The following is a 142,404-nucleotide window of genomic DNA, read 5'->3' on the forward strand; positions in this document are numbered from 1 at the left end:
AGACAGCCAAGGGTGGTTTGATGGGGCTTGCTGAAACATTTATACAGATCAACACTCTGGAGGCCAGGAAGGAGCTCTGGTTTCTAGATAAATGCCCTCTCTCCCATTTGCTTTACTACTGTTTGGTCCTGTTTTGGGACAGGGATGTGGCAGGGTTTGAACGGTGCTGGTGGTTGCACAGCGCTCGTGCAGTGCTGCAAGGGAACACAACCACGGCATCCTCCTCCCGCTCCACTGGCATCCAAAAAAACCACTCTTTCATCACTGCACTTCTTGTGCTTTGATTTTAAACACAGCTTTTCCATTCCAGATGTAAACACGTCCCAGGATTATCACCTCCAGTTTCTGCAAATGGACGTTTGTTTTGGGAAACAAGTGGAAGTGCAGTCTATTGCCGGGGTAAGTTCCCAGCTTCCAGCAATCTGTCGCATGGGGGCTTGCCTCCTGAGCACGGGATTGCCTCTCTGTGTTGAGAAGCCTGTGCTGATTACTTCTTCCAGCCTTGTCAGAATAGTGTAGTTGCCGAGCGTTAACAAAAGGTGTTATAGGACTGCTGAGAGGAGCAGTGGCTCAGGAAGGTTTTGGGAGGCGCAGGTGGGAATTGAAAGTGAGGGATAAGGAGGGAACTGGAAGGGATACTGTTCCTGGTGTGTGAAGAATATTTGGCAGCTGTGGACAGGATGGAGAAGACTTCTAGGTTTCATCTGTAATGCAAAAAAAAAAAAAAAAAAAATCTCAGAGAAATCAGGACATAAAAGTGGGGATAAAGGCAGGAAAAATATGGGAGCTCTCCTTCCAGCTTCTGCTTCTCTGTCCTGCTCCTTCTGTTCTCTACACTCGGTGTTGGCGTGTTGCTGCTCTACACTCTCGCCTGCAGTATTGCTGTGAATCCCACCCATCCTCTTCCTTGTATGGCTCAGGGAGTGGGTGCTGCTGGGGGTGTTTTCTGACACGCACAAGTAAAGGCTTTGCCTGGGGGGGTGCCCACCTCAGCCAGGTGGACCAGGAGCCCCTCGCCTTTCCAGGAGAAGTATCATACCTACCAGCCCAGCATCAGGCACCCAAACCAACATGCACGCAGGATTTGTGAGGCTTGTGTGCAGCAGAAGCAAGGCTTTCCCATGCCAGGATGAAAGTCAGGTGATGAAGAGAGATTTGGGGGCTCATCCACTGCCCAGGCAACACACCTTCCTCTCTAAGCCTGTGGGCTCTACAGCAGCTTCTCTGTTGCAGCTCAGGGATGCGCAGCCTGGTCAGCCTGCCCCTGCCTCTGCCGCTGCCCATGGTGGCACAGCTCCATCCTGGAGCTGCAAATGAGGCAGTTTCCATCTCGCAGAGGGACAGTGAGGGGAACAAGTGAACGGCACAGAGCACAAGCCCTGGCAGACCTGAAGAGAGGGCTGCACAGGTATCCAGCAGTTCTGGACTCCAGACCCTGCAAACTTTACAGTCAAAGCCATTATTACATCAAGTAAATACATAAAAATAAATTAATTCAGGTGGCCTGCTTTATACAGTAATGTCCTGCATGTACCGTCACTGAAGTCTTTAATGAGTTCCTTCTACAGTAAATTCTGATCTTTTTTATTATTATTTTTAATTCAGCACAGTTCCAGAAATGTCATCCTATTTCCTACTGTCATACAATGTGCCCGAAACCCTGACTGAAAAATCTTATGAAAAGACTCATATTCTGTTTCTAATCTGAAGCATTTCTGTCTTTAGAGCATCTGCTAGTTTCTTTTTGCCTACGTGTCTTTTCTATTTTGATCTAACCTCTTCCTTTCTTCCCCCTGTTGCAGTACCTCTGTCTGCAGTGCCGGTTTCTCCTTCACAAGTAGTTAATGCAAAAAAACTACATTGCCCCATATCTGGGCAGGTCAGCTTCAAGCACTCCTGAATCACAGCTTCAGCTGATGTTTATGGTGGCTAACAATGAAAAGATTTTTTACACTGAGGATAATGGTGTATGTTGCACTGTAAGATAAACCTTAGATGTAAAAATCATTATTTATTTAATAGGAACATCAAAGAATACCACTGGAGAAGGGAACTTCAAAGTTTCCCAGAATAATCAGATTTCTGCTATTATGTGGGATATTTTTTTCTCCTGACTCTATAATAATGAGTAATAAAAGTGTAGTTATCAGAAATCATTGAAAGCGTTACTAGATTGAACTGAAAAAAAAAAAGGAATTAAGTGTTTCCTTAGAAGCTAGAAATCTCGTTAGCAGGACTAATGAGAGAAAGAGAAGTCTGACTCGGAGCAGACTGCAGCGCTTCCGAAACCCACTCCCGACCTCAACAAAGATTTTATTTTGGGGAGGAGAAGTACCATTGGGAAAGCTCGTTGCTCAATTTCCTACAGGACTTGTCTTAATTAAATGCGTATTTAAATGAGCAGGAGCTCAGTAGTGCAAGTATCCTATAGCATCATTGTGCATTGTGTTCCAGCGGTACAGAAGCACCACTGAGCGCAGCCCCATCCCCAAGCATTGCATATTCTAGGTAAAGAGTGCCACAGAAAAGACATCCTTTGTGGCTCTCCCGTTACAGATTTGTCTGAACGACTTTCTAAAGCCTCTGATGACTGACTGCAAAACAAGGCCCCAGTTGATTAAGGAACCGAGTGGCTTGGCAGAAGAATGGGGTCCTTCAGTTTAAATTCAGGCTAGTTTCCGTTTTCTTAGTCCTTTCCATGGCTTGCAGAGAAATCCCTCACGATTTTTAACCCTTTGCTCTGCCTGGCTGAGCCCTGGGAAGATGCGGGCTGTGTGGGTCACTGTGAGCTTTCTTTATTGGCAGCACCTCACTGCTGGACCAACCCTGCGGCCCCCCCAGAGCCCCAGTGCGGCAGGAGAAGGCTTGCCAGGCAGGGCTTGTGGGAGACGTGGGTCCACTCTCCTGATGGGCAGAAAGGAGGAACTGAGGGGAAACAGGAGGCATCCAGCAGGCGAAGCACGTATCTTCCAGTGGGGAGCATTAAGGTCCAGGTGATGCAATCTGTGGCTGGGAGGGAAGCATGGTGGTCTCTGTCAGCCCCAAGCCCATGTGCAGCTTGCTGGCCCTGTCTGTGATCTGCTCGTGTCTGATGAAAGCTGGAGTGGAGAGTCCCCTGCTGTGTGTGTGACATTCGGTGAGCAAGCATTTGTGTTTGACGTTAATATACTCAGCTATTGCTCCAGCCCAGGCATGGCTGTGGCCACAGAATTGCCAGGTTTTGACAACAGCTGTGAAAGGTTCCTTCATCCTGAAAGAACAGGGTTAATTTCCCATTCCCACAATAGCTGCATTGTTTGCATGCATGTGCGCTGGGAAGGAAGAACAGTTTCTAAGTGGGTAGGGCAATGATCGAGGTCTCATTGGACGTGGCTTCTTGTCCCACAGCTGTCAAGGGTCTGCTCCATGGCCTCCAGCAAATCACTTCACCTCCTCATGGCTCAGTTTAGCTATTGTGAAATAGAAATAAAGGTGCTGACCCTTGGTAAAGTTCATACAGTGACTTCCATTAGCAGAGGGTATGGGAGGTTATACCAGTGTTATTATTACAGCATGCATAAGGAGAACAATAGACAGAATTGGAACAAAACCAGATGAAGTGGAGGGGGAAAAGGATGGAGCTTAGACTGGAAAAGAATATTTTATAGCAGTGACAGCAGGCAGGAAAAATAGTCAGGTGAGAGCATGTCCTGTTGACTAAGAGTAAGTAACCAGTGCTGTCTCTGTACATTAGGAGATATGGGTGACCTCTTGGTGTCCGTGTCTGATGTCCTCACCCAGGCAGACTTCTTGACAATAATGTGTGTATTGCAAAGCTCTTCCCAGCCTTTGATTTCATTGCTCAGTGTTCTTGGGCAGTGCTCCACGGTCCTCTGTAGGCAGCTGTGGCATGCATGGCCCACGGTCCCAGCTCACTCACTTGTGCGGCCCCAGCTCCCCAGCCTGAGCTAATGAGCCCTGCGAGGGCTTGTGGTGGTGCTCACACAGGCACGTGGCTTCTGGCTGGCTCACAGCATGGCCGTAACTCACTCAGGCATGCCTACATAGGGCTGTCAGGGCCTAGATAGGATCCGGCTTGCCAGATGACAACTGCTTTAAAACCTGGCTGGTGAAGAGCAGTGACAACTCCAAAGGCAGCTTAAGCTGCGTGCAGTTAGGTGTCCTGGAGCTCCAGCCAGGACATCACCCTGCCAGGGATGGCCAGTGCTGTCACCAAGCTGACCGGGGGCTGTATGCAGCACAGGAATGTTTCAGGGTGGGCTGGGCTGGGGAGGGATCACCAAGTTTAGACATTCAGAGCTATTGCACTGATTTGGGCTGTTCAGGAGAGCCGTGCCTCATCTGACGTGGCAGGAGACAATTTATCCTTCTGTAGCTCACCCAGAATTGTTCCCTCTGACACCACTAACCAACGTTCCCCTTCTTGGGGGTAGGGGATGTGTGGTGATCTGCATTCTTGGCTCAAGCAAGACGTGCTTTTTTCCATTTTCCTCACAAGAGCAAAAATGGAAAGGAGTTAGTTGAAATGAAACCTTTCACTTAGCTGTTTACAAGGGGGAGGCAGGGAAAGCACTAGCTGCTAGCTAGTGCTGCTAGCTAGGAGCTAGCTGCTCCCTTCACCCATTAGTTTAAAGGCTGGACTATTTACTCAGGACATGGGGGATGCGGCCCTGACTCTCTCCTCCATCTCACACAGGTCTCCTGGCAGCACCATCACCACTGCAGCGCTGCTCAAGTCCTCCTCCACTGCTCCCCTAAACCTGAGCTAAAGCAGAGTGAGTACCCAGGGATACTGCCTGTGGGGAATGTCGAGCCAGAGGGACAGTGAGTCACGCCATCCCAAAGAGGAGTTCAGGATTTCACCCCGGTGGAGCCACGCTGCAGGGACGGACTGAGAAAGGCTTATCCAAAAGCGCCATGGGGCAAACGGAGCCTGAAAGAGTGTGAGGGATGGAGGCAATGATTTTAGCTGAGCGGCACTAGGAGCTAAGGAAATACTCCAAGGAGAGCCTGATGAGATTACTTCTCATAGGACAAAGAATTTTAAGACACACAAAATAGTTACAGCATTTATGGGTATGATACCTGGGAGAGAAGGCAAGGGAATACTCATGGATTTTGGTAACATATGGTGAATTAAGAAAGAAGGTTGTCTAAACTACAAAAACAAAAATGATGGTGAGCAGTATATGATTGATCTAAAAATAGTTCTGAAGTTCAGAAATAGTTCTGAATTTGCAGATTTTGACAAGTTGCATAAGCTATTTTCAGAAGGCAAAAGAATATAATGGTACAACTGAAATGGAAGAATATAGGTGTCCTGAGGTCTTGAATGTTCTCTACGTACTTGCAGATTGCATAAAAAGCGTAGTGGATAAAAAGAGACTATACCTCTTGTCCTAGTAATAAACGTAATAAACTTTTTTTCCAATATAAAGTATGATTCCAGAAATACTTGCAATACTACAAAGGTACTTTAAATTAATATCAAATACAAAGGTATATTTTCCTTCTTCCTAAATACCACATTTTTTAAAAAGTTTGTGGTTCAAGTGGTCCAAAGTATATGACTGAAAGCTTTTCAGATATGATCATCTGTAGGCATGTTCCACCCCTGGACAGTGATGGATCTGCCACAGAGCGTCCCTCCTGCATGGAAAGGGGCTCTTTTTTGTGGGATGTGCGAAACAGCAGGAACGCAAATCTTCAAAGAATATTGATCTATGCATAGGTGGCAAAGATACTGTCAGTTTAATTTCAAAATCAATACAGGCACTTGTAATGATTCCTAATTACATGAGGCAAGACTCTTACATCCTTTGGCATTAGGGCTGGTGAAGTCAGGACAGAGAACTTAAGTGGGACATTAGTACAGCTCTAACCATGCCACAGGACAGGAAAAGAAGGGCCAGAGTTTCACAGTATAGTTCTCCACCAGAAGGATTTTTACTGGGTCAGGAGGAGTAAAAAGGAGGCTTATCCTCAATACAGCACAGCATTTTGGGGAGAATAATACTAACAATGATAGCACATAGATCTGTCATTATATGAACAAATTTTTGTGGACCAACTCTAAGGAACTGGGGCTGGACCAAAAAAGCCCTGCAATAACATGGGCGATAAATATAATACCTTCTTGAACCTAGAAAGCAAAATAGAAAGTCTGGAAAGAGTAGTATTCTGTATGAGATTTGTGGTATTTTTGTGGAGAACTGACTAACAAGCACATGATGTGCAGCTTGGAAGAGTGGGGGGAAAGTACTGGGACAGAAACCTGAGCTTTCAGAGAAATTAATCTCACTGACATTAAAACAACCTCAGTTCACACGTTTGTAGGAGAAAGACTAAAACGCCAGATTTCTAATGAAAAGGTAGCCATGATCAAGCCATGAATAGCAAAGAGGCATGGCAAAGGTTTTAAAAAAATGGCAACATACTGAGGAAAATCTATATGGAATATGTTGGCTCCAACTGCAATATTGAGACAGCTGTTGAATTGCAGCCTGAAAAAGCATAAAATATTGAGAACTGGTAACACAAGCTCCAATTCTGAAATACTTGTGTGACAAGCAGAAGAGAAACTTGTTAGGCAGCTGAAAATGTCACAGAACTAATTGCTTCATTTTGCTAGCTACCTTCTGTTACACGCACATCAAAAACCACTCCGTAAGATGGGGAATATTCAACTTTTGAGGAGCAGTAGTAGACTCTGTGGCATCTGAGCACCTCCATGCTCCAAATTTCTGCTGTCTGGCACTGTAGTAAAGAAATGCCACTACTCCCATTTTACAGACAGGGAGGTAGAGCAAAACAAACGAAGTGCTTTTCTAAAGGTTGCACTGAGAGTCTGTGGGCAGGTCAGGGCCTGAAACCAAGTCCCCAAAGAACTAGCTAAATATTTAGCCACGGGAATTTTTTTTTTGCTGAATTGTGAAACGGGCCATTTTTAATAATCCAGAATTGTTATTCTTTTCTCCTTTGACAGATTTAAGGACTTTCATGTGCCACCTCCTTGTTCTCTTGTGTGTTTATATGGAGCATGCACTGCATATTTGGTTGAAAGCCAAGTGTGCCTCAGTTCCTCATCTGCTCTTTTTATGTTGCAACTTATCTCCCATCCCACCTCTGCATTGTCTTTTATAAGTGTATCTCTAATCTCAAGCAGTGTTTAGCAAACTGAGATACCAATGTCACAAGGGGTGACTGCAAGAGTAGTGCTCCTAATGGTCTCCACTAGTGCATCTATGGAAAACTCGAGCAGCCCTAGGAGCAGATCACTAGGTGTTTGAGATTATTTTCAAGAACCTTTGCTAAGTATTCACCAGGAATAGAGAGACAGCTGTTAACACTCCAGAAATACCAAGTGAAGGTTTGAATGCCAATCCAGAAAAGGAGTTGAAAATATAGTAGATGATTTATCAAGGGCATATTGGAGAAGTGTGAATAGAGATGGTGCTGTCATGATGTATCTTGCAGTGCCCAGTATTGGAATGACTGCTTAGAGATTTCCAGTTAGACATGGCAAAATTTATGATAATTGCCAGTGTTGAGGGAGTCTATGTTAAGTGGGTACCAAAAGGCAAAATGTGAAGAGCCTCAGGACAAGGGAATTTGTTGAGGACAATGGAATCTGGGTGGTTGGGTTTGTGGTTGGGTTTTTTGTTGTTGTTGTTTGTGGAGTTTGTTGTTGTTGTTGTTTTGGTTTTTTAATGTTCTGATGGAGATTATTATAAAGAGGTAAGAGGAAAATGGCATTTTATCACCATCCCACTTGCCATCAGTGACAGTTCTCCCCCTCCCTAGCTCCAGAAATCCAGGGATGGATAAAGGACAGAAGTCTGGGGAAGGAGTGCTGAGTGCTGCATTGCAGTGTGGGTGGTGGGGACTGAAGCGTCTGCTGCTTTTGTTTCCCCCACTTCATCACTGCTGGTTTCAGAGGCAGCTGGGAGGTAGCCAGTCATACAAAGGAAGTAATTTAATCCAAATAATAGGCATTGGTAATAAAATATAAAAGGATACTTGGCAAGAGGGTTGTACAAAAGAAGAGACGTTTTAACCTGAGGTGTGATCACACCTGAGGTGTGAGGTGTGAATTGCTGAATGCAGTGTGTTTAGGAAAGATGGATGCAAAATCAGAGGAGCTGCTGGCACCGCTTGCATGATATGCGAGCTCAGTTTTGTCTACATTACTTGGAATTGGCTTTTAGCTTCTGCTGCTCTATTATCTGCGCTGTTCTGACAGTAACTTAATAAAAGTAGGAGCCAACTGCTCTGAGGGATCTGTGTGTCCAACCTAGGTGTTCAGTTCAAGTCCAGCCTGGTGTCTAGCTGGCCATGTGTGTGCACAGATGCCACTTTTGTGCACACAGTTGCTATGCTAGTGCCAAGAGATGTGGCATGCACAATTTGTGCAGGCACATATGCAAACAGCTAACTCGAAAATCTAGTCTTGAAAGTATTATGGTTATTACCAGAGATATAATTCACCTTGAATCTGTTTAATAATAGCATTTTATAATGAGTCAGTCCTAATGATGACAAAAACAGACCTGCAATAGTTTGTCCTCACATGTTCCGTTCATTCTGAATACAGTGTATGGATACTAAGCTCCGATTCTCTGCCTTTGATCCTCAAGTAACTATTTATTCCTACGCAAACTAGACTCTAAATGCTGCTGAACTGGAATTCAGTCATCCTGCGTTGCTCTGCTAGTGTGAACAAACCACTTCTGAAAGGTGAGGGAGCTCTGTGGTGTTTGGTGGCTGCCTGACACTGGTTCTACATGTGTGTAAAAGGCTGGGGTCAGACTCGCAGCATTTGACTGAAACACTGAGGCTTAGTAAAAATGTCTTTGTTTCACCTCTGAAATGAAATCATATCCAGTAGGCAGTTCTCTGCTCTTGATGACAGTGAACACTCAGTACAAATGATGTAATATTAGATTGCTCAACACTTGACATGAAAAAAAGCTTATAAAAATTGAGTATGTGAAGATTTATTGAGATAAACTGTGGCAAGCTACTAGGAATTCTTCTGTGAGAAATAACCACCCTAAGAAAGCAGAGCCCAGAGCACCTCTGAGGACTGGGCTGGCCAGAAGTGACAGTGAGAAATGGCTTCTCTGGAAGCAAAGGGAATTTGAAGTGCTCTTAGAAGAAATGGATGGATATGAGAGGCTGGTGCATTGAGCTGTCTCAAAGCTACTTTGAGCCTGATTCCTAGCCTTTCTCTTACAAGTTACTAAAACCAATGGTTTGATATATGCCATTTATTCAATACAAATGATTGTTCAGCCTGAACAAATACCAATCACAGAGGGCAGGCATAAAGGCACCAGGTGAGATTGCTACCTTTGGACTAGTGTATGAACCAAGTGGGAAGTCCCTAAGAAAAGCTGAAGTTGCTTTATGCAGCTCATTGCCATCTGAATTACCTTCCTGGACCTTCTTGATAACAGGCGAATTGCCAAAAATAGCTTCCTCTGATACCGTAGGGCATGAGAACCGATAACATAACGCCAGTGCTAATGCATACGCCTCCTGTTGCTTCACTCGCCTTTTGCCCCTTCACTCCTGGAGCATAACTAGAAGAATCCTCAATGGGGAGACTTAACTGCAGTAATTTTTAAGCTGGGTTGGTGCTCTACACGGTCCTCCATGACTTCTGAACCACACAATACAACGAATGAATTACATATATTGGCTCCTTCAAGGCATTATGACTAGAGGGAGGTACATCGACATTTTACTACAGAAATACAGCTCTTGGTGTCAACTGTGCAGGAACTTGTGAAGTTAGAAACCCTAATCCATGTATTTATGATCTTTGAGTAACTAACTCTGGAGCTAAGCTGAAGTGAGCCAGCATTTCTGCAGTGATCCTTTCTCCTCAAGCACTGATAGCTTTCCTGAGTGCTGTCATCTCAAGGGTAGGCACCAAGGCTACAGCATCAATCATTTCTGAAGTGTCGTCAAGCCCGATGGGGCACAGCAAGGCTGAGCTGGGGACACTGCTGCCAGCATGCTAGCTTTCTGACTTAAACGCTTATCCACTGGGCCCAAATGGCACGACTGGAAAACAAAGCAGCAAAACTCTAGCCGACAAAAGTGGATGGATGCAAGCCAGCACTGGAACAAAACAAAAGCTGCAAATAAAATATAGATCATCTCAGCCCAGTCAAAAAAAGGACTCTCCTGTGGCCAGGAGAAGTCTATGCAGTGTTGGGCATAGAGCAGGCTTGGACATTGATTTATGTCTCCTCTTGTGACACTGAAACATGGCGGGGAAGGCAGAGCTGTCTGCCCAGCACAAAAAAGAAAAAGTCATGTTTATTTTCCCTTTAGAAGGAGGTGAGGTGAGACAACCTTGGGTTCATTGTGTCCTGTCTTGGTTAAGGAGCAGCTTTGATCTCTGGCCTGCTGAGCTATGTGTGTTTGAGGTGAAAAGGTGTTGACCCAAGGAAGACCCTGAGAGAGAGACTTTAGTGCAGAGCTGAGGTTTTCTTAGGCTAGCCCATGAGCCCACCAGCTTACATGTGGTTTCAAAATGCAGACAGTGGGCACAGCTTGGAGATAGAAACATCCCCAAGCACTGTTATGATAGCTGTGGAAACAGCAGTCACCATCTGCAGAGCCACAGCAAGACGGATCACCGCGGCAACATCCTCTGTTCAGGAAGGGGCACTCATGGTACTTGGGCACCAGCCAGAGGTCCAGACTTGAGAGGGAAATGTGCTCCACCAGAGCCGTTCAGACCCACAAAATGACTTCAGTGTGCTTCATTGCTTCTAGAGGGAGCCATCGGCTGGTCTAACTGTCTAGCCTCCTAACTTCTGGCATGGCGAAAGGTTCCCAGCCTGGGACAGTCTGAACCTCTTCCTTAGGTTTCCTAGTGATGCTAGGATTCACGGACGGATCCATCTGCCAAAGCCTCAGAAAGAAGGAGCCTGTGCCAGCGCAGCGGGGAAGGGGACTGGCAGAGGCAGGACGCAGGCAGGAGGGCTGCTAGTTTGTGGTGCTGCTCGTGCACGGCAGGGGCCAGCCTCAGCCATCCGGCCAGGGCTTGACCTGGCACTGCCACCGAAAGGGCCAGGAATAAATGAAGCAGATGGGAAGTTGTGGTGGAGGCTAACCACAGGGCAAGAGCATGGGCTACATCTGTCCGCAACACCCACATCCCATGGGAATGGCCCCGCTGACGCCTGGGAAGTGGTTCGGCATCCTGTCTGTCCCCCTTCCCTGTATTTTTCCTTGTGGCATTATTCCCTGTGAGAACTGACCTGAGCAGATGTAGCATATTTAAGCTTCAGTCAGAGCATATTTAAGTTTGGCCACAGTAGTATCTATAACATTCTTCTCAGAAATGTTTTTGACCATTATTTTCACCTTCTCCTTAATCTACAAACTTATACTTTTACTTACCAGCAGCAGTGCTATGTGAAAGAGCCCCATAGACTGGAGGGCAGAGGCATTGCGTGGGGAAGTACACACCACACTCGCCACAGGCAAGGCTTCAGTGTCTTCCCTTGGTCTCACTGTTACTGATGTGCAGCCCAAGGTTTCAGCCAAAAAAAAAAACAAACCCCACTTAGGACACTGGCTGCAGTTGAGTAAGAGTGAATTGGGGGCAAACACGGGTTTGCTCCTTGGCAGCTGATGCCTTCTTGCCTGCTCCCTCCAGCGCAACATGCCAATGAGGTGTTTGATTCTGGGCTTATTTAACCCCAGGCCAGCTAATGCTTGTCCCCTTGTCACAGACCACTTGATTTTTTAGAGCTTTCTTGGGCAGCTCTTAGTGAATAAGGACAGAGTTGTTTCTGCCCAGAAGACTACCTAGCTGTGTGTACTAAAAGGCAACTCCATGCCTTTCGTGATTTTAAAGGTGTTTGTTCTGTTATCGGTAGTTGTAAAAATTGTTTCCTGAACCTTACTGTTTCTCCATTTTTCTTTTTTAATAAACAGAGCATGTGTCCCATAGTGCTACTGGGTTTTGCCTTTTAACTAAAAAAAGCCCAACTTTTTAATGTCATATATATTTTATATATATTCATCATGTACTGAAAATATACGAAACATTTCCTACTGACTTATAGTGGGTAATTGACCTTTTAGTCCTAATGCACAATAGCAACTAAATCTAAGAAAATTAGATTTGTTTGTCCTCATCTTTTTTTCTTGTTACATACTGTCAACCAGTCCTCCAAAGCAGACTGCTCTTGTACCTCAGAAAACTGAGACATTAATTCACAAATTAGCCTGGTGTTATTAAAACCAAACCCCACCCCTTTCTGAACAAATGGGTTTTAACTGTGAACCATTCAGTCTACTTCTGTCTTCAGAAACTGAAACTTCAAAAACTTCAGAAACTATGACTTAAGAAATTGTTAGTCTCCTCTCCAGCTCTCAGAAGGGGACAGGGGAAAGGGCCTTTCCCATCATCTCTCAAATTATTGTGATATGCTTTAATTCTTAAAGCTTTGAACCAGTTAATCCTGCCTTTAGTGTTGCTGCAGCACAAACTGACTCAAGGGGATGTCTGGATTAAACTACTAAACAAGAGAAGTTAAACCAAAACTCTCCTACCAAGCAGAGAGGACATCCCAGTCCTGGAAGAAGCTGGTGCTGGAATGAAGGGGGTGGGCAACCCCAAGACACTGAGGCATCAAACACAACAAACAGAGGAGATGGGTAGAGAAATAAATTGGGAAAATAGAAAAAGGGATCAAATGTATTTCCAAAGAATGTTTATCAATATGGTGATAGGTGCTTTATATATAAGAAAATAAATATATATATATATGAAATATATATAAAACTTCACTTTAATCAGAGCTGAGTGTTTAATTGCTAAGCCCTAGAGACCTAGAAATATTGCAACAAGCATGACAGAAGCAACAGAAGAAGAAGATCATTAGCATGATCAGAGTTTAAATGCGGGCAGGAAAATAAAGAGACCAGAAGGAAAGTATGAAATATCTTGCTAAGAAGTAACAGTTTTTTCAAAGCAAGACCTGAAGTATGTTAATCAGTTGAAAGGCAAGAAACCTTTAATTTAGCCAAAGACTGCCTGATCTGCCATCTTCTACGTCATTTTTGGCAAAATGAGCAAAGACAGATTTCCTGTGAGTATTACTCCAGCTTGCGAACTCAGTTAAAGTTAGCCCTTGTTTTGAGAAAAGGCAGGCTAACTTGAGATGCTGAGGTTTAGCTCTGGTGTCAGGTCTAGCTGACTTGTAATGAGGGAAGTATGTACCGGTAGAAAGCTGTAAGGCTCACTTTTTGGGGTAGCCGTTGTGCTTTACAAAGGAGAAGCCAGGTTAGGGCAGGGAAGCAGGAGCAAAGGTACATTTGCATTGTACCTTGGCTGCCTGCTGCTGGGTTTCCTTCCTGCCTGAATGGCAAGTGATTACAGGCTGCAGCTGCTAATTATTTCAGACAGTGGTTTGAACCTTTGAGGAATCAAAGCCATAGCATTTCTCTTCTGGACTCTTAACTTTGTACTTTATTTACTACTGGCTGAGCAGGCCAATAGCATGCTCTCTTGGACAGGCTTAGCAGCAGCCTGTTTCATCCGAGCAGGTTGAAATCAAACCCCTGAACCTTCCTCCTCTCTACAGGCCCCTGAAAGAGAACAGTCACCTAAACTGATTTAATATTCTTGGGCTGAATACAGAGTTTCTTTTTAGACCTTATGCTCAGAGGACAAAAAGTACTTGTTAGCCCTAAAAGTCACTTAAATGGGGGAAAGAAAACAACAGCAAAAAACCCCCAGACAAAAATCTAGACTCTTAATCTGTAAATCTCTGGGGAGAATATCAGCTGTTTATTGTTTCCCTATCAGTAAAATGCAGGAAATAGTCCAGACTGCCCCACCTCTACAGCTTCCCATTATTTATCACAAGAAATGACCTTTCTAGGCTCTTCAGTTTACTCCTGCAAATAGATTATGCAAATATATCCCAGAATTCAGCTTATGGAAAAGAACACATCAAAACTCTGTTCAACCAAATGCAAGGTGCCTTCATGTGCTGCTAATTCAGACTGTGAGCTGACCACTCTCAGAGAAGGCAATGCACTGTATTGCATTGCGACCTGAGAGTATGGAAACACCCAGGTAGTCTCAAAAAGATGGCTAACCGGAAAGCATTCACTGGAGCTGGCAGGAAAGCATATTTTGCAAGCACTTGTTTTATAAATATTTATTTTAAAAATTTGATTTCGTGAATTTTCAGATAAAAGAAGCCTTAAACCAGTGAATAGAAACATCAAGTTTGAAAATATTGTGTGTTAATTTTTTAATTTTTTTTTTTAAATATTCCCTATAACCTCTTTTCTTCTTTTTCAGTTTGAAAGAACTGAAGGAACTAAAATCTAAAAAAAAACTGGCTCAGGCAGAATGCAGAGCCAAGGCCAGGTTTCCAGAAGAATGTGTCAGTAAGAAAGAAACCTTCAGCTAGTAACCAAAATGCCTCGAGTTGTTATCATTAAGCTATCTAGAAGAAACTATGTATCGTGTATTTCCTGAAGAACATGACCAAAAACTCATTGAGACCATAGATCTCCCAGTAGGTTATGGCTAAAAGCCCAGCTAATGTTTTATGCCTCTTTTTGGTTCATATCCAAAAGGATTTGTTTGCTTGTTTTTACTCATTCCTTACTCATGAAAAAAGAAAAAAACCCCAGTGAACTCAATGGGATTTGCAATACAGAATTCATTTTTCATTTGTTAGAGAGCACTTCCTCCAGACTGTAGAGAAATTATTTCCCAGCACAGATAAATCTGACTGATGTGGGTCAGATTTAAAATTTAGTAATGTATTTCCTCTACTGGGGATGTTGTGAATTTCTTTAGGACAGTGGTTCTGGTGGTAGTACCAAACTCAACTTATTTATGTTAAATGGCAAAACAACAACAAAAATTTTCCCAAATTTGAAAATATCCCTGAAAAAGAATAAAAGCACAATTGTCTTCAGCCATTATGGCTGCCCTAATTTGAATCACATGGGAAAATGCTTTGTTAATGGCTTTCTTCTTTTGCTCCTCATTGGCAACAAACCAAACCAAACCAAACCCCTTTCTTTGTTCTTTTTCCTTTATGCATTGCTTTTCCATCTGGTTTTAGAAGAAGCTGGTCCCATGGGTTAGCATTTATGTTGAAATAGTAGAGATCTGGGGTCATTTCCACAGGCTTCCTGAATAGCCATGGACTGACCACTTTACCTCCACTACTATTCTGTAAAATGGGAATAATTCCACTTCTCCTCACAAGGCTGTTGCTAGAAAATCTGTTTATTGCTACAAGATGCCCAACTACCACTGGAATATTCAAGGCATATAGATTTTGTATTTTTCCTTACAAGTGTGTACTGTGTAGAGTTTAAGCTAATAAGTCCCGACGATGATTCATGATGATATGATGATTCATAAGAGGAACAAATTTGAATAGATTTAAATATGTACATGTAAAAGAAATATGTGCGGCCTCCCAGCACTCTGAAATATAAATGTGAGAATTCCTTTAGGTATAACGCTGGAAGCCTTCACGTCAGACCATATTGGCAGGTGCCAGGCAGAAGGAGCCAGCCAGAAGGACTGATTTATTTGGCTGTCTGCTGGCAGACCCCAAAGGCTGCAGCCCCACATTTCTCCACACCATGAGGCGGGTTATGGGATGCGCTCCACTAATGCCGCCTTCTGCTTTTAAGCCCAAGTAGAAAGCTTATTCCTGTGCGTTCTGGACCTGTGCTCTTTTTTTTTTTTTTTTTTTTTTCCGGTCTGTTTTTCTACACCCGCTTCTCCAAGTTTGATTTTCATTTTATTCCCCATTTTATTCCCCTCCTTAGAGTATTATTTACAACTGAATAGCAAGACGTTATAGGCTGAGCAGACAGGGCACTATATATAGCAAGAGCAGGGCAGCTCCCCACTCCAATCATCTCCTTGTGCTTTTATGTAGATAGTAAATGATGGGCCACAGAGGGAATTGCCATTCATCTCTAGGAAATGCATGTCAAAGGAGTTTAAGCGCTGCATCCTGCCCACACCAAGGGAAGGCAATTTAGGCTTGACCCGGCAGTACTGCGTTTTCCTAGCACTGAGGAGTTGCAGATGAGATCTTTCGTCCTTCAGCTGAGTGCCGAGAGCCCATGTTTTAGAATAGGGTATTTACAATAGCAAATGGTAGCATTCCCAGCCTGGAGTAACAGGCAAATTCCAGCCAAAAAAAAGTGGCATTCATTCACATCATTCCCCTCTGCTGACCCCGTTGCCGACATACGCCTCTCAGCCTTGGGAAGCGGGCCATGCCTTGGCCGGTGGCTCGGCGCTGCCCCGCCAGGGCCGGGGCCAGCCTCAAGGCTGCCATTTGCTTTGTTTGTGCCTTGGGCTCGTTCCTCTGACTTGCCTACCCCGAGCCAGCTGACTTGCCCGTGCTTTTTTCCCTCTGCCAAGTCTGCTTTGCTGCCTTCTTTCAGGTCTGGAGCTGTTCTGCTGCCTGCTCTTTTTACAGCTGGCCAAGTGAGCAGAAATAGTTGAACCAACAATACAAGTTTGCCAGCTCTGGTCACTTGGGTCCTACAACTTAAACACAGTGTGCAAAAGCTTAAGCAGCAGCTTCGCTGATGGGGCTTAGCCCCAAATCCACACAAATCCAGGGTAATCTGGAAGCAGCTCACTACCGTCTCTTAATATTAATGTCAGATGGCTTCAGCTGAGATGGGCGCTGAAGGAGCTGGCAGCTGTGTGCGTGCCGTGTCAGAGAAAATTTGTGATCTAAAGGTTTTATAGTCTACATATTGAAAACTGTCAGAAAGTTTAGTGCAGCGATTCTGCTTTTACCCATGCAGAGCTGTATTTTTACCCAGCAACGGTTAAGGCCCAGCTCCAAGAAGTGACCGAGGTACTGCAATGCAAAGGAGCAGAGGAGATGCTGAGGACAAGGCTATCAGTTAAAATTTCTGCCCAGCCTAAGGGTTGTTCATGTATTGTATCCACTGGCTGATTAATGTAAAATACAAAAGCATCCTGCCTTGCAAGCAGGGAGTGGAACTGCAGTCTCCACCCTCCCAAAGGATGACTTAATACGAAGATACAGTGCCATGCTCTTCCTTGCCTTCTGCCTGATCAAACGCATTTTTAATTCTTTAATGCAAAGTAGGAAAGCACCAACACAAGAGTTAAGCAGCTCTCTCTTGCTCCAGAAAAGCCTCAGACAGGGTGGCTAGAGACCTGTCCTGGGAACACCAGCAACACTCCTGCCTCTGGTGGGGTTAAAACCACACGCCCCATGTTCTAAGTGACCACCTAACCCCTGAGGTACAGGATGAACAGAGCACTGCCTCCTCCCTGGCCGTCTGCTGGAGCACAGCGCCAGGTACCACAGCATTTTGTACCCAGGCAGTCTCGGCAGCGGCCAGAGTCACCCAGCAAGCCAGCCTGAGTGTACAGGACTGGTGGGCAAGAGCAAAAGCACAGGTTCAGTTACCCAAGGGATATGAGCTCTTCATGGTCCGCTGCTGGATTTCAACATACTTTAGGAAGCCACCGTTCAGTAAGAATTGTCTTATGCCCTTCTGACTATACAAAATACAGATGAATATAGTGGTCTTCCAAAAATAAAAACTGGACACACTGTTTACTCCAGATGTTTATTCATTACAGGCAAAGCACTTCAGAGTTGCTCCTCCTGAGGTGCTAAGATACACCTGCTGTGGTGTTTCCATTGCAGGCTTGCTACGACCCAAGTCACCGATACTTTCTAGTTAAATCACTTCAGATGAACGCAATGAGAGCCAATAAATAAACAGGAGAATTGTTGATTGGAAATGTTTCCCTATTCCTCCCAACAATAAAAGCAGCTGGCAGTCTGCTATGTTTGCAGGGTGAAACAGAGTACAAGCTTTCTAATCCTCAATCCAGAGCTCACCTAAAAGATTTAGGGCCAAATATTCCTCTTATTTACACCAGTGTAAATTTAGGGGAATTTCTTCCGAGTTAACGTACCACCAGGTGGTGGATTTTGCCTCAGATCTCATTATTTGTTGGGCTTTTATTTATATTCAGCCACCATGTGTATACACATATACAAAGCAGTAATTTTTGCCAGCAATGAGAAGAGAGTGGAGTTTGCTATATAAATCAGTATTTCTCAGTCAATATGTTGCAACCCCGGAAGGGGTTATAAAAACCATCTGGGGGCTTGTAAAGCACTGAAAATTTTATAACAACCTAAAGCAAAGAAAATGTCATTTCTTCCACTCTCCATATAGCAGCACCATTCGCTTGGCAACCTGTCAAAACCGTACATGAAACAATAAATTCTATAGGCTTATCACTTTTACCATAATTTTTTACTTTAGCTTTACAAAACATGTATGGGAACTGTGAAGTTTCTTTTACTTTTATATAGGATTTCCAATGTGAATTGTTTGAGAAATGGTGCTCTAAAATTTTTGGCCTCAAAAGGTGGTAGTTTTCATTAAGGGCCTCCGCCTTAGTCTTCTCCTAAGCTGCTTGTTAAAACTACAGCCTATTTTGTCAAGCTTAGGCTTGTTTGTGTTGGAGCCAGTTTTCCTATTTCACCGCGACTTTCTGCCTGTCGGCTTCCTCTTTAAGCCTAAATCATACAGGGAAACATCAACATTTCCCTCTGTGGGAAGAGATGTTTTGCTTCAAGTGGAAAAAATGGATGAGATTTCCTGTATCCTCATTAGCAACTTGCTGTATGGTTTGAAATCCACCCTTCCTAAGGTGGGATACCATCTGAGGAACCTCTGTGCTTTTAAGTATAGCCTCACAGCACATGCAACTTGTCAGTGAATTTTGCTTTCATGTACGCATCTTTCATCTCTGTGTATAGGTACTTATCTGAGATTAATTCCAGTAGCAACCAAGTGTATCCAACATGCACCCACCTAAAGGAATCTATGCTCGATCTTGCAATGCCTCCTGTGGCTGAGTTTCTCCAGCAGTTTAAGCCAGTCTCACTCCTGGCTGTCGTGGGCCTGGCCACTTTGTTGTTCCAGTGGCTCCAGTATTCATCAAGCCCCTCAGAAGGCTCCTTCAGAAAATAAATTCAGAAAAAAAGCTCAGTGTTGGGTTTTTTCCCTGCCAGGATGAGATGGCTCACACAAGGGCCTGCAAGCAGCAGAGCTAGTGAGGCTCTGAGACCCTCAGAGGGGTAGGGCAAAAAGGAGGGGACAGTAGTGCTCCCCTTTTGGCAGCTGTTAGGTTGGGTGGGCCAATCTCATGCAGCTTCACCCCAAACTCCTCGTGACTTCAACTATTTTTGCCTGATGCTTGAATTTCCACAAATGAGTCCTTTGCTGCTGCTAAGTACTTAATAGATGTGATGCCTCACTCTTTCCAAAAAGCGTGACTAGTTAACTGTTTAATCGGCACAAATTGGATCACTTAAACCATTTGCTAACGAGGACAAACAGTGACTTCTTGCCTGGGTGAGAGGTGGTTGCCCACAGCTACTTCAGTTTCTAGCTGTGGGCTATGTGGCAAGGAGAGAGGGGAGGAACAGCATTGCCTTCTGGCTGCAACTCTTTAGCTCCAGTTGCACTGGATTGGAACTACGCTGTTCAAATTGGGTGTAATCAGAACTGAGCCTATTTCACAGTAATTTGTTCGGAACGTAACCTCCCTTCTCCCTGTGCTGTTTCTACTGAAGACAGACTACAAAGTTTGCACCTGCAAAGGCTGGGTTCAGATCCAAGCTGAGAGCATTTGGGGCTTGGCTGTTGGCGTAGGTCTTCAGCCTTTTGGACTGGAGCCAGGACCCTTGCCCCAAGATCTGGGTGCAGCTGGCTAGTCATGGTCTGCCTCTTCGGCCTCCTTTCCATAAGCCAGATGGTACCAAAAGGCTCCTAAAACCGCTCAATAACATATTTCCATGTGGTTTTCATGATGTTAAGCAGTTGGGCAGGAGATCTGACATGGTCTACATAGCTTTCTGTCTACATCCATGAGAGAAAATGGATACTCCAAAGGTTGTCCCTGCTAATATGAAAAATCACGCAAAAGGTGGGCGGTTTTTTTGCTGCTGTTGTTGTTGTTTTTAATCCATCTCTATTCTCAACTCAGAAATGGACCTGCATTTGTAGAAATGATGGTATGAAGCATTTTGGGAAGAGGAAAGAAGACAGTACGTAATTAAAATAGCAAAACTGAGCTACTTAGGAAATGCCTAGTTAGTAAATAGCCTAAGAAGCATCCACCTTAGCTGGCACTGCCCATGAAGAAACCATTCCTCGACAGCCCAGCCTGCTGGTGCCAGCACCTTGTCTCAGCCAAATTCCCCTTGTCCTGGTTGAGGCCAAGCTCCTCACCTCTATGCACCGCCATGCTGTGCCACCTCCCTCATCTCGCCTGCCAGCATTTCGGTTTCACCCTGGCACAGGGGCTCTCCCCGGAGAGAGCCCACCTCACAAGGCTCTCCACCTTAAAGACCAACAGCAGCCACCGCCGCTGCTGCTCTGGCTTGTGCCAGGAGACGGGTTGGGTTTTTTTTATCCAGAAGAGTCTAAACTCCTGAGGGAAGAAATGTGGTTTATTGCATACTTGTCCTGTTCCTTCAAAGCTGGACTGTGCCACGCATGACAAATTTTTTGGAAAACAGGCGCAGAAAGGATGACTTAACAAGGCAGCGCAGTCCTCTGCCAGACCAACATGCTGCCTGTTTCTCTGGGGTTGTCAGCAGCACCGTTTTGGTCTGAATAGTGAAAATTTCCTCTTGTGCTTTGTCAGCTGAGGAGCCTGGGGCTGTCAGTCAGTGTCAAGGTTCACACGTGTTTTCCCAGGATTACATTTCTGTCCTGTCACGCTGACATGCCTGTGCCGTTATGCTGGAGCAGCAGCTCGCCCTCCCTCAGAGCTCTCCTTACAGAGTTTGTGAAGAGCAAAACCCCAGCGCCATACAAGGGACCGAGGTCCCAGGCCGCTGGCGCACATTTCCTCATGCCCGCTGCCAGAGGATGTGGGCGCAGCGGTCCCAGCCGTGGGGAGCACGCCAGAAGGCCGGGGTGGTGAGAGGAGGTGCCCCTTCGGCCAAAATCCTCGAATCTCCCACAGCACCGCTGCCAGGAAGGGGCCTCGTGGTGTCGGGGGACGCTGCAGCCCTTGGCCTCGGTGGTCTCCGTCCCCTCGCTAACCCCCGCTTCGTCAGCGGTCCTGCCGGGCTGGGCCTTGCCCCCGTGGGCACCACAACAGCTGCCCCTGCCTCCCCTTCTCCTCGCCACGGCTGGTGCCTCTCCCCGCGCCCCAAGCAGAGGGGCGAGAGCTGCCGGTGGGGCTCAGGAGGGGCCCCGGGGCGGCTGGGGCAGGGGCACCGGCACGCTGGCGGCCAGGCGTGGGGCGAGGGGACGCAGCCGGCCGCGCCCTGCGCGACGGGCCCTGCGGTGCCACAGGCGCCGTGGGGTACCGCCGCGCCCTCGGCCCGTGGCCCGGCACAGCGGGGGCAGGCCGGGCTGCTCCCCTCAGGCGGGCTCGGGGCCGGGCCGCCGCTTCCCGCCGCCGCTCTCCCCCCTTCCCCGCTCCGCAGTGGCTGCCGCGGGCAGCTCTGCCCCGAGGCGGGCGGGCGGCCGCGGGGCTCGGCGGAGGGGCGGGCGGGCGGGCGGGCGGGCGGGGCGGGGCGGGCCGCGGGCCCTATAAACGCCGGGCGCCGCCGCGCTCCGGCCGAGTGGCGCGGTGCAGCGGCTGCCGCGGCGGGAGCGGGCTGGGAGCCGCCGAGGGGAGGTGAGCGGGGCCGGCTGGCCCCTGCGCCATGCCGCCGCGGGGAGGAGGAGGAGGACACGGGGCCGGGGCAGCCGCTTGGCGCCCGGAGGAGCGGGGGGGCCGGGGCGGCGTGCGGGCTCCGCGGGGGGCGGGGGCGTGCACCAAAGTTTCCCTGTTGACAACCCGGAGGCCGCTGGCCGCAGATGGTCGATCCGGACGCGTTATCCTGGGTGCCGGCGGGCTCTTCGGTGCGCTTTGCCTCTTGCCTGCTCCCACAAGTTTCCCAACGCCGGATGCGTGGGCGCTGTGGCGCGAGTGGGTGCTCCTGGCGTGGTGGGTCTTTTTCTTCTTGTTGGTGGTTTTGAAAGCAAGGAGGTTCCCCCCTCCCCCCCCCAACAAGACGTGGGATTCCAGGCTGGGAGCCCTGCGCCCTGCCAGCGCCCGCTCCCCGCTGGCATCGGCTCCATCCTCGGCGCCCGCCGGCCCGGGACAGGCCGCCTCGCCGCTGCGAGCCTGGCCGGCGTGGGAGCCCGCTCCGCCCCCGGCTGCGAGCGAGGGGGCACTTCCCGAGCACCGGCTGCACCCGGAGCGCTGCAAGTTGCTCACTTCGTTAGTGTCTGCTGTCCGCTATGAGGGAGCGCTTGCTTCTCTGGAACTAAAAAGGGGGGTGGGGGGAGACGGAAGTCATAATTTTGTTAGTGACAGATTTTTTCTTTACACCTCGAGTGATAGAGAAATGGGAGAGAAGTATTTACAGCCGTTGCAGTTTGGGGAGGAAAGGGTGTATTGCTGTTATTGAACCAGGATTTGGATAGAGCTGGTGGCATCAAATTGTGTGTTGAAGCAGAGAACTGGTTGGCTAAACTCGGATCTTGGCTCCCTTTTGAATAATGTGGGAGCGTGCTTCATGTACTGAGTTCTGGGAGGATTTGGAAATGCGAAGTACACCTCAGGAGACAGGCTTTTGTCTCCTGGTTAAAATGGTGTTCAGTATCTAGGCTCAGTGTTGTGCAATGCAGGAGGATCTTCAGAAAAGTAAAACCTTTGGGGATACCATTGTGCTAAGAAATAGGTGTTAAAATGTCAGATTTCCCTTAAAACTCGAGAATATCTGCTTATGGATTAGAGGCCTCGGTGTGAATTATGTCTCTCCTCCTTTCTCATGCCTGCATATGATTCTGAAACATGGTTTGGTTTTTGTGGTTTTAATGGCATTCTTGGGCAACTTCCTGAAAGAGAAACCTGGTAGACTGATTTTTTTTTTTTTTTTCACTGCACTGAAAAATTACTACTTCTCCTTTCACTTTCTCTTGTGCAAGCATTTAGTAATGTCTTACTCACTGCTCTCCACAGGAATTCATTAGAAACCTGATTTTGTAGGGACTGTTCACAAAATGTATGGAGGTGTAAGCAACTGTACTGTTGTGTAGCTTTGAAAAAGGGGAGAAGCTGCAGAAATCCATGAGCAAAGTGAAAAGCAGCTGCATGCCTGTTGAGTGATCAGATGAGCCTTCAAAGCTGTGAGGTGAAGACCAACGCAAATAAAGGCAGAATGATTAAGTAGGTTGATTCAAATATGTGTAAGATGTGCTAGCTTGGAATTTCAGCATTTTATGGGGTGTGATTAAACTTGTGAGAATAGCAGCTGTTTCGCACAGGAGTAAACTTTGAGTAATGAATGCTAGTCCACAGCTTCTTTACAATTATGGACAAGTTGTATGTCAGACAGTCTGGCAGCAAACTTCATCAGTGCTCTTAAGATGCTGAAAAGCTGCTTATGTGGACATTACCCTTGCATCTGCTATCAGGATGTCATAAAAACCTCATCTTTGCTTTGGATGGTGATGTGGCCATCACTATAGACAGTTGTCTATATATAGCTCTATGGACCTCACGTGAGAGGTGATATCAACCCATGTCAGTACGAAAAAGAAAATACTGGAAATCTGCAGTGGGTTTTGTCTCAAGGTATATACAGAAGTGTTGAAGCTTCTGTTTGGTGTTGTCATTGACAACCAGGAGAATAGCGTGTCTTAGTGGAATGTGGAGAGTTTTAGTGTGGGTCTCTAAATTGCACAGCCAGAAGCGTGTTCCAGGCCTTAAACTTCTTAACAGCATACTGTTAGGCAGAAAAATGTCAAGCAGTGAGGCCAGTAAGTTGCACTAGGCATTTTTAGACCAGATTGAAGTGCGTGTGTGTATTTATATAAATATATAAGAATAACCACCTTGCCTTATTGCTAGGAATTAAAATGGAGATGTGTATAAATTACATACCTCTACAATAAGGGAACAGCTCAGAAGATTGGCTAGAGATTGGTGTTGCTTTGGTGGTGGTGGGCTCAGTGTCTACTTGGCTCATGCAGCCAGTTGAGGCTTTTGATTCTTGCTAGGCAACTGCGGTGCTCATGCTTGAAAAAGCTGAGGTTCAGTGGAAGGGTTTTCTTGGAAGCTGGAGTTCGGTTTGTCTGGACTGCTTGGATTGCTTAATCACAAGCATGCATGAGAGCATGCTTTTGTAATATTAATTAGGGGGAAATCCAGTGTAATCATCAAAACACTTCCAGTTAGTTGGTCTGTTAACTGGATTCTACTATTCTTCAGGGCCAAAGGCTTTAGACATGGGAAGTCAGGGAAAAGATGGATTAATCATCACTAATCTGTAAAGTGTTGCTGAATGCAGTCATCTTTGCATGCCTCTGGGCATCCTCCCAATCACCTGTGACATAACTTACAAATTGTGTTTTACAGCAAAGTACTAGCCCGTAAGTACCGTGTAATTCAGTGCACCTATACTAACCATAAACAACTTTTGAATAAGCAGAGTGATACAGAGAATTGCCTCTTAGCATTTGAAAGCAGGTAGCATGGAGTAGCCAATCACGTACTTATGAATTTAAAGATTAACAGTGTAAATTAGAGAACTATGAAAATATGAAAAGTTTTTTTTATTGAAGGAAATTGCTTCTGTGTGTGAAAATGAGAAAGCTGAATATGTGCAACCATGTACATGTTAAGGTGTGTCTCCTCTGCAATGGTTAAAATGATGGGGTGGGAGGAGACCAGAGAGAGATGAAAATAAAGGTGATAGCATTCTACAGCTGTAGTCACACAAATGTTTAGGCTGGCATGCTATGGAAAAAAGCTGTCCTGCGTTGTGCTCTTTTAGTGCTAGAATCTAGTTCACTACTCAACTATGTGAATACTTCTGCAAGCATAGAGGAGGTAACTGCTGAAGTTGGAGGCAGTGATCATGGACAGGAAGAGATTGGGGCTATTTTAGTGGCAATGCTAGTATAAGCCATAGTTTGAGTTGTTTGTCATAGCCTTGAAATACACTTAAGTACTAACTGAAATGCTCTATTTATCCTTTAGCACCTCTTCTTGAGCAGTGTCTGTGGAAACACATGAGTTTTGGCAGCTACTGTATCTTGTCTGTGGTCTGGTGTTCACCTTTAATAGCCAGAAAGATGCTTTTGCTTATATTTCCAGGCTGAAATCAGGAGGTGACTCATGCTGGGGTCTGATAAGTATGCCACAAAGCGGTTTAAGTATGAAAGCATATTCATCTTGTGGATTGATCTCCCTATGGTGGAAATCTCAGTCTTGCTGGCCATACTCAGCAACGTGACGTAAACCATGTGCTTCAGGCAGCCTCCTGTTCTCTTCCTGGGCTTTAGAAGCAGTGGCCTGAAATTCTTTTTAGTATCTTGGGACTACGAGAGCAATTATGGAAGGCATCAAGACTGATTACCAGCGAGTTCTGAACTGAAGAAACCCTGCTCAAAGCTGTATATATGTAGTGGCCTCAGCATGTAGGTAGAAACTGCTTGTTTGTGAAAAATACTAGTTGTCAACAGAGTGTAAGCTACAGTTATAAATCATCCTGGGGTGTCCAGCAGCAGTATTGAGAAATGTTGGTACATCCTAGTTCTCTTGGTTCAGCTGATGTGCAGATAGGAATTCATGTTCATCAGCTATGTTGCTTTAACCAAGCTTAGCTTTCTTCTTAAATGCTTTTCTTATTATTTAACAACTGGAACTTTAAATATCTATTCCTGCAGGAGGGCATGCTGTGATATTTAGTGATGGTCCTTACTGCTTCTGAGATGGCTATGTCATCTGGTCTGAACTGTAAGCTTCTGTTGGCCAAAGGTTGTGAGTGGGTTTTGAGGTTTCTTGTTTTAATAGGAGAGGGGCAGTCTCTGTCACTGGCTCTGACAAGTTACAGGTACAAAAACAAGAGGAGAACTGAATGTACCTCTAACTCTTCCTCTTCCATTCTGTTCTCTTCTTACTTTACATCCTTAAGCAATCTAAGAAATCCTGTGTAGAAGCTGGTGGATTTATCTGTTAGCTATATGTCTCCCTCTTGCTATATACCTTCCTCTTCCAGAAGGAATAGTTCATGTAGCTTTCTCGGCAATGAAGCAAGCTTGAGGCCTCCAGCTGCTCTGGCAGCTCAGCTTAAGAGGCTACTTTCCCAGCTAATTGCCTACTTCCTCTGCTGAGGTTCGTCATCTGCATTACAGAAATAGCAATGGACTGCGCTGAGGCTTCTCAGCCAACGCAGCTCACAACTCAGCCTACAAACTTTCAATCTGAACTGAATCAGATAGTTTAATATACCAGGTCATGACCTGCTCTTGCAGGATTCTTGTGCAGAGTTCATATTCAGTTGTCCCTTCTTCTATGGAAATTTAGGTCTTGCCTTTCCAGAAACTTGTAGTAAAGCCAGTGGGATTAATTGGAGGTGAGGTCAGATTAATGAAAAGAGCTTGTTTTCTTAAATACAGATCTTCTAAATAGCTGTTAATTCTTTTATTAACTGCTTAATATAAGTCTTCTTGCAGATGACCGAGGGAGGTGCCTATCTGTGTATACAGTTAGGGTTCCCAGCACAATGCGTCATTCCTGCATCCTTACTGGGTGTGACTCCTGCATCCTTACAGCATCTGTGACTTCTGAGGCTTTTGTGGTTGGCTGGTTGTGCTTCTGAAGCTAGGGAGGGGAAAAAGATGAATATAAGTAAATGTCTGTATGCTGTAAAGAAAAATGTAAATATCCCTATCCTTTTTGGGTAACCTGTAAGCTAGTTCTGAAATGGTTGAGAAAAGGCCACTAAAAACTAGTGTCTGATATTTCTGTGAGCTTAAGTACGTCTTGCTGATGCTGTCCTAGAGATTAAAAAAAATATATATTTTCTATCTTAGACATTAATAACTTTAATCCTTGGCTACATTACATTTTAAGAATTACATTTGTTATCTAGTATTTCAGATGAGAACAGGGTTTCTAAATTCACTTGCAAATAGGAAGCTGTTGATTATAAATGTTGTACAGTATGATGAATGAATAAAAGGCTAGTCACCTATCACTCTGGATTCCCGACCACAAGTGAAGTAAATGGTTGGAACAGTGTTCCTGATCTCTCCCAAGTATTTTGTCAGATGGTAGCATTCCCTAGATACAAATGCTTTAAGTTTCAGGTCTTGGATATCAATGAGCTTGTGTAAGTACAAGTTCTTATGAAAGTTCTTATGATGAACAGAGAATACTGAAGTTGTTCCAATTTATTTTTATGGTGATATGAGTGTATCAAATGCAACTGTGTAACTCGGCAGAACTGCCAACACTGTTATTACCATAACCTTACCTCTTGCAGGAGGAAGAATAAGTAAAAACCTAGTAATATTGAATTACTTGCATTATTTTAAGTGGGGTTTCTTAAAGGCCACTTGGAAGACTAAGAGCCTGTCTCTTACTTGTTACCAGCTGGGCATCTCTAACCAAAGCATGCATAGGCTTTGGTTAGATATCATGTGGCTGATACATCCTGCCATCTCTCTTAGCTTCCCAGGAGTATAAAAAATACTATTGCTACATACAAAACCCCATTTTCAGTTGTGCTGTAAACCCAGACTGAACCATAGGGTGTGGAATGATGGGAACTGGGCTTTGTAGGGTGTGGTTTAATAGGAAGTACAAGTACCTCTTTTGTAGAGGGAACTAAACCTAAAACATGTAGAATCTGAAGGCAATCATCTATCTTCTACTCTGCAACAACTCACATGCCTTGTCAAAGCTCTACTGAAACTTTCACTATTGGTTTGAGGGCTTGATTCTATGTCTTTAGCTTTTGTTTTATTTTACAAAGATTTTTTTCCTTTGCTTGACAGTTCTCTAGGTCTGAGTGTTACAGGTATTAGTAGCTTAACCCTTCTGAAGAAGGATGTGTATGGGAAGTTCTTGAAGTTCAACCTGCTCCAAGCACAGCTCTCCACAGTCTCAAAGTGGCCATGGAGCCATCTCCACAAGGCTGTTTCTAAGCTCTGAGCCTGGTATGTGCAGGAGACGGGGCACATGTCACTGGCCAGCAGGCTCAAATTTACCTGGGGAGAGAAGGAGCAAGTTTCAGTTTGCTCTGCAGGGGTGTAGATGTCCAAGAGTCCTGGTATCAGAGGAGTCCTGCAACAAGAGGAAATGAATAAGGGTACTGAGTTTCCCTTTAATATTCTTTTAGGAAGAAGAGAAGGTCAAATACTATAGCAGAACTGGGTGTTAAGGGAAAGGTGGTGGAGAGGGGCCTGAGTTGGTAAGACACCAGCCATTGTTAGTCCAGCACCTTGTGGAGTTACTTCATAAATCTGTACTTATGCAGCCCATTACCAAAGAGTTAATAACCTGTACCTTATTAATGGGAGGCTGCAATCCTGTAGGTTTGCCTTTGGTTCTTAATGGGCCTGTACTTGCATAGTGAGCATTGCTAATGTAGCGTAAATGTGGGAACTGTGGTTCCACAAGGCTTTTATTCCACTAAAAAAACTTAAAGTGGGAGCCTAGGTCATGAACCTGCTGCTCAGTTTTAGGCAAATGTTTTAATCCAATATTGAACCATCATTCTCTCTACTGGGGTGAATACAGAGCAAGAAGGTATAGCCTCACTGCCATGTTGTGAAACACTACTGTGCTGCTGTCTTTTTGGGAAACTGGTTCTGCAGCATTAGTCATGATGGGCTGACTGTCCCATGCTGTTTCTTCATTATGTTAAAATAACCACATTGCATAAAGAACTTCAGATCAACAAAACCACTTCTTTAATAAAGGGACACCAGTAAATTGAAAACATAATTCTCTGTAATCTTCCTGATACTGTAAGACTTGATAATAGATCTTAGAGAAGGCTGAGGAAACTCTGCTTTAAATACAGGAGTAAATAACACAAACTTTAACAATAGTTGTTGAGCCTACTGTAATGAGAGAACACAGATAAAATTTGAAAATGGTGGTAGAACTGTGAAGTCCCACAACTGTCTCCATAAGGCCCCTGCCCTGTGATATCAGCAAACTGTATTTGCCTCATGAAGCAGAGCTAAAGTTGGCTTTTTAATTATCTATAAATGAGGGATGGCAGTAAAAGCAAATCATGCATAAATGCCTATCTATGTTCTTGGAACTCTGAATAGTGCTTGTGTAGTTGTAGTATGGTTACAACTTAAGTGGTGAAATCACAATCTGTCTCTGGTCAACTCTACAAAGACCAATATCACATCATGCAGTGAACTACCATGAACCACCACCAAACACTGTAGAAGATAGATACCTGTGAGAAAATCAGTCTGGCTTATGAACAGGAGATGCTAGTCATGAGGCTACAGAAAACTTTAGATGGAGCTTGTCTGTCCATTCTTCATGCTGAACAGAAATTCCCAAGAAGTGGTGGTCAGGGTTCTTCATAAAGAAGCACTAAACTCTTAACTTTCTGCTCATGTGGGAGCTGTACTTGGACAAAGAGATGGTTCCTGTCTGGGGCCAGCCAGTTTTACCAGCTGGTGCTATGCTGGGAAATTCCCCCTTGGCAGGGGAGGCTGGTTGGATACAGCTGAAAGGGAGGCATTCCAGGTGGAGACAGTCCATCTTGAAACAAACACAAATGCACTGACAAACTAAGGGGATTAGAAATAGCAGAGAAAGGATTAAGGTTGAGAAGAAAGCCTCAGAACCAGTACCATGCTCTTTGCACTTGTGTGCAACACTGGCTGTAGTCCCTGAAGTCAGACCAGTATCTTAACATACAAAATGTTTTTAAAAAAACCTTCTAGCTTATCTCTGTGTACAAGTTAGGTTTATCTCATGTTTACAGTAACTTACTCCTTTTCAGAGCAGTGTTAAGTACTGAGCTGTTTAAAAGTGTTTAAAAGCTAGCAATCACCATTTCTTAGTAATGCTCTGCATATATTAAACCTTCCAGGAATTGAGTAATAAAAAAATCTATTTTGTGTTAGATGTCTTTCATGTGACCTGACATGTTGATATAATGTGCCTTTTATTTTTGTATCTATGGGGATGTCTGTGGGGTTTTTCCTCACTACTTCAAAGCAGAAAGCACTGGAAGGAGTTGTTAGATGACAGGGAAGAGCCAACATTCAGGATGTACCAGAAAACCTGGAGGGAGATGAAACATTAACATTTCACAGTTCTGTTGTGCAGAAGAAGCCATTTCTGAACTCACCTGCATTCAGACTGTGGATCCTGCTGCTCTGAACACAAGCGTGTTTAGATGTAGGCCAAGCAGCGTGGTAGGAGAGGATGCTGAAGGCTTTGGGATATAAGAGGCTTGGGCAGAAGGGGAGTTGTGAACACCTGTGAGGGGGAGAGGAGAAGCCTGCCAACAGGCTTCAGTGTTGTAATATGCTGCCAAGAGTACATCGTCTGAAAAAACAAGACTCTGCATGTGACCTTACCATTGCAACCAGAGTGGTCTCATTGCTTTGGAGAAACAATTGCTGTGTGCTCAGCCAGCTCCTTAAATGACTGTTAACAAGTTTGGTTGAGTATTTATTCAGTCCTGCTGGAGAGAGTTAGTTAAATGCCTCAAGTAAAACTGCTTTCTTTGAGCTCACATGTCAGTTGAAATAAGACTTTTAAATTAGTAGCACAGATGGCACAGACAAGGAAACATCAACATCTCAAACTTGAAGTCCCCAAATGCTTACCCCAGGCTAAGTTTCTCTGGGCACACAGGCTGCCCAGTACCTGCCACATGGGCTCATGGGCTCTGAGCTTTTTGGGTTTGGTACAGTGAGGCCAGCAATACTGCAAGACTCCGCTTTTTAGTTTTACTCTGTTTAGCTCACTTGCTGCTGTTCTGGTTACAGAAGTGAAGTCTGGTGTCTAAACTTCCTTATGCTCGATATGTCTTTAAAGAAGCTGCAGAATCCATCTTGCAGCTGTAAGAATGAGCCTTTTGGGTTATACCTTATTGCTGTTGAAGTGAGGCTTCAAAATGAATGCTTGGAGGTATCTCGTAGGATACTAACATACATACAGTACTTAGTGCAGTTGGTACAGGTACCTAAAAATCTATGGCCAGTTCACTATTTCGTCCTCAATTAAGTTCAAAATGTTCTTCAGGCTCTCTGGGACAGGTCTTTTCTCCAACTCACATTTTAAATCTGGGTGTGTTTTCAGCTCATGTTTTTGCTTCTGATCTTGAGCCAAACTAACTTCTCTTTCTCTTGGGACAAGTGCAACAGCTTGGTCTGGCTCTCTGAAAACAAAGTCCTTCCTAAGCTAGTTCTTTCCTCTAGGAGGATCTCCAGGCTCGGCAGCTTTTTGCATCTGTGGCTGAAGATGTAACTTCTCCCTGCTCCACCAAATGCCTTTCTAGACCCAGATCAAACAGTCTGTATTAATGTAACTTTGCTTTTGTACCAAGCATTCTGCAAATGCAGGCTGAAAGCATCGTGGCCTCTGTGACATAAATACTTCCATAATAACTTCAGCCAAAAACATAAACTAAGCATTATGTGGGTGATCTGAATAGCTGAGCCTAGTGAGAGTTGAGTGCGCTGCCTAGTATGTACGATGGTTAGTGTTTGCAACACTGGCTAGAGGCTGAGGTCATCTGGATATTGGTAGCCTGAAGACATTTCATCTGTCATGAAACAACACAAAACTACCAGTGCAGATATGACACGCTGTAGTGTTCCTCTCCTGCCTTCCCCAGAGCTCTGTGCCTGGCTGGACTAACTGTCTAAAAATACCCAGTGGCTTAAACTAGGCTCTGCAGTTAGACATAGGTAGTAACTACTAATTTAGCATGGTGTACAGGACTTGGTATGGTGCTGCTCAGTGAGGCAGGTGGAGTAATGAAGTTCTTGGTATGCTTGCTGTTGACAGGGCATCCCTTACACAGCTGAATGCATGACACTCATCTGTTTTGTTCAGAAACTTTAGCATTAGGGTTAAGAACTGGATTTGCATAACAAATTTAATTTGCTTTTTGGTTTTTTTTATTCTCTAGATGCATTTCTTTGGGTCAGTGTCAGTATTCTGTCTGTTTAGGAGTTTAAGCTGTGGGATGTCCTTCCTCTAAGTTCTCAATCTAAGAAACAGGCAGCCTACCTTGAAGAGGGATTTTTTTTTAGTCCAGCATCTTTCAAAAGCCCACGCTTATATAAATGAATTTGCCTATACACCTTCCTCCTTCTCAGTTAACTTTGTAAAAAATATAAAGGTCATAGGCAAAGAAATGCCTGGCTTGTATTTTTGTTTGGCTTTCTGAAGCATTAGATTAAAATTTAACTATCACTAATTTTTTAGCTTCAGCATTGTGAAAGCTTGTTGAAAGCTTGTTGGTATTCTGTATAGCAGGTCAACTGTTTCCCATCCTACACATCCTACATCCTTTTGGATTTTTTTTCTCCTTGTGCTGTACTTAAGCTGTTTCTTTGTTTCAGGATATGCAAATGCACTTCTTGTTACTGAACTGCATAGAAGTTGACTATACTGAAATCCATGCCAGAAGCATTAATAACACAAATGCCACTTCTGCTTGAAGCTGAAATGAGCTCCTCAGTTAGCTGGTTAAGCTACGCAATGGGCATGGCAGAGCCAAGAAGTGACTGCTCTAACTAATGCTTAAAAGCAGTTTTACTCTTGTACAGTGCTCTGAGCACTGTACAACTTTGGTTCACTGAGTAGGTGTCTGCTAGAGATTGTGCTCTAAAATGGAGACCAACGCCTTAATGGTGTGTAGCAGGAGGGAGAGGTTAGGCAAGCATGGAGACCTCTGGGGAAACCAGGTGCAAGAGGTAATACTTTTTCCCTGAAACAAAAAAACAAAACCAAAATTCTGCAGTAGTGGCCTTGGCAGCAGAGTTGGGTTGTTTTGACAAGGCTTCACACATGTGTCATGGGGAAAATGTAAGGCTGTTGGTAGCTGTCAGCCTGAGTCTGCCAGAGGCTGTCACAAGTGAAGTAGGAAACTTGGGACTTGCAATATATTGTGGTAAAGGCAAAGAGAAATGTCTGACCAGTTAGGCTTGTGCAGATGCAGTACATAAATGACAATGAAACGTTGTTTTATTTGGTTTCATAGAAGTGTCACTCCTGTCTTTACCCCCATAATATACTCCTGGCAATGTAATGTGTCAAGGGTAGAAGCACTCAAAATATCCCAATCTCTTCTGGTTTGCTGGTTGGATCAGGTGGAGCTGCCTCAGTCAAAAGGAGAGTTTTCAAATTACAGCTCAAATTGTGTGCTCTGTGATTGTGTTGTCTGTCATGATCCCTGGCCTCCATCACTACATGGGACAGGCTGTATTGCACCAACATGGGACAGGCTGTATTGCACCAACATTAACTGTTTGCTTGCTTGTAAGTGTACCTACTAAGAATCTCTAATAGCTGTGGGGGTTTTTTGCCAAGGTACGAGGTAAAGGTAAAAGTCTGATTAATATTGGGATTAAGAATTTTTGTTTAAACTGCCCCTTGGGTCTCTGAGTAGGGAGAAAAGATGGTCACCAAACCACCAAAGAAAACCCTTAAACCCAAACCCTAGCTTCTCTTGGAGTGGCAAGCCACACTTGCCTCCTGCAAGGCAGCATTGCCATTGGTGTAGACCTGCTGCCTGGGAGAGAGGGAAGCCTTCCCCCCTAAGAACAAAACTAGAGGTTTCAGGTGGTTGGTTTGTGCTAGTATCAAAGAACACTTAAGAATATTTGTTAATTTTTTATTTTTTTTATATTTTAGTTATTTTTAATAAAAAAAGTATAAGTTCACTTTCCATGTCAGGCTGCTGGTCCTCCCCATGACTGCTTCCTGCTGTAGCCAGTGGTGTGGGGTGCAGGGCAAATCTAGGAAGGGACTCAGGTAACCCACTTCAGTGGGGTCAGCCGGTGTTTGGGTCTTCCTCCTGCAGGTCTCAGCTGCGGCGGACCAAATCCACTATAGTTTTAAGACTAAGCTTGAGTAATGCCAGTTGATGGCTGGTATGGAGCTCCTTTGGAAGGAATTGTACTTCAGTGACTCCAAAACTGCTTGGGGGATTAGTACCTTGATGGGAAAGACTTAATTAGTGGGCGGGCTGTTAACCTGCTTTGTAGGACAGCATTTTCACTTTTTCTTGCATAACTTAAATGAGTCTGACAGGTTCCACTGGTGACAGCTATACTAACAGTTGGGTTGTGGGGAGAAAGGTGTCTCAACTCCTGTGTTATTTCATGCTCAGCATTTGGTTTATTCTGTGCTGCAACAGCAAACTTTGACAAAGCCAATTCTGTCCCCTGAAATGGTTTGGAAGAAAGTGGAAATGCTGTATTTGTTACTTTCAAGTGTTTTAGCACAGTTAAAGTACATGCTATTAAAAGATGATTAAATGAATCTGTACAAACACCAGCTGGTTTTCTGGTAATCAAGTGCTCCAGCATGGTTTGAACTTGGCAGCGTAGGTAGGCTGTGCAATGGCAGAGCTCCTTGGTGCAGTACGCCCTTTCATGTGAGTGGGAGGTGGCTGTGAATAATGCCTCGCATGAAATGATCTCCCTGCGTAAATGCTGCGTCTCTGCTGGCCTCCACCTCAGGGGCTGCTGGACCCAGAAGAGCAAGTGTGCAATGCTGAACAAAGGGCTCAAGGGGAAGAGAGACCTATTTTTGGGTTTTTTGCATGTGGTACGTAAATGACATCTTGATTGGCTGTGTACCTTCTGCAGCCTGATCAGCCTTCAGTGAACTAGGTGACTCCTCAGCATGTCAGAGACTAACACCTAAGCATGTTTTTGGAGCACCAAAGTCAGCTCAGTGGGGGAACAGGCTTGCTTGTTGGTCTGAGAAGTCAGGACTCTTGAATTGTGCAACTGAAAAGCCTTAAAATAAAAATGTTGTGATTGAACTTCTCAAAGGTGAGCGGGGAACCGAATTTCATGAAATAGGAGATTATTGTATGACTAGTCCTGTAACTACCTGTTTGCCCTAACAAAAAGGATTGAATACACTTCCATGAGGAGGGAATACAGCCTAGTAGTTACAGTACCCAGTATTTAAGACTTGGGCTTGGTTCTCTAATCAGTTGAGATGTCCTGAACAATCTGTTGCTGCTGCTTGTGCCTCAGTTCCTAGGAGGTCATGGGTGTAATGATACTGAATTCTGTTAGGTGTCAGATCTGCAGATGAAGACTGGCCTATTCTGAATGTAAACTTCCTTCTGTACTCATTAGCTGCTAAATTTTCTTAAATGGAAAAGTACAGGCTAAAATCCAAACTTAACCTTGCATTTTAAAATCTAAAAGTCTTCCTCTATATTCCCATAATGGAAAATGCTAGTTATGCAGCTAACCTTTATTATTCTAGGCAGGTGTAAATTCCCACAACAGAAGGTCTGTTTGCATATGTATATGTGCTTCTGTTCACTGCAGAAAATGATCTAAAATGTACTGTGTATCACATCTTAGTGGGCAAGGACCATACCACAAGACTTCTTAGCTCTAATTTATCCTAAAGGGCAGTTAAAATAGAATGTCAAGACTCCATTTAACTGAAACACAAAACTAACTGAACTTGTCTGTGGTGGGAGGTAGTCTCCCAACTTGGTGGCTCTTGTTCTGTTATATAGTCACTGACATCTAGCTATTTTATGGCTATCTCTGCTTCTGGAAACCCCTAGACCTAAAATACTGGTAGCAGCAAAATGCAGGTGAGAGTCCCATTGCCAGAGTTCTATGAATGGTGTGTGGATCATGTGCAAGACTTGCCTGCTCTTTAGGTAAATAAGAATTTAAGTTGAAAATAAGTGCTGTACTTGTGAAAGCTGACTTAACTTTCCCCTCTTGTTCTCTTACAGGTATCTCCAACCAGAAATCATGAACTGGCACTTCCCACTTATCTTTGTTCTTGGGACTTTAACATCTGTATGTTCCCAGTTCAGTTTTTATCCTCTGGAAGAACTTAGCTCTGATGTTGGAATCCAGGTCTTCAATCAGATAGTGAAAGCTAAGCCTCAGGACAATGTTGTTGTTTCTCCTCATGGGATTGCATCAGTCTTGGGGGTGTTGCAGCTGGGTGCTGATGGCAAGACAAAGAAGCAGCTGACAACTATGATGAGATACAGTGTAAATGGTCAGTGATTCCTAAGGTGTTTTGGGGTGTGTTTTGTCAGAATCTTCATGCTGTTTTGAGATGGCTTTCAAAGTGTGGTAGATTGCATCATACACCAATTAACTCTGTTTACTAAAGCACAAAATGGACACACTTGAAGTTAATTGGCAATTTGAGTATGGACATGTACATATACTTGAGCTGGCTTACAAGCAGCTTTGTTAATGACTTCAGAGCCCTGGCTAGAACTGCCTTTGTCCTTGCAAAATTGATTTTCCAGAGCAGCGTGGATGGCGGTCCAGTGCCAGTACTATGCAGGAAGGCTGTAGTACCCTGTTTCAGGCTGTACTGAACAGCACTTAATGTACTGCTCCTTAGATAACGGGGCAAGAGAATATTTCCTGTCACCACGTTGAAAGCAATGCAAACTCTAACTGTACAATTGATACTTTCACTTTGATGCTCTTCAGCTTTGTTCATTTGTGTTTCTGCTGTCAGGATATCCCTGAATCTGTAGTTCTTATAGTGCCCTCTTCTTGAAACAGCCGTTTCTGCTTGTCTCTGTGCCTGACACTGCATGCATCTGTGTTTATATTCCTCTGCCAATGTCTGCCCCTCGAGAGGGTGTAGGCTGAAGGTTCTTGCTGCTTTACTTTGCATGCTGAGTATTTTTGTGAGTGTTTGCCAGCAAGACTTAACATCTTAGTGCCAGCATTCTGCCTTCCTTCCAGGAATAGGAAACCCTCCAAGAGGTAAGTGCACATTTAAATCTTGAGCAGTATTGTCATATAACATGCCATCCTGTCTTCATTTGCTTTGCTGTTTTGGTTCTGGGTTTAAAGTACAGCAAAATGATTTGTCAGCTTAGGATCTAAATGTTATAGATTGAAATCTCTTCATGGGATAATCAACTTTAGGAACACTTGAATGCTCAAAATTCAAAAGTACTCAAAAGTACTTTCAAAAATTTTGAAGCATTATATCAACTGGTTTTATTTGGCCTGCAGACTTGCTAATCCTAACTGTGAGACACAGAGGTTCTCAAACTCCTTAGAAGGTAGCCAGTACCTTGTTACAGAGACTTGTTGTGGGATGATACCTATCTCTTTGCACAATCTCTTCTGCTCTTGTTCATGATTGCCTTACAGTCCCTTGGCAACTACAGCAACTGCTTCTTTGGAAGGGTAATAATTGGAAAGTATTTAATTTATCTTTAGCTGTCTTTTAATGCAATTTAGCAGCTGGAAGCAAAGAGGAGAGCCAGCATCATGAGACCAGCCAGCTCTCCCCGGACCACCAGCAAGTGCTCCGTGGACCACCAGTGGTCCACAGAATACAGTTTGAGAACCTCTGTTATGGTATGTTCTCCAAAAGAATTTGCCCATAATATTGGAGAGTGAACATGTAGAAATTCATACAAACGGTACTGCTAAAGCATTTATGGTACATGAAACAGCAAAGCCATCTGAGGCTTTTTCTTATATGCAGCTAAGAAAATAACTGAACTAATTTATTCCCTTCATATCTCTTATCTCAAGTTCGTCTACATAAGGAAGCAGTCTGGAAATGTTTCTGCCTAAATTGTGTTGGGAAACAGAGGGAGCCCATTAATAACTGCTGTAAAAACAGCCACCCAAGGATCCTGTTCAATATAATGGTTGAACATGAAGTTACTTGCCTGGCAATAGCTTCCCTGTGTAGACAAGCACTCACTCAAAGCCATAACAACAGGGAGAACTGGGTATGGTGAACATAGCAGTTCTTCTGTGCTGCCATATGCCTTCTCTCATATACAATGAAGGAGCTAGCAAGTACTTGATATGAGCTGCTTTCAGGTCCTAAGGATCTTGACTGTAAGCACTGGAACCTACTGCTTTCCCTTTTTCCTTTTTTTTGAAGGCAAGCTCATGTGTTAAGGGATTGAGTCCTGCTTGTAGTTGATTTAGGCCAGGACCTAGTCTTTAAGGAAACCAAGACTTGACTTGAACCTTATTATTGAAATATTGACCGCTTCCTTTATTCTCCAGTAAATGGAATGGAAGGATGGTGAGAAAACAACTTTTGCTTTGCACTTGGAGGTTCAAGAGCACCTGCAGACCTGTTGGGTCTGAGTGAGCAGGCTGAGCCTTTGACTTCTTTGTCACTGTCACAGAACTGAGAGGTGACCTGGGCTTGTATAATAGGAAATACATTTTGGAATAATCTCTTCTGTGGAAGAGCATGGGTAGTAGCTCCACACTAAGACTTGAACCTCAGTATTGTTGCCAGAACTGTCTGTGCCAATCTGAGCAGACAGCTAGAGGGGCAGCAGGCATCACAGTGAATGTCATGTTTTTTCTGGGAAACAGTAGTGTTCTTCAAGGTGAGAGATCAGAAATGGGTATTTTGGAAGGCCTCTCAGAATGCGTGCTTTGGTCTCCTTTTCTAGTCTAGCACTTAATGTCTGACCTTTCATGTCACTAATAGTTGCATATGAAATAACTGTTTGTTCATCATCTTATTCTAAATTAAACTTGCTGTTCTTTCCGACTAGGAGTTGGTAAAGCGTTAAAGAAGATAAACAGGCTCATAGTCTCAAAAAAGAATAAAGACATTGTTACAATTGCTAATGCAGTGTTTGCAAAGAGTGGCTTTAAAATGGAAGTGCCTTTTGTTACAAGGAACAAAGAGGTGTTTCAGTGCAGTGTCAAGAGTGTGGACTTTGAGGACCCAAATGCAGCATGTGATTCCATCAACCAGTGGGTGAAAAATGAAACAAGGGGTGAGTATTGGCAAGTGCTTTTTGTGCATGGCAGGGTCTGAAACCTGTCAGATTTCAATGGAAATAATGGGGAAAGATGGAGAGGTAGAAAAAGTTCTGCCTTGCAGCTGAAAGCTGTCTTTAAGTTGGCCAATTAGTCTAATGTTTTATTGCTGGTGGGCCAGGAATCTGCAGTCTCACTGCCCCAGCAGATGTATGTGCCTGTCTGGTGGCCTTGAGGGGTGTGTATAGTGCGTGTGTCCATCTACCCATGGGATCAGGGGAGCTGCTACTGTTCTTTGTCTTCATACAACTGGTGAGAAATCCAAGCAGAGCTCTCTTAGAGCTATGCTTTCTCAAACATAAAAGATGCTTTCAAGCAGCTTGGATGTTTGAGTCAGTAAATCAGACTTGTGGAAAACTGTAGAGCAGTTCAGCTTTTGCTCTTACTGCCCTAAACTCTTGCATGATATGGCCATGTTCTTAGCATTCATGTTTAGTGGAGGATTTTTAATTAACCCTGCCTTGACAGAATTCATCATGGTTCAAGCTTCTTGGCATCTAGTTGTCAAGTTTACATATGCTAAAGCGAGAGATCATGTTTTGCAACATGCTCGTAGTCTAGGTGAACTATGTTTGGTATCTCTTGGAGTTAAAACCAGTGCCTCCTGGATGCGAGGAGTATGTTAATGATGTTGGATGTGGTATTTGTGAAATGAGGCTGTCAAATTCCTTCTCTACCACATCACCAGTTTCGCATAGCAATGTTGCGAGCAGTGTGTGAATGGGGAAGTGTTTCAGCTGAAACTACTACCAATCTAACATAGTCTTAGATCTGCTTACATGCTAGAAAGGTTAAGGCCCTGTTAGTTATAACATCAGTCTATTGATTAGCAAGATACGTTTGTTTTTTAATTATCCCAAAGGTTTACTTTTTGACAAAGAATACCATTGGCTTTATGAACCTCAAATGTATTGCCCCATGCGGAGTTGGCACACTCACAGATCAAGAGGCCTAAAGTAATACGTGCTTCAGGTTCTTAATGAACAGTTGGTCAGTGTTATGACAGCTAATACTCAGACTTTTCTTTATTTCTTCTAGGTATGATTGATCAGGTTGTAGCTCCAGATGATATTGATGGCAGTTTGACCAGACTGGTTCTAGTAAACGCTGTGTACTTCAAGGGCTTATGGAAATCACGGTTTCGACCTGAAAATACAAAGAAGCGCCCATTTTATGGAGCTGATGGGAAGACCTACCAAGTTCCGATGCTGTCCCAATTATCTATCTTCCGCTGTGGTAAGCTCAGTAACTCCCACTATCACCAACAATAGTTGTAAAATTTGCTCTTTTCCTTCCAATTGAAACAAGAGTTTGCTGTACATTAGTGTTTAATGGTATTGCTTATTGTAGCTGATGTAAGAGGCTTTGTGTTACAGAAATATCTTGTACTGCTGAGGTATTGATGAGCTTGCTGTGCAAGGTAGTTAACAGTTGCTTAAGGTTGAATACTCTGTCAAAGTACTTGCCTTATCCTGTTGTCTTTAAAAAGGAAAATCTGAAGCACCCAAACTGAGAACTTGGTGTGTTACTTCAGCTTTGCAGTAAGAAAAATCCTTATTTTTTAAGGGGTAAGAATAAAGGGAAAACTGCCAAGAGGAACAGAAGCCTGAGGTTTATCTGGTGGTGAGCTGTGTATGAAAGAGATTGGAGTAGAATCAATCTATATTTTACTGTATAATGAAGAAATGGGACTTGCACAGTGCCCAGTCCTGTGGGAACCAGAGGAGCACAGGGTTAGTATGTTGGCTCTATCCCTCAAGGTGTGAAGCTGCTCTTCAAATTCAAATTGAGTGAAGTGAAAAGAAGTTCAGCAGGTTCAGCCAGATTTCCATCAGAGACTCTCAGAGCTGACATGGGCAGCTTCATGTGACTGACAGTGTACTTCAGCATTGCAGCCCTATGGGGATTTTATTGGTCAAAGTAAGATTGAAGCTCTGATAAAATAATGTCTTCTGTTGCATCCTTCCAAAAAAGAGGGCAGTGCTGCCTGGAACTCACTTCCGTGTGTGCTAAATACAGTCTGAAAAATGGGCCTGAAAATACAGCTTGCTATAAATCCAAAAAGAAAAGACCCACTGTGCTTAAAAGCATTTAAAAGGCATTTAAAAATGCCTAGTTCTATTGTCAGTAGCGCTCAACTAATATTAGTAGATTTGTGTTAAAGTAAACTGCTGTAACTTTCTGTCCCAAACGCATGTATTAGAGCAGAGGTAATACTCTGAGATAACTGCTGAAAATGTGAGTTGGGGGAGGTAGGGAAGCCTACTGCAGTGTATCCTACTTATCTGTGGAGTTTGAAAGAAGTTTGTAACTTAGGATGGGCTTTAGCAAGGCTATTATCTTAAAGGCTTTTGACTTTTGATTCTGATGCTTGTAAAAAACTCCATTATGTTGGCCTATTTTTAAGCTAGAAAAGCTCTTGAGGCTAGAAAGGAATAAGAGAAATACTGCTGAGCTAGGACTCGTTTTAGGTTGGGTATCTCTGGATATCCTAACGCAGGGCTTGTATCTTATTTATGCCTGCAAAGGGATCTTTAAAAGTTTAAATTTGTTAAGCATCTTAAATCCCATCAGTTGGCTGTGAAGATGAACTCCCCTCCTGTTTGATATGCCTTGGTAGTAATGATAGTAGCACACAGCGGATCAGGAAAGTAGTACTTCGCTGTTGGACAGTTTACCTTTTGTTACTGCTCTGTAGCTGACACATGCAACCAGTATTTTGATCTGTAGGCCCTTGTCTGAGAACCACTGTCATAATAAAAGGAAATAATCAAACTGCCAAGCTTGACACAATTCCTGCAAAGTAAGTACAGTACTGACAGTTTTCTAGCAATATAAGCTCAGTCAAGGCAGGTTGCGTGGCTCTGGCAACAAGATTAAATTTCTAATGAAGATGTTGATTTTCAGCTTGGGCTGACAAGTGCAGACTTACATGAAGAAAGGGAAAAGATAGCAAGATCTTACTGCTATCCAAAAACTTTCCCAGAAACTCTGTCTGTAGTTAAACTGACAAGTTTTCCCTTGAAACGCCTATAAAAAGTATTTGCTTCCCTGTCACATGCCAGAAATCCCAGAGTAACCAAAGGGAACTTGGAAAGGAGGGTTGCTCAAAGACAGTCTTCCTGGCACTTGCTGTAACTCAAAGGTGTCGCTATCTCGCTCCTTCTCATCTAATTGGCTTCCTGCACTGCCTCAAAGTGGCTGCTCTCCACTACCTTGAAGGACTTAAGACTGCTTCCTAATGAGTACCTTACTAAGCAAGAAGATGGAAGTAAATGCAACAGACTACTTCAACAGGAGCCCTTCCAAGAACTCTTGGGAAAAAAAAAGCTTGTCTACGAGATCTCTTCAGTTTGGAAATGGTCTACTGCTTTTTCTTCCTTTTTGTTTCTCAGTGCTCAGTTCTCATACTGCTGAGTTCTGAAGTAGAGATCCAGCTGATTCACAGACCTGGCGATTTCTAACATAGCTGGCTTGCCAATCTAGGCTGAGGTTTGTCTGGGAAACAGTATGCATATTGAACTCGAATGAGTATTTGCTTCATGGTGTCATCCTGTCTGTGCTTTTTGTCACACTAGCATCTGTACAGAGCCTATGCTGCTTCTGAAGGGCTGCCTAGCAGGAAGGCAGGCAGTCTGTGACTTTTTAGAGTCAGTTTTAGGATGTGGGCAAAGCTTTCCTAACAGACTTTTATAGCAGTAGGTGTCTAAAGGTAAAATAGAGATTTAAGGCTCTAAGAATTATGGCTCATTAGCTTTGCTTATTTTTTAGGCACTACAAGTACTCCGAATGAGCTGTGGTATAATATCATTGAATTGCCGTACCATGGTGAAATGATAAGCATGTTGATTGCTCTGCCTACCGAAAGCACAACGCCGCTCTCTGCTATCATTCCCCACATCAGCACAAAAACAATAGGAAGCTGGATGACCACCATGGTAGCAAAAAGAGTGCAGGTTATTTTACCTAAGTAAGTACTAATATAATCCATTTCTCGTTCAGGGAATGTTTGGGGGGGTGTATATATATATCCTCTGATATAAGAGAAACAGAGTGCTTAAGGCAACTTCCTGCATAATACTGATGCATTCTTTTTTGTTTGTTCCAACTAGATTTACAGCAGTAGCAGAAACAGACTTAAAGGACCCTCTGAAAGCACTTGGTATTACAGATATGTTTGACCAGTCAAAGGCAAACTTTGCAAAAATAACAAGTAAGGTTTTTTAATCCATGGTGGTTCTTATTCATAGCTTCTGGCACCGAATAAAGCGCTGTGTACCAATGCAGTTGTCTGTTTTGTCCTGGATAAGTGTTACCATGACATTGGAGCTAAGTTCTATTTTGTAGCCAGCTGAGCATGGCTGCTTGCTTCTATTGGACACTGCAGTGGCTTTTTTCCCCTTGTCTTGCATTACAGCAGTAAAACATGTTGGTCAGCTTCTTAAGATTTGATATTACAACCTGAAGGTCTCAAGCATGGTCTAAAAATCTATGGCAGGACTTCTAACAATACCGTACCTTAGACTGTAGCAAGTACTGCAACTCCAGTATTTAACTTTTCCTTGAAGTGTTTCATGACTTTTTCTTGAGCTGTAGGAAAGTTCAAGGACTAAATTCCCAGTTTAAGGGACTGGACCAAACCAGAGCTGTAAACATTAGTATCTGAAAATGGGGTGTAGACATTTTTTGAACTCTTGGCCCTAAAATGTCATCTTATTTCTATTCTCTGCTTCCATTAAACTACTGATTAGCTTGTACAGAGAGATCTAACAAAAAAGCCTGCCTTGGGCTGGCTTAATTTGAAAACAAATTCCTATGTTTCATTGAAAGCAAGGTGTCTTGCTAAGTGCTTTTTCCCCCCTGACATTGAGATAAATAGGAGTGTAACTTGACTTCAGATAGCATATTTTTTCAGCCATTTGTTTAATTAAAACTAAAAAAGCAAGTGAATGCTTTTAACTTAAACCATTGAATAAGAAAACCTAGTAAATGTGGGAGGCGGGAGGAGTAGGATAGGTTATTCCCTATTTTTTGTAATTACTAACTTAGTGATTGTATTCAAAGATATTACCAGTAGTGTTCTTCACTGCAGCTGCAGGATTTCAGCAGGATTGTACCAGCTTTTATTATTCTTAGCCATGCTAGCATAGCTGCTAGCTACAGGGTACTTCAGGCCTCTTGCAGTTAGCTTTACTGACAGCGCTGTTTTCCTTGGTTTTTTCAGGAACAGAAGGTCTTCATGTATCTCATGTTCTGCAAAAGACAAAAATTGAAGTTAGTGAAGATGGAACCAAAGCTTCTGCAGCAACGAGTAAGCAACTGTACTGATAACTGTCAGACTCAGGAAGAGTATATTAGAAGGCTATACCACTAAGCCAAGATAGCCCACTTTGAGACTATTGCAGGAACATGCTCTAACTTCAGATCAGATCAGTTGATGGATTTTATGTAATTCCTCAGGAAAATACCAACTTGCCAATATTGATCAGACCATTGGTATAATCTAAGAAATATAAACAGGCTTATTTCTAGAGAAGTATCTTCTAATAGCTAACACTTTGGCCACCAATGTAATGTTCCTGGCTATCCCAGTGGCAAAGAGGAGGACTAAGTTACTACATCCTTTGGGTGACAACCCAAGACTTCCTTCAGCTTTCTGTGGGTCTTGTGTTGCATCTTTTTAATACAGTTCCTGTAAGAATAACATGTGACCTGTGTGGCTTTAAATGTGAAGTTGGTAGGTTTTAGGCATTTATCTTTACCTATGCAAGCTTCTAGTACACACTAAGAAACTTCACTTTGATAGAGTATATAGTGTGTTGTGGTACTTGCTTTGTCTAACTTCAAACCTTATCTTTCTTGCAAGCTGCAATTTTAATAGCCAGGTCATCCCCTCCTTGGTTCATAGTAGACAGGCCGTTTGTATTTTTCATCCGGCACAATCCTACAGGTAAGCAGCGTTTGTATGTACTTTTTCTTGCTTAGAAGTTGAATATCAGCTATGCAATAGAGACAAAAAGTCTGGAGCTACTGAATAACTATTGCTTTAAAAAAATCCTGCAAGTATGTTTTTATGCCATTAATATTAGATTATTTCATTTGGAATACAACTCAGAACAGGAAAAAATATAAGTATTGGCTGCCAAGTTAACAGAAACACATGGCAGGTTTATGGGTACAAAAGAACAGTCTTTAATGCTCATGGTTCCCCTGAGTGGAAAGGAAATAACTATAATACTGATAGTGAATTGGTGAATAGGACACAGCTTTCTGATGGACAGTAGAATAGTGCTAGGGCAAAGGCTAGAATTAGGGGCTTTGGGGATCTAGGGTGTTGCCCCAGCCTGCTGTCAGCAGAAGTGAGTGTTCAAACATAGTGATCATGGTTTCTTTGCAGTATGGGTTGACTCTCCTAGAGCAGAGCTGCACCAGTGACTTTGAATAACTCATCTACTTTTTGCAGTGACATGTGGATGATAGAGAGCTAGTTAGTAGGGAACAAGATGCAGCTGCCAGCACTGGGGGAAGAGTAGGCTCCTGGCAGCAGTCCCCATCTTGAGGCTCCACAGAGCAACAGAACCATGTGTCTCTAGAAATATGAGCTGGACACCTATCCAAACATACACTTCCCCGGGCTCACAAACTTTAGGGAGGCTAGACAAGACTGTCAGGGTGGCTTGGCTGTGCTCTGTGGACTTCATGCTTTCATGGAAAAGTTTAACTGTATTTACAGACTATGGTAATCCTTGTTTTTGTTTCATCCCTCAGGTACAATCTTGTTTATGGGACAAATAAACAAACCTTGAATGTGGAAAAAAACTTTCTTCAAGAAGTAAACACTCATGTGACACACCCCTGTTCTGTTAAATATTTTGTACACTACTCTTTGACTTCACTCAAGAGCTAGTTTTAACCACTGACTAGGTTTTGAAACAGGAGTCGACATAGTTCTGCCTTTGTGGGGAAAAATACAGATTGAAAACTACAGTATCTCTTCAAAATGTCTAAAAGATTCTCTAAACTACTGAATGGTTACCTATTCTAACAAACTTCTGAGCTTTTTCTGTATCTACTAAGAATTTTATGTATGGCTTTTGTGAGAGGATTTTAACAAAGAATGATAAATGTTTCTATTAATGTTGGTTTCTTCTTGTGTGTGGAAAAGGTCTAATTTTGTAGATACCACCTATCAAGATTCCTTTTGGTTCTTGAGTATCTTGGTACCTGGATATTCTTGGTAGAAATAGATTAAAAGTTCTAGCAATTTTTATTTTATATAGTGCATGTATCACGGAGAGTTTTAAAACTAATGTGGTGTTAGATACACATCGCATTGTCCTGTCTTATTGTAATGTAAACTTGTCATTGCTAGTATACACTTTCTATTGGATTTAAATTTTATATTTGTTTTTGTACAAAGGAAAAAATAAAACTGCATTATGAACAGTCAATGTTGTGGATCATGGATATGCTGATGGGTATTTGGGTCCAGAGCCCTGTGAAATACTTGTTTGAGACTTCCTTCTAAAAGTGAAAGAAGGGTGGTTTTGTGAGATTTTTTTTTGGGGGGGGGGGGGGGGGGGTGTCTTTGGGTTTTTTGTTTTGTTTTTTTTTCCTGCTTGCCGCTGATTATCTTTTCTGCTGAAGTCATTCTGCTGTGGATGAATTATCCCTAGGTTCAGTATCTGAAGAGCAAACTCTTTGTATTTGCTATGCCCAAGTTACTGCTCAAACTGCCATGTGAGGACATCTCAGTGCACCTTTGGGGCCTTTCCTCCTCCTCCTCCCTATGGTGTAGGTTATATGCACATTTGCATATCTTCAGCCCCTTGCAGGACTTGCCTGAGTGTAAAACTCTTCAAAAGATAAGCAGTAAATCCCTTTGGCTTGTCACAGATGGTTCTTTGTTTGCAAGCATGTTGTACTGCTCCTGTGGCAACTGAGGGATTTGGATGGGGAAGGTAAATTTTTTTTATATTAGCTGCTTCTCTTAAGGGCACACCTGCAGTGAGAGGAGGCTGGCTGATGGTGGTCTATGGGGGGAAATTCCTGCAGTGTTTGACAGACTCAGCCCTGGTGTAAGTAGATGACTGTTGCATGTATCCACAAGCTGGAAGATGAATGAGTATTGAGCCCCTTTGTCAGGTAAGAATACAAGATGAAGTGAAAATGGTTCCAGCAGAAAATACCTGAATGTGTCGTGGATGGCCAGCCTAACCCAGTAGAGAACTCAGGATGGGATCTCATAATATACTGCCACAGAAAATGCATAGGTGCTAACTTAGTAAGGGGGAGGGGAGTAATGAAACAGCTTTATAGGAATAATGTCTGTCTCTGAATGCTGGCTTCTCTTTTTGTGCTTAAGCACTACAAACATCAAGAAGAATAAATCTGGCTAGCTGTCTTTTATGGGATGTATTAGCTGCCTACCACTAAATCCTCATAAGCTGGGAGAGGAGTGCTCCTGCTGCATGCCTTCTTGTGGTGCTGCGTGCTGAGGACTAGGTCTGCTGTGCTCAACGCGAGGCAAATGGAGAAACTAGCATGATCTAGTTCTCTTGCTTTCTCATTGAAGGGAAAGCAAGCCATGCAGGCAGGGGGAAGGTGGAGGGGGGCAAATAAAAAACCCAACAAACCCCAGAATGTCCAAGTATGCAACTGATGTAACTAAAGATTCTGGTGCTGAGAAGGAAAGCTGTCCTGGCTAGCCTAGGCAGGCTTGCCTTCAACTCCTTGCATCTCATGGAGGTAAGGAGCAAAAGTAGAAACAGAATTGTTACTGAGTTTTGTGCAATTAGTGACGCTTGCATTTGTTTCTCTTGCATCTAGCTTGGGTATGGTTTCTCCTGCAAAAATAGAGAAATGTTGTCTCACAGAAACTGTGCAGCCGGGATATGAGCTGAACTTCAAAAGGCGTGATTTGTGTGAGAAGTGGCTGCTGGGGGTGCAAGGTGCCTTCTTAGGGCTCTGCAGCAGTGTGGGATTGTATTTCAGAGTAACGGTATTGCTATTTTGGTATCAAAATAAAATTACAATACAAGAATTAACTTTCCAGTTGCTTATATTTGATGTTTGTGGTAAGAATTCAAATATTAAGGGCTTGGCACTCAAACTGAACTCCCATAGGGCTTGTACACAGCAGCAGTGTGTGCTCTGTGCAGCAAGCAGTCTTGGAATTAGATTTGGGCAAGAAAAAAAAATGCAGTGATGTAAGTTTTCAGGTTTGCCTTAGCACAGTTTCTCTGTAAATAACTGTTGGTCCCTTCTGTTAGTCCTGAAATAATCTGCAAAATAAGATGATTGCTTAGAGCACTGAACAAAGAGTAACTGTGCGTGTTTTCTTTTTCCCCCAACCAGGTCAAAGCTGGACAACGAAGAACATGGCTTGGCAAATGTGAATGGGCTTATTCAGCCTGATGGGGCTGGGACTACCTGCCTAAGCTGAGCTCTGAGCAAACTGATGGGGAATGTCACATGTAGCAGCTACTTGGGAGCTTCAAGGTTCTGCAGTACACAGGTGAAATACATCACTGCTCAGAAAAAGGGTTTTCAGCTCTGCCCCTCCTAAGCAGTATTTTTTTTTAGTGCTGAGAAAGAAAAGTTTAACAAAAGCAGGTTTGAACTAAGATGCTGATTGTATTTGCCTATAGTCTGGGTAAAGGAGATCAGGATGAAGGGAAGTGAAATAAGAGTGGGAAGGAGATGGTTTGGTTAGCTGATAAAAACTTCTTTTTTAGTAATGCTGTAAAAACACTGTCTGTGCTCTTCGGTCCTGGGAGTTGATTCATATCAAATTTCTAGTCCTGTCTGACATGAGTAACTAGAGTGCAGTGTGATGTTTTAGCATTAGGACTGTGCTTACTGTAGTCTTATTAACCCTTACTGTAGCAGTCTGTTAGCTGCTCTTGAAAGGCTTTGGGGAATCTGCCTGCTATCTGCAGAGGCTGTCTCTTAATTTTTTTTTAACCACCTTCTTTGTCTCCAGGAATATCAAGACAAAGGTGAATGCTCATGCTGCTTGGGTCTGCTTCGATCTATTCCTCCTTTACTCCTAACTGCTTTGCAGTTGAACTTTGTCTTCACTCCACTGAAAAGCCAAGGTGGTTCGGGGTCCCTGAGCCCTGCAATGCAGGCAGTCCTGCACCCTGTTTGAGGGTAGGAGGAGGGCTGGGGAGGAATCATCCTCAAGGAGTAACAGAGACAGTGAGACTGAATGTGTAAATCTCATAACTTAATGATGGATCAGTAACTTCAAGTAGAAGTGTAACTCTATGCAGAATTGCATCTCAGACGAGCTCATTCTCTATCTGCTGTTACTGGCTGCTTCCCTAGGTATGCCTCAGTTTCTCTAAAAGTGGAGGTAACACATCCTTTGTAAACTTTTCTGAGGTGGAAAGCTCACAGAGACTGTCAGCTCTTCAGTAATATGAGGCTGAAGCCCTGGGCAGGGAATGATTGTGGAAAATGCCTGCGGTGGCAATTGCCTTAGCCTAGAGACTGAGTAGGGAGGAAGAGCTTGGTAAAACTCACCATATGTTTCCTGAGCCAGATTGCTAATGAACAAAGTGGTTATTAATGAAGTAATTAACAGGAAAAATAGCCAGCTATTAATCTGCTAAACTGTCTCAACTTTGTTTTCATAACTTCAGAGAGCTCTAAAAAGGCTGCTTTTCTTTTACCATTAACCCTTTGTAGTTTTCATATCTTGTTTGCTGGACAGAGTGGGGGGGGGGGTAGGGAGGGGCCAGATCCTCAGCCCATGTAAAGGGATAACTGCTGTTCATCCCTTGGCATCACACAGACTTCCCTGTCAGTAGCCCTCTTCTGACAGCAGACTCTCCTTTAAAAACATGGCTGTGTTGCCTCCCAGCAGCAGAGCAGGTTAATAAAGATGAAAAAGAAAGAAATTGAAATACCTCTTTGTAAGCAATGTTCTAAAAATGCTCCCTTGTGCTTCAAAGAAAGAGCCCTTCAGCTTAGCCCCATCAACTTAAACTGCATGTATTTATTAGTAATGCTACTATTACCTGTAGTGGTTGAAACCTGTCTAACACTAATAACTTTCATTATTACTGTGGTGCCAGGAGGCTGTGATAGTCTCATGTGCCAGATGTGACACCCAGGAGGAGACAGGCCCCTACCAAAGGCAGTAGGGGAACCTGAAGGCAGAAGCAGCAGAGGGTGATGCAGTCCGCCCTCCTCCCCGGGAGTCTGGTGCTGAAGCTGATGACAGCATGCGGTCTCCCTTGCTCTCAGATTGCTAGGCGTGCTGCTACAGCCAAGTGGGCACTGGTTGCTTACCAGATGACAATTTTCCATGAGCTCTTGACTAATGATGCTTTTTGTGTGCTGCAGGGACATGGACTTATGTTGGGTTGGATACTGCTAGCTCACAGTAACACATGCAGCTCGGTGCTGCGCTGCCTTCAGTCCTTTCTGTCCTTCAGGTCATGCTGAAGTTCCCAGGGATGCCATTTTTGCTTTCAAGGCCATGGTGAGGATAACTTATAGTCTGGAAGACTGGACCCTGTCTGAGATGTATGTAACATGTATGTGCATTAACATGCTGACATCTTCATTCTAACATACCTCTGATGCACAGTTAGCCCTGAGCCAAGGATTACCTTCCCCAAGCCCTTTCTGGCTGCTAAGCCCATGGCATCTCCCTTGAATATTGGATCTGTGCTCCTAATGCACCAAGTTCCCTGTAATTAAGCGTACCAGCTTCTGAAGGGTGTTTGTGCAATACGGGGAGTGAATTGGATGCTTTTCCTCTGGGGCACTGAGCACCTGGAGCCTGTGGCCATCCATTAATTATACTGGCTGTGAGCCACCCTACCCTAGACCGAAGGGCTGGGTATGCCTCCTTGGTTCACAGACAGCATTTGTTTCACTTCCAGACTAATTTGCGCTGGCTGGTTTGGGATCTGAACAGGTAGTGGAGAGTGGGGAAGGCAGTGTTGTATCTTTTGCCGTATCTGACTGAGCTGGGCTCTTCCGCCTTCCCGAAACGGTTGAGGTGAGGGTGCTGCTGCTATCAGCCTGTTCAAGGCCTTGCTGGTAGGTGCATGCCTACAGACCTGTGTCCCCTCTGGCCCTTCTTGCAAAATGCCCCTGGCCCAGGCTGGCTGCCGTCCTCAGCAGGCATCACAGGGCGTCTGGTGGAGCAGGGGCGGCGCGTGTCCCTCCAAAAAGCGGTGTCACCCTCAATGCTCCTCTTTGTACTTAAAAAAAAAAAAAACAAACCAGAAAAAAAACCCAAACCAACCCAAAACACCACACCCAACAAAAACAAGCAAACAAAAAACCCCCACCCCAAACCACCAAACCCTAAAAACATTCTGAGGGGAAATGATGACGGATTCTGATAGTTTTGCTCTGTTTTTTCTGTTACATTCCTTCTGCTGGGGGCTCTCGGGCTGCCCTCTAAGGACCAGGGCCGAGGGGGGCGCCGAACGGGTGCACTTCGCGCCTCGCCGGCCCCTCGCCGCGGCGGTTTCGGCGGGCGCTCCCCCTCTGCTGTCCCCCGCCCGCCCGGCGCGGCCGGGGCCGCCGCTCCCCCGGGCCCGCACGGCGGGGCCGCCGCTCCCCCTGGCGGCCGAGGCGCGGAGGCAGGCGCGCCTCAACGCGGCCCCGGTTGCTGCCGGCGGTCGCGGAGCCCGAGCGGCAGCGCCGAGCGCCCTCACCCAGCCGGCCTGCGGGAGGGGGGGGGTGACGCTCCGAGCCATCCCCTCAGCTCCCGCTCTTCCCAGGCGCTGCTTTCCCAGCTGGTTTGGGAAGGCCTCTTCCTCCCCGCGAGCCCGGGCCAGGGCTCCGCCGTCCCAAGGCAGGCAGCTGGAGCAAGAAGCCCTGCAGCGCGGTGCCAATGGCCCGGTCCCCCCGGGGAGGCCCTTGCCTGCTCGCTCTCCCCGTTCCCGCAGGCTGAGGCACCGGGCAGCGTTGCCCTTCCCAGGTGCCCGTGGCCGCTGTCGCTGCCCTGCCGCCCGCACTGCTCCCCTGCAGGACTGCGGCGTGAGGGGGCTGGCTGATTTGGGGGGGTTCCTTTATCTTCCCATCTTGTTTTCATGGTCACCTGATGGCTGACTCTGTGTGCTAATTATGCCTGGTTTAACTAGGAAAGCCGCGGAGCAGTAACCTGGCTGGTGGCTCTTTGCCTGTTAAAATGGGCTGGAAAGTAAAGTATTCCCCCCTTCCCCTCAAGAGAAGCTGGCATGGAGGGTATGCTGGCAAAGAATTCCCTGGGTAAGGTGTGTCCCTGCCAAGGCAAAAGGAGTTGAAATGTGCTGTGCCGTGTTCCTCTGGAGAGGCAGAAGCATGAGGAGGAGCAAGGGCCTGCACAGGTAAGGAGCAGTACAGATGTGGTCTGCTCAGCGAGTGACTTTTATTAACAAAAGAACAGCTTTTGCTGGATTTCTGCTGTGGGAGAAGAGCTAACATGATCCAGTCAAAGAAACAGGTCAGCACAGCACCTTTCCGAGCATTGTGAACACAAATGGGAATCTTGCTGCTTCAGTGCAAGGTGCCGCACGTCTGTGGCATTATTTACCTGGAACAATATCCCTTAAAACTAGACTTGCTACCACAGCATGCTACGGCACGAGTGATTTGTGGAGCACAGGAGGATGGAGAGAAATGACAGTGCTGTATTTTGTGACTCTGTGGGATGCAATAGGAGGCAAGCTGGAGAAAGGGAGGAGGAGGAGGTGTTTAGTGAGGAGGACCCAGCAGGTTGTGATTCTGGAGGTAGAAAACACAAGGCATTTTCATACCTCCTGCTCCTGCGAAGGAGCTCAGAAGGAGATGGAAGAGCTGGTAGGAGGATGTACCTCTGAGCCAAAATGCATTTCTACCACAATCCCAAGTCGAGGTCAGCAGGATGATGGGTACCAGATGATGAGGCCAGAGGGAGTATCTTACATGATAAGAAATGAACGTTAAAAAAAGGAAGATTAAAAAAAGCTCCTAAACACTAGTCATCAAATAAAGTCTTTGGATAGTTGTTCTTGAAAACATTTCCCTGTGGATATGCCAACCTATAGCTGCACATTCATACAGAGTCCCTGCTGTGAAGTCTCCAAATGGGGAGGGCATTGCCTTCCCCTCTCTTCTTTGGGCAGAGCCAGAACCTCACTTCTGACAATTGGCATGAGCTAAGCAGGTCAGGTTTAAAAAGCAGAGGAATAGGTATGTATGAGTCGGGGGGGGGGGGGGGGAAGCATTGGACAACAAGGTGCCTTTTGGTGGCTACTTAGATAATGAGAGAATTATTAGTTCTGATTATAGGTGTGTCCGCTGGGCTAAACACTGTGTTGCTGTTTGCAAGCTCAGGGAAACCTTGTACAGCAAACATGGTCAAGGCCTGAAATTGTGTTGGAAGGATTTTAGATCCAGCTGTGCCATGTATTCCACTTACATAGTCTTTACCCATTCTCTGTACTGGGCCAATTTGTTTGACTAGACCTGGAGTAATATTCTTGTCCTCGGTAACCCAGTCAGACTGCCACACATCAGGTCTCCCCCTTACGAATGGGATTCAGGCCAGATTCTCACAGCACTATAGACCGGCACATTACCCAGTAAACTACTGAGCTTACCTGTGGAACTTCTGGTAAAGGTGGTCCTGGTGTGAGGAACTGGTAAATGATTGCAGCTGTTCTTGCATAAGTGTGTTTGTATGCAGCCAGCATCCACGAGTGCAGTGGGCTGAGCAAGCAGCTCTGCTGTCTGCTGAGCCTCAGCTCTGGAGCAGGTATCAAGTGGTAAAGCACGGGGAGAAATCCCAAAGCTCCCTGTAGGGTACAGCAAGTGTAAGGTCTCTAGACATGGAGCCTGAGAGCCTCAACAGGAGGTAAATGTTTAACTTCCCTAAATTCAAAGGAGATTCAGGCACCTGCATCCCTCTGAGGCTCTGGGCTGAGCTCTTGGGGTAGCTCTGCACAGAGGGTCACCTGTTTTGGAAAGACCTGCTTGCTTCGTGTGTCTTCCTCTGACCCCTCCCTCTGAAGCCTTGGGTGAAGGCTTGCACAACTCTGGAAGGAGTGAACATAGTTAGTCCCTTGTTCAGGGACTGTTATCTTGCCGCTTCTTCTTATAGTTGAGCCTCTTCAGAACTACAGGAGACATGAGGTAGTACAGGGCTGGATTAACTTGCTGCTTGGTTTGATTGTGGTAGTGGTGCAAACAGGGTGATGGAAAAAATAGGCTGAGGAAGCCTAAGAAACGGAGAGAAAAAAAGCAGGTTGTGAGTTTAGGAACTGGACTGAGAGAGGAACGCAGGAAAAAAAAGCACTGTGACACAGGCAAGAGCTGAATGAGAGGGGAGTGGGCAGGATTCAGGAGGGAAGAAGGGTGGGAGAAAGGTGGACTCTGGAAACACAGAGGAAAGATTAGGAAACAGGGAAAAGCTTGAAGGAAAAGCAGAGTGTATTTAACCACTAGTATTTTAAAAACTTGAAGCTGAACCCATTCTTCCTGAGTCCATTTCCTTTGCTGTCTGCAAATAGCTGGGAAACCCAGTAAGGCAGGTAAGTTGATGGCCCTGCAGAGGGACCTGGACAGGCTGGACCGATGGGCCGAGGCCAACTGTATGAGGTTCAACAAGGCCAAGTGCGGGGTCCTGCACTTCAGTCATAACATCCCCATGCAATGCTACAGGCTTGGGGAAGAGTGGCTGGAAAGCTGCCTGGCCGAAAAGGACCTGGGCGGCATGTTGGTAGACAGCCGGCTGAACATGAGCCAGCAGTGTGCCCAGGTGGCCAGGAAGGCCAACAGCATCCTGGCTTGTGTCAGGAATAGCGTGGCCAGCAGGAGCAGGGAGGTGATTGTGCCCCTGTACTCGGCGCTGGTGAGGCCGCACCTGGAATACTGTGTCCAGTTTTGGGCCCCTCAATACAAGAAAGACATGGAGGTGCTGGAGCGTGTCCAGAGAAGGGCAACAAGGCTGGTGAAGGGTCTGGAGCACAGGCCTTATGAGGAGCAGCTGAGGGAACTGGGGTTGTTTAGCCTGGAGAAGAGGAGGCTGAGGGGAGACCTTATTGCTCTCTACAACTACCTGAAAGGAGGGGGTAGTGAGGTGGGTGTTGGTCTCTTCTCCCAAGTAGTTAGGGATAGGATGAGGGGAAAATGGGCTCAAGCTGCGTCAGGGGAGGTTTAGATTGGATATTAGGAAAAATTTCTTTACGGGAAGGGTGGTCAAGCATTGGACCAGGCTGCCCAGAGAGGTGGTGGAGTCCCCATCCCTGGAAGTGTTCAAAAAACGGGTAGATGTGGCACTTCAGGACATGGTTTAGTCTAGTCTACCCTTGATTGGTTTAGTGTGGACTTGGTAGTGTTAGGTTAATGGTTGGACTGGATGATCTTAAAGGTATTTTCCAACCTAAACGATTCTATTCTATGATTCTAAGTTCCTCTTTTGGGGCAGGTCAGGGGAAAGAAAATTGCTCTCTGCTGCCCTCCTCCAGAAGCTGCTGCCACAGCAGCTACCCAAAGAACAGCACAGAAGGGAGGAATTGCGCTGTTGATTAACCGAATACGTGGACAATATTCACATGCGTGGGACACGAAGACAATGACCAGCACAATCCAGCTGCTTAAGAATTTAAAGGATAAAGGCTTACAGCTGCTTCTGGTTTAAGAGGCATAAAGAAGCTAGCTAATATATTTCCTGTGACTACACATCCTTCCTCAGTCCATATCCCTCCGTTAAGGGGAACAGCCTTCTCTTTGCTGCCTTACGGCAGCCCCGGATAGCGGCAATAACTGCGTTTAAGAGCAGCTCTCCTCCTGGGCAGAGCTCTGCGCCGTGCATACGGGAGAGCGCAGCCAGCCCCATGGAAACACGTGTTTGAGCCCAAGGCCACCTTCTCCTCTTTGGGAAGCCGCAGGCCTGCTGGAGGTGACGCTCCCCGCAGCCGGGTGGGCTGAGGGACCCAGACCCCGCGGCACCGCCGGCCCCGAGCCAGATCGAGCCTCCCCGCTCTTCCGCCAGACGCGGCCTGAGGCTCTTCTGTTCTAGAGAATACGCCTGCCCCGGCCCGCCCTTCGCCAGCGACGACGTCAGCGCGCGGCCGCGGTTGCGCCGCTACACAGGGCAGCCGGGCCCGGCGGGGCGGCGCCGCTACACGCAGCGTTACGGCGGCCGCCGGGCTTTCCCCGCGCCGTCAGCTGATGGGCGCCGGGCCGGTCCCGCGGCAACATGGCGGCCGAGATCCACTCGCGGCCGCAGAGCAGCCGGCCCGTCCTCCTCAGCAAGGTCGAGGGGCACCAGGACGTGGTGAGCGCCGCGCTCCTCATCCCCAAGGAGGACGGGGTCATCACAGCTAGCGAGGACAGGTAAGCGAGGGCGGCCCGGCCCGGCCCGCCGAGGCGCCTCACGGGGCGGTGAGGCCCCTCAGGGCCCGCTCCCCGCCGGGGGCTCGGCGAGGGGCTAGGCCGGGCGGCGGGAGCGGGCGGGCAGGGCAGGCCCGTCGGCGCAGGGTCGGGTCCGCTCCCCTCCCTCGGCGGTCTCGGCTCCGTGGGGGGGCTGGGGATGAGTCCCCCGATCCCGGAGCCCCCGGCGCGGTCCCGCGGAAGGTGGCAGCCGGCGGGAGCTGGCTGAGCCGAGATGGGGTAGCACTGGGGCGGGGTGCGGGGGGGAAAATCGGGCTTTATGCGATAACTTTGCCAGGAGGCACGCAGCCATGACTCTTTGCCTGGAGCCATAAGGAAATAACCGAAGCTGCAGTTCGAGGGAGGAAAATACCATTAGCCGACTTCCCGCCCTCGGAGGGAGGCAGCGCGGCTCGGGAGCGCAGAGCTGACAGCGTTTCCCTACGGATAGGAAAAGCCGTCGTACTTCTTGCGTGCTTTCTAGCCCCTGCGAAGTAGGTGGAAAAGTACAACTCGTTCGTGTGCGTAAAAGGGTTCCGCAACGGTTACGAGCAGTACCAAAGATGTGGGAATATGTTTTCCTCTGCCTTCAGCTGTGCTGGCTGAATCACTTCTAGGTGCGTTACTGCTCCCCCCCGTCTGTCGGGAGCGTTGGAGCTCCCCGAACTGCTTCAGTCAGTCAAAACAAGCCCATTCTGATGGCTCCGTCTGAAGGTCTCAAACCTGCTTCGTTCTGAAACCGCTCAGGGAGTGAGTTGGCAGATCTGAGGGGAGAGGTGATGATGAGCTGCTGAGGACAGTGGTTTCTGCTTGGAAGGGAAAATGTCTTCCGAGTCTAATCCTGGTCCTCGGCACTGGCTGACATAGTATGTGAAACGTCTGGCGCAAAAGCTGGTAGTGTCATGAAGCAGTTATTCAGATGAAACAAAAATGGAAATGAGGAAGCAAGTAGCACAGAGGGTTGGTTGTTGAGAAGGAGGGAGAGGTAAGGGGTCTGCAGTGTGGTGGTGAGAGCTGGATTTTCTCCTGTGCTATGTGGAAAGTGAATTTTAAATGTGAAGAGGGCGGTAGGAGATGGTTCTTAAGAGCTCCTGTCCGAAACTGTGGCAGTGTTTGAAAGGAACATGTTAAAGTATGAAAGTGCATTCTTTGAGATGTAGCTTGGTGGAGGGGTAATTTTAGTGTTATATTATAAAACTTTTAAAACTGAATTTGCATTAATTTTTGCATGAATTCTCACTTGAAAAGCCTGATCTTGTGAGAAACAGTAGGGTATGAGTACTGAAAATCAGCAGAGCTATGATGTTACCTGAACTGGTAAATTAGGTTTTCTGGCATTTATTTTTAGGCCAAAAGGAGCAAACAGAGCAGCTAGCAACAGCATATGCTGACTTTATAAGCTTACTGTTAGCCAAGGCATTCAGGATTTGGGGGCAGGGGAACAGATGAAGTGCAAAGGATGTAAACTTGTCCTGGTTTAAGTGAAGTTTACCAGATATTGTTGGTTTTTCATTAGCATTAAAGCAACAAATTTGTATAGGACATGTCACAGGGTTCTTATGCGGATCAGGTAGAAACACTGTCAAATTTGTCATACTTCTTGGTGATATGGCAACGTAAATCTGATATTAAAAAATGTCAAGCTATAGCTGCACTTATTGGTGCTGGTTATCAGCGCTTCTGAGAAATCAGAAAGTGCTAGTCCATCTTTACTTCCTGTGGAGGGATGGTAAGAATGTATTTTTCTTTGGCATGCTAAGAATTGTTTTCAAGCACCAGTTGAACTCAACAGAAAACAGGCAGTAGAAGTAGTTGAATTTGGAAGAGGAAGACTTATTAAGTAGTTCTTTAAAGTGGCTAATTAGATTTCACACCACCCCCCCATTTGTTTTTCCACCTGAAGATTAGAACACTTAGTTCTTAGATGAGCTATCAATTGTTGGGACTGGAATAAAAACTCATCGTTGAATTCTAAAAGCCTGAAGTGCAAATGCTGTAAGTTTGGGATAACTGAAGGCAAAAATTTCCTTATGTTGTTTAAAGGCTATTAGAAAATGTTTTTCTGAAGCACTTGGAGTCAGGCTCCTATTCCTCAAAAATATTTCTTTGAGCCATCAGATTGGGTGCCTGTTGTAATAGGCTGTCAAAGAACTGCTCTTACGTGCATTAATATTAGCATTAGGGTTATACCATCAACTAGAGCACATGGCAGATATCTTGGTGGTCTTTCCCAAGCTTCCATAATGCTGGAGTTCTGGGTGCTGGAAGCATTCAGCACAGCATTAGCAGGATCAGAGGATAAAAGGCATATGTGCTTCTCAAACTGTACAATTAGATATCAACGTATTAAGTATTTTTATGCTGTTAAACTGCAGGACTTCATACTCTGCAATGTGTGCTCTGAAAGGTGGGTAACAGAGGGAAACATTTTTGTGACTCCGCAGAACCGCACCTGCCTCTTCAGAGCTTGATTTTGCAACTTACTAGGGCTTCTTAGCGTTTAAAATGCAATTTCCTGCCTGGGAAGGAGGTAAACAGTTTCCTTCACTGTAGTAATGCCTATGTAAAAGCAGCAGGATTTAAATCTTGACCCTTTGAAGCAGTAGTACATACTGTTCCTTGTTGAACCATGGCAGTAATTGTACCTAGCTTGCAGCAAACGGTGACGCTTGGATGCGTTAGGTATGTTTTCTGGCTTTGACTGAAAGATGGACTTGGTTGGTCTCTTCCCTTCCTGTGGAAATGACTTTCTGTAGTACATGCTGGAATAACAGGTTTTGGATGGGACTGAGCAGCTTCCTCTTTATTTCACTCTTATGTGCAGTTGTTCTGGTACCTTAGCCCTGTGCAGGATGAAGTTGGCTTTTTGGGTGCCAGTGTGGTCTGAATCTTAACATATTTGTATTCAGTTTGTTTTAATGTGCTTCCTGAAGGAGGGAAGAGGAAATAGCAATTTTTAAGAGTTCATATCAGAGTTAAACCTGAACAGAATTTCATGGTACAGGCTTGCAGATGCTTTCCTGTGGCAGACAATGCCAGCCATTAAACTTAAAGGTCTAATGCTGAAGGTTAGCAGTCTGCATGCTTAGACTGCATTAAGAGCTGAGGATGCAGCTGCATCTTTATCTGGGCAAGTTTTGCTGTCAGATACAGACCTGTGCAAGGAGAGCAGAGGCTGTTACCCACCTTTGGTGTGTGTAAATATTCTAAGAGAAGCTTTGGATTCAGGGCTAAGTTCAAGTAGCCTGCCTTACTGTGGGAGTTTACTTAGGCCTTTAAACTTCCAGAAACTGTTGCACTGTATTACTTCTAATCTGGGATACCTCCTGCAGTATATCAAAGCTTACTCACTCATGTATCCTTCACCTCCAGTTTAACATGTTATTAAACTTACTGCCCCCCTGTTTATTTACTAAAAATGGGGTGTATGTGTTAATACTGCATAACTGGTTATGCTGCTAGCAGCAAGCAAAGTACAGAGTTCAAGAAGCGAAAGAGCTGCTGTGTACATCAAAAGACTAGGGCCAAACTATTTTTTATTACATCTTAATACAGGTAAGGCTGTCAAGTATTTCATAATAACCAGTCAGAGGAATGTGTTTACAAGTTAAGTAGTGAGGAAAACATTGGTGCACAAACATTCTCCAGGAATATTGTAGATTATCCTCTCATTAGAGGAGTTGTAGTTCTTTCTATTTTAAATTATATTACCTAGAATGAGAAGTAATGGTTCTATTTTTTTTGAGTGTACAAAAGATGCCATAGTAGATCTGTGAATACCAATAAAAATTGAGCTCTTTTTTAATGTTTTGAAGCCAAAAAGGAAGCAAGAATACCTGCAGGAGTTAGTTAATTTTCCCAATCTGATTTTTTGGCAGGATACTTGCCATCTGTGAAGCTTTCTCAGAATTTACCTAGAAAGGATGATGTGTGTCATCAAGACACAAACTCTCTGTCCCTTGCCTGCCTGACCCTGCCTCCAAGACAATGCTGGGAATTGTTGCAGTGTGTCCTTCTGCCTGTGCAGCCAGCTCAGGTACCAGCTGTGAGTTAGAGCCCGCTCGCTGCTCAAGGCTGGCTTGTGTTTTCTCAGAGTTGAGATAGGCCAGTGTGGGCTGCACAGATCTGTGGTACAGTCAAATCTTGGGACTTAGCCTTATTATTCTTGTTCTCAGCAGAGAAATAACTAAGGCAAGATGAGTGTTTCCCAGCTGTAATTGGGGATGCTCAGGGATGATAAGCTAATGTACAAGACCCTAAATGCAAGAGAAAGTATTACATTTACCACAGGCTAACAGGATCTCTAGAGTCACTAGCACATCTGCATGCTGGTGTTTTGTGACTATCAGCAGCTGCTATTGCATTTGAAGTGCTGCTTAAGTTGTGGCATTAGGGTTTTTTTCATTATGGAACTTAAATATTGGTCAAAACTAACGTTTTAGTGAGCAGAAATTTGATAAAAAGCATCAACTGCAAGCTGTGTCCTTGAGCTTGCATTGCACTGTGATTAAACCAGATTCCTAATGCTGTTTTGGGAACATGGTCAATAGCAGTCTAAATACTTCTGGCTTATTTTGACTACCAGAAAAATGCAGTCTTCTGTTCTTGCTAGGAAAACAATTTTTACTGATTGATTTCGGATAGGAAAGCAGTTAGTGATTTGAAGGTCTTAGCAAGATGCAGTTCTTGGAACAGGGCTAGTGTAGCTGTGTAGTACTTGCAGCAGTGCTTGTATTGTAACAAGTTTGGATTTGCCTGCTGATCTTTCATCACTTCTTTCTCCCTGACATACGTGCATTTGGCTTTTAGAGGGCAGCTTATGTGGCATGAGCACAAATACTGTTGGAACACTGAAGGATTTTCTCTGCTCTCAAACCCCAATTTTTTTCTCCAGCACTGTTGGGTGCTTACTCTGTAAAAGAAACGGCAATTGAGAACAATCAAAATCCTGAGAAATTGGTAAGGCCACACTCAGTATTGCTTAAAGATGGCTTTTGTGTGTGTTTCTTTATATTATGTAAAAAAAAACCCAACCAAAAAACCCCCTTTGGATTACTCTTCTATAACTGCGCATGCTTTCCAGCTGGAAGCAACTTCTTGTTCAATACTCAATGTTAGGGAAGTTTGGAAGTCTCTTTTAGTCTTGTTTTACTTCCTCCTCCCACTCTCGGATGTCTGAGTCTACTGTAATTTAAAAAGTATGTATCTATCTCTGGGTGTCAACATTTTTACATCCTTACTGAGACTGCTGTCAAGCAAACCTGCATCTTTGTAGGCCGTTAATAGGGAATGCTGAAGGAAAGGAGAGTGGTAGGCAGTTCTTCTCAGATACTGAGCACAGGCCTCTTCATTAAATAAAGACCAAGTTTTGAGAAGAGTGCTACAGACTCTATGCTTGATGTGGTGGACCATAACAATTTCATGGTAGGAGGAGACTGTGGAAGTAGCATTACTGGAGGACTTCTCTAGTCCTGTAAGGTAGAACTGGTATTTCACAAGTTAATTTGTCCTAACAAAAGGAGATGCACCACAACAACAGGTCTGTAGGAGAGAGAATCGAGAAGTGGGATTTTGGCATGGGTTGTTTGCTTACTACTGTGAAACAATATCTTCAAATTTTGCTCAGTCAAAGCTTTGTATAATTAGATACAAAGCTGTCTGACAGCTTATCTTTGCAAGCACGAAGCTAGTGAAGTCTAAATCTTACTTAAACCAAAAGAAGCAGCTTTCAAAAGTTAATTTTGCTAACTCTTGCAGGTATTTACTTAGGCTCTCAACTTTAGTGAGGGACTGTATTGTTGATTATCAGTGCACAAATTATACTTCCAGGACATAATTTGCTTAGAAAAAGAATATCCTTGCTTCCTTTGTATTAATTCCTAGTTCAGTATAATCGACCAGAATACTGAGAGGAAACAAAGTCTACTTTTGGGAGAATCAGCAATGCATGATGTCAATCAGTACGATAACTCCTGGTCTTTTTACATCAAAAATAATTACATGATTTTGGCTAGAAGTGAAAGAGTTGAATTAGTAAGGGTGGAAGCTACCATCTGAGATGTTCAGAACAGTTTGAGTATGATGGACCTGCTTTAAAAAGCAGATTAAAAAGCCATTAAAAATGCACAGGTGCTAACCCATGCTACTGCTGGCATTTGCACCATAAGAATGACTTGGAAGCATTGTTTTTTTCATTTTCTTATGTTACCAAGAAACAGCAACTGCTCTTCTGAAGTGTTAACTTTCTGACCATGAGGCAGGGTGTCAATTATTGTAAAGAGGAAGTGATAGCTTTTAAGAGACAGTCTAAATGCAAAATATTTAATGGACTGTAGTAATGTGCATTTGCCACTGAACTGGTGGAAAAGTGACTTGATTCAAAAGCTGAAAATCATTGTTTTGAGGCAGTGTGTACTCGCTGTATTGATTTCGAGTTTTAGAAAAGGAAAGTGGTACATTAAGGGCGGGCGTTGTCTGCTTTATTTTTCAGTGGTCTTTTAAAGAAAAGCCCTTAAATGGATTACAAAATTAGAATGCCACCTTTGTATCTTCAACCTGAAAAGTTCTAGTCCTGATGCAAGATACCAGTCCCCTCCTGTGCTCTTTTTGTTAAACTTACTCAAATTCCTACATGATGTTTAGCAAATCTATCCCCTATTTTTTTTCTAAAAAATTCTAAATACCAGGCCTTTTTTTAGCTAAAAGTAAATAGAACAACTCGTCTCGATGAAGTCCCTTGACAGTGTTTCCAGGTACACATATTTACACATCACTTAGGTTTCTATTTAGGAATGAGGAAGTTGGATTTAAACAGTAACAAGGCAAACAATGGTTTGAAGAGGAAATTTCAAGTAGACTTAAAATAAACTTAACACTGTCTACATGTGCGCTCTTAACTTCTTGGTGTAGATTCCCTTCAAATGTGCCTGTTGTAGGAAAGTTTTTAATTGACAATAACTTTCCACCTCTTTGCTGATTCTCTTATATCCCTCCTCCCAGGATTTGACAGTCATGAGAGTGGTATAATGCTAAATTGTTCTCAAGACCATTTTTCCTTTCCTTCCAATGACTGATTCTGGAAGGTTACAAAGTAAAAACAATTTTATAAAGAGCCTTAGCATGCTGTCCAAGTCGTCTTGTCAATTTCTTTCAATTCCCATTTGACTGGCTAATCAATCCTGTTCGTATTTAGGCCAGAGGAGCAGTGCAAAGTAACAGTGCTACTAATGTCGCTTGTCCTTTGCATTCGTACATGAGGGAGTAGAGGCATGGCTTAGAGGAAATAACACTGAACTAGATATGATGTCCTGTATGGATCCTTACATCAGTATTTGGGGATGGAGATGTCAGTAATGTGCTGGTCTGGAGGATGAGATGCTTCTGTTACTAATATTTAGTATCTGGCTTGCTGAAGGATGAATTGCACAGAGCAGCTGTAAAAATTCAAAAGTTCAGACTTCCATAACGGAATGATATGCAGTTCTTTTTTTTTTAAACATATCAAACGCTTAATCTGCTATAAAAAAAGCTGTGGTTTGCTCTGCCAAAGCTGGAAAGTTCATGCAGCTTGAATTTGACTTAAGTCAGCCCTTAAGTCATCCCCTTAATTAAAGGGATGCAATACATAGCGATTTCTGAAGTGAGCTGAAATAGTATTTCCATTTCATGCTTACTGAAACTCAATGTATAAATAGTTTTGAAGAAAACTCTTCAGAATCGAAGGGTGGCTATTCTTAGTAATATTAATCTTGTTATGTTAGAGTACTGTTGGAGTACTATTATTTCTAGTATGTTGTTCCTCTATTATGTTTGAGTAGCACAAAAGCTAAGAGGATTGGAAGTGATATATCAAGTGATGAACTGGTACAGATGCAAGGGATGATGTGCTTGTTTACAACTGTCTTCTCCCTGCTCTTCTCACGACACAGAACAATACGAGTATGGCTGAAGAGAGACAGTGGACAATACTGGCCCAGCATCTATCACACCATGTCATGTAAGTACAATGCTGGAGATGGTAAGTGATGGCAAAGCATAGCCTGGGGTTTTTTTTACCTGTGCTGTGTGTGGGAATACCTCCTTCCCATTTCCCCAAGTGCTAGATTCACTCGATGATCTTGAATTTGGGAACTTTGCAGCAACTCTAGCTCAGACTTTAATTTGCAACTAGCTGCATAGTGGGTGAGATCTAAGGCAGCATTCTGTCAGAACCAGATCCTTCACCAGGTAAATCACTGTGTGGATCCGCAGCTGTAGATGTCTCAAATGCTGGCAAATAACTGGTCTGCTGAATAAGTGAGCTTTTCAAACACTAGCTGAAAGTTCAGACATGAGAATAGTCTCTGCTTTCCAAGGTGTGCATTTTTTTTCTTCCCCCCCCCCCGTATTTAGCTTATTAAGAAAGCAATACCGAATAGCAGCTTCAGTGTTGAGTAGATCTTGAGTGTCAGTGTGCTTTTTTGATTTTTGAAACACCATTCAGCCTGGGTGCTTTGCTGTAACATCTTTAATGTAGAGTTGCTATCTAGATGCCTACCACATAAAAAAAGAGGGAATACAGTGACAAAACAAAACATCATACAAACAAAGCATAGTCTTTGGAATGACAATTTCTGCAGTAATTTTTATACAAATGTTAAATGAAGACCAAAGAATTGGACTCCTTGGTGTTCTGTGTCTTTTCAGCTGCGGACTGGGTAGCCCAAGATCTGGATTAGAAATGCCAAGTGTAATCTTTTTTTTTTTCTTCCTAATAGTTGGTCTAAATTACAGCAGTTGCTCCATTTATCAATTTTCTAAATAGACTATTCAGACTGTGCTCTAAAAAGGTTTATACAAAATAAAGTGTGACTCTCGGTGGTTTCAAGGGATGGACTTGTCCTTATGCAATATGACCACTATAATATTCCAGACTGTCCTGTCTGCTTTAAATTTCTAAAAACACATTTCAAGGCCACATTTTCTGAGGGTCTTGGAAAAGAAGGTATTAGTTTTAGAGCACTGTATCCTTCTCATCCTTGTAATTTGCAAGTTTAATGAGGACATTCTTCAGTGAAATTTTTTTGCACAATTTTTATTAGGATACTTTATTGTAATTTTGTTGTCATTGCTTTTCACATCCATTTTAGCTCTTAATTTCAAAAAGGGAAGTAGGTCTTTAGAGGTTTTCTGCTAAGAGATTGTATGTAATCTCAAAAACTTGAGTCTCCTTAAAGTTGCAGATGTTGAGACATGATTCCATATGAAGTTGACATGCAATTACATATTTCTGTCTAGCACTTCACTCTCTCTAATGATACAGTCCTCAAATGTAAAGAATGGAATATTGTTCTTGTATACAACTCAGGGCCCCATTTGAGATAATTTTAGCAAGCTCAAGTTCTTAAGTGTAACCAGCTGCACATGCTGTTGCTGCTAGCTATGCTTTCAGCCTGTGTAAAATTCCTCTTACTGAGTTGCACCTTGTGGCAGGAAATCGTGTTTGCATATGGTTCCTTGCAGTATATCTGAGTTATGGTAGTAGTGTACCTTTCCACAGCTTCACATATGGGAATTTAAGTGTCTTAGCAAGGAACATTATCTATGCAGACTTAATTTCTATCAAGCTACTTAATCTTAAACAGCTTTTGTCCTGAGTGAAAGAATTGGTTTTAATAAAAGTCATGTGTATCCTAATACCTCTATTTCAGTAACTGTAATGTGCTTGCTTTTTTTGACAGCGCCATGTTCAGCCATGGCTTACCATCATGACAGCAGACGAATATTTGTAGGCCAGGATAATGGAGCTATCATGGTAAGTTGCTGTGACTTTTCTTCAGAATGTAGACTAGAATTGCTTAGATTGTCTATGAGCACCAGGTGTTGCTGGCAGCTGATTGTTTTCTTTCTCTTCTTTTTGGAATGCAGCTACTACTAAATGGCTGAACTTCTTGGCAGTTCACCTGAGATGTACATGGGAGGAGTGCAGATAAACAAGGGTTCTTCTGGCTAGATGTGAGCCAGCTAAGCCTCAAGAAGTCATTGAGCCATTAGTGTAGCAGGGGACCCAAACAATTATACTTTGTCAAGGAATTATTTTGAGTACATTAAGCTGGGCAGAGTGCCATGGTGGTGCACTAACAGGGGTTGTGAACTGCAGCTAGCTTGCATCTGGGCAGAAGTATGGATCTGCCCATATCTCACCATGCACGTGTCTCTGGATTTTCTTGCTGCAGATCTTTTTATGATGTGGAAATTTCAACACTAGCTCTAAAATTACAAGATGCGGGGCTGGTTTCTTTTCTTTCTGGGAAGTCTTCCTTCTGCCTTTCTATAACCTTGCTGTAATCGCTTTCCTCCTGGAGAGCAGATACATATGGCAGAACAGAAAGTAGGTCTGTACTCTTCCCCTCTTTTCTTGGCAAAGGAGGGGAATCTTGTGACTCTCAGATGGCTTTAATGGTTTCCTTTCTCTGTGAAAATAATGTCAAAATAATAACTGTCCTATAAGGACCCAGGTTACTGCATGAGTGTCATAAATAGTGATTCTGTTCATAACTACTGTGAGTAGCCTACACAGAACTACATAGAATAGTGATTCTAGTGATAACTACTTGAAATGGCAAGCTGAGACTTTTAAAATTTCAGTAAGCCTAATGGATCAAACAGAGAATACCCTCATTTAAATCTGTCCATTATAAAGTCTCAGATGCTTAAATCCTAAATACCACAAGATACAGTTTTGTTTATTCCTGCTGGGGACGAATGAGATCTTATCTCTTCCTATAATATCCCTTCAGCAAACTTGGTTCTGAAAGGATGCTCCCTGCTGAAAATGTGGTTCACTAATAACCTTAATTTACAGTTGCTGTGTCAGTGTGCTATGGTCCAGCCTGAGAAACTGCTAGTTTTTAGTGATATATATTGCTGCTATGCAAATTTTGGCCTGTGAGGTTACTACTCTTTTTTTGGGTATCAAAAGTGCTTATGCTGCTGCGGTATCTTTTCTAACGGTTCCACTTTGCTTTTAGGAGTTTCATATTTCAGAGGACTTTAATAAGATGAACTTTGTGAAGACCTATCCAGGTAAACTGTTGACCAGTGTCTACACTAACATCTGTGTGAAGGGGAAGCATCTAAAATGCTTGGGAAACTGAACATCGTCACAGATTAATCAAGTCCAAATATGCTTTAAATCTGACTGACTTTCTAGTTATCAGTTGGGGATAACTGCCATAAGATAAAGGTTCTGTTATTGAGTAATCCTGTCAGCTGAGTCTGAGTTGCATTCGTTATCATTAAGTTCAGTCCATCATTAGCCTGCAAGTGTAATGAGCCAGAACTAGTGAGTTCAGATTTTGCTCTTCAAGTGGAGCAGTTATACTGCATGGATGTTAGGGTAAGAGCTTCATGAAGGTGCATTTTGGTATTTGTAATTTCCATCCTTGCTTTCTGTAATCACTAGGCTTAGTTACTTCTAGCTGAAGATAAGAGTCCTTGCCTTGTCTGTCATCTTAGGAGAGTGACAGGGATGAAAAAGATCTTATTTTTCCTGTACATGTGGAATGGGGATTGTTCTAGTATTTATGGAGATGCTAATTTCAGCATTTGTCTGCACATCCTTAAAAGAAATACAAAAGTTGATTGCTGGTTAAAATTGGAATATTAATGTGAAAAGCCTGAAGGAGACTCTTAAAGACTGCAGATTATGTAGCAAAACAAAGTGCAGTTTGTCTTATGACTCCCTGACACTGATAGAAGCAATGTTCTTGCTTAGGAGAAAAAGACCTTGTTCTTAAAGGAACAAAACCCCCCTTTATCCTAAGGAAGATGACTTGGCAACTGAGTCAGGGAAGTACTTGCATATTGGGGGCAGGGGGTGCTTCTTTCTAATGCTCATGTGACGTCTTGCTTAGTGTCAGCATTCTAAACCAATCTGTGTGGGATTTGGTTGCTGTCACAGGTAGCAGTTTGAGTGCCATGGACTAGATACACTTTCAGGTGCTTAAAAGCATGAATCTGAGCACAGCTCCCCTGGGGTCAGGAAAAGAGGCACTTAAAGAAAGCAGTTAAGGGTTTTAGATGTGTTATGTTACTCCCCAGAAGTCCTGGCCTAACTAGGGGAAGCTGACGGTTTGCCTGCTCCTTAGCCAGAGCATCTTGGGTATTTGGGCTGAACTCAGCTTCTCTCTCTGTGAGAGGAAGGCTTAAATTAGCTGACTGACATGTTTGGTTCACTTAAGCTATTCGGAAGGCAAATACCACACAGAACGATGCTAACCTTTTAATTCAGCCTAGAGGCAAGTATAATCTGATGGTAAAAATGGCTCCCTGGGACATTGCTTAGATTATCATCTTCAACCTATGTCTCTTTGAATTAGAACATAAGAATACATCACTTCGATTTTTAGGAAAAGCTAGCCAGAATCTTTTTTCTTCCCACAGCTCATCAGAATCGAGTGTCTGCTATTACTTTCTGCCTGACATCAGAGTGGGTTATCAGCACTGGTCATGACAAGTGTATCAGCTGGATGTGCACCAGGAGTGGCAGTATGCTGGGGAGACATTACTTCACCTCTTGGGCTTCATGTTTACAGTATCCTTTGAAAAATGGTTGCTACCCTGAAACTGGAAGAGTACTTTGTTCCTTTAACTCAATTTGTTCCCTCCTTTTCATGTAAAAAGCTAAAGTGAAATCTCTTGCAAGTCTGCAAATCCTTATTCTGATTAAATGTTTAATACCTTTATTTCTGTTAGCTGTTGTTCGATAGTAGAATTGGATGTTGTGACCTTGAATTACAGAAATCGCAGTGTGTACTAGTTCCTAATTTTGAGATGTTTGTCTGTAGCATCTTGTGGAAGTGACTAGTAACTGTATCTATAGCCTGGCCTGTATACTTCTGAGGCATGTCACTTTGTTCAACAGATGCCAGTGTGCATTTGAGTCCTTCTAGAGCATAAAACATTGTGAAAACCCTTTGGACTGCTTTAATCTTTCTGTCTTTGCTCATGTTAATCTTTTCTATCTTTAAGCTATGTGGTACGTTGAAACTTTATTCATTATGAGTAGTAATTTGTCTGTGTGCAGTTTGCTTTCCTCCAAATTGCTTTTAACTGCAGCATTTGTGGCTTAAGAACTCCAGTTATCTATTCAGCTGTAAGTACCTCAGGGCATTCTTTATCCTAAGTAAAACACTTACAAAACCAGTAGCTTAAACGGTAGTTCATATATCAAAATTTTTGAGCACGAGTTAAATGCTTTAAGTTCTAAAACTATTTTTTAGCACTTGTTAATGGTGGCAGTTTAGATGTGACTGGACAGTAATTGGAGGTACTGGTTGGTGTATGAAGATTAATGGCAGTAATGTAAAAGTGACATGATTCAAAAGCTGAAACAGGTCAACTACATCTCTTGAAAAAAATAAAGACCTCTCTAGAATTGCTATATACCTGCATAGTGCTAAGAAACTAGGAGGGAAGCTAACTGCTTGGTTGCCAGCAACATGTCTAGCCTTCTCAGGTCTCCCATCTGTGCAGACCCTGCCTTACTGTCTAAAGAGCTGACAGGTTTGTATTATTGCACTGTTGCTCTTTTTTGCTGTCCTTGCTTTAGAGTTGAGGGGGGTTGTGTCCCACAAAACATTTCATGTACAGCTCGCCTCAGCTGAATGCAGCACAGAACTGGATTAATACTGGGGGTGGGGGGTGTGTGTTAGGAGACTAGCTCACAGAACAGTCTGATGTGTCTGAGCCTCACTGTTTGAATTCAATGGGTTCTATAGCTAATACTATTGCAAATAACGGACAGTTTATTATGAAAATGGAGAAAAGAATATGACCTTTTCTATCAAGATAAAAATAAATTTCCACTGAAGACCATGGCATTAGAAAATGCATTATAATAGATCCTGCCTTTGGACTTGTGTTTAGAAGAACTAGCTTTCTGGTGTGTGTACTAGGTGCTTGGTCTCTCTATCAGGAGGTTCCTTAGGAGTTATTTGTTAATGATCCTATGTGTAAGCTTCTGAAAAACACAGCAGAGTGCCTATTCTTTACTGGATTAGTGGGGATGATGCTAGCCTGAACTTTCAAGATGAAGAAAGGATCACATGTTCAGGGACTTCGTGGATTTGTTGGAAGTGAATTGTTTCTCTCAAGATTCTGAAGGTGTAAGAGATTTCAGAATGTCATCAGATGGCAAAACCTCTGCTTTTTCACTTATGGTGGTGGGCTTTTTGGTACACTGACTTTTTAAAGTTAGTCTTTTCTGTTGCGTAGATTAGGCTACTTTGCTAGCTGCTGCTTGTGTTTTCATGTGGCTCCAGGAGGACAGGTGAGTTTATACACAACACTTGGGTTATGTGGTGTCAGCTGTATGGCTTTTTCGTAGCTCTTACTTACATCCTGAATAGCAAAAGTCTTCTAAAGGTAGCAAATGATCTAGTTCCGTCCAGCTTGCTGTGCTTTAGTTTCTGGAGACAGCAGTTACATAGTGACAGAAACCGAGTATCAGAAAACTGTTACGATGTATAATGCTATTGGCAAACATCCACCTGTTAATAGATCCCATGTTAGGATGCAGTGTGGCTTTTATGTCAGTGTTAAATGACAGAACTCTTTCTGAAATACAGTTCAGTCTTTGATACTGTGCTCGAGGACCTGCATCAGTAAACTTGAAAGCGCAGAGAACAGAACAAGAGATTAGATGGTCTCACCATCTCAGTAGCTAGAACATTGGGTGTATACTTCCACTGTAAGGTAAACTGGCTGTGGAGGGTCAACATCCTTGTATCTTAGTTTTCCTGTCCTGGGGGCATCAACTAGTATAACATGCTAGTAAACTATGAGCTTATAGGAGCAGATACTAGGTAAGACTGAATGCCACCCAGTGTCCAGCGAGGTGCTCCTAATGGTAGCTGTGCGCTGCAGCGAGTAGCCTGAGGAGTTCTGGCATCTCTCATGAGTGCATCCTGCAAATATCTGCTAGAAATGGTCTAAATCTATGCAGCTTGCCTTAAATTAGGGGATGGATTATCTTATGGCTTCTCCAGTGGCTTTCTGAAACTTTTCTCACTTATTTTCCATACTGTCGTACTTGCACATGTAGGGAAGCATGAGGTGAAGAGAGGAATGAAAAAGGTTTAACTATTACAGTCTCCAAAACCTTTAAAAGTAGTTATGTAAATATCTGGCATATTAAAATGTTCTTTTCCAATTTGTTTAGACTCTGTAGCTGACAGCTGTGCTATCTGTTTCAGTCCCATAAAATACTGTTAAGAGCAAATGAGGCTTCTCCTTGACTGCTCTTCAGATATGATCATGAAACTCGGCATGCGTTTGTGGGTGACTATTCTGGACAGATCACTCTCCTGAAGCTTGAGCAGAATACATGCTCAGTTATTACAACACTCAAAGGGCATGAAGGTAAAGTAACTCTTCCTCTTAATTCCACTTGACCCAGATTATAGTACCTCTTTGTAAATTGGGATGAGATGTTCAGTAGGATATCTATCTCTTAAGAATAGATATCGGATAAACAACCAGTGCAGGGTAGTAATTATCAAAAGGTGTTCAAAGCTATACATACGACTATCTCTTAAAGAACAGACACATTCTTGCTGAGGGGAAATCTTAGCCTTGTAATACTGACAGGTATTTTTATTATAGATGAAAAACAAAGGTAAATATGTGCATTCAGTTAAACACAAGTTATCCACTAGATGGCCACCTTTAAAAACTTTAGTCTCCTTAAGATTGAAAACAAAGGACAAGAATGGGTTACTTTTTTTTTTTTGAGACCTTGTAGTACTATAATAATACCTAAAGCAGCTTTAGCAACCCCCAGTCTAGATTCTAAAAAGCCACTTAATTTTTCCCAATGCAGACTTTGCTGTTCTGATCAGTCTTTAGGAGACTCTAGTTCAGTTTCCTATGTTTAGCTGAGACTAAGCTATATGCAAGAAATATAGAGAGCCTTTCAGAATCAAAACTGTCTAGTCAAAGACAATGTCTTAGCCTGTGTAGTATAGCTGAAGTCCTTATATCAAATTAAGAACCAAATAGTCTGTAACATGATATAGAGCCACTGTCTGCTGTAATGCATGGGGCAAGAATGCAAATCACAGAAGAATGTGTAATTTAATAATACGCTGAGAGAAATAAACAAGACTTAATGCCTCTTCCCATGTGGTACTGGCAACTTTCAAATCAGCTGACTAGTTTACATTTCAGTAGGGGTGAATGACTGGGTCATGAGTGTCTGACCCACTGGAAAAGGCTGCCTTGTTTAATAGCTGTAAGTATAGAGTAGACTTTGTTAAAGCTGGGTAGACTCCTGATTTACAGATGACTGTAAAATGATAAACCAGGTTTTGAATGTGGGAGGCAAGTTGAGATTTTCAAATGATAAATGCCTCTTCTGCTTTCAAGCAAAATTTCAGATTGCTTCAGTTAAGAGCAAAATAATTCTCCTGGCCCTAGAGACTCCTTTAGCTTTGTATGCTTTTGCACTAGTCTGTGTTCAAATGCAACTCCTTGATAGATATTATTGTTAGTCTGAAAGCAGTATGTCTTGACATAGCACTACGTGTAGTGCATATTCTGTCAGGTGGCAGTGGGCTTCCAAGCACAAACTTCATCAGTGCTGTCCACATAGCAGACAACTTTGGCTTATATATAAGTTCCCTAAGGGACATCCTCAAAACAAGAATTGGTCTAGTATAAAAGATGATTAAATTTGAGGGGCAGAAACAGTTTTGTGGGGTTTTTGTGTTGTTGTTTTGTTGTTTTTTTTTTTTTTTTTTTTTTTAAAAAAGCAAACCAGATTGTGTGTAACCTTTTTTCCTCCACACTATTTGTGTAATATTTTCAAGGCCTGGTAACTCTAAACTTAAATGGCATCTAGTGAGTGCAGCTGTGTTTGCCAGACTTCAAAAGTCTGACTTCATCTTGTTTCCTTTCTAGCTCTTGCCTTACTGTGACTTCATAAGCGCAGGCAGTGTTTGCTTTGCAGTTTAAATGGTTTTAGAGCTTGTCCTTCAACAGTCAGCTTCCAGAATTCTCCAATTTAACAACCTACTCTGTGTAATGCTGAGATAATACTCCAACTGCCTTTTGTGGTGCAGATGCTCGCTGTTCTCTGAGACAACTATTCCCAAATGGGTCAGTCTGAAAACAGTGTAGCCCTAAGGGAGGCAAGAAAAATCTCTTGCTCCAGAGAGCTGGAAAGGACTGATTTGGGCTGTAATTACCATTCATCTTACTTCCAGACTAACAAGGCTTTTGAGGACAACTGATCAATGGAAGGATGCTTATAAGGGAAGGATGTCTGTAAGGGAATAAAATGTTCCTGCAACTTCAAAATTATAGGTGGCATGAGTGACAAAATTATTTGTCTCCTGTCTACATTACCATGCATATGGGTTTAGTGTAAGACTGCTCTTGTCAGATGACTCTTTTCTTTCTATGTTTGACTAATGAGCTGCACAGCCAGGTTGGGCCTTCTGAAATCTAGTTTTGTAATTTAGTACGTAGTGGCCAGATTTGCCAACAGCAGTGAAACTGTCACTTAGTTTCTTATTCCAACTATTTTAAGGTTGTAAATGGTTATGTAAGGGAGTTGGTTTACCTGTGAACACTGCATGCTGTCCTGCAACCGCTGACTAAGCACCTTACCGTGTTGTAGATACTAGTCACTGCTTGGCAAGTTTTAATACTTTTCAGCTTCCAAAGATCGCATAGGAGCCTGCCAACTCTTAAAACCAACTACCTAATAAATGCAAGGGGCAGAAAGCTAGTAACTCAAACTTTCTGGCTTATGCTTTGCACCTAACTTTCTTCTTAGGGTTCTTTTGTTCTGTTGTCAAATGCTTTTTGCCTCTCTAGCAGGACTGTATCTTGTTGTGGCATGCTGTCCTTTGCCTTAAGGCTTTCAATATCTGTTACTGTGGTAAGGGAGTATGTCAGGTTTCACTTTAATGACCCAGAAGAGCATCATTGTGTTGGAGAGTGGCTCCCTTAGATCTAACTGCAGAATGTTCTTTCCTAGGAAGTATTACTTCCCTGTGGTGGGATCCTGTTCAACGACTGCTCTTCTCAGGTGCCTCTGATCACAGCATTATCATGTGGGATATTGGTGGAAGGAAGGGGCGAACACTGCTGCTCCAGGGACATCAGTATGTAATGGTGTCTTATTTTTCCTGCATGTTCTGTAATGAACACAGAGTCCCAGTAAGAGTAAATAGCATGGCAAGATATTTGAATCTTTGTGAATAATGGAGAAAATAACGTTTTGCAGAACTCTGAAGACTTTGAGGGGGAAGGAGGATAATCGGTACTAGGAAAGCATTACTGATAAATCTGGTTTTTTGCTCATGTTTGAAACTTCTAAACCATGGGTAATGAGAACATGAGGTAAAAGTAGGTTGTAGAAAGAGGTGGGTAAAAATCCCAAGTCATCTTGCTTGGATTTTATGTAAAAGGTGCATCCTTCTGTATTGTAAATACTTCACTGAGTTGCCTGCGAGGGTGGGGCTAGAAACTTAGTGTATAAGCATGTTCATGTACCCATGTAGAATACGCTTCAACATGTTCCTGTTCTCTGTCTCTTTCTATCAGTGAGGTGATAAACTGATTGGCTAAATTACAAGGGTGGTCTCTTCACTTCAGAAAAGCATGTCACATCTCCACTGTTCTGTGGATTAGGTAGTTAGTTGTCTGTATTTAATCAACTCTTTATTTTTACAGAGACACAACACTAACTGCCATTTTTAAGTCTAGGACCTGAATTCAGTCTGACAGGCAGTTCACTGAAGATATTTTCTACTTAGAAATGAAGTGGTAGTAGAGATCTTGTTTGTATTTAAAGATGTATTTGTATAGTGCATTCTCCTCTTGTCTAATTCCATAGATGCCTCCATCCACCTTTGATCAAGACTGGTAGCCTTAGCCCTAGAACTCTTGTTAAATCTTGAGGATTTAGTTTTATGGCTAAAGAACTAATAATAGAGTACTGGTTACAAAAAAGCAACTGAAGTCAGTGACTGGAGGACTTTATACTGCTGCATCATGTGTCCTGGTGAAGACTTATAACACTGTTAGTTTCTCTTCAAACATCACACTTAGCATCAAACTTCATACTGAATGGGAAAGTAAGTTCTTCTGTGAAGCAGAATGGCTTTTTTAATTCAACTTAGATGTTGCAAAGCACTCTAATACTGTTGAGATCCTTTATTTAGTTTCTTAGGGTAGACTTTTATTTTGTCATGACTTTATTTAGGATTAAACTGTCTTATTGGTGAATGCATGCTTTGCTTTGCAGCTACAGACTTACCTATTGTGATATGTTAGCCAAAGTGGAAGCTCCATCTGCTTCCTAGCTATATCTTGAAACAAATACTTTTCTTTATTTTTCCAGTTGTCTCTGTTTTGATAACTGGCTCTCCTTGTCAACACAGAAGAGTACTTGCACGCACACTCTGAGCCAGCTGACACTCAACTCACTGTCAATGCTTGCTGCCAGCAAATGTTAACATGGAACTGTACCTCTGGTATTCTGGTCAAGCCTATAAGAATACTGTTCTAGGCAACATCCTGATGCTAGGGTAGTGCTTAGGTAACAGCATCTCTTCACTCATCTTCATAGCTCTACTTAGTAGACTTAGCAAAGTGTTTGGAAATGAGTTTTGGCTTCCTGGGTAGCTTTACAAGGATAAATCGGGGTTTTCTGGGAAACTAAGCTTTGTTTGAATACCTATGGGTAAATCATGTCTACTTTGTTGCAGTGACAAGGTGCAGGCTATCTGTTACATCCAGCTGACACGACAGCTGGTGTCTTGTTCAGCTGATGGGGGAATTGCTGTTTGGAACATGGATATCAGCCGAGAAGAGGTAAGATCATGTCCTAGGTGAAAGATAATTTTTTTTTTTTAGTTCCCTTTTCAGAGGCTGATGTGGCTTTGCTTAGTCAGTTCTGCAGGATGTTTTCCTCACATTGCCTGAAACTTCAAGGCTGAATGATATGATTAAAACCTGCTCTGTTCTAGTGGCTGTCCATACTGTATTGTAGTACATGGATTCCCAGGACAGGAGAAGTGCAGGACAGGCTTGGGGCTGCTTAGATTCTTATCTCAATGAGACAACACGTTCACTGGAATGGCTACAGCCTTTGCTGCTGGAACACTCTAAAGCAGGCGAGCTTTTGCAGTAAAGAAACCAATGGACTGTGCTTCAACAGCCTTGAAATAAGTTCTCAACTGACGTCAAAGCAGGTAAAGAAGTGAGATGCTGTTTTTGAGATGCAGTTCAGAAAGTAGAGATTCAGTCCCCAGACAACACTTTTTTTAAAGACCTCAGTACACAGCAACTGAGCCTGCCATGCACATTCTTTCTGTATCAGTTCATATCCATCATAGGAGCTGAAAAGATGTATATTACTACTCTCTTTGGTTAAACCATAATTACAGCAGTTAGTTTTGGTTGCCTCCATACAGCAGTGTTTAAGGCTCAGCCTTCCTTGCCCTGTTGCTTTTCCTTAAATGCAAGTGTCATGATTAAGAACTGTTTTCTGACATGTGTTGAGCTGTCACCTTAAACACAATGAATGCTGTATGTGATGCTCCTAACATTCTCAGCATGGTGATCTCTCTTCAAAACTTCTGTGGTATTATGAAACTTTGTAGCTGCAAGGAATTGACTTACAATATAATTGGGAAAACAAGATGTGACCGTTTCTCTTCTGGATCTGCATGCAGTGGTTAAGGGATCTTCTAAATAATAGACAATTTTAATACAATTAAAATAACATGGTTAACTTAGAACAGCTGTGATGTCTCAGAACTCATTGGAAAAACATAATCAAGCCCAATCCAAAAGCAAAGAAACTAAATGTTTGAAGAATGATGAACATATCGTATAACATGACTTGCTAGCTAATGCTTCAGAGGCAGTATCTTCAAATATGCAGTAATGCACATAAGACTGGAAGACAGACTTTTTTGATTAGAAGGAATGGTAACTCCACTGACAGCTGTACTATTGATCTTGGGCAGTTCCAGCTGTATGTTGGTAATAGTGTTGGTAGGTTTTTACCACCTATTTAATGCCTGAAATTAAGATTAAAAGAATAGGAAGGTATCCTGGTTTTCTGTTAGAGGGAGACAAAGTGGATTGTCTTCTCAAAAATGCTATTAAGTGAAAAATGCTATAGTAAGTAACTGAAAGAAGCAATATGGAAACCTCACGTGGTGGAGCGGCGACTCATTTCCTCTGCTCTCCTCCCCACTCCCCCACGCTGGGCTTGTTACTACCTTTTACAATATCTTCCAGTAGCATGGGGGAAGGCAGGGGATGCAATCAAGGTGGAAGATGTAGGAACTGGACATGTGGTATTAATAAATATTCATGGTGAGATGGTGGTGCAACTGACAAGACTGTTGTTTCCTTCCTATCAACAATGGCTGTGGGTGAATTGAGAAGAAAATCTTCTTTGTTGTTCCAGCTTTCCTTCTGTCAGGTTTCAGGAAGGCTCCCCCATCAGATGCATAAAGTTGTATAGAATATACGTGTTCTAATTCAAGTCTATGTACTAAAAATATTGTGCCTCTCTTTCTATCCCTTACAAGGATGCTCCGTTAAAGAATCTGAGAGTGTTGAAATATGTGAAAGCTCTAACTATTTTCATTTGGCCTAGCCCATTTATGGCTGGAAAAATATGTGGGTGGGAGAAGGGATGCTTAATGAAGATGTGGGCAGGATGGAAAATGCAGACGAGTTCTTCACTTATTTAAAACTGCAGTCCGAGGGAAGCAGAAAAGAGATTTACTTCGAAAATTTACTTCTGGACCCCCCTCTTAGAGGGGTGACGGCCTCATAGCTTCTACAACTTGGATTACACTAGCCCTTAAAAATCATCAAGGCAACCAGAGCAGCAGTCTTTGAATGCCTGCAGCAACTTTAATAACTTAGATGTTTTAATTAGTTTTCTTATTAAGGCAATAACATAACATACTGCTGTGCAGTGTAGGACTATAAAAGTATAGGAGGTGTGTAGGTAACAAATAACTGTAGTCTTGGGTTTGGGGGTTTTTGTACTAAACTTCCTATGTACTGTACCCTAGGCAATCTATTGTTGTAATGTCCAGAGCTAAGACAGGGCATCTTTCCAAGTAAAACTTTGCTTTGGCTTCTTAAAACAAACTTCCTTGTCTGTCATATGAGGAAAACCAATTCTGATTGCTTGCATCTCTTGCTCTTTTGTAGGCTCCTCAATGGCTAGAAAGTGATTCCTGTCAGAAGTGTGAACAACCTTTCTTCTGGAATATAAAGCAAATGTGGGACACAAAGACATTAGGATTGAGACAGGTGAGATCACTGGTTTGAGCACTTAGCTGTACTTCAGCACTTAAGCAAAATGCAAACAGAAAACCACTAAAGCTGTTAGATCTTTTAAACTCTTGGTATTTTTTCTGCTTTGAAGTGAGGGTTTATCGAGAGGTCACAGCTTCTAGGCAGTGCTAAGAAATTTCCAAATTTTATGGAAAGTGTTGCATCAAGCTTCTGTCATGGGGCAAAGCAGGCTGTGCTGGGAGTGCTCTGTTGGATTTCTCTGAATATTGTATACTGTATATATGTATATAATGGAGTATATAATATAATACATTATATATGTATATAATGGAGCTGTGGACAGCTAATCCTCAAATGTTGTGTGAAGTGGCACACGATGCCTCATAACTGAGCAAATTGCAGCCTAACATGTTGTACAGTACTCAGTTCAGTGAAGCAGTGATGGCCCTCCTCTTACTGGGCTAGAATGTGAAAGCTTTCCAGACAGCTTTCTTTTTGGAGGGACTGGACAGGCACCAAGACATTCATCTGTTTCTGGCTTTCTTAGACTGTTTTTCCTTGGTGGTTTGTTCAGCCCTCTTTTTTCCTTGCTCCCAGAAGGAGCTTGCAAAAGGAGAAGAGGATGGACAGGGAGAATATGGAGGTAAACCCATTAATGGCCAAGACAACTGTTCAGAACTCCAAAGTCCTTGGTCTTTGGTTGAAATAACAGAAGACTTTCTAACAGGTTGCTTCCTAACAGGTTGCAAAACAGAAGCTTTGTTGTTGTTGTTTCTGTGCAGTGAACGCTTGGTAAGGTGTTTGAGTGGCACAATATAATGGGGTTTTTTTGTTTGTTGGTTTTCTTCTTCCTCCGTGAAGCATCATTGCAGAAAATGTGGGCAAGCAGTGTGTGGCAAGTGCAGTACCAAACGGTCAAGTTACCCGATCATGGGATTTGAGTTCCAGGTCCGTGTCTGTGATTCCTGTTTTGAGTCAATCAAGGATGAAGAGTGAGTATTAAAGAGTAATAGATTAAAGTAATACTGCTGAGGTGCAGAAACACTTGTGCTTGCTCCACATCCACAGACAATGCTACACAAACATGCTAAGCTGACTCTACTAATAGGCCACCTTTGCCTTGGGCACTCAAAGCGCTACAATGGCAGAGATCCTTCAACTGACTCTGCAAGCTGATTTGGATCAGATGTGGTATTACAACTTTTTTATCCACATTATTTCTTCTTTTCCATGAGCCCAGATGTAGAGTTGAAACATATTTGTCTCAAGATTTCTGTTTAGGTAAAGGCTATTGATTGCACTTAAAATTGCTAAATGGGTGCCTGACAACGCATCACAGCTGCCAGGATGTATATGCATTAGTTCACGTACACTTATGGAAAACGGTTTCTACAGGAATATTTTTCACAGCCCAGTATTCTCCCCATGCAAGAAAATTGGGATAAACATCATTTGCTGTCTCATTAAACTCTTCTTAGCAATGAAGGAACCCCCTTTTTATATGAACAGCACCTCGCTGTTCTCTCTCTTGTCATCTCCTTGGATACCTGGAGTGCTAAAGGACCAAAGTAATTGGATGCCAATTTCTGCGGGTGTTTGTGGTTTTTTTGTTTTGTTGTTGGTTTTTTTGGTTGATTTGTTTGTTTGTTTGGGTTGTTTTGAAAAAGGGAGGTGCTGTGCCCTAGTTGACTCAGTATAGCCAGCAGGAAAAAACATAGCTGAGCTTGACTGTATAACCAAGAGTAGAATTACTTACTAATGCAGTGTCCCACTTCTGCTCTACTGTAATTAACAGTCAGGCTGCAGAAGGCTGGGAAATGTCACACCTGTACAACTACACAAGCAATGCGTCAGTGTGACTTGCTAATTTAATTCTGTCCCCTTTAATATGGCACTGCAGTTCTCAGGACTGATTTATTAGTACTTGAGCAACTTAATTTTCTTGTAAGTTTATTTTGCACTGCTATAATGATGCCGTCAAGCTTCATCTGATGACTGGCTTTCATTTGATTTGTTCTCATGCAGCCGTACTTCCTTGGCCACCTTTCATGAAGGAAAACACAACATTTCACACATGTCCATGGACATCTCCAGAGGGCTAATGGTGACTTGTGGGAGCGACCGGATTGTGAAGGTATTCATGTACCCCTTTCCTGCATTTATTAGAGATACTTAATAGAGAACTACTGGTTGTATATACTTTTTTTCTTTCTGACAACTGTTGCTACAATGATAACTGTTGTGGGCAGCAAGAATCGTATTTGTTGCAGACTGTTCTTCCTGCAGCTGAATGAGGAAATGACGTGTAACTCCACTATATGGAGTCTAGCTGTCAGAACCGGTTACTGTTGGTGTCCTCTGGACAAAGCAGGCATCAGCAGTAGGAGAATCTGCCAGCGGCCTGATGAAATGTGCAGGCTTCCTTTACTCTGAGCTCTCTGGCTTCTTGGAGCATTGCCACTAAAAGCCCTGGTTATGAGACAGTGACGTGAAAATCAGAGTGATGTAGAATCTCGCTGTGCTTAAGCTGTACATCCGCCATGCATGTCAGAACTGAGACTGTTCCAGTCTGTCCCTGTTTTTCTGTAACACTCTTGAGCCCGAAGTCTGGCTTTTGGTTTGTAAGGCTGGTATAACTCTTTATGACATTTTCCTCAAGTATAGTTTAAACAGGATTTGTTATCTTGTGTCCAGGGAGGTCTTTATGTTTATTTCTATGCCTCTTACAGAAATACCTCTTAGATCTTAAAATAATGCTATGTAATTCTCCACAATATTTTCTTCCAGATCTGGGACATGACGCCAGTAGTTGGTTGCAGCCTTGCAACTGGCTTCTCTTCACGCTGATCTCATACCTGACAGGTTTATGCACCTTATGTACAGCAATATGCACCGAATGAATGGAATCCTTCTTAAGAATACTACCGCAAACACTGGTTGCTTGATTCTTCTCCTCCTGCTGTTCCAGGATGGACAGTCACCTTTGTAGAGCACAGCTTTTCTGTTGGGCTCACCAGGAATCTCCTTGGTGTGGAAGTGCCGTTTCGCAGCCTCTTGGACTAACGTAAAATGGCTTACCTGCAATATGACACCTTGATGAAAGGACCTGTTGTTTCTTGGTTTACATACGTAGTGTTAACAATGTGCTATCTCTGCTGATATGTCTTGTACAGACACCTTGTAGCTAAAACATTATTGGAGTAAAATGAGTGTAGTAAATTCAAGTTGTGCAAATAGTGAAATAACTTATTCTCTCTTCCAAAAAGCAGTTCTGTAGAAATACTTTTGAGCAGTCACTATCTAAACTGCCTCCAAAAGGTATGTTGGTTATTCCTATGGAAGGAGGAGATACTTCAAAGTGGCAGGTAGCTTCTTTCAGATGAGATAGTAAGAGAACCTTTGATTGCACAAGATTTCCTTTCTTGGCTTTCTTGTAGTGTTTGTCTTCAAGTTCAGTTATTAGTGAAATCACTTTTGTGGGACAACTGTTCTTTTTAGGTAGCTGGTGAGTCTTTGAGCAATTCTAGGCTCTTTAGTGTTTTAGCATAGCTAATAAATTTCTGTAGTTCTTACAAAAACATGCAGCCCAGCTACTCTACTTTAAAGACAGTCGTAGGTATGAGCCATATACCTTGACAACTCTGTAATGCTGTTAGAATGGGAAGCTAAGCAAATCTGCCTTATTTAATAAAATGGCTAAGAAAAAATGGCCAGCTGAATTTTAGAGACTTTTTCCTGTGGAAAGGCTGATGTTTCTTTAATGGTAGGGAACCTGTCTCTGCTAAAGTGCAGCATAAATTCAAATGTTGCCTTGGTGTTGCTTAAAACAGATAAATACTGAGCAATAATTACTGAGGTACAGAACAGCTGCTTTTTTGCCTGCACCTAGGTCTGTTAATCCTGAGATATCTATATTGATCCTTTCCAGTTTCAAAGCTGAGAAGTACAAAGAAGAGCTGGGAGACTTTTATGACTGTGCAGTTGGCACGTACAGGAAATACCTAGTGAGATATGGTCAATAAATTGGTCTGTCAGTGTGAATTTCCTACATTTGAACACTGTAAGGAGAACTTATTTTGAAACTTTGAAAGCCAAGGTAGTATGTCGCAGAGTTTAAGCTTGGAGCTGTTTAGATTTTTCTGAAAACAGATGCATATGTGTGAGGACAGAAAAATGTGGGTAGGTCAGCTGGCCTGGAATAGGTGGTGTTGCACAACTGTCAAAGGCAATAGGCTCTTTCTGGCAGAGGACCTAAGTCCTAGGCATGTAACCTGACACTAATAATCTGCACTGGACCATGCTGTGGGCTGAAATAGATGAAGATCATGGTATCATTAATACATCATGATTCACTTGCATTTTAAGCCAAAAAGCTGATCGTCTCCAAAGGGCATTAGAATCCAGAATATGTTAGTTACTGTTATTTTGGATCTGGCTTTGTCTACCTTTCTATGGGCCTTCTCTGGAAGTTTTGTGAAGAGTCTTTTAATTTGCTAGGCTTATTGGGCCACTGAAGAATAAACAAATCCCTCTCTTGTGGGAATCCCAAAACTTGTGTTGCCTTCAGTTCGGGATTTAGCACTTGTCTCACTGATTTGATTCATCCCTTGCTACATGCTCTATAGCCTATGTTTTTTGTGAAGGCGTATTTCTGAGCTGTTGAGAGAAAATCAGCTTGCACTGGAAAACAGTTGCAGCTTTCTGCTCTGAAGGCCTTCACCCTTGTAAATTAGGAAGGAAACTGAATGGTTGAAGGGGTGAATAAGCCCTGATAATGCTCTGCATTCACTTTCAGACTCCTTCCTGTTTGGCTCTGGAAGAGAATGGAAGCCGTCTTCCTCACAGCGTGTAAGGCAGAACATGAGTAACATTGTTAGAACTGTTTAAGTTCCTACTGTCGTAGGTAAGGAGGATCTAGGATCATGAGATTGATGTAGATGTGGGATGAATAGCATACTTTTCAAAACAGATGTTCTGAAACTTACGCCAATGATATTGAGGTGTAACTCCTTTGGAGCTAGCACTCCTGATCTTCAGCTTTTTTAGTTCTGATTAGTCAACGTGTCCCCTGCTCAGCATGCAGCTCCCCCACCTTCCCTGTGAATACTTCATCTGCTTCTTTACATTATGGTTTTGCCACTAGATAATATATTCTCTACTACATATTGTTAAACCTAAGGAATCTATTTTCTATAATTGATATACTTAAAGATAGTGTCAGTTCAGATATAACAAGACAATTATGGCTGCTAAATCATTAGTCATTTAAGTATACTCTTGGTGTTGAATGAGTAATGCTTACAAACCACTAAAGACATAGTGTCTTTGTTTATAAACAACTATTTTGAAGGCACATACTCTCTCATGAAACTGAACATACTTCAGCTATGTCGGCTCAAGTGTGCAATTACTGAGGTGGCTTGATTTGAAGCATTACTAATCTTGCTTGTATAACCTCCTCCACTGGGGCAGGGAAGGGGAGCAAAGGGTACTAATATGTGCTAATTCTTTACTAGTTGTATTTCTGTACCCTGCATAGTTAAGAGATGCTAGATAAATCTGTCCCTTGCTCCTTCTTGTCTGTTTTTTAAACTTTGATTACATGTACAATAAAATATTTCTTGATATTCACTTAGTCTATTTGGATGATCCATCTTTTCTTCCATTCTGTGAATGCACAACCCCCATTGTATGCTCTGGCTCCTCCTTTACATGGCCTGTTCCAAGAATTTGGAATTCTGGGTTGGAGGGAGAGCTTGTCAGATGTGTTGTATTGGAGCCGAATGAGCTGCAGCAGCAGGGTTAAAGGCCCATGATGAACTAGTGAGCTGAGAGACAACTGCTGTGTGGTCCCATCTAAGGATGTATAACCCTATCCCATGTCCTGCTTGCCAGCTTGTATAGACCTCTTCTCTGGTTCATCTGGTTCCCCTTCAGAGGTCTGCAAAGGTTCTTACAACATAGAGTATCAGAAGATCAGCCCCTTCCCTGGGATCCCTTGGACCTGTCCGAGGTATTAGAAAAATACTAATTTGTGCTGGATGGGATGAGCAGAGTCTACAATATGATATATACAGAGGACACAAACTGCAGCCACAGGAGGTGGTTACACTTGTCCCATGATACCTTCTCACAGAGAAAGGATGGGGACAAGCTGGGAAGCATCCTTATCCCTCACAGTTACTCACAGCCTTCACAGGCTCCAGTGCAGCACTGGCTGGCTTTGTAACACTTGGAATGCCCGAATGTTGGCCAGTTAACATGTGATGTAGCTCACTGCTCCCTAGAGTATTCAGGAGCAACAGAAGGAATCTGAAAAGGTTTCACAAACTCTTTCCACCTCTGAAGGGTGGCTGAGTAGCCTGTGTAGTATATAATACTGTAAATTAGGGGTTTTTTTAATAAGACATGTCTTGTTTTGATCAGCTTAAACTTCTCACCTTTCCCAAGGCAAAATACCCTGTTTTCTAGTTCCAACAAAAGCTGGCTGGAAACAATGAAGCTGTTCGTGATCTGTAGTCAGAAAAGCCTGTTTAGATGCCTGTGTAGACCATCTTACAGAATGTTTTAAATAAGGCATATGAACTCTAGTTAAGTTTGAAAATGTTTGAGAACTGCAAATGATGTCCTTGTAGTGAAAGCACTAAAATACATGTATTCATTTTCTAAATGAGAACATGTAGTTGATCATTTCTCATGTTCCTTATGTCGCAAACTTCATTTAAATTTCAGATAAGCTGTGTGGCAGGTCTTAGCGATGAGTTTTTTGGTGTGGTGTTGACTTTACTCATTGGAGAGATTTAGAATATGCAGGAAAGAGACAGATTTTTATGTTGATCAGATTTACTACTACGTACTTCAGAAGGAAAGCTCTCTAAGGCTTTTTGTCTCTGTAGATGAAGTCCTCAGTGCTGAATGACCTGGCTAACAGTGAAATACCGTGATCAAACTCTACAGAAAATGATGAATTCCTGCCAGCTTAACATTTAAAAAAAAAATTTTGTCATCGACTAACCATCTTGCAGTGAGTTGCAACATGGCCTTTGAAGGCTTTCTCTGCTTCTTTCATGGGTGTAAGGCAAGCCTTCTCAGTGATCTCTTAAGTGACTGCTACCAAATGATCCCACAAAGTTTTTTGCCCCTTTGGAGGAAGTAAGGGCATGGTCTCTAGGTAGCTGTGTGTGGTCTACTAAACTCTATTAATATGTAAAAGCTAATAGCTGAACAGATTCAAAGACAGTGTTAGTGATTCTCGTACTTTGGCAATGGAAGAAAGTATCAATATAATATCAGTAATAAAATCTGTACAATTTATTTTTCATAAAATATTTTATCGAATAATACACTGAAATATATTAGAAACTTTGCTTTCTGCTTCTATAGCATGAGCCTTTTTCCCTCCAACATGCAGGCAGCTCAGAGTTGACATAACTAATTGCCCTCCAACTCACTTGTGTACCCAGGGTCTCTTAGCAGTTTTACTATACAATCTGTGCTCACACAGAGAAGTTGAGCCATATTCTTTGACTTACTCTCTATGTGTTATACCAGTTTGTGTGGGATTGACTGGCTTGTCTGCAGAATATTTGGTACCTTCATTCCTAAATTGCTTTTTGTCACAAAGATATCATGGGTTGCCTTACATATAGCTGTTATAACTGAATTACTAAGTCAGTCCTGTCAATTTTGTTTACAAAGGCCCTGTTATGCTATGAATCATGCTTTCTCTGAGACACCCAGAGGCTTAGGTATCTCTTAGCATTTATCCAGCTCAAAACCAAGATAAATTTATGTAGAAATGCAGGTTGACTGTAGGATTTCCCATCTGGATTTTTATATGTGGTCATTTTTGTCTGAAGTGGTTTATATTACCCTGTTTTTCAGGAAACTGGCTTCCAATAACGAATGTTATGGAGGTGCATGCTTTTCTCCCCTTTACCTTGTTTATAGGGAGAGAACAGGGTTTAACTTGCTCCTACCTTGCTACTATAGGTGTCTTCCAAATAAAGAAGATACCATGACACTCTCTATCTATACTGATTTTTCTTTCTGAAGCCTGTTTTCCTTGTGGTTTCAGCTACTCTCAAAATCTATATGCATGTATCTGTCAAAACTGTCTTAAGTTTTCCTGAACTGAAGTGCACCCCTGTGTTGCTGATTGAGAATGGCACTGCTTGCTAATATTCCTTGATACTGTTGCTGCTGCTAAGCCATAGCTATTTTTCTGTTCTAGTACTGTCCTTTGTCTTTTTTCTGTTCTCATTCATTTCTCCTTCTTTCTCTCTTAGTTTATGGCTCCTTCTCCAGGTTTCCTCTGCAGCAGCATGTCCATGTTGGAGTTTGGCTTCTTGAGACAGGTGATTGCAGCTCTTGAAGCACAACTCAGCTGCTTGCCTGAGCCTCCTGATCTGTAAGAGTGAGCTGGTCTTGCAGTGGCTGAATTAAGGATGACTGAGGCATCGGACGTGGAAGGTGAGTGTCCTTTAGGAAACAGCCTATTACCTCAACCTCAGTTACAAGAATCCATCCCATTAAGCACCTGTAGCAATGTAGCCATAACTTGCTCTTCTGTTTGCTACGGCCTTTGCAGGTTGGGAAAGAATACTGTGAAAGCCGCTACCTCTCACAACCCTGACCGTGCAGTGTCCCAGCTAAGTGGTGGAGATCAGAGGGTTTTAATCTTGGTGATTCGTAGGGAAGGCCTGGGGTCAACAGGACTGTCAATAGTACTTACAGGTTTTGGAGAATGTCAGGGTGATTTCTGTAAGGACAGAGAAATGTTGTACATGTCTAAATGGTGCCTGTAGGATGCTCAGTTTAAAACTTGATCTCGTAGGCATTATCTGAAAGAGGGAAACGAGGCTGTAAACTTGTTCATTACAGTCCTTTTATGGAGAAGAAATAGTTGGAATATAAGCATGCTTACAGGCAATGAGGGATGTTTTAGTCATCCTACTCCAAAACAGCAGTTCTCTTGTTTTACAGTGTGAATATACCAACTGAGCACTCTGCTTCAGAAGCATGGTCTGAATATGCTTAGATTTTTACAACCAGGATGGAAAGAGGAAAAACGTGAAAGAAACTGAGGGAAGGTGAAGAGGGCAAAGAACTGAATTGCAGTGTGGTTAAAGCATGCAGAGCCTTGATTTAAGGGGGTCGTAAGGAAGGACACTATGGATCTAATAGCTGTTAACCCAGCTGAACACAAGAGGGCTACAATAACACATTTTCTCTTGAGAGGAGAATTCTGGATGGAACTTTATTAATATCTGTCTACCTTTTGGCCTGCTCTTAGTTTTATACAGCTGGGAAATGAAATAAAATGCTACTTGACACCCCTTAAGTGCTTGTGTACACCTATCACTTCATTACAGCTATAAGGATTTGAGACTGCTATTTTTAACACTTTTCTAGTACTTTAAACTGCGTAAATGTTGGGACTGTTTACTGAACATGCTATTGCTGCTGATAAGGTACCAAAATCTGTGGCATGTATAAATAATTCGATATGTTCTCCAGTGATATGAATGCTTTGTTCTGCACTTAAATTGTGGAGAATCCAGATTGTGTGACCAAATAAGGAAAAGGGAACATATGAAAAGCAGGGGAAAACTGTCTGGAAAAGTACAAAGCCCTGCTTAGTAACCAAGCGCAAGTGTTAGATTGTTTCTCTATTGATCCAAAGTGCAATTAAAAGCTACCTCCTGCAGCTGAATTTAGATTGGGCTTTTAACGTTTTCTCTTTCCCCTACGGACCTAGTTATCAAGGGGGAAAAAAACCTGCACAGCAGGTCTGCTGTAAAATCACCAAGTGGAGTGTGCATCAGCCTGTATTCCTTGGTTCGCACAGGGCTACTCTTGAAGTAGTCTGCAGCGCTGTGTGCCTGGCAGCAGCTCAGTTTAGGTGCTGAAAAATCGACACCAAGGTGTGTGCTGGCTAGATTCACTGTAAATGGCCAGTGTTCTGCTTCATTTGTTGTGGTACTCGGTGTCAGTAAAAAGGCTTCTTTCTGCAGTAAAAAGGTGGGTTTTTTTTCCGAAGGACATTTTTTGCAGTTTTTTAGCAGGAAATGAGAATGTTTTATTCTCTCCCTGCTGTTCTTTAGATGGTGGTTTGTGTTTCTTAATTGGAGCTGTCAGGATTTGTTTGTTTCCCTGGAAATATATGTGAATATAACTTCCCAATCATAAATCATTAGTGAATGTACAGCTCTAGTTATATGGTCCAGGATTAGCTTCTGCAGTCCATAAAGCTTCCAGAGATTAGGAGGGCCTAAGACAAAGCTTGCCACAGGTTTAGGACTCCATCAGTCCATGGCATCTGACATTTTAGCAATTACTTCTTTTCAAATAAATAATGTCCAAAGTCACCAAAACTTACGCCTAGGAGCTAGGGAAGCTCTTACCAGCAGCTGTAGGCACACAAGGCTCACTCAATCTACTGTAACTCTCGGTGTCAATGTTTTCTACTTCTGAATGTGATAGGCGGCTAGAGGAGTGGAATATAAAAAAAGAGGATGCAATATCCAGTAGCAGTAAAAAGCTGCTTGCCTCACCTAAGAGCCTTTTCAAAGGGCCCTCAAGAAAGGAATATGAGCATTTTCCTCCAGGCAGAGACAGAAGCCAAAACAGAAGGGTATCAAAGCCTTTTGCAGCCTGTTTTGAGTTACAGAAAGAAATTTGCATTACTTTGCAAGCTTTTGTGTTCAGATTAATTAACTGGGCCTAAGGTAAGGACCCAAAGGAGTCCATGGCATGGCATTTTTCTGGCATAAGACCACCCCACCTGGCACAACTGTGTGCCACAGCTGCCTCCCCCTGCTCCCATTGCTGTGTGACACTGATAACCATCAGTAGTTACTACCTGGGAAGTTTCAGCTATCTTGCAGCTATCTTGTTTATCATAACATTATGCAGGTACACAGTGCTAGTGGCGGGGAGGGGAGAATTCCAACTCCTTACCACTTCTAGTTAGCCAGTCATTAAGTACAGCCTGGCTTTCTGGAAAGCATGTAATTTAGGCATGATCCTGTATCTGCAGCCTTCTTTCTATAGGGCAGCAAAATTCTTCTCTCTGCTAACCTGCGGGATTGGCCATAATGTTTTGATGTTGGCCACTGCTGTTAATGTGCACTGTATGCATGATGTGTTTGCTGCTGCTGCTTTTTTTCTGACATACTTGCAAAAACACAAAAGCAGCAGGCTAGTTCTCTTGAGTTCATGGGCCTAATTAGGTAATGTCTTTGCATAGAAAAGTAAGATTATTGGAAACAGTTGTTAAGCAAAAAAATATTATTGTCCATAACCGGAGTAAATGACATAGCTAGGTGAAATGTAGGCTGCTGAACAGAGCTGTTTTCATGAAACTTTTTTTTGGGGGGGAGGGAATGTTCATCCCTTAATTTCGAATTCATTTTGGAAATGAAAGTATTGATGCCTCACATCCGTAGTACAACTGCACTGTTGTGTCCACATTCTTGCACGTTAGGCAAATCCAGTTCTGAGTGTTCACAGACACAGGGCTTCCCCAGTGCTGCAGTGGTATCTGCGGACATTCCCTGTTCACCAACAGTGAGGAACATTTGGGGTTTAAGTGCAGAGCCAGCTCTCTGTTGTTCTGCATAGGCCGCATTGGGTAGAGCTGGGGGCTGCAAGGGACAGGAGCATGACTGTGGTTGTGGGGAAGCCAGAATTTTACCTCCTGCGGAAGGCAGCATGGGTACTGTGGCACTTCATGTGGCCTGTTTACTCGTCCTAGCTATGTTTCAGAGAATCTAGCAAAAGGTTGTGATCTGCTTTAAGAGATGCTGATAGCCGTAAGCACATATTTGGCAGGCTCACTGAAGGCAAGATGCTGCCCCAGCAAAACCAGCGAGGCCAGTGCTGTCTGGCAGCGTGGCACGGTGTGTGCTTCACCACAGCAGTGTGGTAAAAGGCGAGCACGTTCACACAGTCTGTAGATAGTGCTGCTTTATGGGCCCAGGATGTGTACTCAGGAAGTGACAGAGGCCACAGGCAAGCGAGTAGATGAAGTATCAGTGAGATCTGTAGGCAGCTGGGACTCGTGCTTCTTGTGTTGTGTGGTCCAGAAGTGAAACCAGAGCACTCAGCAGCTGGCAACATCACAACGCAGCATGAGTTGAGTTGTGCTGCTTGGTGGGACGGGGTTGGAACATACAGAACCCAAAACTGAGCAAGCAGCAGTGAAAGGCTCTATGAACACTGTGTCTGTATAGACCAAATCAAAAGTTACGGAGGGCAGAGAGGAGTAGGGTCATGCATGCTTAGGGAAATGTGGAAATTACCGCCACACTTTTAAATGAGTGTAAGGAGCACATGCCTGCGTATGCTCTGTGCTCTTGCAAACAAGTATTTCAGCCCAGTTGCCGTCTCAGCCATGCATGCACAATTGCTTTTGACTGAGGGACCTGTCCCCCTTTGCTGAAGCCAGAGGCCAAAGAAGGGTTCCACTGGTGTCAGCCATTGACACCACAGTGTCCCCTGGAGTCCCTGAGCTCCTTCAGATTTCCCTTTCGCACTGATGCCTCAGATGCATTTAGCGCTGCACGCAAGAGCAAGGGCACAGCTCTGCCCAGAGCAGCCAGGAACCATATCCTGAATTCAGTCACACTGTGCTTGCGGCTAGATGCATGCTGTGCACTAGGGAGCGTCTCTCCTTTGTCCCTACAAACGTGGGACTTAAACGTCCAAAGTTTTCTCGTTTTACGCTCATGTGGTAGTTTGCATCTGGATTAGACTCCCGGTAAGAGCTTGAGAAGCATTAGGCCTGGATTTAGCGCTTTTGATTCAAGTGCTGAGTCTGTGGATGTTGCACGTTCTTTTGGCACCAGCTGCTTATCAGCAAATCCCTGCCAGAGGTTACAGGGATTTGCTGACATACCGGCAGAGCTGCTCATGTCTTGCTCTCTCATCTAGCTCTGTCAAAAAGCACAGGATAGCAAAGCCCAGCCATTTAAGGTATTTAAACTATCCGAGTTTCATTTTGATGGAGATGGGCTGCGGAGCAATCATGCCTGTAGCTCTACCAGTGTCTTTAGGGTATGAGTGCTTGGGAGGGGAGTAGCTAGAGCCAGCGGAGGACGTGAACTGTGTTTTTATTAAACTCGGGTTTCACTGTGGGGAGAAAGGCGCCCTTTGAGCGGTAAGCGCACGCACAAGGTGACAGCTGGGGTCACCCGTGTGCGGGCAGGGTCTCTGCAGCCGCCGCCCTCGCTTCCCAGAGCGGGCGGCCTGCGGGGAGGCCGTGCTGCCGCTGGCACGGCTCCGCGGGCGCGCAGCTCTGCCGTCTCTCCGTCAAAAAGGTGCCCTTTTGCCCACGCTCTGCCGCCCTTCTCCCAGGAGCGCGGAGGACGGGGAAGCGGCGCAGGCAGCCTCCGTCGCCGGTCTCGCACCACCGGGCCGCGGCCGCGAAAGCCCGGCGCCCCCGGCCTCGGGCAGCCCCTCTCTCACGCTCCAGGCGGGCGTCTGGGGCCGGCTCGCCGCCGCCCACCGGCCCCGGCCACGCTGCCCCCCCCGCCCCGGCGTGCCCCGCCGGGTGCCCCGGCCCGCCGGCGGCGGGGAGGAGGCGCCGGGAGTTCCCCTTCGGGGCATTGTGGGAAGGCGCGATGCGGCCGGGGCCTCACCTGGCGCGGGGCGGGGAGGGAGGCAGGGCAGGAGGGAGGCGGCCGGCAGCCAGCCGGGCCGGGCCGGGCCGGCTCCCAGCCTGCCGCCGCCACGCCATGGTAAGTGGGCCCGGGCCTGCGGGACTTCGCCGGGGCCGGGCGGGAGCAGCCGCCCCCCGCCCCGCCGCCGTCCGCCCCCCACCCCCGGGTGCGGCGGCCGGGCTGGCGGCGGAACCCCCTCGACGGGCGCGTTTTCTGGGCCTCCCCGCCGGGGCTGGCCGGCGCGGAGCTGCCCCGGTTCCCCTTCGACCCGCGGGGACCGGGTTTCTCCGTCCGGGGGCTTGGCCGGGGGGAGACCCTCCGCGGGGGGGGGGGGGGGGGGGGGGGGGGGGGGGCTGCCCGTTGCTTCCCTGAGAGCCTAAAGCAAACAGAAATGTTTGCGCGCTGCCTGAAAAAGCAAAGTCCCCGCGGAGGTGGGCTCAGACCTGGAACCGCTCTGCGGTGGCCTCTGCCAGCTGCATAACCCTGTCTCGGTGTGTCCGGGGAGAGGGCAGATCCCGAAGCGCAGCGCCAGCGGCTCGTTTGTGTGCCTGGCCCTGGGAAAGGTTGGATTTATTTTGTTCTTGAATCCTCTGCTGGAATAAACCGAGTTGGCTTTGAATAGAGGTAAAATACGTTCTTCAGAAAGTGTGTGCCAGCCTGCCTGCTTGCTAGGGCTGTGCCCGCTGCTCCGAGAAACAGAAATGCTATTTGCAGGCAGGTTTGAACAAGATTCGCACCTGTTTTGAGGAAATGAAAGTTAGATTCTTTTCCTTTCTGACCCTTGGGGTGAGCTCGGGTCATACGGACAGCCCTTCATAGCCAACCAGGAAAAGAGGGCTGTTGCAGAGAGAGGTTTTATGAAGTCTTCCTGTAACTTGAGGAGCTGAGGTTCAAGTCGGCTCCAGTGCCTGGAGAAGGATGGAGTGGGGTTTCATGTGGATCCGTGTCTTTTGGCTGGCTCTGGTGTCAAAGCGGAGCAGTGTTGGGCAGTGGGGTTTCTTGTGACAGGAGCATTGGGAAGAGCTTTTTCCCATGTGTGTTCCCTGGTGCCAGGTAAGCGGAGAGCTTGGGTGGCAGCCTTGCCTCCAGCTGCTCAACTGCCTGGTCTCATGGGGGTTGTAGGAACTTAGCTCTGCCTTTCCATCAAGTCATGCGTCTGTGAGAGGGCGTATGGGTCTGGTTCTGATCCTTCTGTGTCGTCTGTTGGCAACCAGTCTACGTATGCGACCCGGCTCCATGGCTGGGTAGAGGCGGCAGCAGTGGCTTGCTTTAGCTTGGAGCGGGGCAGCAGCCGTTCAGGGTAAAGGGCTGATAGGCAGGATCCTGGGAGGGAGGCCCTTTGGCTTCCAGTGCTGTGCTTGGTGGTGGTTTGCTGGGATCAGAAAAGGTTGCCGTGGTTATTCTATTTCGTTAAGGGTGATGACCAGTATCTCAGAACAATGGCTAGATTTTCCCCAAGGAGGACTGTGGGCTCTCAAGCAGTAAGATGGTCAGTGATGCCTCTTAATTGAGAAACCATCTTGCTGCTTGATAATTCAGAGCTGGGGCAGGTCCTGTGAGCATGCCCCGAGCTGCTGTCTTGCACAGTTTGCCTATTGTGTGCATCTGTAATATCAATTACTGGCAGTGCAGCTGAACAGAAGTCTCTCAACTCCTTCATTGGAGGCCAGGTTTTGTTGTTTGTCTCTATCCTGTAAGGCAGAGCTATGTTGTTTCTTTTCAGTGGTTTAGCCAGAATGCTAACTATGTGTTGGTCTAGTGTATTTAGAAAGGTGTACCTGTCATTACATTTGCAAATAGAATATGCACAGTAATGAATTTACAGACGGCAATACAATCTTTCTGGTTACACCCCAAGACAGCCCTACATACCCACTTCCCTCGGGTAAAGCTTATGTAAACAACTGGAGTTCCTATTTCGCCCTTCAAGGTCAGTAAGTGTGGGAGCTGATTTCAGGGAAGCTGATCTCAGAACTCTCCCTGATGCACGCACTTCACAAATGTCAGTTTTCAAAGCACTCACGATGGTCCCAGGGGAGTGCTGCTTACAATAGTGCTGCTTATTTACGATTTGAAGACTGTCTGCTGTATTGATTGTTATAATTTTATAAGGTGAGTGTGCATTCTTACAATTAATATATTTTTTTTTTCCTTTTCTGATGTCATAGTACAAACCCTTGCTGGTATTATTACATTAACTAGTGCTGTCAGCCTTACCCTGTTGTCCTGTTGTAGAACCAGTGCTGATGAAAGGGCGCTTTCGTCAAGATACTCCTTCCCTTAAAATTCCACTGTCTGTCATCCAGTCTTCATGAAGGGGTTGTTACACTGGGTCACGCATCAAGAAATAAGGGTTACTGGGTTACAAACCAAGAATAAGCCTTATTTAGGCTCACGAGCGAAGAACTTTCGACAGGTCATTCAAACTCTCTGCAGATGGGGTTCCTCCAGTTTGGAATGACATAATTGTGCTTGCCACCTATTTTCTGGTTTTGAGATCTGAATGGAAGGTACTTGTGCAAATGGTGCTGTGTTTTAGCAAGAGGGTTGTTTCAATTGTTTGCTCTGTTACAGATTTCCAGGGAAGTTTCAGGAAGGAGTCTGTTTAGTAAAGCTAACTTCACATCCTGCTGAGAAAGACAGCTTTTCTTCACGGCTGCTACTTTGTGACATGTTAAAAAAAAAAAAAAACAAAACCCAACCTTTTTACAAAAGAGACTAAATTCTGCTCCCTGATGTATATGGGTGCAGCAGAGAAACATGTCCTGAAGGATTGCTATCTCAGCAAAGTCGAAGAACAAGGAGAGAGCAGACAGGAGAAAATTATTAGTTTCCCCAAGGACATGTGTTGCTGTTGTCTTTCATGCCTGTGTTGCAACACCTCGATCCTACTGCCACCTCAGTGTTATCAGTATTACTTTCATGACAGTACATGGCTCTGCTTCCGTAGCTTTGACTGCAGAATTGGTGCCTGCATAGTAAAGGGCCTGCTTCCCTCCTACCTGCGCTGCTCATCAGTACAGTGAGAAAAATTAGTACTTGTGGGCATGATCTGAAACCCTGGAGAGAAAGATCAAAAGAATCCCATTGAGCACAGGGGGTCTAAAAATGTACTTGGCCTGAATAGAAAAGGAGTTGGCAAGCGCTGTTTCCACTTAGCAAGACATTTGATACCAGTCACTGATCTAGAAGCTTGGGTGGAAATATTAGTTGAAGTGACTGCTGCTGCTGCTGATACCTGCCTGGTGTTTGGAAATGAACTCTCAGCGATTCTGAATATTGACCTCACCAACAGTCTCAATGCCCTTAATTGTTAAAATAGACACACTTCTGCAAAAGATGTTTTCAATGCTGCACAGAATTTTCTATCTAGAGTTTGAAGAATAACTGCTTTTTTCCACTCTGTAATATGGCTGTGTATTGGCCTAGCAAAGATATGAACTTTGCCTCTAGGCATTTACCTCTGAAAGACAAGAGCAGCAGCAGATTAGAATAGGTGAGGAAAGGAGAGAGAATTACAAGTAAATGATTCTTGTTGTTCGAGGCAGCGGTTCTACATGGAAAAAAAAAAAAAAAAAAGTAGTCCGTGTGGTATTTCTTTATTTATCTTGTAGTGAACTATTAGCATAAGAGTAGATAATGGTAATGGAATGGCATCCTTTCTAGAAGGTCCTGAGTAGATAGACTTTTCAGCTTGGAAAGAGATGACTACAGGGGAAGTGACAGAAATGCATGAAATCATGAATGCTATAAAGAAAGGTTGCTACAAGAAGAGTCAGGGTACATCCTGTGAAATTTTTAGGCACTAAATGTAAAGAAAACAAAAGGGAATACTTTTTCCCCACAGTGTAGATGAATGTTTTTAATGCACTGCCAAGGGTGCTGTGGGTGTCCCAGTAGTGAGGCAGTTCATAGAGGACAGGTCTGCAGGTGGGTTGTCTGGATCCAGTTTCTGGCCCTGAATCCTTAAACCTGTGATTATTGGAGACAGGACTACCAGAATGATTTTATACATGCCCTGTGACTTATGATCTCCCCTTCTGCTCAGATCAGAGTACTGCTCAGGGGCTGATCCATAATCTGGTATTCAGTTACTCCCTGTTGGATTTTTGAATACCATTTTCTGGGGTTTGCTAGGAAAAATGGTTTTTAGGGTTCTTCTCAGGAAATCTGTAATCTCTGACTGTTGATGTGATCCTCTTCCAGTTTTGGATGTTCTCTCTCAAGTACTCACTGTCATTACAGATTGTCACTGTTGTACTAGAGACCACTCTGGACCGTCTGGCTGTGCAGTAATTGCGATGCACACTTTGCTGTCTCCGGGTAATAAGCTTATTTCCGGAAAGCAAAATAAATGTTATGATAAATCATCTGCCAATTCTTTGCTTAAGTAATTTTTTAAAAAATATTTTCACTCACAAATAAGGAAATTGTAGGTATATCTCAGAGCCGGGAGTTACTAGGATGTGGAGTGCCTGGAGGGCTGTGGAGAAAGCCATGGCATCTGGGGTAGGCAAATGCAGGAAGAGGGCTGGAGGGGTAATGGGCAGACTGGGCCATGACGAGGCAAGAAAGTGCTGCCAAGCATGTGGACCATGTAAGATGTTTGCTGCTTTTCTGTATCTTTACTCCAATTACTTCAAAATCCCATGCTTTATAAATCATCCCATAGACCTTCTGCCTTGTGAAGGCATCAGTTGTGTGCAAGGGCAGCAAAGGGACAAAATGATGAAATTACTGAGGAAACTGATGGGTCAGGGAGGGCAGGTAGAGCTGCTTAGTACCTAGAAGATATGTGCTTTGGCATACACATCAGGCATTTAAGTGAGCCAGTTGTAGTCTTTCCAGTGGTGCCTAAATTAAAACTGTACTGCTCCTGTAAAAAGAATTATTTCTGCATCACATATGCACAGCTACTAATTACCATCCCTGCCCATTCATTTCCCTACTGTCCTATTCCTCCAGGCTGTCATCTGCATTTACTTGGCTGCTTTGGGTGTATGCTTTCTTGAGTGGCCACCCTGGGCCTTTGCATTTTTGCAGATGTTGCAGTTTAGGGAGGTGCAAGACCCAGTCATGCACAAATGGTGTTTCATTTGTGAGTAGGAATATAGCATGCAAAGTCACTGGGGTAGGATGGGAGAATAAAATTTACATGTGTGTGTTTGAAGGCAAGCTTGATGTGCCTTTCTGGCCAGACATGTCTTTCTGGCCTAGTCTGTGCTGGATTTATGTTTCTCAGTATCGCATACGTAACCCCAGGTACTCTATGCACCAGTCTTTTTTTCTTCTCTGACTTGCTGAATTTGTGTAGGATGTCCATCTGCTATCCTCTGTTCAGACCTGAGAAGAGAGGGCATTAAAATCCCTCTTAACCAGCCAGTAAATGCCTGTTGTTGCCTTGCCGCTTGCTGTTGGAGCTTGAAGGTAGTTTTGCTCAGACCCTTGCAGTTCTCGATGGCTCCTTAACCAGCGCAGGAACTCCTGTATGGTCATCACCCTCTGCATAGTCCCCTGAGGCAAGCGACAGACACAAACCGCAAAGGAATGAGAAACTGGATTATTTTTGTTTGAAGACAATGCAGATATTTACTATGTCTTGCATAGTAATATCTATGCCTTTGTCTTGCAACTCTGCGTGCTGGAAGGAGAACACATGAAGTATTGGGTGAGTGTCTGCATGTCCGCTCTGAGCTCTAGAAAAGCCGTGGGAATGGGTAGATGAAAGTCTCACAACTCAACAGCCACCCTGCTCAGGAGATGGGGATGGGGAAGGGGCAGTACCTCAGGCACTTCCTTTCCTCCAAGTCTCATGACAAGACCCGGATGAATAGCAGAATTAATTTTTGGCCCACTTTTTCAATCTGGAGGCTAAATTTTGGGCCAATGTAAAGCATTTTGTGAGGTTCTGTGCTCTGGCCCTTCCTTCCGTAAACAATGGTTGCTTCTTCTATGTTTAGGTTATTAAATCCGTGTTGGTTTTTTACCTTAATGAAAAAAATGCTATTTTGAAAGGGAAAATTGATAATTTCTCTATTGAAAATGCCTAAATGAAATGCTTCAGCGTTTCCAAAAAATTACTTCCATGCTTTTTCAGAGTCAGTCACAAATACGATCCTAACTCACGTGTCTCTTCGGTCATTCCAGAGCTCAGGTTTTCCATGAACGTCTTTGTTGGGAGCTGGAGGAATGGGTGTGAGGCTACTGCAGACCTGCAGTGCTCCTGCTCCACCTGGCACCTGTGTCCACGGGCTCAATCTGTCAGCTGGCTGAGGAGCCGGGGAAAGTCGTCACCTTCTGGTGTGCCCACCCTGTCCCAGAGCAAAGCTTTTTAACTGTGCTCCTTGAAAGGTCAGAGGCAAGGGAAGGGCCCTGCAGTGCCTTCACATAGCAGGGCTTTGCAAATACCTGATAAGACAAACTGGAAATGAGAATAAAAGAGGCTGCACATTTTGCCAGAGTCCATTGGGCTAGATTTTAGCTCTCTTTCTTCACCAGGTGTTTGAGGAACAGACTGGGAAAATGGCTTCTTGTGACTGCTAAGTACGCTGGGGCTACAGTGAATTAGGGGTAGCTCTTGGCAGCTTGTTCAGCCTCTCACCTGGTCTCCTCCTCCTTAGAGTAACTTAATGAAGATTTCCACTGCCTCCCAAAAATGTATAAACAAATAAAAACACCTCTGAGAGCCTAGCCCAGGAGGCAGAAGAGATGTGATTACCTAGTTAATAATTGTTCTGAATGTCTTCAAATTGTGCTGCTTTCTGTGAGTTCAGCCAGCTAGCATCCCTGCAACTGTCTGTCCTCAGAAACGAGACTGAAGATGAGTGCTGTCTCTCTGGTTCACATGGTTCTAGTACAGTTGCTGGCCTGCTCTCAAATTGCAGAGTTTGAGACAGGTTTTATGCAAACTGCCTGTCTGGATCTGTTCTTGCTTATTGCCTAGAAACTGGAGTAATTACACTTGAAGGAATAAAAAAAGCACTGATTTAAGAAAACTGAGAATAATTATACTCTGTAAAAACTGGATGTCATTGCCTGCATCTACATCTTAGGAGCTATCTTGGAAAGCTGTGCTGTCTCTCCTCTCCGGAGAGTGATGGAAAGACAGCTTCACTGTTGGTGGGACACCCAGCAGCCTGCGAAGAGGAGGCACGAGCACGCCTGTTCTGTAGGGAGGATGTTGTTGAAGGAATGCTACCGGTTTATGAGCAATGAGCCAAGGTTGGGAGGATTTGGACATGCTAGAGGCAGCGATAAGCAGGAGCGGAGCTGGAGAGAGCTTGTGGGGCACTTACAGCTTCCTTGAGCTTTGTTTTCTGATCCTTAGGTAGGGATCAGAAGTGAGGAGCTTCCAGATGTTTTTGGTTCAGAACTTGAGCTCAGCTCAGCTGTTTTGGTTATAATTTTATTTAATTCAAGGCTATCAAGAAGGTTGTTGGCTGGATCAATGCTATATGGTGTAAATATCCTTTAAATGCTAGTATGGATGTCAATTTAAAATCTTCAGTAGTAAGATAAGGGTGACTTCTGCATCATGAAAAGCATAAAATCAATGTGTAACTATAGTCACGTGTGTCTGTAATGATCTGGCACAGCTTTTATTGCATGGACTTTGGACGTATTGTTTTGGGGGAAATTGTTCAGAAATGTTCCTAATGAAGATGAAGTGAGAAAGAATTTGTGCCAGTTAGGCAGCAATACGCTACTTCGGTATTTTTGTGTTGCTGTTTTGTCACTTATTTTCTTTTTTCTTACTTGCTTACATCATACAGACGAAGTACGTGTTCTAAATTCTAAAGCTGAGATTCTACAGTATTTAACAAACATATCTGTCAGCTTCTGTGCTGCTGTGAATAAAAGTTTTAGTAGCAGAGTAAACAAGTAAGGAAATGAATTTTTTTAATAAAGTAGCCTGTTTTGGATTTTACGTAATTGCTTTAAAAGTTCCTAAAACCCCACAGTGTGTGTATTAAAGGTCAGTAGCCAGATGGGGACATCGTGCAGCAGCAGAATACCAAAATACCTATACTTCAGTGTGTTATTATTCTGTCTCTTCCTGATGTGGCTGGATTGTTAATACATTAGGTCAATAGTTGTCCGTTCAGTACATCTTTCTCATTTTACCCTAAATGCCTGGCATTCCAAACCATCTGTCTGTTCACAGTATATCTATTCATTTTTTTTGGAAAAATTTCAGTACTTACTTCCCTCCCTCCAAAAAAAACCCACTAAACAAAGCAAAAACTAAAAGGAATTTGTTATTCTTCAAATGTTTTGGAGAAAAAAGAATCAGCTAGTGGCTGGAATAATTTGGATGTTCATACTTTGTAAAAGAAACAATTTAATGAAAGTAGGTTTTGTTCATTTTCAGATGTGGTGTAAAAATAAATACTAATAAAAAAAATTCTGGACAGCTGTCTATGTTGGGAAATACATTCTTTTGTATTGGAGGAAAGAAAAATAATAGAAGTGGAATATGAACTCAACCAAACTAGAACAGTGCCAGAAGATCAAGCAGACTTCAGGGGAGTCAGAATAAGTTAAAAGAGACCTTCATGATAAAAAGTTGCTTCCTCTCCATCAGGTACAGCCAGTCGGTCTGGTTTTCCCCTGCCTTCTGTCAGCAGCCATTGTCATGTAAGGAGCCGAAGGTGTGGCTTTTTTCATCCCACTTCACTTTTTTCATCCCACTTCACTTTTTTCATCCCACTTCACTTTTTTCATCCCACTTCACTTTTTATGTGGTCCATGAGTTTTTCTTTCTTAGCATGTCTTATATTGCCTGTTGCCCTACTGGCAGCAGCAGGCTTAAATGGAAAGTTTTTACAGAAAACTTGGTTTCCAAGTTCTGCCAAGCTGTCCTGTTTTAGGGTAGTCATTCCTAATTTGCAAATTTTAGTTAACTTGTGAATGTCAGGAATCTTTCTGCTTTATAAAGGTGACTTTGATTTGGGAGCTTTGATTTGGGAGGGCTCTAACTGAATTCGGAAAGGTTGCAGCTGAAGCAGAGTCTAAACCCGGTGCTGGAGTGACCGACCTATCTAGCCGAGCAAATCCTTGCCCAAACCAAGCGCCCAGGAAGAGAAGGATGCTTGCTTTTCGCAGTCTTCAACTGCCATCTCCTCTTCTGCCTTCCCCCCCCTTAGGCTCCCTGGAGTCCTCCCGTTTCCCCGTCCTCCTCTCCCACCGAGGGACCTGGAGCAGACAGATGCCACAGAACAGGTTTGAAACCAGTCAGCAAATGCTAATGCAGGCTGAATTATGGGAGGAGGAGAAGCATTTCTAGAGCACAGTCTTCTCACAGTGGGGTGAATTAGAGCCTCGCTGCATTGACCCCTGGAGTTCACCTCGCAGGAGGAAGTGTGGCATCTTTTACATGTTTATGTCATTGGAGAGTAAACTGGAGAAATGACAGTGGGAGCCAGGAAAGCCGCATTGTCTTTGCAGGTCGTTGCCTTTATTTGATATCCCTACAGGTGGTTTGTTCTGTATGTAATAGAGAATAGTCTGGAGTTCTTTAGACAGTTGTACTAAACATTGTAGTACAGATTAGGTTAAGTTTTAAAACCTCTGTAAAAGCAACAAATGATCTGAGTTTGAAACCAGTGAGCCAACTGTAAAGTGTTTGATTAGCCTGGAGTGTGAAATGGCCAAATATTGGGGAAGGCTGCACCGAAGAGGACTTCCACTCTTGGCAGGGAACAGTCCAGGAGACAAGTTTGGGTGAGCTGCTTATCAGATCATGACAGCCCATTAGCAAAAGGAGGGAAAGGTCTACCAAGGAAGGTGGAAAAAAAAAAAACCTCACTGTGCATTAGTTTTACATATTTATCTTATATTTGCTGTTTGTGAACATGTAAACCTTCTGTATTTTGCATTTTTTAAGTCTGTTCTATTTACTGTTAAATTATTTCATGTCGAAGTCTACCGTGTGATTTTTTTGTAGTCCTGAAACTAAGGATGTTGTTTGTTATCCTGGTACAGTTTTGTAGATCTCAATAAAACAGAAGGCCCTGTAACTTTTCAACCTGTTCTATAACTTACAGCTGCAATTGATTCAGAGATGCATGAGAAGGGGATAGAGTTCAGGTTCAGAAATCTGGTTTAAATGCTAGATTTAAAAAAACCCTTATTTTTCCAACTAGAAAATAGTGGCCTACAAATATAAAATGCAGTCATTTAGGCTACTTACTGACGTTTATGGAGATCATTTTGCACAGTGCTGTAGGTGGTTGGGTCTGATTCAGTAAAACAAGCTAGTGAAATTACACTCAGCTCCCAGACCAAAGCTTTGTCTCCTACAGACTCCGCATGTGAAGGCAGCCGATGTTCTCATAGGAACTGCAGTCCTCATCCCCACCCACTCAGGCTTGGACCTAAAAATTCCCTCTGGCATCGCCCCTGGGCCTGGTGATTGTTAGTCACGGCCAGCATGCCCTAGAATGGTAGGAAAGGAAACCAAGCACCATGCTTCAAAGGTATTTTGCTTGAAGCAAGTCATTTGCCTTTCTTTTCTTCTGGAATTAGAACTTTTAAAGAAGAGTAAAACATTGCAGGATAATCTACCTCTATTTGTAGTTTGGCTGCTGAAAACCAACCAAAAATTCCTTAATCAACATCCATCTTGTCATTAGCAATATAGGAAAGCAAATATGTTTTCACAGTCAAGGAGCAAGGAACAGATGAGCTGTTAGATTTGTGTTTGTGCAGTACTTCAACATTTCCAGGTTTACTGATGCATCAAAATCTTTCCAGTGAGCTGTAATGAACAGAGCTATGAGAGTGAGGAATGTGTTGTGTCATGTCAGTGTGGGTGGGCAGAGCAAAGCTGAACTGAATGAAACAACGTCTGTAGTAATTGGATGCTTACGCTTACAGGAATTAAGCCATTTAACCTCTTGAGAATGTAATATTTACCTCCTAGAGAGCTCCCCAGATTGAATGGACTTTAGAAATTGGAAAAAGGAAGAAGAGTGAAAAGAGAAAAAAACCCCACAATATTTTCTCTTCTAAGTATCTGCAACTTTCTAATATGTTGTTTTGTTACAGGAGCTCTCAGCTGGCCAGTAATACGTACCTAGAGTTGAGGGTACACTGTTTTGCTGCAGACTGTAAAATTAGAAATGGACTACAGTAGAGGCTCTTATCTTTTCTATCTGTATATATTTCTGTGATAGTAAAATTGCCTTATGAGGTATGCAGTTACATTCTGCATATGAAACGGTGTGGGTTGGGAGACCCAAAAGATAGGATTTTTGAAGCTTGTGTACGAATCTTGATGCGTTTAAGAGCATTAATGGATATTTTCTGATTGCAAAGAATGTTGCCTCTGCTCATGAAAGTGGTGGTGAAACATCAACTGCACCTTTATAAAAAACCAGTGGATTTTCAAAGCAATTTCATCTTTATAAAAAACAGTGGAGTTTTCAAAGCAATTTTAAATGCAGAGCAGTTCACTTTCCTATGGGTGAAGCATAACATCCTGAAGTAAACTAATCAGCAGAAAATGATGGTAATATTTGCAGTAATTCCCTGGCTTGTTGGTATTTAACCTTTTAGGGGCATAAGGTTGCTCTCCTGGAGATACATGCATCACTTGCAGGCACTCAGATGTAAGGTCTGTTGGGTCCAACAGCTGAACCTAAACCAGAATACCCTTTCATTGTCTTTCCCTATTGAAGCACTGCAGGCAAATGTATTTCTTCCTGAGGACGTCTCAAACAGCATGATCTTGTTATGCTGAATGTGCTGGCAGCTTTTGATAGGGCTTAATTGACTAATTCCCTGCATTTTCAATTGAATCTGATCATCCTTTCCTATCTGCTTCACCATATTTTTAGAACTCTGTTTATCAAATAGCTGCTACCTCTGCCTGATTGCTTTTAAATAGACACCCGCTGACCTGCTGCTCTTTTCTGCAGAACCTATGCTCTGCTTTTCGAAATGCACTCATCTTTACAAAGGCTTTGGAGTTAATGTGCTGTGCAGCAAGCAAAATATTCTTTCATTCATCCAGCTCCTCTCAGTGGACGAGTGTATGGACAGTAGGTACTGTCCCTTCATCTACTGGGAAGGGGTAGCCCTGACAGCTGGAGTATTACCATGTCAAAACCCAGTTGGTAATAAGAACAGAGAAAGGCAAGAACATGGTGCTTTGATCTTCACTGTAATCAGGCCATGTGTACTGCCAGCAGCATAATTGTTTTTATTTAGCAAGCTCATCTGGAGAGTATTACAGGCCTCAACACAAGGCAGCTACAAAATCCTTGTAATTTTATCAAGCGCATTAGAGTAATGATGGCAAGAGCCATATTTCCAGCAGTAGATCCTGCCACAGGCACATATGAATAAAACAGTCCACCTTTCTCTAAAATGATCCCACTGTCCTGGTTTCGGCTGCAATAGAGTTAATTTTCTTCCTACTAGCAGGCATAGTGCTGTGTTTTGGATTTAGCATGAGAATAATGCTGATAACACACTGATGTTTTAGTTGTTGCTGAGTACTGCTTATGCTAGTCAAGGACTTTTCAGCTTCCCATGCTCTGCCAGGTGCACAAGAAAAAGAAACGGGGTGGGGGGGCACAGCCAGAATAGTTGATCCAAACTGCCCAAAGGGCTATTCCATACCATATGACGTCATGCTCAGTATAGAAACTGGGGAGAGTTGGCCGGGGAGCAGCGATCGCTGCTCGGGAACTGTCTGGGTATTGGTCAGCGGGTGGTGAGCAATTGCATTGTGTATCCCTTGCTTTGTATATTATTATTCTCATTATTATATTGTTATTATTATCATTACTATTTGACTTTATTTCAATTATGAAACTGTTCTTATCTCACCCCAGGAGTGTTTCTCACTCTTACTCCTCCGATTCTCTCCCCCATCCCATCGGGGTAGGGGGAGTGAGCGAGCGGCTGCGTGGTGCTTAGTTGCTGGCTGGGGCTAAACCACGACACCCACATTTGAAGTCTTTCTCAGTATAGTCAGAACTGTTCTCTCCGGATTACTCGATAACTATGCAACTTAATAGGTAGAGAATGGTTCTGAATTATGAATGAATGCTTTGTTTAAAATCCAGTAGCTTTTTCTTTTTTTCCCCCTTTTATGTAGAAGCTTCTCTGGTGTGCTCCTCTGGTGTACTTCTCTGCTTGGACTTTGCCAGAGCATGGAATGATTTTGTCTTCACAGAAATCTGCATTGTAATCTTGGTAGTAATTGTGAACATGAACTTTAATCCTCACTGGGGAAATGGAGTGACAGGGAAGTATAGGTAGAGCAAAAAACTGGAACAGAAAACAAGAGGAAGAAGGGATTAGGGTGTAGATTGAGAAGCTATAGGGAAGGGTAAGGCTAGGCTAATGGGAATGGATATGTGGCAAGGGACCTGCCAGCTCTTCTGTTGGGAACTTGCAAGGTTTGGGAGCAAGTTGAGGAAACCTCATTGAGGAAAATGAGGCTCCTGTGCTTCTCCCTGGTCCTCCTAGCATCAGGGGAAGCCTCGTCTCTGCATGGGCAAGTGGCAGTGTGCCTGTCATCACTGCGACTACAGTTAGACATCCTTCCTGCCAGTCCCTGGCCTCCAAGCATTGGTACTGGTGAGAAAGTGATGGGGGTGCCTGTCAAGAACAGGGCAGTTCACAGTGTCTTCAGCCATTGGAAAAATCTCTATCCCCACTAGGTTTTTTTTTTTTTTTCTTTCCATTTAGCAGAAGACATCCCGTTGAGATGGATGTCATCCTCAGAGAGATTTCCTGCATTCTTAAAGCCATTTCCGTGCTCTGGGTAGATGACTTACTGTACTGCTTAAAGACAGTATGGTCAGTTATTTTAATCTGCTAATAAAAGTATTTGTATAAATGTGAATTGATATTTTTCTCCCAAAGGCCCACTGGCATTTAAAAGCTAGCACTTCTGTCTTTCAATAGTACTGCTAATGCTAAGCATGAAAAATCGTGGGTCAAACCATGTAAAATTATGACTAGCTTTAACATTGAAATTTTAGAACAGTGTACATATCGTGCTTTATTTAATGTAATATTCTTGGTCACTGAGGTCTGTCCTTTGTCATCACAGTCATCTGTGTTTCATAATCTGGTGATTTCTTTAGTAAAACTAGTCAAGTTCCCTTTCCAAAGTAGTTGGTTTCTTCTGCTCCTTATAGCATCTCCTAGGAACACGCTGCTGTGTTTGTGACCTGTGCAATACCAGAATTGTTAGTGATTATGGTTACTATCTAGGTATTCATATTTCTAGTCTTGTGCCACACTGCATCCTTGATCTCCCTAGCCCTGTTGTATATAAGTCTTTATTCCCTTCACTAAGATGTCTAATCTTGCTGGAGGAGGGGCTGGAGCCTTGTTCTCACCACTGCAAAGTGGTGATTCTCCTCCTGTTCCCTAGGGAAGTGGCAGAATAGGAAGCAAAGCTGCTGTCAGCACAAGGTAAGGGAGGACGGGTGGGCGAGGATGCAAAGGGGATGCATAGGGGAGAGGTCCCACAGGGAGGGGAGAGCTGCCGGGGGAAGAAACAGGAGAGGGGAGGGATCTCTGCGTCCACGGTCAGCCTCCCCCAGACCTCACTGATGCCATGTCCAAACGTCACGCCAGGGCTGGAGATGCCTTCGCTAAGATCTCACAGATTTCCGGCCTCAGGCAGAGGAATGCTATTCTCTGGCCGAGGCGCCCGCGTTAACCATGTTGCTTTTTTACTCTAGATACACTTTATACTGCTGTTCAGTCGGCAGGGGAAATTAAGGCTCCAGAAATGGTATACGACGCTACCTGATAAAGAGAAGAAAAAGATCATTCGAGAAATTGTTCAGATTATTTTGTCTCGCAATCAAAAAACAAGTAGTTTTGTTGACTGGAAAGACCTCAAACTTGTTTACAAAAGGTGTGAGTAATTTTATCAGAACATGTAATTACTATTTATATAAATAATACATGCTAGAAGAGGAAAAATAAAGGCTCACTTTAAGAAAAACAGCAAACAAAACCCTAAATGCTAGGCTAAGCTCATAGGAGCCTGCCATCGGCAATCTAACTGTACAGCAGCACAGTGTCCCTGGATCAATTGGCAGGGTAAATTACGGGGGAAAAATACTTGTACGATCTGTCAAATGAGAAAAATGGGAGTACCCTGTTAAGCATTAGTGGTTGGAATTCTGTTAGAAGGCATTAGGCCTCACTGCTCTTTGTAATTCCCCAAGGTAGCCTGCTGAGACGTGTGCTGGGCTTTATCAGGCTCATTGGGAAGTTGCAGGAACTATTCTGAGGATCTTTCAACGTTTGGTCAAATTTTGTCTTTGAAATATTTGTTGCTCTGGAAAGTGTTAATTCCCATTTCCTTTTCCGAACAAATCAATGGTCCCCAGTTACACAATACTTAGCATTAACTGCCTGTTAATTGCTGTAAAGTTGTAGCGAACAAAAGTAGCCTTAAGGTATAGCACACTGTACAAATTAAGCGGCATCTCCCATTTAGGAAAAATTGAGTTCCTTGCTGTGAAGTGATGGATGTAAACATCTGACCAGATGCTGTGAAAAGTTGGGCCTCTAGCCACAGCCCCAGAGAGTTGAGGTAGATCATCACTCCCACTTTGGGTTGATTTAAACAAAGTTTTGCTGCAAGGTAGTTATGAAGATTGTTTGGTCTAAGCAATTTCATGCTTTCTAGCCCTATGTAAAACACTTTCAGTCACTTGATAGCCAGCAGGCTTGCTGAGATGTAACTCCTTCCACCTTCATTTTTGCCTTTATTTTTATTTTTTAATGAAGAGCAGTAACTCATTCTACAGTGTAATTAACCCCACTTACTGTAGTGCTGTTGCAGCAGGTGAGGGAGACCTTAAAATGCTACTGATTGACTCTTTGTTTTATTAAGACCAGTGTTGGAGGTATCCCACTTTGCCAAGGATGCAGTTGGTTTTTCTAGCTATATTAATAATTTGTTTAAAGTATCTGATCTTTTTAAGTGTTCTGTGAGACACTATGAGAATTAAAGAAAATTGTCATTTTAGAGACCAGATAGACATTAACTGTCATTTTCATAACTTCTAAGAGACAAGCAGAGCACTGAGGATCCAGCTGGTCACGCTCACATTTTTGCCTTTGTTTCCCTAGGTATGCTAGTTTATATTTCTGTTGTGCAATAGAAGACCAGGATAATGAGCTCCTGACACTAGAGGTTGTTCATCGATACGTAGAGCTTCTGGACAGATACTTTGGAAACGTAGGTTTCACTTTCTCCCATGAACCATGTTCCTGGCTGGCTGATAAAGAAACAGTTATCTGAAACTGTTTTGCTTCATGTTCCCAGCTGCACTACTTGCCCTGTAGACTCTCTCAATCCAGAGTGAAATTCGTTATTAGAATATTTTATAAAATAGCGCTGAAACTGTCATAAGATTGTTTTTCCATCCTTTCTCCCCCCCCCAAATTAATCTTGATGCTTTGTATGTCTGTGTCAGAATAGAATTTGAGGGGAAAGCTTGAGGAAAATTACTTAAAAAAAGCCTGGGTGACAGTACTTTAATTCTTTCTCCTGACATCTTCAGATATACTAGTTTTATTTGTTTCATAATATTGTGTAACAATTAAGGACATATAAAGATGAAAAAGACAAAGTGGGGTTTTTTTAAAAGAAAAGACTTGAAGAAGGTCCAAATAAGTCTTTCAGTAAGTCTTTAAAGACTACAAGAGACCCATCTTTTCTATGAATATTTTTTAAATTGTTCCCACTACCTTAATTCAACTCATATTTAAATCACTGTGCCATGACTCACATTAGTACCGCCTCAAAACAAAAAAGTGGCTGGTGACTGTAAGGTCACTAGGACAGGGAATTTGTCTTGCTCTGTGAAACTGTGCGTGAACGTATGTAACCCATATTACAAGTGCTATGTAAGACCTATTATAAGGTTAGTAGGCCAGGAAGTCAGCTTTGTTCTCTGAAAACCAGTATGAATGTAGTGTATTATATGAAATATAAGTGGAATATCTTTGCTGTAGGTCTAGGCTGTATATGTGAAGAGAATATGTGCAGAAGCTGCAGTAGTATATAATATGCAGTATCTTTCTTCACTCTGCTACCTGCCACAAGAACGCATATGTTGAATACATTTGATCATCTTAACAACTTTTGGCCCGGCAGTGCTTATAATGTTGTAAAAGTGATTTAAATGTGGGGCGTCCTTTTATTCTGCAGGTGTGCGAGCTGGATATTATCTTTAATTTTGAAAAAGCTTATTTTATTCTTGATGAGTTTATAATTGGTGGAGAAGTACAAGAAACTTCAAAGAGGTCTGTAGTGAAAGCCATAGAAGACTCTGACATGCTGCAGGAGGTAAGGCAGAGGAAGACAAAAGGCAAACATCTCATCTTCCTACATCATCTTTATTTGACAGGAGCTTAAAATACAGCTAAGCACTTCTAGTACTTAATTATCCAAATGCGTTTTACGTTCCGCTTCAATAGGTACAACAATGCAGTTAAGGTAGCAGTTATATAAGCTTTCAACTCAACCGTCTTGCATCTTGCAGAATCATCTGGAGGCTCTTTATATACTGCTGTTGCTCTCTTGCAATTTAGCTGCTAGAGTTTCTCAGATATTATATTAAGGAATAGTTTAAGACATATCTAAGAGATTTATATAATATAAGAACATAATCTATTTTATGTACACATATATATATTAAAAAAATACAGAAAAATCTATTCGGTTTCACTAATACATTGGAAACAGATGACCTACTATTAACATTTGAAATTGAAAAGCGTATGTGCTGGCAAACTGCACTTTCTTTCATAAACACCTGTGTAGTTTTTCTGCAGGGCACAGATATGTAACCTTTATTCAGAACCCTGCAGGAATTCTCTTCTGTAACTTGTACCGTTGAGCCACAAATGGCAAAAGCAGTTGAATGTGATGGATTTACTTCATTTTTTCCTGGGTGGTGAAGGATCCATTGTAATACCAAAGGAAACAGCACACTGGTAGAACTAGCTAGGGACACGCTATGGCGAGTTGAACAGTTTTTCACAGTGGTCTGGCATTTGCACATATACTAAGCCAGCTATGTACAAAGGCCAGCTAAACATGATGAGTTTAGCCACAACCGTGGTATGTCATGATTTGAAGATCAGATTCCAAAATGCTGTTATATGCTGCTTTTAAAGCAGAATTATTTCTACATTTTTAATTAATCTGCTCTAATTCCATACAAAACTACAACTGTCTTCAAAGAGGAAAAGAGGATTTGTTTGAATATTACTGTACCACTCCATAATGCCTCAGTTGTTTCTTTTTTTTTTTTTTTTTTTTTTTCCAGACAGTGGAAGAGTACATGAACAAGCCTGCCTTTTAATGTTAAAACTACCTGGAGAGAGAACTGCTGTATACACCTGTAAAATGCTTTTCCTGGGATTGCTTCCCAATGTGCCAGATCCTCAGAGAAATACCAAAAACCAATAACTAAAGGGGTTTGTTTGTATAATGGTGAAGATGAAGGTCAGCTAATGTAGCACAGGGTTTAACAATTCTGTACTTGCATTACTCTGCATATGAGTTTCTCGGAGTTGTTATTACCCTTGATCTAGTTTCTCTTCTTCTTGCTGGACTAAACACTTGTTTTGTACCATGTCTTTTAGCTACGGGTTTTGTCATCATAAAATGTTACTCTGACAGTACTTTGAAGAGGTATTTTTACTAGTTTTTGTCTGCTGCTGACCATATGACTCTACTTTTGTACAAATGTCCATTATTTTGAAAGTAATGATTATTCTGCTCGAATAATAATTTTTTTTCTAAAAGCCAAATTGTTGTGGGCCCTGATTTTACAAACTTCTTTTGAAAAGATTAACACATCTAGTGTAAGAAGAAATATGCTTCTCTTTGGACCAGCCCCTTTCTTTCACTGTCTTCCTTCTATTTTCTGCTGTAGTCTGCTAATAAAGACTGCTCCAACTGCTACTAGAGCGCACTCCGCACCTCCATTTAATCTGGAAGACTGTTCTGACTCGAGGTAGGCTTCTCCCAGGTTTAATGAATCCTTTTTGCTGCTGCATGCGGATGGCCTGTTTCTGTCTTTCTCCTCATTTTCCTGTTCCCTTGATCCCTTCCTTGATCCCCTGGACCTGGACAAAGGCTACAACCTTTGGAAGTGTGCAGCTTGAGAGCAGGAGATATCCTGAAGAGAAGAAATTAGTCAGTGCAATTTGGGCTCCATAAACTGATTGAACTGGCTTCCTTAGAGGGATTATCTTTAACAATTCAAAGCTCAGAGAAATTCTATTTATCTTATCCCATAACTCATAGCTAGATGTTTTCTCTCTCAAATCATGAAATTATCCTATGCAAAAATTAGGTAAGTTATCAGACTAATATGCCAGAATGATGCACACATTGATTCACATTTCCCTTCAACATATATTTTCTTTGATTTCTGGGATGTACAGTCAGTATTTTCGTTCAGCGATTTTTCTAATCTTTAAATGTCCTGCATGCCTATTCTAATTTTTTCATTGCTCCTTCCTTCCCAGTCTATTTGCATCTTCCTGGGGAGAGGTTTTGGGGATTTATTTGGAGGGTGGGAGCACTTTGACACAACATGACAACTTTGCTAATCGTCAACCCACTTTTCTGCCTGTGTTATCTAGTCTGTTAGTAAAACTGTGACAGGCTGGTTCATAGCGTCATGCTGCTCTTTTTATAATTACTTTATCCATCTGTTTTCTCTGTACTGATGTCAAAGGCATACTTTCAGCATTGAAAAAATAGTGAAATTGCTGAAAGGCTTTTAATAGCTCTGAAGACATTAAATTTAATAGTAAATTAATGAAATTGTATGAGTTGTATATTATTTTCTCATGGTTTGAAATGAAGTTTTTTAAAGCAGAGTGTTTAATTGATTAATAAGCCACTTCAGAATGTGCAAAGAGTCTCTTTCAGCTCTTTACTTTTATAAGTGACTTCTATTCAGTGAAATCATCAGTAGTTTCATTTGCTTTTACTCTTTTTTGGAGCCGTGCTGTGATTCTCTGACTCTTATGACTGTCATGTTGCTTGAATTCTGGAGTATTTAAAAAAAAAAAAAAAAGGAGTTCCAAAAAGAAGATTTCTTGGTATGAATAAGGATATCATAAGCCTGTCTTTGCAGTCATTCTAAGAAGAGCTGTAGGACTTCTTTCTCTCATTTCAAATGAAGAAGAATTCTTTATGGAAAAAAATAATACATTAGCTAGGGGTACTTAGCCATATCAATATAGCATCTGAAATAAATAGCATCGCCAGACTGATGTATCCAGTGTCAGCTTGAGAAGTGTGAAAGAATTAGTATGGTTTCTTTGCTGTAGTGCAGAAGGTCATTGAAATATGGTGTGCCTGTTGTGCCAGCTGCCTTTGTGCTACAAAGTTGGATGGAAAGTATGTGCTAAGCACTCTACAGAACTGCTAAATTATGTTCATGCTCTAAGAAACATCTACAGATTCCTGTTGCTTTTGCCTATAGATGGGCTACACAAAGTAGGCAGGTGAGTGTTACTTAACGTGACTTTTTTGCAAGTCTCGGCCTGTATGTATAGCATACTTAAGAACAGATTGGTTTGAAACATAAAACTTGTATTTATACTTTTTACAACCTTCAGTGAGAAAGAGGTCACTCACCTACATGGTGTTATAATGGCATTCAGCTCAACCCAACTCTTTCTCCAAAGGGAAAAAGCCCAAACAAAACCCAGTTATTGTCAGGTTCCCTTTAGGTCACTGTGTCAAAATGTCTGTGCCTCCATCTTTGTGGAACTCCATTGCCATCAACAGGACTCTACGTAGGTTAGTGCACTGTGGAGTATAGCTCATCAGAAGATTTATGTCTCTTTTGATATCTTAGTTCTTGGATTTTTCTTAAAGCAGGAGATACATATATCTTCGTATATATTCACAAATCTCTCTGAAGCATTGCCCATTTAATTTTATGTTTGCTGTTGATGTTTCTCTTTCCAACCTGCCTGACTATTCTAGGAAATGTACAATGTAAAGTTTTCTGAGATTACTTTATGAAATTATTATCAAAAAAGTATTAGAAAGCAGGTTGCTTAACAGTTTTCCCAATCTCAGTAACATCTTTTGCGGTTATCTAAACTCTCACCTTGCTGACAAGCTTCAAGCATATATGTCCTAGTTTGCAAAATTCCATTTACTAAAATAACCATTAATCATGGTCATGTTTCTAGCCTAGATTCACTTCCTTGCTTTTGCCAGCTGCATCTAACAAAAAGCTTCTTGATTTTCTTATTAGCATCTCTGCCCAGAGGATTCTTACTGTGATCTTACTGCTTCCCAGTTGTGACAGGGCTGGTTCTCTCTTTTGCAACTATTTGCAACTCATGAGTTGTGACATCTTCGAACATATCATGGCAATTAAAAAGAGACAGACATTGGACTGGGATAAAAATAAGTGTAATAATGTCAAAAGGAATATTAAAAGTATGACAAATCATCATGAGTGAGAGGCAAGAGTGGCAGGATCTCACAGGATTCATGAATTCTTATAATTTCTTTTTTCATTATGCATTTCTGAGTGTTGTGGCTCATTAAAATGTGTCAACTCTTACAAATAACTGTAGGAAAATTGACATTTAGGTTACCTCCTATCACTCTTTGTTTAACAAAAAGCCACTCAAAGTGAATCTTCAACCCCTCCCCTTAGCTGCTCGTACAAAAAAACCCTGTGCTTTCAGAAACCTAGGTGGGAAACTTATTGTAAAGTTTAGGTATGGTTCCGTGTCTGAATTTATGCTGGACAGAGTAATGCTGTACTTATGAAAGGATGAATTACTATTTTTTCATCTATTTTACAGTCCTTTCAATAGATAATACATTTTTTATCCTCTGCTTGGCACTGTGCTGTGTTGGAGTAACACAGCATGCAGTAACGGTACATTAAGGGTCAGGAGGGATTGGTTTATAAGGAAAGATTAAAAGAGTTTAACAGCGTGAGTGAGGCTTTCAAAGATACCCAGAGACGTTCAATCAACAGTCCCCTCAAAATAACAAGGCTCGATACAGTTCATAGAGACAGAAAACTCCTATCTGTGCTAGTCCATGATGTTCTACTCCGCTGAAAACACGTTTGAAAATATTTCTGTTAACACAGCTCCTGTGTGAGGGGGACGTTGCTCTCACCCTGCATAAAATGACTAAACCCAAAAGTCTCATTTCTTCAGTTAATCCCTATGGTGGGATTGTCATTAACTTTATCTGATGCCTTTATGAGCATGGAATCTGCATCGTCAACTTACATCATTACATTTTTGTTTTAGATGGCTGCCAAGAACTCGTGAGCTCAGACCAGGTAAAAGCATCCTTCTGGGGAATTTGACGACATTCCTATTGAATTGAATAGCGTGCGTGTTCCTCAGCAAGTTCATAGTACAAATAAAATGTAGCTGTTGATTTAAATGTCTAGTTGGATTTTTCAGGGCTTTTTTTTCATGAAGATAGCTGGTCTAGGTTGAAGTATAGTAGTGAAAGCTTAGTGTTTGTAGCAGAAATAATGGGCTGTGCTGCAAGAGACTTAATGTTTGCTGTCATGGAAACCTGTTGCCTTGGAACATGACTAATGAGACCCAGGCTAAGGGAAAGAAGAAGCTATTCTTTAAATTACTGTTCAGCGAACCCTAAGGAAGACCAGCAATATACATTATCATAAATTATAGTTATTTCAAGTTCTGTTGTCTAGTCCACTTAACCTCGTCTTTTTATTTACTTATTTAACAGCTCTTGTAACCACATATTTTCATACAAAGAATGCTATAAAATAGTTCAAAGCTAATCCTTTGGCCGTCTAGAAATAAATAACATCTTATTTGCATTCCTCTTTCCCAGTACACTACAAAATTTGGCCAACTTTTCCAGAAAGGACACACTGAAAACAAACTTGTGACTGGTCTGAAATGCCCCAGCGAGCCAGGGGATAGTTAGCAGTTTAGCTGAGGATTTTTGCCTTGGGTTGTAGTTGCACATTTTAAAGACAGTCCAGGTATATGAGGTAGGGAACATTTCTATGTACATATCCATATGGAAAAATCCAGTTACCTCTGTGCATCAGTGTGGTAAGACTGCTGCTTGCTAATGCTGAAAGGAAACTTGGGGGGGGGGAGCACACAGAAGGTATCTTAAAGTTTACTTTAAATTCCTTCATCTCCTTTTAAAATTCCCTCTGAGAATTCTCCTCTGTTCTGCAGCTTCCTGCTCTGAACCCAATATGTATCATTACACACTAGATTCTGCAGTGGAGAACAGAGTGCTGATGTTTTTTTCCTGCAAAGGTGAATTTTGTGTGTCTGTTGTAAAAAGCAATGCTGAATGTAGAATCCCTAGTTACACAGGGTGACAAATTCATTACAGCTTGGTGCGGATTTCAGCTGCTCTCTGGACCAGGATCTTGCATGAATAAATTGTCAGCAGATGTGTTAAGTCTCCCAGCCTTGCAGAGATCATGATTCAGGGTCCTTCTGGAAGCTAACAGGGAGAAGTCAGCCTTAGCTGAGCAGAGCCGACAATGACAAATCACAGATGAACATCTTCACAGAAGTTTCAGGTGAAAGAATATGTTCTTTTTTATTTCTCAAGAGGACTTGGGATGTGGTCCTAGGTGAGTATTATGCTGGATAACAGCTCTGAAAGAACAATCTGACAATGTGGCAAGAAAGGAATATTCTGGGGAAAAAGAACAAAGAAGTGGCTGGGTTTGTAAGCTGACAGCTGCATTTGGGGTGAAGGAGGATTTTTTTTTTCTGGTGTCTGTTGTCAGTGACAAGGTGGTCCTTGTTCTCAGAGAAAAAAATGGCTTGGGTAATCAGCTCTTGTTTGGCAAGGACTGACACAGAGTGTTATGTTGGTAAGGACAAGAATGTTCTGCTGGCAAAAAAGGTACTGCAGAGGGCAATGAAATATTATGAATTATTTTTAAATACGGTAATTAAACTGATTCATTCTGGTTGGGTTAATATGGGGAAAACCGCAACATTTAGCATGACTGTTCCGTCTGAATGATAATGAAAATAATATGTCAAAAATGTTACGTAGTAATGTATATTCTAACATTTATGTTTAAGCCTGGCATAAAAGTGGAAAGCCTGGGACCTCAAGAAATTGTCATGTTCATCCTTCAGTCCTAGGCAGGGTCAGCTGCACTTAAATCGTATCTGAGTGGTGTTTTTCTAACTTCCTCAAATCAGCGTGTGGTGGAGATCCCAAAATGTTCTTGGGACAGTCTGCCCTGAAACTAAACTCCCCCTCTCATTTGAAATACTCTTCCTAATGATACTTCCAGCTTCCTGACTGCCACATAAGCCCAGTACTACTGGTGATATGAAGCATAGGTATAGAAATCCCTTTATTACCTCTCTCTTTGCAGCAGCCTTTTAAAGGGTTCTCTGTTTAGCTGTCTTAACTCCCAGGTAATGCTTAGGGAGCAATGAAGTGCAAGGATAGCTGTGCCTTCAGTATGGGGGTATTGGATGGTTTTAAGCTTGATTCTGTTGCATGAACCATGTTCAGTTGTGGCTCACTGGTAGCTGGTCCAAAAATTTAAATAACAACTATATTGATGAAAACCAGAAGCACAATTCCTTTCCGTTTCTCCTGTTTTCTTATGCTCTGTGACTGCTCATAAGAACTGTGCGTGAGGCCTGGACTCAGCAAAGTACTTTGGGGTGTCCTCTGTTACAAGCATGTAAGAAAGCTCAGACTGCTTTAACAGGGCCACCTGCATTTTTGAAATTGAAAGGAATCATCCTGCCTTGCTGGCTCAGCACTGTGGAAACAGCTATTTCTTTTCAGATGTAGAAAAGGGGAGTTCTCTTCACTATTACAACTCTGGAGTCATGTTTTAAAATAAAGTAAATGAGAAATAAAGTTTGCTTAAATTCTAACAGGTGATGGCTCAGGTGGGACGTTCCTGCACGTCATTTTCCAGCTGGAAACCAGCAGAAGAGCTCGCCTCAGACAGGCAGGGCTCTTCTGGAGGGCGGGAAACCTAAAATATGAAACCGGGTATGTTTTGAAACCAAGGCAAGCAGTGAAGTGAGATATTACAAAAGGGATGATTTCTGCCTTGCCTGGCTTCTCTGCTGGGGTGCTGGGGTCAGCAGTGCTGGAGGCGGGGCCAGGGCTGTTGGTGATGTGCTTCAGCTGTGCTGAAGTGGGCACAGCTGGGCACAGCTGGGCACAGCTGTCCCTGCGGGCAGGGGCTGGGGCTCAGCTTGGCACCTGTGGAAGGAGGGGGTCTGTGCTCATGTTACTGTGCCTTTTCTGGAGGCAAGGTGTGCAGCCCGCAACAGACCCTGAAAATGCCGTGCAGGTCAGCTTGCTGCCTGGCAGGCCTGGGCAGAAGTCGCTTGTGCTTGTCCTTCGTCCTGCGCTCCCCTGCTGCGCTGCAGGGCTCTGCAGAGCACCCCGCTGGGGTGGGCTAGGGGTGCAAGAGCTTCAGGTCTAACCTGATGTGGCTTTTGCAATGGCAGTGAGGGCTGGGCCAGAGCGTGGACATACGGCTTAATAAGATGTGGCCATGCTCCGTGTAAGACTCAGCTTGGGAAAAAATAGATCAACTTAAAATGCTTTTACTCTAAATTGTTAGTGTTTCACTGCGTGGGCAGGGCTAAGAGCACATGTAGACAGCTGTTCTCTGAGAGAGCGTGGTGGTCGGGTTAGTCCTGTTCAGCAGACAAGCACCGAGACAGTGCCCCCAGCCGCTGTGATGGCTTCCAGAAGAAATAGGAGACCAAGTCCTTTGGGACACCAGGAAGAGTGGAGGAGGAAGCTGGGAGACACCAGGGTTTGCTGTTGGTTGACTTGTCCTGCCATGTGCTAACAAGCAGAGCAGCCTTTGCATCCTGTGCTGATAAGGTTGCCCCAGATATTATAGCCAAGTTGGAGTATCCAGTTCTCTCCTGAAGAATGGGAGAAATCTGAGACCCCAAATATTTGCAGATTAAATATCTGCCTCGGGTATATCTGCATCTGGATCAGGTAAATTTATTATTATTTATAATAATAATAATATAAATTATTAAATATCTGCATCTGGATCGGGTAAAAGGCAAAAATAACAGAAAAGCGAAGGGGTGCTTAGAGAGGGATGAGAGCCTCCATTTTCCTTCTGTTCCTTCATGAAGATACAAGGACTGTATTTGCTTGTAAGAAGGTACTGATGGCAAATATGTGGTTGTTGAGGGGTTTTTATTTTTTTCCATTTTTGAGGTAATTACTTTCTACAGCTGCAGAAGGCTGTATATGTGAGGCCAAGCAGTAACGGTGTGGCACAAGTAGACAGGAGTGAAAGTGCTTACTGCTCCCTTTCTGCTCCAAGGTGATCCTGGCCAGGAGAAGGGAGGTCCTCCAGGGCTCTGGCATGCAGCTTCCCCATTGCACAGCTTGGGGAGGCAGGAGATCTCTTAGTCAGGGATGGCTGCCAAGAGCATTAGATAAGTCCTCGGTGCCAGCTGGCGGCGGGAGCGGCGGCAGCCTCTCCTGCTTCCAGCATCCCCGCAGGAGGAGGGAGCAGTGCAAAGAGAGGGTGAGCCACCCTACAGGAGGGAGAGATTTTTTGCAAGGAGGAATAAGAAGGAGGTCCTTTCAGATGCAGTCTCCACACCATTTGGAGAATAGTTTCAGTAGTGTTATCCATTGCTTTCAACTCCTGCTTTCCATTTCTGCATGGGCTGCCCCCCTATACTCTCATTACCACTTTTTTACAACCCTTCCCTGTTTTCTCCAACCTTGTTTTCCTTCTTTTCTTTTTTCTGCTGTCTGCTCTTGCATAAACTCCCCATCATCTCCTGACTCTTCCTTCACTCACTTTTAACTGACTTTCTGCAGAGGGAAAGAAAGGGTCTGTCTCACCAGGAAAGGCAGAGCAGTGGAGCCCAGGAGCCATACCCTGCTCAGCCCTCAGCTTCTGCTGCCACCACTTCTGCACTTTTTCCTCTCTTCTTTCTCTGTTTGTTTCTGTCAAGAATGCAAAGTCTTTTGGAAAGCCTTGTTTAAGGAATGCCCACATTTCTGGCATTGTATTCCCTGGTTCTCCTTCTTAAGAAATTACAGCGCTCAGTCTAGCTCGGATGAATTTTGCAATACAGCGGTGCTTGGTATAGTGCCTTACAGCCACTAGATAAGATGGCAGCTAGGTGCTTTTTCAAGTTGAAATGCTATTTAGCATTAGTAGTCTAAGCTTGAGATTGAGGCATGTGCAAAATTCAAGTCCATTGGCACTTCACTGTTAATTGATTCTAGGAAGATAAGCAATAAGAGTATTTTCACTCGCATTTTGGAGTGCTCTGTTGTCCCAAGTTAACTCGGACACCCAGGGGCCATTTTAGCTGTGAACTTTCCATCTCTCTGCTGCATATCTATGTGAGAAAACAAATTCCGACTCAGAATGCAGATAGACAGACACCCCATAGAAAAATAAGCAGTCAAACTGAGTGAAGGCTAAGAATACTAACAGAGTCAAAAGGTCAGCCAGTAAACCCATCTCTGCAAAGGGACATAAAGATAATGTTGATTTTTTTTTTTTTTTTTAAAAGAAAAGTGTGTTGGGCAGAGGCTTATGTCATGGCAACTCTTGGCCTTTGTGTAGCACTTTTTCTTGCACTCATTGAATATCCAGCCCCCGCATTGCCACGCTCTCTTTCCAAACCTCCGCTTTACTCCCTAATTGACTGCCTTGTGTGAAGAGATTGAACTAACAGCAGTATTTCTGCTTCCAACACCACGCTGTGGGAAGTCGGCAGTCGAGGGCTGTAAGCGATGCTGCCCTCCAGGCAGCCAGGAATGGAGCTAAATATATCTCCTGTCCCCTGCCCTGGCCGTGCGCAGCTGAAGCGGCTGCTGTCTGGGATGCGTTGCCGCGGGAGCTGGGCTCGGAGGAGGAGGCTGAGGTTTGGTTTTGCAGCCTAAAGCTAGTAGAGAAAATAAAATATCACAGATGTTAGTAATTAATCCCATGTAAGAGCTAAATCTCTCCATTGCTTTGCAGATTTTCTGGGTAAAACGCTGTTGTCTGTGTGACAGGACTTACCGTCTAGAGCAAAAATCTGAATTTTAACTACAGAGAAACAGCCCCTTTCTAGATTACTACTTCTGCTTCTAACTTTCATGGCGCTGGGCCCAGGTTTCTTCACAAAGATAGGGAATAATGGCTGCAATCACGTAATTTTTTTCATGTCTGCACAACCTTAGCAAGTCACGGAGGCAAGGGGTGGTCTTGAATTTGGCAGCACTGGCCTTGTTGATGCTTCTCTGCATGTCTGTTTGGGCACCCTTATCGGGTGTTACTGGGAAGTGGTGTTTGGGCAATTTCAAGGACTGCTTAACAGCTACTTTGGGTTGTGTAAACATCTTGTGAAAGTACTCCCACCTTGCTAGGAGTGCGGGGAGAGCTAGGATGCGATGCTCACCGCCCTGCCGAGCTCTACTGAGCGTTCCTGCAAGATGCGCAAGCAGGGTTTACCAAAAGGGCTAGTACTAGGGTTTGGTTTGGTTTTTGAGTCAGTATCTAATAAATCAGCTTGACAAAGGAAGTATGTTTTATGTTTTTTAAGTTTACCCTTTGAAGGAGCTGTCGGTGTGTACGCACGGTGTAACTCTTCAGGCAGCAGCAGCAGCAGAGATGACCCCTGACCAAACCCTGTGTGTTTGGGAGGAAGTTCAGGCTGTTATGTTGATACCTTTTTTATCTTTTTAATGAAACCTCCTTCCTGCCATTTCAGAGGAGAGGAGGGTTTGACGTCATGTGCTGATGAGTCACTGCTTTTAACAGGCCAGCAAGCAGGGATTGAGAGTGCTGTCTGGAGCAGCTGCTCTGTTAATCATTCACAAAAAGCCCAGGGAAAGCTCAAGGGGAATGCTTGTGAATAATTAAATTTCAGTTTTCATTATGAAGACTCAGTTGATTTACCTGGATCTGCTAGAATCCAGGTATTGGGAAGTGAGGGAGGAGGACTATGATCTCACCGATTTATCGATACCACTGTAAATAGCTTTTGGATAGTCATCGGTGTCAGTCAAGCATATACATGATTTAACAATTTCATGCAAAGCTTATGTAATATGGCTCTGACTGTCAGCTACATCTTGCCTCCTGCAACCACTTCAACCATACCCATGTTTTTTAGAAGAGAGTTCTTGGGGAAGCAAATGCCCTTGATAGGCCAAGACACAGATTTTACTGAAAGGCCGAAGATCTGGCATACATCATAGCCTAAAGTCATGTATTCGCAAAGGAAGCAGAGTTGTCCAGGTTTGTTCACTGATGGTTCTCCTGCTCATAGACACCTTTCTTCTGAGGATGACTCCATCATTTTGAGTTAATGCTGAGTCAGATCTTGGCAAGATATGATGCTCTAATTCTTGAGATGAGCTTTAAATTTCAGTTGCCAACATGCAATGATCAGAGAGTTCATTAGGTTCTGCTTTGGATGAGTAGGACTGTTATTTCAGCAAAGGTCCAAGCTGGATAAATTCCTACATGGTGAGTTATCCACTGCTCAACTCCTCCTCTTCTTGGTTGTTCAAGTGTCTTAGACAAGAGCTGCTACCTGTTAGTCAGAGGTAGAATGAGATGGGCAGTTTTACTCCCAAAGCAAGCCTATCCCCTAAGTGGTCAGTTGAAGCTGCCTTACAACAGAAACATGCCACTTGGCTTTGACAAAATGGTAGATTTAGCTTCACCTACACAGTTGGAATGCTGGGACCATTAAGGGAGTGGGATTGCTTACAAAAATTTACTTTAATTACCTGTACGATGTGAGTAGAAAGTTGTTATTCTGGCTGACAGAGGAATAATGAGGAAAAACCCTACACAATGAAACCACTTGAGTCTGAAGAACCTTTCTGTCTTTGGGCATTGTTTTCATGGATTTATGATAACCCACTGATGTGTAGGCAGAACCTGATTAGCTACAGCCATTGAAAAAGCAAACTTTTAAATAATTTGTTGAAAATGGAATATGTTTTTCTTCTTTCAGCACTGTGCCCAATTTACTGTGGATTTACCTTCTTGAATTGATTAGTAGAAAAGTTTAATTGATCATATCTACTTCTCCATGCACACATTAGCCCCAAATTCTAAAGCTTCTTACCACAGTAAAATGCACTTATCCAATGGCCTGCACTATTCTTGACAGTGGAAAGAAGTGTTGATAGCTGAAACCAGATAGTATCACTGTGGAAGAGAGAGTTGTCCTAGAAATGCAATAGTTGATGATTTGCTGTTTCTGTAATGATGATTTCCAGAGCCCACTTATCAGTCTGCAGATATGATGGCCAGTCTGGACCCTTTCAGAAGAGTTGGCCTCACTCCCTGAGCTGGTACGTGCCTCCTGGTGGGGTGGAAGAGTGGGGTGGCTATTTAGATATTTAGGGGGGACAGCAAAGGACTAGCAGAGATGATGTGTGAAACCTTGTGGGAGGACCAGGGGGTTTCATTGGAATGGGTTGAAATCCGGGATGCCAGCAACAGGCTGTGCTGGTTTTGGCTGGGGTAGAGTTAATTTTCTTCATAGTAGCTAGTATGGGGCTATGTTTTGGATTTGTGCTGAAAACAGCATTGATAATACAGGGATGTTTTTGTTATTGCTGAGCAGTGCTTACACAGGGTCAAGGCCTTTTCTGCTTCTTATCCCACCCCACCAGTGAGTGGGCTGGGGGTGCACAAGAAGCTCGGAGGGGACACAGCTGGGACAGCTGACCCCAGCTGACCAAAGGGATATTCCATACCATATGACATCATGCTCAGCATATAAAGCTGGGGGGAGAGGAGGGAAGGGGCGGGGGGGGGGGGGGGGATGTTCAGAGTGATGGTGTTTGTCTTCCCAAGTAACCGGTACGCATGATGGAGCCCTGCTTTCCTGGAGATGGCTGAACACCTGCCTGCCAGTGGGAAGTAGTGAATAAATTCCTTGTTTTGCTTTGCTTGTGTGTGTAGCTTTTGCTTTACCTATTAAACTGTCTTTATCTCAACTCACGAGTTTTCTCACTTTTACTCTTCTGATTCTCTCCCCCATCCCACTGCGGGGGAGTGAGCGAGTGGCTGTGTGGTGCTTAGTTACTGGCTGCGGTTAAACCATGACAAAAGCCAACTGTCCCAAGCTAGGAAACCAGAGCCAGAAGGGTGGTGAGAGTGGTGGGCTAAATAAGCAGCTGAGCTGTAGCTCTTCTGAAGAGCAACAGAAGTAGGGATAAAGGCCAGAGGAACGTTGGAAAGGCTTCTCTGCAGACCTGTAGGAATTGGCGTTGGTGGAGAAAGCAGGAGGTCCCTGCTGAGGAGTTCAGAGGACAGCTGGACTGGCGCTTTCCCAAGAGGACCAGAGATGAGCCTGAGAAGTAGTGGGTTCTGGGACCAGGTTAGCTGATGTGTCGGTGTGGTGAGTTTGGGGTTGTTAAGGTTTGTGTGCTGTGTGTAAGTAAATGAGAGATGGTGGGTGTGCCTGGATCATCACACAGCACAGGAGACTAGCTACAGAGAGGCTGGGAACAAACAGGGACTGAAGTGAGAAAGCAGGATGGGAAAACCAGTAACACTGTGCCCTTTTCACAAGTGTGACCTGGTATCTACCAGGGGACATGGAAAGGAAAATTTTGGACTTCACATGGTAGAACAGAAGCACTGAAGAAATTGTAAGTGAATGGATTGTATCTAGCTTTTCAGATCATTGCCATGCTGTAGTGGGTAGTGTTGTCCATGCAAACCCATAGAAGGTGTGATCGGAAGGAAATGGGGTTTGCATTGATTTTGGGAGTGGTAGAGCTCGATTTACAGATGTTGACAATGAGAGGTTCTGTATATACCCTGTCCCAAGCGATCAGAGATCATGAACCAAGTGTCTTTCTTCCCCGTAGAATCACAGCCTGAGAAAAAGGATGCCCAAGGATGGCTGATTTGTAACTTTGGTCCTGTGGCACATCCTTCCTGGAGCTCTTCTTGCTTGACTTCTGCCTTCTGAGCCTTTGAAATTCCTATGTTCAAGTTCCTATTAATTTTAAGGCCTGGAGAAACTTAAATATTGAAAGTTGTGACTCTAATATTAAATTAATGACATTATAAGTATACCTAGCTTTACTAATAGCTCCAGATATTGTGAGATTTGAATTCTTCAGCGTCATGAGCCACTGAGTCTGGGACGTGGGATAGAGCCCAGTCTGAATATGACAGCTTAGGGTGGTTATTTATACTGGCAGGGGAAAAGGTATCAGCAGAGCAAATCGTGTTGCTTGCAGATGGAGCATATTCTGTATGGCATACAATAATAATGAAGGTCATCTTTCAGAGCAAAGTTGCTATTGAAAAGTTGAGGAATATTGAAAATAGAGGAAATCAAACAGGAACTTACGAAATATGAGAATAAAACAGAATCAAAAGGAGGAAAGCAGTTAAAAATCTAAAAAGAACACTGTTTCTGAGGCCTCATGTCAAATGTTGATTCTACAAAAGATGCTTTTTTTCAGTTGCTCGTTAGAAAGGGTCCTACTGAAGAGTTATTGTTCCCTGAGAAATCAGATGCATTGCGTAGTCAAATATATTAAAAAAGGATTTCTGGAAAGACGGGGATGCAAGAAAGCAATAAAGCCTGAAAAGGTTATTAAAAGCCACCCAGAGAAATTGGCCATGTATTACAAAACTGAGAAGCAATCAGCAACAAGAAATCTTCTGGGACACCAAAGCCTAAGTCTTCATGTAATCCTGAGCACCCGGGAGCCTCCGGGCTCCCTCTCCTGGAGGCCTCCTCGCCACGTGGGTGAAGGTGGCTGAGGCCCTTGCCCTGGCATTGCCACGGCTGGAGGTGTTCTCTGTGCCAAGGGCTGGCAGGTTTAAAAACAAGTTTGAAAATTTTCCCTGTTCTCCAGCCACCTTTTTTCCTCCTAATTGCAAAGCAAATATAATTTTTTTTTTTTTTAAAGAATAACTGATTCAGCCAGCCATTTAATCTCTTGCTCTCTGTAGCCAGCAAAAAAGCGTGAGTTTGTCTGGAAAAATAATAATTGGAGAAAGATTAACACAAGGGACAAAAACCATCTGCGAGTAAACAGTGGTCTCTGGAACTTTCATCAGCCTAGGTCAACAGTAACCAGAAATTGTCCAGTGGGTTTTGACATAAATTGTGGTCCCAGGCCAGTGTCTGGGGGTAAGTATCGGCCCTATGGCATTCGAAGGTGTGTTCCCTCGCTCAGGCTCTCCCAGCAGAGCGCAAGCCTGTCTGCTTGCCTGCTTTGGTGCTTGTTAGTGATCACAGTGTTGTGGGGTAGGAAAAAGCACAACTGGTTGCGGGTCAAATAATTGGATTTCTTCCCTTGCTTCTGGCCTCTCAATTTGTGCTTGGGAGAGCTCGTCTGGACTCCTCGAACCTACCGGCTCTCCAGGGCTGCAGTCAATGTCTTACTCACATGGCAAAGCATTAGGGAGTTCTTGTGATGCCATAGCCTGTTACAGTAGAGGTGTATTATTAATTATTGACAGAGCACTCGAAGATTGGATTGTGATATTTCTGTCCTTTGTTTCTTTTATAAGAAAAATAATAGTTTCTAAAGTTAGATTTAAAAAGTTTAAAACTTTAAAGAGATGCCTGTTCTCCTATGCCTGAGGGATAGGTTTGTTTTCTGCTGAGGTCAGGAATAAGTTTATCTTCCAGCTTCCATCCTTGATCTGACACTGTGTGATTTACAAAGGGCCATGTGTCCCGTGTAAGCCAACACATCGGATGACTCCCAACGCATCAGCTATAAGCTGTTCTCACAGGTACAGTACCAAAGGCAGAAGAATAGTTCTGACTTTGGTGCCATCATTAACTACTCCCTGCTTCTCAGAAGCAGCTAGCAGGCATCCTCAGAATCGGTCACGGCTCGAGTCGATGCTCATGGAGATGGAAACACCTACTGCACCCCCGGCTCTGGCAGCCTGATCTTGCCCATCACAAGCACCGTCGTTCCGTGCGTTGTGGCAGGGATTCTGAGTGTCCCTGTGAAGCTATTCTGCATTTCGAGAGCATGGCACTTTGTCTCTTCAGAGAGATAAAAGACGTGCCTTTCTTTTAGATCCCAGCCTACTGGAAAACAAGGTCAACCTGATTGTTTTGGAACAGATGGCTTCCTTCCATGTAGTGGCATTTCCCTGGCTAAATGGAGCCTGACTATATATAAATACCAAACACAGCTATATGTGGATTTATAAGTATAGTAGCAAATTACAGGGTTAGGAGTATTCAGAGCTGATGAAAAAATGACCAATTTTTTTCCAAAAAATCAGTCAGCACTTTAAGTTACTAGTTTTCTTTATCTTCAATAGCCATCCTTTAAACTAAGCTAAGCTGGCAGGTGACAGATTACCCCAGTCCCTCCTGGGGAAGGTTGTCAGTGGAAGTTGACTGGAAACAACTGCACAAGAGCAGCTCGATACATTCTGAGCCACCTCCCCCAGTGGAGAGAGGTTTTGTTGGGTTCTGTGGAAATGTGAACTAAACCAGATCTGATCTGGATGCTAAAACGTGAGATTGACTGTGAAGCATGGGCAACGAGGCTAGAAAGAGTACAGGTGGATTAATTGGACACAGAAAAACTAACTTACTGTTCCCGAGTAAATGCATGCTGTTGTCAGTTTTGCTGGTTTTTTTCAGAATACAGGGAATGATTGTGCCCCAAATTCTTGTCTGTCTCTATTATGACCAGCTTGGGGGGTGGGGTAGGGGGGGAGTGACCTACCTGCCTTATGCAAGGGAGCATTATTTGAGATTTCCTGTGTTTTTCAGGATGCCTGCATGTTTTTCCTGGTCCCAAAGAAATAATTTAGATGGTATTAATTAATTATTTCAAATAACATTGTGCAGGAGGGAGGAGGACCATATGACCTCCAGAGGCCCATTCCAGCTCTATTTGCTGTAGTTTTAAGAAAGCAGGTGGTACCAGCAGTGAAGATCACTGATGCAGACTATTTGCCCCTGTGCAAAAGAGTAGCCCTGGCAGCGTGCAGAGAGCCCTGCCTTTCCAAGGGTGGGCATTCAGAGCTCTCCCCTGCAGCTTTATCTCATTAGCTCTTTTCAGAAAATACAGCAGAAATATAATCCAATCACTTTGGCGTTCAGGGGCCCTGGCTCAGCATAGGACATTCCAGCTCAGTAACGAGAAATGCTGCTTCGTGACTCATTTCCTCTCCTCTGTCACTGAGTCACTGTCCATTCTTATTGCTAAAAACTACCTGAAAAAGTCTGAATGGATTCCTGGGCTCCTGGTGTTTTATTGAACTTTAGATGTGGAAGGAAGCACTTACAGGGGTTTGTCGCCCCCTCCAAAACACTGACATAGGTAGAGATTCAGCGTGTTTGAAAGCCTGGTGTACTGGGTCTGGCTGAGATGGAGTTAATCTTCCTCACAGCAGCCCTCATAGTGCTGTGCTTTGTATTGGTAGCTAGAAAGGTGTTGATAACACGCCAGTGTTTAGGCTACTGCCGAGCAGTGCTCGCACAGCAGCAAGGCTGTCTCGCCAACATTTCCCCCCCTCACGAGGAGGCTGGGGGTGGGCAAGATCTTGGGAGGGGACATAGCCAGGACAGCTGACCCAAACTGACCAAAGGGATATTCCATACCGTATGACATCTGCTCAGCCATAAAAGCTAAGAGAAAGGAGAAGAAAAGCGGGGGGCATTCGTTATTTACGTTTGTCTTCCAGAGCAACTGCTACATGTACCGAAGCCCTGCTTCCTGGGAAGTGGCTGGACATCGCCTGCTGATGGGAAGTAGAGAATAAAATCTTTGTTTCCTTTTTTCTTGCTTCCACACATGGCCTTTGCTTTTGCTTTTTTTTTTTTTTTTAATTAAACTGCCAGTATATTGACCCACAACTTTTTTTTGTTTGTTTTTTCCATCTCATTTGCTCCCTACCTGTCCTGCTGAGGAGGGAAGTGATAGAGCAGCTTGGTGGCACCTGGCATCCAGCCAAGGTCAAACCCACCCCACCTGGCATAAAAATATACAGGTTTTCTTTGGCCAGTAGGTCGTCACTAGAAAAGGATTGAACCACAAATACAAGGACTTCAAAGGGGTTGAAACCTGAGCTAGAGCTGTAATTCTGTTTCGTAGCTGGGGCTTGTTTCCAGAACAGATCAGAACTCAGATCTGCATTTTAAATACTGTCAGTCTCGTAAGCCAAGTACCAAGTTCAAGTGTATAGTCAAGCAAGGACCTTGACCTAGATCTCCCGGCTGCGCCCAGCCGTAGTTTACATGCCTTTGTGCTTGTGCATCTGTGCAGGAGGGGAATAGCCACCTGGAACACCTCCACCCTGCGTGTTTGGCAGCCTGTCAGCTTTCCTCTGCCCAGGTTTCCTTCTGACTATATCTTTGTGTTCTTCTCTTTAACTGCTGGTTCTGCTTCCAGAAGTGCTGCCCGCTCCTCAGAAGTTTGGCTTCACTGTAGAGTTTCACTCACGTCAGCTGTATTCCACGAGTCTCCCTGGTCCACCTGTAATTCCAGAAGCCGGTATGGTCCCAGGACTGAGTCTGCTCAGCCTCTCCTTCTGGCCCACATAAAGCAATCTACGCATGGCAAGGGATCCAAGATGCCTTACAAGCAAAGCCAGTTCATTACAAAATAGAGAATTTTCTGAAATAAACACTTGTTTTTATTTTAAGGATTTTTTTTCTTTCTTCACTCAAAGTTTTTTTTAATCTTTATCAGTATTAAAGTAATCCTGTTTTAAGAAATTTAGATTTTTCTCTTTTGAGATTGAAACTAACTTAACACAGTAAATCCCAGTGTTCTGATAAAAATGGCTCACTTGGTTAAACCTCTTCATAAATCCCAGGAAACAAATACCAGCAGAAGCATTAACAGGCTGAAGTGAAGCTAGATGCATAATTTCTTTTTCAATACCTTTAGGCTAGTCAACCCCCCAAATTCATACGTTTTCATCCTTTTTCTGGTGATTCTCTTATCTGATGTAATCATTACATAGTGATGTGATATGATGTAATATTCCTTCACTCAGACCTGGTATTTCGTCCCAGTAGTTCCAAAGGAGACCTCCTAGCCTAGAGCAACCTGCCAGAAGGCAAACTCTTTTTTCAGAGACCTGCTTTATGCAGATGTCCTTTCTGCTCCCAAGTAAAACCAATCCTAGTCATGAGAGTTGTTGAACCCCTCCCTATGCTTGGCAGCATTCATCCACCCAACTGTTAGTCCAGAATGGTTTCTTTTGACTTTGTTAAGATCTAGTGAACAATTAAAGTGACCAAAAGAGAGTCAGACCCACTGTAGAGCTGCTGCCTTCCTAGTCCTGTACTCCTGGTGCTTATGTCTAACCTACTGTACAGCTGTGGCAGATAGTGGCAGCAACCAGGAGCTTGGGCTGGGACCTTTGTTCCCCTCAGGAAGTTGATACATCCCTCCTGTAATAAACACGCAGACCAGAATAGTACCATAAGTAGGCCCATTATGTGAGACAGCTAAGAAATTAAGGGAAAACAAAGCAAAATCTGTCTCTATAAAATCCGATTAGTAGATTTTTTCTAGAAAATGCTGGCAACACGAAGATTTTATTTGTAGTGTTTCACAGAGATTGGCTGAGACTAAATGCCTGAAGCTGAGCAAGGATTGACGTGTGTGCTTGATTTACATGTGCTCTGTCCAAAACGATCTTGATGTTCATGTGTGAGTTTAAATGTTCCCAAAGTCTTTGCGGAAGCAAGTCCCTGAAAATTAACTTTCAAAGGTTGGTAATGAGCTTATGGATATTTAAATCCCTGTTGTTTGGCTTTGCTCATTATCGGATGCATCCTTCTATCTTGATTAAGATGTTTATGAGATATGTATGGTCAGATAAGCACAAATAACTGAGACTGATTTATGAGTTACCGGCCCCCAGTAACCCCTGATGATTGATGCAGTCTTGGTGTGGTTTGGGTTGTATCTCCAGTGCAGCCTCCTGGAGTTGTCTGTGCCTTCCTTGCAGCCTTCCTTCCCCTCTGGGAGAGAGAAAGCACCATCCCTGAAGTCTGAACCCAGCTTCTCAACTTCTGCACTCTTTTAAGTTTGCTTTTATTGATTGTATTTGAGACACCTCATGAAGGGACTTAGTAGTAGGGCATTGAATATCACTGAATATTGGCTCTTTGTTCAGTTTTTGTTCTATAGCTGCATTTTAGTTAGTCCTCTTTTCCATAATTTAAGTCATATTAAAATACAATGTATGGTTTGGAACAGAAAATTAAATGTACCAAAGCAATTTGAAAACTAATAGCTATCAGGAGCTAAATTTAAGTCTGTGAGCAGCCTAGGGGTTTGCTGTTCTTGCAGACAAGTTTTCAGAAAGCTCTCTGGGTAAGATGCAGAAAGGTTGCATCATTGCCACAGCTCTGGCTGGCAAAATATGCCATAAGAGCAGAATCCCGTTGCTTAGCGACTCATGAAAGATGATTAACCCTTTCCCAGTACTGCCCGATATTTGTACAGAGGCATCTTTGTGGACAATAATTGAATATGAAGAAACTACTCTAATATCTTTAGCTACTAGACATATTAAATTATTCATCGTTAATGTTAAATGAAGTACCGTCTTAATCTTACCATTAGTTACTGAAGGAGATTGCTTAATCAAAAGTCATTCTTCCATAGTATGACATGCAATTATTGCAAAGGAAGAATCATATAATTACAGTAAAGATGGAGTACGAAGTGATTAAAAATGATTTGGGGGTGATGGTGATTATTGCTACTGTTGATATTTCTTCATATGAACTCAGGTATTTCTAAAACTTCTGCTAGGTTTAAAGACTGAGTCCATGTATTGACATTGCTCTTGCACAGGGTGCCTTGAAGCAGAGTTTCGTAGCAAAGTTAGTTAGGGAAATTCCTCACCTCTCATCTCCTTCCAGTGCAACAGGGAAATTATAAAGGCCATTTCAGTCTGAAAATGCTCCTTTTAATTAAAAATGGAATTAATCTCTGAGGTTGATGGACTGCAAAATTTCCATTTTCTTCTTTGAAAGGTGCCTGAAATCCAGCGAGAGTTGATAAGCAGGAATGTGTGGGTGTGGTGGGTGTGTTTGGTTTTACCTGGTGTCGCCCTTTTGCAGATACTACAGTGCAGAAATTTTCCGTACAGTGTTACTAATATGTTCCAGCACTTGGGTTGATATATTTTTCAAATGTGTTTACTTTGGATGGTGTTCACCTCATCCAGCTTGAGCTATCTTAAAATTGAATGTGGAGTCAGTCTAGCCATCTACAGTCAGAGCAAGAGGAGCAATTCATTCATTACGTCTCTTTTAAACATACCCTTGGGTGGGCTGAACTGCCCTGGTTTGCCATCTTTTGAAAGCAGCCTGGAAAGACCATTGCACTCCAGCCTACAGCGAGTGCTGGGCGAGATGAATCCAGCCCTCTGGTTTTAGTGGTGTCTTGTGTAGCATTATTTCCACAAGGATGGCTTTCTAGTGTTCAGTATGCTGCTTAATAACAATGACAGAGCAACATGGTTTTCAATTGCAGCGGTGCAAAAAACCTCACATGGGAACAGAGGTTAAGGCATAGACAGAGTATTTTAAATTGCAGTGGCCTCTCTTTGTGAAATTAGCTGGTAATAAAGGCAAGAATTCCCCTGGAGCAAGAAACACTCTGGGTTTCACCTCTCCCCTTTGCGGTGTTCCAGCAGTAGCAATTGGTTTTTGTAACTATTGGCCCTCAATTCTGGAAGTCTGAGAGTAGTTTGGGGCTGTTGACTGCTGGGGACAGCTGCTGCATACACATGAATCTGTGCAGCATCATCCCAAGCATCTTTGTGTCTTGCCGTCATCAATAGAGAAAACTATCCGAGCTAGAAATATTTTGTACTTGGTAGTGTTGAGATTGTGTTCTCCTCTTGTTTGCAGGTGGGTTAACTCTGTGACCTTAACAGAGACTTGTCTTTAGAATCAACCCAGATGACAACTTGCCATGAATACAACCTTTCCTATAACATACCCGAATGCAGTCCCTGCATTTCTTAATCTGTCCTTATTCAGTAATATTATGTGTGCTCCTATCAGGCAAATACAGAAACTGCTGGAGATCTTGTTTCCCAAACGTCGTCTCCTGATGCATTTAAGACTTTCAGCTCCAGAGAGCAGCCTGTGTGATAAACAAGCTGACTGCGTGCCACGTGGTGTTTTGCACTACTGCTTGTCGTAGGAGTGTCTATGCCATTGGGAGATCCCAAGGGAGATTAGTACTGTTACAGAGGCAAAAGCAGCTGCAGATAGTTCTGAATTGTTAGGCAGATTATTTACTGCTGTTTTGAACATGCTTTCTTAACTCACCAGCAGCAAAAGCGAACTTGGGCCACTAATATCTGAGCTGTTTTCTTTCGCTGCTGTCAGTAAGGAGATGGAGCTTGCAAACTGGGATGCTTTGGCATTTCACTAGAATGGATGGATTTGACTGGTCTGAAATACGATTTCTGTTGGCGCCTATCAGGGGAAATACCCATTTATCTTGTGCTGTGCTAGCTGGCGTGTCACACAGTGGGGACAGCATGTATTATTAGCCCAGCTTTGTACCTCTCCTGGCATGCGTTAATCATGCCTAGTTGTGGTGGTTTGGTTATGAGCAAGTAATCCTGCGCTTGTGCTTCCAGTTTTGTTTCTGGGCAGAGACCAGCCTGGGAAACTGTAACATATGTGCTCAGGAACAAAAAAGTCCAGCGGTTCGCTGTGTGCTCCAGAGGAGGAACAAGAAGTGCAGGGCTGCTCCTGGGGCTGAGGAGGGACAGGGCTGAAGCACCGGTGCCCCAAGCTCTCTGCTGAGCCGTGGTGAGAGGGCAGCGTCTGCCTCTCCGCTCCTTTCTCCTTGCCCGCTCACTGAGGTTGGAGATCAGGTCACTGGCATCGCTCGGTACTGATGGGCACACCGGGAGGCAGCAAGTGTTCGCACCATGGGCTCTTCCTTGGCTAGAGTCTAAATTTCTGTGTTCTCTTACCTGTGTTTCTAGGGGGAGCTTTCACAGAGCTGAGATGCTAGAACTTAATAATATATTTTTAATAGAAACAGACTTACGCCAGGATTTTTGTGGGCAGTAGGGCCATAGCAAAGTAGTATGTGTGGATGTATCTGATTGCCATCGGGGAAATGCTTGGGATTTTTTGTACCTTTCTGATTCAGATTTGGTGGGTAGCTGAAGGCCTTGTGATTTTGAGGAGCTGTGTGGTTTTGTCTGTGTAGGAGAGCCTGCACTTCGGAAAGGTTGCAACTTACTTTGATACTGAAACATAACAGCACATGGTGGATCCTGTGTGAGTTTCGGGGTGAAGGGTGGTCCAGGGGCTACGATGTTTCTGCGGGCTAGGGCAGACTGGGATCAGTTCTGGGTCCCCCGCAGACGTCCCGCGTGAGCACATCAGGTACCTGGGGCTTTGACTCTGTGAAGCTATGGCTATTTGTAAGGTACTGTCCTCTCCCCTCCCGCCCTCCCCTGTTGCACTGGGGAAGGAGTACTGCAGAGGAGAGAAAGCTCAAATACCCTGGTGATGAGTGAGGGGACTATGAGCACCTGAGAGCATGCTGGGACCTGCCCCTACCTGTCTCTGTGCACTCCAGGGGGGGTGGACCCGAGTCAGCTCTGGTCCAGCATCCGCAGAGCTATGTTAGCGCCATGCTGGATCTGCTGCTCGGCAAATACACAATGTACCTGCCCACAGGGATCAAATTTTCAAATTCCCATATATTCTTTAATTTAGGGGAAAAAATCTGGACATGCAGATATTCATTAGGTCCGGAGGTAGTTCAGCCATGTGAACTGTGAATAAAAAAAAGTCATGTGAAATTCTAGTTGCTAGAATAGGGAAATAAAAGGCAACTAATCTAGGAATTATTGTTGGTTTGTTTTGTTTTTTTTTTACTTGGTTAATATTTTGCCATCCCTAGCTGTGCTTGAACACAGTTGCAAACACAAAATGTGTGACAGGCAATAAGGGGTGGCTGATCTAATTTTAACATCCTTCAATTAGTGCAGAAAGTAGCCTGTTGACCATATCTGAAGCGGAAGGGCTGCACACTGAAGCGTTCACCGGGATGAATTAATATGTGATTTCAGGTGAGGCTGTTTCTTTCAGTGCTGTCAACAGTAAGCCCTGGGGAGTTTGCTCTTTCCAACCAGATGACAGCTAGTGCCAGATTTCTTAATATTCGTTACAGTGTTGATGCCTTTAACTGCATGGCACATCAGGAGAAAAAGATTCAGTGCTCTGAAGAGCTGAACCTGGCCTTTTTGTTCTCACTAATTGGGTCTAATGGTATACCTTAAAATGTAATGCCTGTGATATGAGATTATCAGCAGTTCTTTAGTTAGACCGTAAACTGTCATATTTTAAATTGATTTAAATTCATCATGCTTCAGAGCCAAAATGAACCTTAATGCCACAATGCTATAGAACACAGAAATTTTTGTAGGTAACTTCCATGCAAAACCATAGAAACTGTTTTCAGGCACAGTACAGGGGGCTAGTCTGTCACATTTCTCATTTTTTGTGGTTCTTTTTTAAGCAGTTTTCTATCCTGTGAGTTGTTTGCCTTCCTACCCCCCTCAAAACCTAATGAAAATTTTATGACATTTTTTATACTAAAGGGGCCTCCCAGTCTTGAATGCTTAATGCTGTGATGGGCAGGGGAACTTGTCTGTTCTGCAGAGAAAGAAACCGGGAACAGGGAGGCTAAGTGAGCTGCTGAAGCCCCTGCGGGAAATCCATGGCAGACTGGGGGAGACGTGCTCTTGGTTGCCCTGCTAACTTACGTAGCCCGCCTTGCTCTCAAACTTGCTATTGGGACTTGTGTGTTAAGCATCCTTTATGCTGAAAAGAAGGCTCTTTGTTACTAGGAACAAGTCCCGTCCCTAAGCAAAATGCAGCAAATTCTGGAAAGAGACAACCCACAACTTTGGGTGGATGTGCCTTCAGATATAGTGCAATAGTGACAGAATACCCTCTTTTCCACCCAGAGATATCTCTGGGTGCCCACGCAGCCTCTGCAGCCAACATGGTAACGTGACAGACTGCTGCTGCACTCTCCTAGCCAGCAAAAAATGGAGCAGAACCTGGAACCCTGTCATAATCTCACTTTGGAAATAGCAAGCAGTCATTGTGTCTGGAAGTCTTCATCATCTGATTTATTTTCAGTGACTGGGTAAAAGTATTGCTGTATTTTGTGTTACAAAGAACAACCTGCTTTCTGTCTAGGCTCTTCCTCTTGTTGAGCAAGCCAAGTGTTAGCAGAGACCTAGCAAAAGCAATTCTTAGCAGCGTTTCTTTCCCCTGGGATGTAGATAACTGTGGAAGGATGGCTGTAGGTATTCAGGACCGTCAGCTGGACCTTACACTCACAGACACTACATACAGGCAGATAGGCTATAATCACTGCTTAATTTCTTCAAAGTCTCCATCCAGTCTGAATCCCTTGGCCAGGACATAGGCGGTGTTGATGGAGAACAATACTGTGCTTTGCCTTCAAACATTAGAGAGAAGCTGCTAGTTCTCCTAGCAAGTATTTCAAGGTTTTCCAGCCCAATAAACTTGGATGGTATTGCAATGCAATGGCTGAAGATAGTGTCTTGCAACCACTACTCAAACTGAAAGTTAGGTACCTTTTTACGGGTGCTGAAGCCAGCTCCATTAAAAAGGCTTCCCCCTCTGGCTCCAAAAAGGTCCTGGTAATGGTAACAGATGTAATAGTTGAATGTTTTGATTCTGTCTAAAAACTAATTTCCATAGTATCAAGAGGGAGAAAATGCTATGGAATCGCATAGTTCCAGGAAAGTACATATATAACAAATGCTATATTGTGAGAAGGAGGCTTTATCTGCAGATAAAAGATATAATTGTTATTGAGCAAGATCAGAAGATGCCCAAGAAATATATGACTGAAAGTGTATTTGATAGTAGGCAAAGATGATCATCGAAAGCAGAAGTGTCCCAGTTACAGACATTCAGTGCACTTCTTATGATCTGGATCACCTAATTCCATCTGATAAATATAACCTTTAGTTTGGGATTGCTTTTTCCCCTCTGTGCCATGTGAACAATTTGATTTTCTTAGCCCATTTGCAGCAGCATGTAATAGCAAAGCGTGTATCTTAAGATGTTGCACAGGGTTTTATGTCCTGGGATCCTGGCTATAGGTCATAGCTTGGAGCATTGACAATATCCAGTAATGAGGCAGTGCCGTGTCAGGTACAACTGGATGAGTTATTTGTAGCAAACAATTGATTTAATTTCTTTCCCTCATTCCCTGAATGATCTACTGTGAGGTTTTGACTGCCGGAGATCTGCGTGTGTGAAATGACAATGACTGTTTTATGCAAATAGGTTTCATGCTCTGGATTGCCTATCAGCTAGTCAGAGAAATTATTTCTCATTATTTTCTATTTCAGCTGAATGACAGGCCTTGCAAGTCACGGGGCGTTGAGTCTGATCCCTGAATGAATACTTTCCAAACTCACATGGAGCTTTCAAGATGATCTTTCAGTAGGGCCGTATACATGCTCTGAGCATAAACCCTGATGAAAAGACATTTGCCGTGCTTTCCTCCTCCATACTGTGTTCTTGTTGATGTTTGTTTATTGCCGGCAAGGAATGGAAGTGTTGCCTAATCTGTAGGGCAGTCAACTACTTGTCTTCAGACAAAGCTTTGCGAGTACTTTTTGGCAGCGTTTTCTTGATTGTAAGTAGGGGTCTTACTGGTGCAGGAAGATGTGGTTGAACATACAAGCAGTGTGGTAGTGGTTAATGGATGTCTTGGTATGGGTTTGCTGGTGCCAGCGCAGGCGGGTTGAGCTGACCCATGGCGACGGGGCTCGGGTGCTGTACCTGCTCCTGCGAGCAGCCGCCAGCGCAGCCAGGCTGCAACACCGATGCAGCCCAGGCTTTGTCTCTGCCCGGGAAGCAGTCACCGTTTGCTGCATTTCTTATGCACTTTTTCAGCAGGAGATTGTACATGAGAGCGCTACATCATTTGTGACAGTTGTAACTCTAAATAGGAAATTATTACTATTTCATTATTATTTTTCGGTAAGGCACGATTCTTGGGAGGATGCATCAGTCTGACTTGCTGGAGAGAATGAGCCTGCCTTGCCTAGCCTCAAATCACAATGCGGTCAGGCACTGCATGCTAATATACCTATATTAGGTGAAAACTCTCTGGCTGTCTGACTAATGCTCTGCTGCCAATGCGTCAGTACAAAAGTGAACACTTAAGTTTTAGAAACTTCTGTTTCACTTGTCAGTCTTGCAAGTTAGCTGTCTTTCTTTTTTATCTTGTGTACCTTTAACCTAGGTTTTAAAACAGTGCAAGAGGTCATGAATGCCCACCAATTGCATCAATTGCAAAATCTTGGATTCTGATGAAAATCTTTCCTTCTTTCTTATTTATTTTTCCCTTTCTTGAATCATAAGCAAACCTTAAATATTTCAGGATTGCACAAGAAAATAACAAACAATTGGTCAAGTTAGTGTTCTTGTATCTATAATGCAACTTTTCTGTGAAGGTAGCTATTCAAAATGCCTCAAGGTAAAATATATTGGCAAATATCTTGCAGAACTTTTGTTCTTATAATGTTAGTAGGATGGTCCCAGAGTTACTGTTAACCAGCATCCAGGCCACCAAGACTTTGACTTATGCCCTGGACTGCTCACTAGAAAGTCTACAGGAAGGTCGTGGGAAGGTTGGTAAGAAAAGTGCAATGGAAGCCACTCTTCTCCTTCCTTCTCTGCAAGTCGTTCTGTAGGAAGACTCATGCCGTATTGTAGTAGGATGCTGTTAAGCGCTTCAAATCAGAATGAAAGAAACAGTGGGACAGGCATATAGGTTCTACTCTTTAATCTAAACTAAGTCAGACCAGAAGAAAATGAGACTAAAAGATGATGTATGTTCCCACAGCCTAGTATAATGGTTTAATCCTTGTGCAGCAATGCTGGAATATAAATAATTCACAGCAGATTCTGCTGGTCCCAACCAGGGTTTCATTCTGTTAGACACAGTAGAGAATACTACAAAAACATGATGAAGGAGAGTTAAGATTGCAGAGAAAACAGATGTTAGGAAGTGTCAGCATTAAGGTGGTCTGTGAAATGTTAATTTAACCCTCCCTCCCCCCGCAAGTGCTACACTTGTTCTTAATTACAGTCATGTCTACCTGCTCCATCTGTACAATGGAGTGGATATACTTGCTATAACCAAGCAAAACAAGGACTCCTTTCTAGGATGCTATTTTAGATTTGGATTTGGTTTTATATCACAGCTGTTCCAGATTTTTTAAGGGCTGTTGGTAGACTCTAAATAAGGCAGAAAGGAATGTGTAGGAATGACAACTACTTTATAAGACAGCTCTACCTTCACAAGACACTTGAAAATAAGTTTTGGAGAGGAATGATTTACGATACTTTGAGACCTCATTGAGAGACAGGGTCATCTCAGAACTTTTGTCTGCAGTATCCAAGGGTTCAGGGATTTAGAAAATTACATAGCTGAATTGCTTTGCTTTGCTTTTCTGTCTAAAAAACCTGATAAAACAACCCCTTTGGGGTGTATATCATTTTCTGCATGTGTGGGTATATACTATGGTATTTGATGATCCATCTTTTTTAAGCTAATGCAGCTGATATGTCAGGCAAGACTTGCTCAGCATTATTAAAATTCATATTGCTTTATGAATTTAGGACTTACATCAGCACAATGCAAAATATGAATTTAACAGCTACTTCATAGGTCAGAGTAGTCTTCAGATAATAGGCAATATAGCCATGGGAAGATACTGCATTTATCAGTGGGTTGTGGGCACCTTTGTAGATGTTGCTTTTGACAATCAATGTAGCAATCAAATTTGCAGGCTTGTTTTATGATCCGTTTGCCTGAAAATCATTGTTTATTTTTGTCTTGGGATCTTTTCCTTGAAGTGTCATTGTTTGGTAAAAGGAGTGGTTGGACTTCCTTGTAATGATTATAAAAGGGAGGTTTGGTTTTGTTTTGTCTGATGCCACTGGCAGAGAAAAGCCTCTGCAGTTCTTTTTGGTTTCCAAGTTAACACTGTCTCGGTGCTGCTGACTGTCGATAGATGGTCTCTGAGCCCTGGCTGTCTAAGCAGCTGTGAGAAGTAACAGCATAAACTTAGAATTAAGAATTGTCTGTAGTAATTAAAAATCATGGTTAAGGGCTCTTATTCAGCAAACACTGAGCACTGCTCAAAGCACTTAGGCATGTTTTTAATTTTGTGCATATTCCAAATGTATTTGGTCTTATTACAACTGAAGCCTATACTTCCAATTCTATTGTTTTACTACTTTTTAAAAGCAAATAAATGGCTGTAATTCATGTATATACTTGGTCGGTAAAAATCAGGGAACATAACTGCAGTTGTATGTATGGATTTACCTTTGGGAAAAGGTTCTGTATTTCTGCTTCCCTGCAGGTTAATTGTGCTGGGATTTGCTCTGTTATGCTTCTCACTTCACTTTATTTTTCCTACGATTTCTCTTATACCATAAGCCTCATTTCATACATTTAATATCAGTGTTCATCAGCCTAATTACCCTTTGATCCCATCTCTTTGGCACAGACCCTGAGAGAGAGACGCGATATTCCTGCCTCAGCTCCTGCACCATCTGGTCTTTCCAGTTCAGAGCCCCTGGCCGTGGTCTCCAGAGGAGCACACGTCTTCTCAGCTGTGCTGGCTCACATGTTCCAGCTGCATCACTGACAACTGCACTGTTTCTTTCTCTTCCCAGTTTCTGCTGTCTCTCCTCACGTGTTACAGTTCTTCCCATTTCTTCCTGTTTTGTATAGAAAACCTCCATTCTACACAAAATATAATAAGACGGGAATTGACGTCCTTCAGAATACCTAGCAGTGAGAAAGGAAGGAGCTCAGGGAGGACTGCTTCTACACAGGACCAAATTGTACCCACCAGCCACTGCCGGGTCCTTGAAGAAGAGAGGATGAGGAATCAGAAAAGGACCTTCGTGCGCCAGGGTGAAAACCAGCCACTGGAGGCTTGTACAAACAGCCACTGAGCCGGGACAGTTTCTGCAGCTGTAGTCTGAGAGAGAAGGTAAGCAGCAGTGTGATGTTGGGTGGAGCACGATGTACATCCACAGCAACAGCACATCAGGAGAAGCTGAGCAGATACCACTTCAACAAAGATATATGGTCATGACCTCCTGATTAAAAGCAAGCGACATCAACCCAGAAGGGTTGTGTTTGGTTTTGTTTGTTTGTTTTTCATATACTAGTATCATGAAACAGTTATGTAAAAGTGAGAACCTCATCAATATTACATCTGCAACAGATGGTGAAAACCTCCCTGCATGGACAAGTAATCCATTTAGTTCTTCAGACAAGATCTCCAGTGCCAGATGTAGTATCTGGCCTTTTGATTCAGCTTTGTGATATGCTAGTGGAAAACCACAGCCAGCCAAACTACTCCCTGTCGACCCCATGTCTATGCAGGACCATACGCAAGCCACGCTCCAGGTAAGGCTGACAGCAATTCATTGCAGTGCTTTGCGACCTGATTTAAACAGCTGCAATGAATTGCTTTTGCCTTGAATTTCAAACCATTTATTTTTGGTGAACCAGAACACTTCTATGGGATCCAGCATCACACCGAATGCAGTAGATACAGATGACAGGATACCTGTCATTTTTTTGGAAGATGGCCACTGAGCCCTTGGGGGACGCTGCTTGCATTTGTCAGCAGCCCCTGGGCTGTGCTTTTCTGTGTGTGCAGACCTGCTGCTGGTGGGATGGACCCGGTGTGATGGTTTGCAGCACAGTGGCAGTGCAGCAGCAGGACTGCTTCAAAATAAAGTTAAGAGCTACAAGTCTGGTGGAAAATGTATCATGCTGATCCAGACCTTTGCCCACCACATTGCCTTGTAGAGGGGAGATCATCACTGAAAATTGGGTTGGTTTTAGGGGCAGGCAAACAGTTTGCTAAGGTGGTGGAATAGAAGAGGCAGAAAAATTACAGCGGTAACGGTAAAAATGGACAGACCTGAGTCTCCCGAGCAGCCCTGGCTCTGGCCCTACGTGGTGTCCCTGCACCTGGGAAGTCTGCTCAGTCTGTGGAATGAGGATAGCACTGGGGAAGCTGCTGCCAACATCACATAAATCCACGTTGCTGCCATCAGGCAAAGACAAAATAGTATTATCTTAGTTGTCACGATGCTCACGTGATGTGTGCGGCAACAAAAGGCAGCTTTCCCCACTCAGTTGAAAAGCCCTGTGTGAAAGTAAAAGGGCTTTTTCAGTGTGAGCGCTTGCAAATGGAAGCAAATAACTCAGTCCCATCCTGCTGGAGAAGTGCATTTCCTGCAGCGACAGCCCTGTTGCGGATCCTGGCTGACAAGACAGGAGTAAACAGTGTCTATAGAGCTCACGCTTGATTTTTAAAGGTATCTGGGAGAAAATTTCCGGAGTAAGGATGGTGCAGATTTGGGGTGAGATATAATAATGTGTTTACTTTCAGATTCGAATCCTATTGAATCTGAATTATTAGCCTAGCACTCAAGCAGCTATTTTCATGACAAGCCTTCTGTCGCCTGCAGGGATCCCTGGATACAAATGGTTTGTTCTGAGTACATTTCATTCGATTGGAAAAATAGCTTATGTTTAATATTTTATAAAAGAGGCTGTGTGTTTTATCTTTGCTGGTACAGAATCCATGCTCTCCCATCTATTTGTCAACACGTATCCAATTTTTTGCTCATTTCTTTCATTCTGAGGCAGAAAAAAATGATCTTGCATCATAGAGTCCTATCTTGTGCTTAAGCTGGGACTGCTCAGCAAGATGCCTGTAGCCCTAAGCTGTTTGGACTAATATTCAGACAAGATAGTGCATGAGCTACTATCAGACTGCGTATTTGTCCCTTCCCCAACTTACTTGTTACGGTACCATTTTCCTACCTGAAAAAAAAAAAAAAAAAGTGTGGTTTGGCACACATCTGCCTTTGCCCAGTGGTGGTATCTCGGCCTGGAGCGGGTTTCCATACAACCCAGCTGGTTGGTGGCTGGGTGGATTGGCCCAGGGTTTGGAAGAAGAGAAAAGCAGGAGCCTCCGGGCTGGGAAGAGCACTCAGCCCTTCTCAGGCA

General features: G+C 43.4%; 3 protein-coding genes across 10 annotated transcripts; all 3 read left to right on the forward strand.

Annotated features, from left to right (window-relative positions):
- The first annotated feature begins 21,701 nt into the window (after positions 1-21,701).
- Positions 21,702-46,344, forward strand: SERPINE2 (serpin family E member 2). 5 transcript variants are annotated; one of them, XM_009477842.2, is made up of 11 exons: positions 34,515-34,672; positions 35,841-36,115; positions 36,826-36,846; positions 37,333-37,452; positions 38,628-38,855; positions 39,937-40,134; positions 42,670-42,868; positions 43,011-43,111; positions 44,123-44,209; positions 44,765-44,848; positions 45,667-46,344. In XM_009477842.2, exons 1-11 carry the CDS (start codon positions 34,668-34,670, stop codon positions 45,702-45,704), a joined length of 1,356 nt encoding a protein of 451 aa, XP_009476117.2. In that variant the 5' UTR covers positions 34,515-34,667; the 3' UTR covers positions 45,705-46,344. The 5 variants fall into 5 exon arrangements, with proteins under 5 accessions (XP_075572239.1, XP_009476117.2, XP_075572236.1 ...); XM_075716124.1 differs by lacking the exons at positions 34,515-34,672; positions 36,826-36,846 and adding an exon at positions 21,702-21,739; XM_075716121.1 differs by lacking the exon at positions 36,826-36,846 and having other exon boundaries at positions 34,516-34,672.
- Positions 46,345-56,092: 9,748 nt separating this feature from the next.
- Positions 56,093-107,000, forward strand: WDFY1 (WD repeat and FYVE domain containing 1). 4 transcript variants are annotated; one of them, XR_012831289.1, is made up of 15 exons: positions 56,093-56,229; positions 64,194-64,261; positions 65,985-66,058; positions 67,275-67,329; positions 68,689-68,839; positions 71,555-71,667; positions 74,291-74,417; positions 76,026-76,131; positions 78,502-78,603; positions 79,450-79,580; positions 80,614-80,722; positions 81,376-81,652; positions 85,485-85,612; positions 86,877-87,060; positions 106,964-107,000. XR_012831289.1 is itself a non-coding variant. In XM_075716176.1 (13 exons), exons 1-12 carry the CDS (start codon positions 56,093-56,095, stop codon positions 81,433-81,435), a joined length of 1,233 nt encoding a protein of 410 aa, XP_075572291.1. In that variant the 3' UTR covers positions 81,436-81,450; positions 81,557-81,575. The 4 variants fall into 4 exon arrangements, 2 of the variants coding, with proteins under 2 accessions (XP_075572291.1, XP_075572290.1); XR_012831290.1 differs by lacking the exons at positions 85,485-85,612; positions 86,877-87,060; positions 106,964-107,000 and adding an exon at positions 83,384-84,219; XM_075716176.1 differs by lacking the exons at positions 85,485-85,612; positions 86,877-87,060; positions 106,964-107,000 and having other exon boundaries at positions 81,376-81,450; positions 81,557-81,575.
- Positions 104,228-111,054, forward strand: AP1S3 (adaptor related protein complex 1 subunit sigma 3). Its single transcript, XM_075716177.1, has 5 exons — positions 104,228-104,296; positions 106,964-107,142; positions 108,372-108,480; positions 109,456-109,593; positions 110,579-111,054. Exons 1-5 carry the CDS (start codon positions 104,228-104,230, stop codon positions 110,612-110,614), a joined length of 531 nt encoding a protein of 176 aa, XP_075572292.1. The 3' UTR covers positions 110,615-111,054.
- Positions 111,055-142,404: the final 31,350 nt, after the last annotated feature.

This window comes from Pelecanus crispus, chromosome 9, assembly GCF_030463565.1.
Source record: "Pelecanus crispus isolate bPelCri1 chromosome 9, bPelCri1.pri, whole genome shotgun sequence".
NCBI classification, from domain to species: domain Eukaryota; kingdom Metazoa; phylum Chordata; class Aves; order Pelecaniformes; family Pelecanidae; genus Pelecanus; species Pelecanus crispus.

What these genes read in the sequence shown, in the direction of transcription:
- SERPINE2 (XM_009477842.2), top strand. An exon ending in GGTGAAAAATGAAACAAGGG is followed by an intron (nt 38,856 to 39,936) that starts GTGAGTATTGGC and finishes TATTTCTTCTAG; the next exon opens with GTATGATTGATCAGGTTGTA. An exon ending in AAACTTTGCAAAAATAACAA is followed by an intron (nt 43,112 to 44,122) that starts GTAAGGTTTTTT and finishes TGGTTTTTTCAG; the next exon opens with GAACAGAAGGTCTTCATGTA.
- WDFY1 (XM_075716175.1), top strand. Translation starts at nt 56,093, where the DNA reads ATGGCGGCCGAGATCCACTCGCGGCCGCAGAGCAGCCGGCCCGTCCTC. An exon ending in TCTTGGGCTTCATGTTTACA is followed by an intron (nt 68,840 to 71,554) that starts GTATCCTTTGAA and finishes ACTGCTCTTCAG; the next exon opens with ATATGATCATGAAACTCGGC. An exon ending in GGAGCGACCGGATTGTGAAG is followed by an intron (nt 80,723 to 81,375) that starts GTATTCATGTAC and finishes ATTTTCTTCCAG; the next exon opens with ATCTGGGACATGACGCCAGT.
- AP1S3 (XM_075716177.1), top strand. Translation starts at nt 104,228, where the DNA reads ATGTGCTGTGCAGCAAGCAAAATATTCTTTCATTCATCCAGCTCCTCT. An exon ending in AGTGGACGAGTGTATGGACA is followed by an intron (nt 104,297 to 106,963) that starts GTAGGTACTGTC and finishes TTTTTACTCTAG; the next exon opens with ATACACTTTATACTGCTGTT. An exon ending in CTCAAACTTGTTTACAAAAG is followed by an intron (nt 107,143 to 108,371) that starts GTGTGAGTAATT and finishes TTGTTTCCCTAG; the next exon opens with GTATGCTAGTTTATATTTCT.